The sequence below is a fragment of the Gopherus evgoodei genome, chromosome 5 (assembly GCF_007399415.2).
Source record: "Gopherus evgoodei ecotype Sinaloan lineage chromosome 5, rGopEvg1_v1.p, whole genome shotgun sequence".
In the NCBI taxonomy this organism is placed as follows: domain Eukaryota; kingdom Metazoa; phylum Chordata; order Testudines; family Testudinidae; genus Gopherus; species Gopherus evgoodei.
Genome location: NC_044326.1, coordinates 15,734,805 through 15,878,983, shown reverse-complemented (window position 1 = coordinate 15,878,983; position 144,179 = coordinate 15,734,805). Strand labels below are relative to the sequence as shown.

Sequence of the window (144,179 nt, the reverse complement as noted above, 5' to 3'; positions counted from 1 at the left end):
AGTAGATTATTAATGTTCTTCCTTCCTTTGCTACATATTTAACTATTAATTGAAAGGTGTTAAAACTCGCAGTATAATTCTGTACCTATTCCACAGAGTCATTTCATGAATCAGTCAAGTGAGTTAAATGTTTTTATTGGCAGATTTACAGTTTTATGCAAGCCATTTTGTACAAAGTTTAATAGGTATTTTTATTTTTAAAGGCATTTCTGATGAGATTAAATAGGGGAAATTAAGAGAAATTAATGACTAATACATGTTTAAAGTACTGCACCAACCCTTAATGCTTGCTTTGTTTTTCTCATGCACACATCATGGAATATGCTCTTTAGAGGAAAAATATAAAAACTGCTGATGATGGTGACCAGTGTAGATTGCCTGCATTTTCTGGAAATGACAAAGTTCTGTGTATTGGGTGAAACAAATCTAACATCATATGGTTATACTTGAGATCATATTAGAAGTCAGTAGATTTTCTCCATTTGGGCATACCAATTCTTGTTTTTGTTCAATATTATGAAACCTGATTTCCTTGGACTCTTACACTGCTGAGATTTGCTGCTCTCCTCAGAGCCATTATAATTTTCTATCAGCTGGAGCATGCTTTCATAAATTACAAAAGAAAAAACAGTATTACCATGCTATAGCTCTTTTCCCAAGTTAATCTGTTTTCTTAGTTGCTCTGCTGCTACATGGACAGTAGCACTGCGAGTCCGATTTCTATGATGGTTGGGCATAAAAGGTGCTTTCAATGTAAAAATATCCTAAATATATACTGTGTTTCTATACCCCATATACTTTTAAAAATTTTGTATGAGTTGGACTGTTTAATTAGTGGCGTTTGATTAAAGCAATGGCTATTGCTTCCTATCTTTCTCCTTTACATTGGTAGATTTTTTTTTAAAGGAATGCAGTTGCGTGTTTGTTTCTTCCCACAAGTATGTACCCTGATACTTATGAAACAATGTATATACGCACTGCATTGGTACTTTTTGTCCCATCAGGCAGAGGAATGGTGCTGAATTGCAGAAAGATACTTCTGGCCTGAGCAGAAGTGTCTCTGATGCGTACTTGCAGAGACTCTTTGAAAACCAACTAATCTGGCTTCTTGTGCAAATGCTGTTCCATATCCTCCATTTTTCAAGCTGGAATTAATAACTTCAGTGTCACAGCCAACAATATTTTATCTCTTGATCCCAATACCTTTTTCATAGCTAAATGTCTTGCAGAATTCCAAATCTGCTCAAAGTTGGGATCCAATAACTTCAGTGGTGCAGTCTCAAAAGGCAGCTCTGCTCACAGCAATCAGTGTTTTTCATATGCAGGTTATTATGCCCCAACTGTCTGCATGTCAGAAGAGTAAACAAAAATTGGCTAAAAGTGCCTAACCCAAACTGTCTGCCATTGCTCTCTGGTATTGCTCATTCCCAATCTAGAATGTCTCAGACATATGCCTGGGTGACTTTATTGAAAACTATTGGATGAAAGATTTTCATGGGTGGTTAAAAGGTTAAGAATAAGAAATTAAAAAGAAACATTACCACTATTCCTCTGATGGAGTAGAAGTAATTTCCAGATATATGTAGAAAAATTCTACCCCTGAAGAAAATCCCCAAAAGTCCGGCCTTTACATTTGGTTCCAAAAATACAAAACAATCATTTTTCTCCTCAAATTTTATTCCAAGGAAATTGTTTTGTTTTCCCATTAATCAAAGTTTTCTATTGGAATTGTGTACCATTAGTAATTAAACTGTCTAAAAGGGCACTTGACGCTTTCCCTTTCATTGTAAAAATAAGTCTTTGCCAGGATCAGGAGGGCCCTTCCAATGGGCAAGAGTAATGCCTGGATAGTTCAGCTGGTAGTGCCTCACCAGCATAGACCCCAGACCTCTGATCTGAGAGTCCAAGGGCTGGTCTACACAACGGGGGGAAATCGATCTTAGGTACGCAACTTCAGCTATGTGAATAACGTAACTGAAGTCGAATATCTAAGATCGGATTACTCATCCGTCCGCACCACGCGGGATCGATGTCCGCAGCTCCCCCTGTCGATTCCGCAACTCCGTTGGGGTTGGTGGAGTTCCAGACTTGATGTAAGCACGCTCGGGGATCGATATATCGTGTCTAGATGAGACACGATATATCGATCCCCGAGCAATCGATTTTAACCCACTGATACGGCGAGTAGTCTAGACGTAGCCCAAGATTCCTGTTCAGCGTCGTTGGTTGGGGAGGACAGCAGTCTGATTGGGCATTGGTTTAGGACTCTGGAGGTCTGGCTTCTATTCTCAATTTGACCACTGACCAGCTGTGTGGTTTTGGTCAAGTCACTTCACCTCTCCATGCCTCTTTTCCCTTCCTGTCTTATGTATTTTGATTGAACGCAGTATAACTGTCTCTCTGTGTTTGTACAGTGTCTAGCACTACAGGGTTCTGAGAGCTAGAACCTCTAGTCACTGCTAGAATACAAATAATAAATAATAGACTGTTTGGAGAATGTTTAATGTATATTATTTCTCAGCTGGGCAACTTGCCAGCAATAAATGCAGATTGCCAAATTTTCACTTGCAGACCCATGACATGAGCACCCTTATACAGTACTTTTTATACTACATGGACGCTAACTCCATGGTACACATATCCACAGCCACAAAATGAGATCTTATTTCAAGCCTACTTGCCTCAGCAATGTCAGTTTAACTGCTGGTTAAAGTCTGTGGCTCGCTGGTAAAATTAAGATTTCTTCTCTTAACAATAAAGTGATACACAAACCTTATGAAGCTGAGATAAAATCTGTTTGTCTATTTATGCATTTCTAAAACTCCCACCTTGGTAATATTGACTTATGTCTTGCAATCCTCCTTAGAAAAGAGCAATTCTGGGCTGTTATGTTTTTTACCAGTAGTAAATATAGTAGTTATTCTGTGTCTTCACTCTGACATGTTATTACCTTTTCCTGAGCACTAGTCAAAATAGTCGACAAAAAGGTAAATATGTTTGTCCCACAACCTCAATACAAAACACAGTAAGCCAGTTTTCATTCTGCTTTAATTTTGGCTTCAAAGCAGGATAACAAATATATCTAAATATATAAACAAAATTTTTACACTGTAACTTTTAAAAATTACCCTTCTGCTTATATTAAAACAGTACTGAAAGAGGTTAAAAATTAATCTACAACCATTTATGCTGAATAAACTCAGTGTTTGCGTCATAAATTTCACTTTTCAGCAGCCACTACCAGAAGAGGCTCAGAAATATCAACATTAGTGTTAAACAGTATTTTCAAATACACTTCACAGTGCATGCATACTTGGAAGCAATTCTCATCATATGAACTTATCTATCATACCAAGCCAAGTAGGTGAATGGAATAAAATAGCTTCTTTAGAGTTCTTTCTTACCAGGAGAAAAAAGGCAAAAATATGAAATAGCAGCAATAGTATTTCCCTGCTCTGTACGCTTGCCATGTGTGAAACCAACTATTAATGCCAAGCCTATTATCTCATTGCTCTGGATGCCGAAAACTGTTCGTCATCTCTTACCTCAAATAAGCCAACCTCTGCACTGAATTGTGCCAAGGACTGGATCAGACAGAAAGAAACATTGTTACAGATAGATTCTAGAGCAATGATGGAAGTAAAAAAAAAAAAAAGAACAGCCATAAAACCCTGATATTTAGAAATGTTCATGTTTCAGTTTGTTGTTGAGGACATTTAGTTCCACTGGTTCATGGAGTTGCTGACTAACAAATAAGATTAGCTTTGTGGGTTCCCTAGAACTGGAATCAGAGTAGCTAAGTGCCAGCTGCCAATCTGTTTTGTTTTGCAATAATACATAGTGAAGAGGAGTCCTTATTCTCTTTTAATTTTAGAGATTTATATTGGGTTTAAAAATCACTTACATTGGGGTTCAGCAGCACAGCCATTGCTTCTTGTGCCAAATGGGCTGTGCACATTAATCATGAAACCCTGAAGAAGCACTGGAAGATAGTCAGTATGATGATATATGAGTGCCTCTAATGTTGATGGAATTTTGTTCCTTTGAACCTTTAAGCAGGTGCCAGCCTAAATTTTCCATTAAACAAAGTCACTCTCTTATGATGATTCTTGTTCCAGAGCAATGAAAATGAAGAGCTGCAGGATACCTTGAGCACATTCTTACCCCCAAAACTTTCTGGGAAACTTCCCCACTGCAAAAGTGCATTAGGTTTTTCCCCAAGGTCAATGTTTCTTTCAGTCTAAATTACTACATTGCAATCAAAATGATTTTTTTTTCTGTACCAGCACGGAAACTTTGAAGAAGAACCTCATGGATGTTCAGCTGTACTATAGTATTCAAACCATATTTGTACCTCCATTTTCATGTCTAGGATGGACATAGAACTTATTTTTGTATCCTCAAAATGGTTACCTCAAGGAGGGCTAGTCTGTTTAACCAAAAAAAAGTTTTGTAAGCTTGTTACGGTACAGCATTTGTCCTTGATTTCATTTGTCCTTAGACTTCTTTCAGGGCCAAGTTAGGAAGAGATGGCTGAGTTGGATCAATTTGGGACTAATTATTGTTCTCTGGTAGGTTGTTTATGCAGTAGTAGAGTGAAAACTTGTTAATATACATAACATAAAAAACTTACAGGAAGGATTTTTACATAAAGAAATCATAAACCAGGGCTGGAGTACCCATGGGGGAAAAAAATCAGTGGGTGCCAGCTCCCCTCATCCTTCCCAGTGCCTTCTGTCCACCAGCAGCCCTACTGATCAACTCCTCCCCGGCCCCCTCAGGACCTTCTTCTCTGCTGTGATCATCGTGCGCAGGAGGCTCTGGGCAGGAGGAGGAGTGGGGATGGGATGTGCTGGGGGAGGGAACAGAACTGGGTGGAAAGAGGCAGGGCAGGGGTGGGGCCTGGGAGAAGGGGAGATGGGGCCTGCGGTAGAGCAGAGGGGTTGAGCACCCCCAGGGCCCAGAGGAAGCCAGCATCTGTGAGGTGAAGTACAGTTTCCTTTCACATGCAGCTACTTTATTGTCTCAAAGTAATCGGGAACCTGGTGTAACTGTGCAGATATTATAATAACTTTGAATTACGTTGTACTGCTCTTTAATAGAGGGTATCTGAAATCTTTTATAAGTCGAGCTTGCATTCTCACAATATTTGCACACTTTTTTACACATTTTTTACATTACTTTTTCTTTCTCTTAGTTTTTAGTCTTTTCAGCTTATACCCTTTCAGTTTTTTAAATTGTTAAAATTTAATCTAGAAAATTCTCATATTGATGATGTCAATCAGATTGCTGCTTGCCTTCGAAATGCTGTGTTTTACTCCTTCTAGTCGCATATTGATTACTTACAGCACAGACCGTTAAGATGAATTAAAAATCAAATAGTAGAAGTAACGCTGACGATGTATACCAGAAACAAAGTTGGTAACAAAGGTTCTTCTTTGACTAGTGTCCCTTTGGGAGCTCCACCTTTGATCAGTTTGGCCTGTGCATATGCTCCACTTATTCTCGTGCCCTGCGCTGAGGTTGTATGGGGCTGCAGGAGAGTCGCTCTCAGTTCCTTCTTAACTGCCCTTGTCCCAAGACGGAGCCTGTTATGTTCCTGTTGTCAAATATTTTTAACTTTTTTTCTCAGTGACCTTATAGTTAGTTACTTTTATAGCATTCTAGTTGTTGGAACAATTGTTCCTTTTGTTTGTTTTTTTTCTTAAAAAGCAAACAAAACTCCCAGCTTTTTATTCACTGAGATTATGAATCTATGAGATTCTAGGACTAGAAGGGACCTCGAGAGGTCATCGAGTCCAATCCCCTGCCCTCATGGCAGGACCAAATACTGTCTAGACTGTCCCTGATAGACATTTATCTAACCTACTTTTAAATATCTCCAGAGATGGAGATTCCACAACCTCCCTAGGCAATTTATTCCAGTGTTTAACCACCCTGACAGGAACTTTTTCCTAATGTCCAACCTAAATCTCCCTTGCTGCAGTTTAAGCCCATTGCTTCTTGTTCTATCATTAGAGGCTAAGGTGAACAAGTTTTCTTCCTCCTCCTGATGACACCCTTTTAGATACCTGAAAACTGCTATCATGTCCCCTCTCAGTCTTCTCTTTTCCAAACTAAACAAACCCAATTCTTTCAGCCTTCCTTCATAGGTCATGTTCTCAAGACCTTTAATCATTCTTGTTGCTCTTCTCTGGACCCTCTCCAATTTCTCCACACCTTTCTTGAAATGCTATGCCCAGAACTGGACACAATACTCCAGCTGAGGCCTAACCAGCGCAGAGTAGAGCGGAAGAATGACTTCTTGTGTCTTGTTTATGTAAGCAGAGTCAGGATAAGTTCTACCCTGACATCTGGTGGAAAGAATTTCAGAGAGTGTATTTGCATAGGCACGCCTACCCCATCCCATGCTGCCGAGCTGTGGGACTGCTTGGTGACAAATGACTCACCCTCAGTTGAGTGGTACTTGCTAGACAAGGGACATGGGTTCCATAACCCAGTGAATTGAGAGAGGCTGGGGACAGGTATCTGTGCCTGGTAGTGCAGTCTCCTTGTGGAGCTAGAAGCACCAGTTCCACCCCCTCCTCTCTCCACCGTGGAATGCCAGAGTTGATTTTTTTTATTCCCTCAAGAATCTAAATACAGGTTACTGAGCTGAACTCACTTTGGGCTAATGGTGCACTAGCACTGGGGCTCCCCCACTAAGAGCTGAGATCACTAAGAGTTGAAATCACTAAAGAGCTGAAATTACTGACCTGAGAGCACTGAGTACTGTGCTAACTAGTGGGGGAGCCTGAAGCTATATTGCGGAACAGAGCAGCTGGTGGAGTGGAGCAGTTGTGGGGACGGCTGGAGCGGATCACGGGACAGCTGATGGCAGAGGAGCGGCTGGCAGAGCGGAGTAGCTGTGGGATGGGTGGAGTGGCCCACAGAGTGAGCGGAGCCGAGCAGTTTGCAGAGAGAACTGGAGCAGCTCATGGAGCAGAGCAGCTGGTTGAGCGGAGCAGTTTCTGAGGACGGCTGGAGGAGCAGCGTGGAGCAGCTGGTAAAGCGGAGCAGTTCGTGGAGAAGGCGGAAGCAGAACCCATGGAGAGGCAGGGCAGTTGGCCCTGGACCACGTAAGGTGCCCCTTTCTACCCAGGCCGGGGGGAGGGACCTCTACAGATAAACTCTCGAACTCTGGGGTGGCATTGACCAGAGACTTTTGGGTTGTTGGACTTTGGGGTGATTGGACTTAAAACCCTAAGGGGAAAAAGGACAGTGCCAAACGTACTTGGAGGTGGGTTTTTGTTTATGGGTTGTGTTATAACCCTGTTTGTGGTGTTTCTCCAATGGGATGCCGCATTGATTCCTTCCTTTATTAAAAAGATTTGCTACACTCAGACTCCGTGCGTGCGAGAGGGGAAGTATTGCCTCCTAGAGGCGCCCAAGGGGGTGTGGTATGTAAGTGTCCCAGGTCACTGGGTGGGGGCTCGAGCCGGTTATGCATTGTGTTACTGAAACGGAACCCCTGGATACTGAACCCGGCCCTTGTTGCTGCCAACTCAGAGGGGCAGAAGGGTTACATTTACAACACACCTGTTAATGCATCCCAGAATCACATTTGCTTTTTTGCAACAGTATCACACTGTTGACGCATATTTAGCTTGTGGTCCACTATAACCCCTAGATCCCTTTCTGCCGTACTCCTTCCTAGACAGTTTCTTCCGATTTTGTATGCGTGAAACTGATTGTTCCTTCCTAAGTGGAGCACTTTGCATTTGTCTTTATTGAACTTCATCCGGTTTACCTCAGACCATTTCTCCAATTTGTCCAGATCATTTTGAATTATGACCCTGTCCTCCAAAGCAGTTGCAATCCCTCCCAGTTTGGTATCATCTGCAAACTTAATAAGCGTACTTTCTATGCCAATATCTAAGTCGTTGATGAAGATATTGAACAGAGCCGGTCCCAAAACAGACCCCTGCGGAACCCCACTTGTTATACCTTTCCAGCAGGATTGGTAACCATTAATAACTACTCTCTGAGTATGGTTATCCAGCCAGTTATGCACTCACCTTATAGTAGCCCCATTTAAATTGTATTTGCCTAGTTTATCTATAAGAATATCATGCGAGACCATATCAAATGCCTTACTAAGTCTAGGTATACCACATCCACCGCTTCTCCCTTATCCACAAGACTTGTTATCCTATCAAAGAAAGCTGTCAGATTGGTTTGACACAATTTGTTCTTTACAAATCCATGCTGGCTATTTCCTATCACCTTACAGTAACTTATAGTTAAATAATTAAGAGATCTCCCCTTCTAGGGGTTAAATTTTCATTAGTTTTGCTTGGGAATGCCAGGCTTCACAGGATTCAAGAGGTGCCTCTCCTATCAGGCTATTCTAGTAAGTGATGGACACTCCCAGTGCCTCTGCTGTGTCTGGGTGATACTCAAATCTCCCAAAAGTGAAAGCTCTGCACTTCCTGAAAAGATAGGGACTTCCCCCAGAATAGAGAAATTAAGTTTAAACTCCTAATGATGGAGCAAGCTTTACATCCAATTTTGCACCCAGGAGCAGAGGACCCTTCCATACACAGAGCTTCCTAGTTTAGTTAGTGTCCTGCCTACATCAATGTCTAAGTTACTAGAGACTATTAGAGAGGTGGGTGGTACCAAGTACTCTGTGCTATCGAACTCCTCATCTACATCTGTCTCTAAGCAGAAGGAGGTAAGGAGTAAACTCCAAGAAGCATTTCGTCACTGTCTCACAAGAAGTTTACAATGACCTTATGTCCCAAGAGGAGTTCAATGCAGACTCTGAGTGAGGAAGGGGAGTCAGTTGAAGAGGAGTCAGTAATCTAAGACTGACTGGTACTGAGATCGAACACAATTGAACACCTCCTCAGCAGATATTTCTTCTAAAATTATGAATAGGAACTCAACTCCGGAGTCCTCTACAAGATATTCTTAGCCTGGGGGTTCTCAGTGGTGGATGATATCTGTATTCCATGGCAGCCAACACAAAATGTGTCCAGTATTGCTCGATGCGGGGGCTCAACTCCAATCCATAGGAGATGCGTTCCTCATCTCATGGATGAAAAGATTTTCCTCTTTGTGTATCCACCAACACCATTACTGTTAAAGGTTCTCAATGAGATCAAACCAGAGTCGTACTGATTCCATCAACGTGGCCAAGACAGGTCTTGTACCCCTATCTGATTAGACTCTCCTCTCACCCTTTGCTGAGGCTTCTCATCAGTCCTTGTCTATTGACCCAGAATGCTGGTTAAACACTTCACTACAGCCTGCAGATTCTGAGGCTCCAAGCATGGGTCCTTGATGGTTCTTTGAAACAGAGATTTCTGGCTTCTCAGAGGTACAACATGTTTCCATTTCTGGAGGTAAGTATTTAATAAAACAATATTAACTTTGGGGTAACAGGTATCAGAGGGATAGCCGTGTTAGTCTGGAACTGTAAAAAGCAACAGAGTCCTGTGGCACCTTTAAGGCTAACAGATGTATTGGAGCATAAGCTTTCATGGGTGAACACTTTGTATGCATCATATAAAGTCAGTATTCACCCACGAAAGCTTATGCTCCAATACACCTGTTAGTCTTAAAGGTGCCATAGAACTCTCTCTTGCTTTTTGGTGTAACAGTCATCAGATTTTGCTGACTTGCTCTCCTCTTCCCAGGGTATTGTTCTGTTTCATAGAATCATAAATTGTTAGGGTTGGAAGGGACCTTGGTAGATCATCTAGTCCAACCCCCTGCTCAAAGCAGGGCCAGTCCCCAAATAGCCCCCTCAAGGATTGAACTCACAACCCTGGGTTTAGCAGGCCAATGCTCAAACCATTACCTATTGGAACTGAAAACATTGTTCTTTCTATAAATCCTATTAGGGTTCACTTAGTAACAGTAGCAGCTTTTCACATACACACAGGGGAGTGTTCACTCTTCGCTCTCCAACTACAGCAAGATTCATAAGGGCTTTATCAGAAATCAGAAATCCCACTCCATGATAGGATTTGAAACTTATACTTAATTGCCTTAGGAAACATCCTTTTGAGCCAGTAGCTTTGTGTTCTTTATTAATTTATAAATTAAGACAGCCTTCCTGGCAGCAATCACTTTTGCCTGAAGGATGGGACAGTTCGGGGCCTTAATGGTGTTATGGCACATGCAAGATTTTTACCTAAGGTGTCCTCAGAATTTCATATTAATCAAACCATTCATCTCCCAGTTTTCCCCCAAAATAGCACTGGAATATTTAAGAAACCATATTCCATACCCTAGATGACAGGAGGGCATTAGCCTTCTACCTAGATAGGACCAAACCATTTAGAAGATTTTCTAGACTGTTTGTATCCGTTGCAGACAGAAACAAAGATTTGGTAATTTCTAAACAGAGGTTATCAAAATGGATCTCTGGTTTTATAAATATCAGTTATGACAAAACTCATGTTCGGCACCCTTCAAGAGTGAAAGCACATGCCACAACAGCACTATCTACATCTATAGCCTTACTTGAGGATATTCCAATTGCAGACATCTGTGGAGCATCAGTTTGATCTTGGAATCATAGGGCTGGAAGAGACCTCAGAGTCATCTAGTCCAGTCCCCTGCACTGATGACAGGACTAAGTATTCTCTAGACCATTCCTGACAGGTGTCTAACCTGCTCTTAAAAATCTCCAATGATGGAGATTCCACAACCTCCCTGGGCAATTTATTCCAATGCTTAACCACCCTGACACTTAGTAAATTTTTCCTAATGTCCAACCTAAACCTCCCTTGTTGCAGTTTAAGCCCATTGCTTCTTGTACTATCCTCAGAGGTTAAGAAGAAGAATTTGTATCCCTCCTCCCGGTACCAACCTTTTATGTACTTAAAAACTGTTATCACGTCCCCTCTCAGCCGTCTCTTTTCCAGACTAAACAAACCCAGTTTTTTCAACCTTCCCTCATGGGTCATGTTTTCTAGCCCTTTAATCATTTCTGTTGCTCTTCTCTGGACTTTCTCCAATTTGTCCACATCTTTCCTGAAATGTGGTACCCAGAACTGGACAGAACTCCAGTTGAGGCCTAATCAGCAGAGAGTAGAGTGGAAGAATAACTACTTGTGTCTTGTTTACAACACTACTGCTTATGAAGCCCAGAATGAGGTTTGCTTTTTTGGCAACAGTGTTAGACTGACTTATAATTACCTTATGGTGCACTGTGACCCCGCCCCCGATCCCTTTCTGCAGTACTCCTCCTTCCTAGGCAGTCATTTCCCATTGTGTATGTGTGCGACTGATTGTTCCTTCCTAAGTGGAGCACTTTGCATTTATCCTTGCTGAATTTCATCCTATTTTCTCCAGACCATTTCTCCAGTTTGTCCAGATCATTTTGAATTTTAATCCTATCCTCCAAAGTACTTGCAGCCCCTCCCAGCTTGGTATCATCCACAAACTTTAAGTGTCCTCTCTATGCCATTATCTAAATCATTGATGAAGATGTTGAACAGAATTGGACCCAAAACCGATCCCTGCAGGACCCCACTCATTATGCCCTTCCAGCATGACTGTGAATCACTGATAACTACTCTCTGGGAATGGTTTCCCAACCAGTTTTGCACCCACCTTATGGTAGTTCCATCTAGGTTTCATTTCCCTAGTTTGTTTATGAGCAGGTTATGTGAGACAGTATCAAAAGCTTTACTAAAATCAAGATATACCATGTCTACCACTTCCCCCCATCCACAAGGCTTGTGACCCTGTCAAAGAAAGCTATCAGGTTGGTTTGACACGACTTGTTCTTGACAAATCCATGCTGACTGTTACTTATCACCTTATTATCTTCTAGAGGTTTGCAAATTGATTGCTTAATTATTTGCTTCATTATCTTTCTGGGTACAGAAGTTAAGCTGACAGGTCAGTAATTCCCCGGGTTTTCCTAGGATGCATTTCATCAGGCCCTGGTGACTTGAAGATATCTACTTTGTCTAAATAATTTTTAACTTGATGTTTTCCTATTTTAGCCTCTGATCCTACCTCATTTTCACTGACAGTCATCTGTTCATGCTTTTTCTAATCATTACACTTTTGTACCTGCAGCAAGATCAGATGCTTCTTTAGGCAATGCAGTTCTCTTCTTTATTGGACTCTGCTCCAAACCTTCCACTTCCTTAATGGGGGTATTGCTTCAGGATTCACTGAAGTGGGGCACTCACAGGACACTACTTGAAGGAGGAGGAGAGGTTACTCACCTTGTGCAGTAAGTGGAATTCTTTGATACGTGTCCTTATGGGTGCTTCACTACTCCCCCTCCTTCCCCTCTGCTTCAAAGTCTCCCTTGTGGGTCTTTGTGATAGAGAAAGCGATTCGCCCATGCAGCCCCATATAACCTTGATGCAAGACACGTGGATGAGTGGGGTGCATGATGCACAGACTACCAAAAATCTCTGATCAAAGGTGCAGGTGCACCTGATTGGAGCAGCACCAGTGACACGCATCTTGAAGAACTCCAGTTACTGCACAAGGTGACATGCATCCAACGAAGTGGGTATTCACCCACGAAAGCTCATGCTCCAATACGTCTGTTAGTCTATAAGGTGCCACAGGACTCTTTGCTGCTTTTACAGATCCAGACTAACATGGCTACCCCTCTGATACTTGCACAAGGTAAGTAACCCCTCCTTTCATAGATTTGGGTAGCACACAAGGATTAGATATGGAACTAGGAACTCTTCTCAAACTTCTTTTGATGTTAGGGGAAGTGTTTCATCTGATACGGTTTTGTATGCATCCTGGTTGTTGTTTGTTTTTAAATAGATTGAAGTTAGTACTTTGGTTTTTTAAAAGATTTATTCCGATTGTATTCTAATTATAACTGTATTAGAACTGTGAGGTTAATAAAATGACTTTACCCTCAAGACTAAAATTAGATCAACCACAGTTTAAATATGAAGTTTATTGTAGCTTACTTTGAAATGATAGAAACCGTAAACAACATATAGGCTAGTCAAGATTCAGGCCCTGAATTTATTAATATTTTATGGTATATCCAGGCAGTTGAACATTTCATTTGTCCACTTGCATTTTGTGTTAGTCAGTAGCAGTGACTATATTTCAATGTAACATTTATTTACTCCAGGATAAAATATATTTAAACACGATGTTCAGTGTTCATACATACAAAGTAATGCACATTGGAAAACATAATTCCAACTATACATACAAAATGATGAGGTCTAAATTAGCTGTACCACTCAAGAATGAGATCTTAGAGTCATCATGGATATTTCTCTGAAAACGTCTGCTCAATTTGCCGCAGCAGTCACAAAAGCTAATAGAATGTTAGCAACCATTAGAAAAAGGATAGATAATAAAACAGAACATATAATGCCACTATATAAATCTGTGGTACACCCACACCTTGAATACTGCATGCAGTTCTGCTTGCCCCATCTCAAAAAAAGCATATTAGAATTGGAAAAGATGCAGAGAAGGGTAGCAAAAATGATTAGGGGTATGGAAGAGCTTCCATATGAGGGGAGAGAGATTAAAAAGATTGGGACTGATCAGTTTAGAAAAGAGATGACTAAGGGTATATATGGTAGAGGTCTATAAAATCATGAATACTGCAGAGAAAGTGAATAGGGAATTTTTATCCCTTCACATCACACAAGAACTAGGGATCACATCATGAAATTAATAGGGAGCAGGTTTAAAATAATCATGAGGAAGAACAACTTCACACAGTGCACAGTCAACCTGTGGAACTCATTGCCATATGATGTTGTGAAGCCAAAAGTATAACTGGTTTCAAAAAAGAATTAGATAAGTTCATGGAGGATAGATCCATCAATGGCTAATAGCCAAGATGGTCAGGGATGAAACTCCATGCTCTGGGTTTTCCTAAACCTCCACCTGCCAGAAGCTGGGACTGGACAACTGGGGATGTATCATTTGAAATTGCCCTGTTCTGTTCATTCTTTCTGAAGCATCTGGCAGTGGCTGCTGTTAGAAAACAGGATAGTGAGCTAGATGGATGATTAGTCTGCTGCACTATAGCCATTCTTGTTTTTGTGATCTGCCATACATCATAGAATATGTCTGTTTATGCTGCAAAATTCAGCAAAAGCATTTATAGAGATTGATCATTTCTTGTTCTCACAAGTAACACAACAAAGTACTGCCATCCATGACTAAAGGATTTTAGATACTTTACTTTCAGAAAGGTGTACCGGTATTTGGTGGAAGCGTTAAACAAGCATCATCTTTACTTTGGAAACATTAAAAGGGAAATAGTGTGTGTGTGTGGGGGGTCTATTTAGAAAGAACCATATTGTATATCTTGCCAATTTTAATTCCCAGGTTTCCTCTTTGATACAGTAAGAATGAAAACACCACTTACAGCAGGGAGGGCAAACTTTTTGGCCTGAGGGTCACATCGGGGTTTTGAAACTGTATGGAGGGCCGGGTAGGGAAGGCTGTGCCTCCCCAAACAGCCTGGCTCCTGCCCCCTCCCCCTCTCCCTCCCCTTCCCCCTCCCCCTTCCTGCCTCCTGACTGCCCCCCTCAGAACCTCTGACCCGTCCAACTCCGCCCCCCACTCCTTGTCCCCTGACCGCCCCTTCCCGGAACCCCCCCACCTCTAACTGCACCCCCGGGACCCTACCCCTTATCCAACCCCCCTGTTCTGTCTGCCCCACCCCCTATCCACATCCCTGCCCCTGACAGGCCCTCAGAGACTCCCACGCCTATCCAAACACCCCCCCCCCGTTCCCCACCCCCTGTCTGCCCCCCAGGACCCTCTACCCCTTATCCAATCGCCTCGCTCCCCGCCCCTTTACCATGCCACTCAGAGCACCAGGGCTGCCAGCCATGCCCAGGGCCAATTGTGGGGCGGGGAGGAAAGCCAGTACAAATTACTGGAGCCCGGTGGTCCAGAAAGGGGCCTGGAGCCCGACTTCGTTGGCCCTGTTTAGCCGGTCTGTCCTTGCTAGGGGACCCGAAAAGTTTTTTTCACTGGGGCCCGAACCCGCTCTCGGCAGCCCTGGCCATGCCACCTGGCCGGATCCAGCCACAACACTGTGGTGCCTGGTAGGAGCTTGCAGCCCTGCCACCCAGAGTGCTCGTGGCACGGCAAACTCGGGCTGCAGGGGAGGGGCTGGGGGCTAGCCTCCCCAGCTGGGAGCTCAAGGGCTGGGCAGGATGGTCCTGTGGGCCAGATGTGGCCCATGGGCCATAGTTTGCCCACCTCTGACCTACAGCATGAAATATGGATTACTCAGATTGCCCTTTACCAATATCTTTAATAAATTGTTTAGAAATAAAAATTACTTCAGTATATTTGAATGCATTTGGTACTTAGTGAGATTAAGTATATTTTGATCATTACACTTGTGTTTTCAGTTATTGGAAAAAGTGCTTTATCTGGTGATAGCAATTAGCAATTAAAATGCAATGCTTCTGCTTTCTATGGCAATGATAAACACCTATTTAAACACTCCTTGGGGATGGGCCATTGCATTTATATTTTTTATTACCTAAACATTGTATTTATTTAAAACTAACTTTCTATCTCACTTTATCCACTCTGCAGTATTATTTCCTTTTGGAATGATAATTCCAGGATTGGTACGTCTATTCTGTGTTTCTCTATTCCACAAAGCATGCTCTGTCATAAAAGCAGATAACTTTGCTAACATAGGAACATAGGTATTGCCAAACCAGATCAGATTTATGGTCCATTTGATCCAGTATTCTGTCTCTGACCATGGGTAGCACCAGATGGTTCAAAGGAAAATCCTGCAGTAGGCAATTGTAGAATAATCTGCCCCATGAAGGTCTCACCCTAATCCCTAGAGATTGGTTGAAGCATGAGGTTTTTATCCCATCAAAACTATTTATTTTATTTTATTCATTTATTTTTGCACTCACTATTTAGATGGTAAATTCTCTGAGACTGGGATCTTTTTTTGGTCTGTCTGTCCGACTCCTAACACAGTAGGGTACTGGTCCATGGCTGCAATGAGGTGCTACCACAGTACAAATAATAATATTTAATAATGAACTGTTACATCTCTGGACACTCTTGTTATCCATATAAACATCTAGTTACTCTTTGAATCTTACTAAATTATGTGTCTCAACAACATCCTAGGACAATGGGTAATACAGTCTAGGAGTATGAATTGCCTATGATCAGTTTTGAATTTGCTGCCTTTCAGTTTGATTGAATGTCCTCTTGTTTTTGTGTTGTAAAACACAGAGAACAGAAGCTCCTGATCTACCTTCTTGATACCATTCATGATTTTACATACTTTCATCATGTCCCTCTCATACTTTTTTATGATAAACATTCTGAATCTTTTGTTTCTCTTCATATGAGAGTTTTTCCACTCCCCTAATTATTCTTTTACCTTTCTCTGATCCCCTACCAATTCTGCAATATCCTTTTTGACATAGGGTGATCAGTACAGCACATTTATTCCATGTTGGAGTGTACAGTTAATTTGTATAATATTTTCTGTATTGTTCTTTATCCTAGTCCTTATGCATCCTATCATAGTGTTTGCTTTTTTGACTGTATTTGCATATTTAACAGATGTATTCATTGAGTCGACTACAATGACACCCAGGTTCCTTTGCGGGGTTGTTACAGTTAATTTAGAACCCTTGAATGTGTAAATATATAGCTCAAATATCTAGGCAATGTTAATAATGATATTTAAATAATGTTAATATACATTAGTCCATGTGGAATATTATGGGGCAGGGTGGTCTGGAAAATGTGATAGCAGAATCTTAGGATAATGGAAGAGGTGGTCATGAAGACTCTTTCAGGAGTGTAGAGTAGCCTTCAGCCCAGCTGGGGTAATGCCATGGCAACATACTTGCTAGGAAATTGGAAGGACAGAGTGACCATATGGGACATGCTGGAGATGCGCTCTATAGGGGAACACAGCAGCTGCAGAGGTTGATGAGTTTAGTGCACCCTCCCGAAGGAAACCTGTTGAAGTGGGACTTGCAGAAGCTTAGAGGTCTGCATTGTCAGTTTTTTCCTCTATTATTCTGATAGGTTGGCTGCTTTTGACTCAGTTTGTGGGGAGGGAAGAGCTAAGGGGAAATGACATTAGAGGGAACTTTTTGCTTAGGGTACCCTTGAAGAGCCAGATCATTTGAAAGAGGGAAGGGAGAAGCGACCGAATATTTTTTTAAAACAAAAAAGGAACTAATAATGGCTAAGTAGAAGGGTAAGCTGAGGTGCAATTATGTTAAAACAAACAATAAAATAAAAAACCACACCATCAACTAATTAGATATGTCTATTATCACATGATCATTTTTGTTTGTGTGTTTCATTCTCTCTCTCTTTGTGTATCTTGGCTTTTTAAATTGTAAGCTCCTTGAGACAGGGAGGGCCAATATCCTCTTATGTGTTTGACCACACTACTAGCACAATGGGGTTTGATCATAATTGGGTCTTGAGGCTCAACTGCAATACAATAAATTGATGATGATAATATAACAATAATATCAGAAAAAGACCTCTGAGAAGGTTAAAATCTCATTTTCAACATCAGAGTACCTCAATTACTCAACAAAAGGCAAAACATTTACTTTCTGGAGATCTGCATTCCTTATATGTTTTAACCCCACGCACAAGTAAATAGTAGCTTCTTACTGAGTGAAATTGTTTGTTTTTTTTATTAGTAACACAGATTTCTTCAATTTCAACATGAAATGGGCTTCTATATGAAGAAATTTCTTGGTTCAAAATCAGACAGTTTTTACCAGATCTCCTTCAACATCTAAGGGTATATTTTCTCATTGCTCTGTGGTTGCATAGAACTCATTCCTCTGGTTTTAGTAATTCTAGACTTGAGAGAGAATTTTGCTTTAAGGGTGGGATATGATACACGTGACCCCAAACCTCATCGGGGAAGCTGCAGCTTTCATAGCCCCAACTCACAGGAAGTCCAAACCAGACCTCAGAAGTGTGTTCCATGTTGTGTGGAATGTGTTAGTCCAAAATGGCACTGGATACAAGACAGCCCTTCTCAAAGAACTCCCCTGGTTCAAGATGGTAACTGCTGGCATCACCAAGGCTTGCCAGACACAAAGTGATTAAGTCACTATGGAAGGAGCAACCTTCCTTCACTCTGGTCATCCAGACTTCAGGGTGTTACAGTGGTTATTAGACAATCTCTTGCACAGATCTTACCCACATGGAACCTTATCTCCTCACACTTTATGCTCAGCTTCCACTCATCTGTTCTTGTGGCTTATGCACCAACAGAAGATCCATCATCTGTGGAAAAGGATTCATTCTATCACCAGCTAGCAGCAAAAATCTAGTCAGTGCCACATGACATGCTGCTAGTGCTCTGAAATTTCAATGCTGTGACTGACAGTGTTCGGACAAGGTATCATAGGTCCCTTTGGTTTGGATTCCCCAAATAACAGTGACACTTGGCTTCTGACTTTGTGTGCTACCAAGGTTTGTCTATTATCGGGTCCTCCATAATCATCACACAACCTGGGTTTCAAACAGTGGACTTGTCATGAAAGAAATTGAGCACATTCTCCTCAGAAATCATTGCACAGTGAAATCTCGTTGTGTCTCTTGCAGTGCAGAAGCATCAACAAATTTAGACCATAGACTAGTTGTCACTCATCTCTCACTGCATCTTCCAACTCTTTGCAAACCAGATGTCCACAAACAGTAAAATGCCCAGTGTCTTTCCAAGGATCTTATTAAAGCTATGAAATACACACAGGCTATCAAAGATTACATATGTGCCCTCAATACCCTGTCAGACTATGTGGAGATTGGTTCAGCGGCAGTGTGTGATACAGTATTACATATACCACTGCAGGCAATCAGCTCATGCAACAAACCTTGACTTTCTGAAGAGGCCTTTGCTGTATTAGCAAAAAAGGCAGAAGTATGCATGCAGAAAATGTCCAACAACGTAAGTGGTTGAAAGACATTTTCCAGGCCTTGGCAAAATGTGACTCTGAGATTTACATATATTCCTTAGCCATCAAAGCAGAGGATGGCCTAAAGCACAACAATCTACATCTTGCCTAGAGAGCTACCACATGCCTGGTTGGCGACCATAAACAACCTTTCCCGTCATAAAACCAGACAGCTCTTCCTGCTCATTAATGGATGAGGTCCATTAATGGAAATCACATTATGAAAGGTTGCAGAACCATGCATCTGACTGTCCAGAGCTACATGACCTGGCAAACTGTACAGCTGCAGACCCAGGGACAATCGCTGAGCCTCTATCACTCGAGGATGTACGAAAAGCTATCCAAAATATACTGAGTTGACATGCTGCTAGATCTGATGGTATTGCATCTGCGCTGCTTACCGGTGCCTTGGAACCAGTGAGCATTGGCCTACATTAAATGTTTTTAAAAGTGGGGGCATTTGGCAGAGTACCAATAGAATGGAAAGATGGCATCAGAGCTAAAGGTAAAGGATCTCGCCTTGAGTGTGGCCACTACAAGCCAGTCTCATTCCTGTCGGTCCCTGATCTTGCCTGGCATCACCTGTGGGGCTATCACAGAGATTCATGGATTTGCAGAATTAAGACAGGTATGGAAACTTCACTCTACAATGCCTGGTATGATGCCATCAACCACGGTCACTCTGGCTGGCACAGCAGTCCTCAGTAGGTTATGTGCATTTGATGATGATTATGTATCTAAAGCCTTTTTCTGCTTTCTCTACTTCAGGATAACACTTCAAAGTTAAGGTTACATTTTTAAAAGGAGTGAGAGAAAGTGTGGAAACGTAGAGTTGGGTTCCTTAAGTTATATTATTTCAGTTTACCTTAAATATAACCGTATATATATTAACCCTAAATTGTTCGGGCTATATTTACATGAGATATTGCCTGTCTTTCCTGGTGATATCGGCAGCTGTAACCAGGTGAGCTAATAGACTTCTGGTATGAAAGTGGAAAGGGCTAGCTAGCAACAGGACATTGCCCTGGACTCTGGAACTTGCTCCCTTCCCTTGTCTGACAAACCCTGAAGATTAACAAATCCAGGCTATGCTTTAAAGCTCATTCTTTTCTCGAGCTTTTAGAGAAGGAGTGGAGGAGTTTAGTGTGCGCTTGTGCTATTGTTTTTATCTTATTTATGTTGATGATGGGTAGACCATTATGTATAGTGCATTAACCCTTGTCGTGTAGAGTTTTTGTCTAAATGTTTGTGTGTTTTAATTGTATAACAATGCCTAAACCTACAGGCAGGTGCTGTAAATAAAGAAAACAGATACTGGCAAATTGCAGAATAGAGAGAAAGCATTAAATAAATATAGTTACAAACATACATGCTTTAACAAGAATCCACAGTTAGACCCTCAAAACTGGTTCGAGGCTTATTTCAAAGAGAAAGTTACCTGATTAACTCCATCACATAAGCTGATTTCTTGCATCTCCTGCCTATCAGAAGTGTAACCTAGAGATGGGTTCCTTGAAGTAGGGAGATATTTTCTCTCTCTCTCTCCCAGGTGCATCTTTTTGCAATAAATGTCAAAGTACATATTAGCATTTGGTTAATCCATTTTATCCTTTGAAGTTACTTTAAATGTACATCAGGGGATCATCTTACTAACTTTGAAACAACATGTTTAATCAGGAACTTATTATATATCTTCTGTTCTGTGGAAAGTTAACATAATTATTTTTTTTTCTTCTATTGGTTTACAGTAAAATTCTGTCTTTCCAAAATTATAGCAACCTTGGTGCCCACTTCAAATGAATTCTTTTATTGTGGTTCAGGATGGATAGAACGAAGATCATACAGTCATATCTCTTAGCATCCTTTTTTTGCTTTCCTAATGATTTTAGGTAACACCTTTTTAAAAGCACTTCATTACAGTTTTAAATGGCAAAGTCACACTTTTATCCCTTTCATGTAAAAGAGACACAAGCTTAAATAACGGAGCTATTCATCCTGACAAATTATAGGTATGCTAATTGCAAATTTAAAAATATCCCGGACTTAGTGCCATTCTGGTCTTTGTTTCTTCTTCAGTTCAGAACCCTATACTGGAACCTACTTAGATTCTCCCTTCTTTTACATGACAGTACTGCAGTTTGATCCATGGGGGTTGAGATGATAAAGTGCAAACACATTTAATACAAAACAATTATTTTTTAATTCTATTATATCTAAAAGTAAGGATTAGGAATGAAAGTGCCATCACAGTTATAACTACACCATCTCTACTTTAACACTTCCAGACATTATTTGTGTGAAAACATTTGATAATCACAGAGCCACATTTTTTTCATTTGTAATAGTTTAGTTTTTATTTAATGCCAGATAAAATGCAATACATGAGTTACATTCTTGTTTAAATTGATTTAAAATTGATCTCTATTAAGATGTCAGCTATGTTAATGACTATTAGTGTAATTTAAACTGATCTTCATTTTATAAGAATATTGAATTGTTCAAACTATATCACCACACTTCAGACTTCCACTTAAGTCTTCCAATATAAGATTACCTACATAATGCTGCACACCCTTGGTTTAAAAATGATTGTTTAACATGAAAAAGATGGCTTCCATGGAGCAAATTTTAAAGTGCAATGTACTTTCTTGTTGTATCTGTACAGGTGTTGAGCAAAATATGTCATGTATGTGAATCAGTAGATAATGAAGCTTTCCAAAAAGTGATTTTTGAAAATATATCAGTGAATCATGATAGTTCCATACTTGCTAATAGAGATGCTTTAGAAAATACTGCTAATTTCTGTGCGTCTACCAGATTGTGTTATGTATGAAAGAATCACAATAGATATTGCTATGTGAATATCTGTAACAAAACGGTTAAATTGTATTGTTAAATATAGGTAACCAATTTTAAAAACAGATCTAAACAGCTGTTAAGTTGGTTTTTGGACACCAGCACGGTTCTTACTATCCATAATTTCTCTTTGGATACGCTCTAACACCCTTTCCTCAAAGCACGGCAGTAGATGTTTCTAAACTTTGCTAAAGTACATCTTGTAACAATAACCTTTTTCTTTTTCTGTATGAAATCTGGAAACAGATCACTAGACTAAAATTGCCCATGTTTTCCAACAGGTTAGATATACAGAACTTGTGAAAAAAAAATCTGAGCATCCAATTTTTTAATTAGCTACTTGATCTTTTAGTAAATGAAAGGTTATGATATATGAAGGTTAGCAATGAAAGGTGCAAGACAAAATGAGTTTTCATTGTGAGAGACATATGAGCAATCAATTTTTGGTATAATTGAATACAAAATATTTGGTATAATATTTAATCAGATACATAAATCCAGAAAACAAGTCACATTACGCATTTTGAAAAATGTGGCTTGAAAGTCATTGAATTTAAGGCATCTCTACACAGCATATCCTGATTACTGCATGCACTCCTGTATGAATGCCATGCAAATCATCAACACTAATTCTAATGTAAGCACTTCATAAAAACAATGACCTGCCTACAGACTGCCCTGTTCATCCCACCCTTGTCTTCTGCACTCACCAGCTCAAGATTGAAGTAGGCCACCCCCTCTCTCCAATGAGCATACATCAGATAAAATCCACACTCCCAATCTTTATACAATTTGCCATGTTCACACTGGTGAAGAGTTAATCTCTGTGAACATATAACATCTGTGCTGTTATGAAGATAAGTGAGATCAGTCAATAGATTTGGTAATATATGCTGGTCATAGAAGTTAAAGCTATGTGAGAACAGTTTTATCTTTTATACTACCTATTCCAACATTTCAAAAAGCTTTGAGGAAAGAGTATGAGTAGCTGGTTTGTCATGAGCTGGAGTAGGCCTAGTGGTCTTCTCTTTAACTTGCATGTAGCGGGATCCTTCTCATACTTCCACCCAAAGTTGCCTTGCTTTGGCATCAGTTTTGACTTATATGCAAATACGTAGGGATAACTTTGCAGCTAATGTAAATGGGCACATTAACATCAGCTGAGGGCCTGGTCCATCATGTAAGTAATAGCTTTCATTACAAAAATGAGATTTAGAAAGGTGCAATATATCAATAAATATGGTCAAATCAGAATAGATAGTTTTAGCATGCTGCCAGTTTAATTAATACTAAGAAATTAAAGCATATGTGATTACTCATGATATTCAGCACAAAAAATCTAGTTATGCACTAATAAACAGTAGTTTTAAGATATTTTGGGGCCGTCCAAAACCTATATTTGTGAGTCATTCCAAATTCCTTCTGAAAGACTGAATTTGTAAGTCACATCTGAATTTGGTACATTAGTCACATCCCTAGATCAATCTCCAGTAAAGAGAAGACCAAGAAAGCATCTGTACCACCTTTGTGCTAATGAGAAGGGGTTAACCTTGCATCTCTTAAGTATTAAGCATGGATAACTGTTAAAAGTAACTTGTTAATCTGAACATATTATAGGGCGGGGATGTAAACGCAGCTAATGAAGAACTTGTTTTTTTAGCCAAATAAATCTACTGAGCTTCTTTAACATCATCGAATTTAACTGGCAAAATGTGAAACAAGATGAAGAGGCCTGTCTGTGCTCAGCCCATGTGACAAAGTGGAGAGGTGCAAGGAGCTTCCACTCCTCCTTGTAAACGCATGCAAAAGGTCTTTACACTTCCTGAGCAGGACGACTGCTCTAGGCTAGTGCTGGTGCTGGCTTCCCCAGAGAAGGTGAGGAAGGGTCAGAACTATGATCCCATCCTCCCTCTATGCTGGTCTGTGAAGCTGCATGTGTGCTGCACCCAATTTTAGGTCTGCACAGCTGCCACTCTGCTCCTAAAAGCTTTGTGCCCCAGGAGCATCTTGTGAGGTGGTGTGCCTCTGCACTGCCCCCTAAAGTAGCTCAATTGTAGTGGGATAATTTACCCTGGACAATTTGTCCTCTGATTGTTGTAATTATTTGCAATTGTAAATTTTAAAATAGTCCAACAACCAAGTTAATGCACAGTACATTGATTTAAAACTTCATTTTAAGAGGCTATATTTTATTCCTTGAGCTACAACAAACATGTTAATAAAATATGGATTTATGTCACTGAAAATCTTTCAACCTTCTAATGCAACAGTGAATTAGTTCATTTTGGCACACAGACCTATGTTGTGCATTCCTATTTATTATATGCTTAATTAAAGTCCTCTTAGTCTCTTAATTTTTACAGACTGCAAAAAACTTATCTGGATTTTAATGATTTTGTTTTATTTTCTGTAGGCTGTTCCTACATCTTTTCATTCATATCTGAGAAGCTGAAGTTAGCTTGAATTAATTATTATTTTAAAAAGTAAATTTCAAAATTTCACAGCAGATTTTCCATGTTTATATGTCAGGGCCAAGCCCTGATCACACTGAAGTTAATGGCAAAACTTCCATTGAATTGAATGGGCTCGGGGTTTGATCCTTAAAGAATAAATGTTTGTTTTCCAGCCTACAAAATACAGCCCCTAAAATACAGAATACAAACTGTTTTCATCATAAATAGAATTGATTGTGAATGATCGTGGACCAGCCCATCATTTGTGCCTTGCTCCATGTCTCATGATACAGTACTAAACATACAGCACTGTTAGTGCACACAGCACTTTGCAGATCACAAAAACATAAGTTCCTTGTCCCCAGGAAGTAATCATCAAATTCCAGTATTCAGTTCATAGGAGCAAACAGTTCAACTGAGAAGTTGGGGAGGCTATTTTGGAGTTGAGTTTAACATAAGAAGGATTAATGAAAGGAATGTTTTTGTAGGAGGTTGAGAGAGGGGACATGATGTGTTAAATGTGGGGTCTTTTTAGTGCTTATGAAGTGGCAAAAAAACAAGAATAGTAGGAAAAAACAGAGGGCCTGATCCTTGACTTACGAGACCATTTTCAGTGCATAAAGTCACCTATGTGCAGGATCTGGGCCAAAGTACACAGTGAGAAGAGAATGCAGAGAATGGAAGGATCAAGATGAGGTGTGCACTATGGTATTAGTGATGTAATTGAGTAGTATGTAAAGAGAGTCATGTAACTGAGATGAAGTTATGCAGAGCACTGAAGGTGAGGAAGAGAGAGCTGAGATATTTAGTCATTTTCATCTCATGAAAATAGTGTTACATTGCCTTATATCCATTGTTCTCATGAGCACTTGCTGTTTATACAAGTATGTGTATGCATACATACAGAAAAATTAAATAAATGTTACCTGGAGTTTTGGGCTTATAATGGAAAACTCCTACCCTTTTGGATCCTCAGATATCTGTCATGCTTACATTTTAGCTCTGGGCAATAATGCAGCTGGTCAACAGGAAAATCCATTTTCTACTGATCTTACCACCTACATTCACCACTCCCTCATTTCAAAAGGATTACATTATTTGTTCCGTAATCTTTTGAGGGCTGGTCAAACATGGAGGAATTTTAGCTTCCTCTTCAGTTTTTTTTTTTTGCCATACCCTTCCTCCCACAGTATTTGTGTGCCACACAAAAGTAAGCTTTAGCTCCCAAACCTAGACCTTTAGAAATTGTTTCCCTTATGCCCAGATTTATCTACTCGTTCTTGTAATATAAAAACAGGTCATTTTACCCACATGGAACTCATCAGTGAGTCTGCTACAAGAGCCATTAGTTTTTGGATACATGAGGCTGCTCTAGATGATTTTTCCACAACACAGTAATTCCATTAAGGCAGGTTTTAGTCTTGTAAGCTTGCAAATCTATGGGACTTCACAGTAGTAAATGACATGGAATAAATGGAAGACCTGCTGGACTACTAAGAATTCACCAGACAGGGAGGAAGAAGAAGGAAACCCTATCAAAGGTACACAGTCTGTCCCCTCACCCCCAAATACCCTTAGAAGATTTCTCTCATGGGAGAGATGATGTTCTTTAGATCCAAGCTTTACTACATTTTTCAGGAAAGGAGGCATGAAGTGCTACTGACTCACCTATGCTACCTAGCGGGGATGAATGGAAATGTACTGAACTGGCTTTAGTCCTTCCTTTCAGAGAGTTCCTAGGGCATAGTGATAATCTATCTAGGTATTATGAGCTGTATCACTGTCCTATCTGAGCATCTTCCCAAGTATTCTATGAATTTACTCTCTCAACAAACACGCCTTTGAGGTCAGGAAATGTTATTCTCATTTTACAGGTGGGGAACCAAGGCACAGAGAATTTCACTGTAACCTTACCTAAGGTTACAGTGAAATACTATGGCAGAGGTAGGAGCTGAACACAGGTCTCCTGAGTTCAACAATATTACCCTTTTCTCCTAATGATGAGTAGTCTTATCTCCATCACAAGAGCTTTCACCATTAGAGCTCTCCAGCATCTCCCCTCCCCTTCCCAGTCCTATTCAACCCTGATGCAAATCCAGAGGAGGCGATCGTGAGCTGTCATTAACTTCAATGTCAGTAATTAAATGCCAGAAATAGATGGAAAATACCTAGTTCTAAACATCCAGTAAAAGCTTCACAAGCTCCCAGGTGTTTTCCAGTGCAAAAGTTAGAGCATAATTTGGATGAAGGAAAGATGGTGGAGCTAAATCCAAGCAAAATGACAATGATGTTGGCATTTGAAGAATTAACTAACAGCATATCATCACCCTCAACTGAAACTATCTGTGCCCCAAATGGCAAGATGGTATGTATCTCTAAAATCCTTCTGGATTCACCACATCTTCTACATACCCATAAGAAATGGATACCAGAACTTCCACCTGTGGCTCAGCAGAATGCAGACCAGATGATGATTATCAACTCATTGATAATTTCCAGGGTTGACTACTTTGGAATACCAAATACAAGTACTCGTATTACTTTTAACTCCATAAGTGGTACCCTGAAGAAACAAAAGTCCTTGAAGATATAAATGGAAATAAAATACCAAGATACTTGGGTTTGTTTGGACACCTGCAGAACTAGAACTCACATTGCAGTTGAAAAACTTGTACATTTCATCTATCTACGAAGGAAGGAATTTAGGAACTAGGAGTTTGCACACCAAATCTGACTAGTGGCCCATCTATGCCAGTACCCTGTCTTTGATGCTGACCAGTATCAAATATTTCAGAGGCAAGTGCAAGAAAGAGTTTAGTGGGCACTTCTGACTAACCTGCCCGTGCAGAAAGTTTATTCCTAATTCTATCTGGCAGTGTTTGGCGTGAATTCTCTCAAAAAAAAATATCCTAAATTTGTGATTTTTTTCTCATTTTTCTGCATGAAGCAGTCCTTCTACACTGGAAATAAACAACTGTATATACAGTAAACAGAATATGGAATTGTAGTTTATTCTTATTCAGAGTGTAAGAATACAATGCAGGAGAACTGTAATCTAAAGCTCTATCTTAGAATTCGCATATCACAAGTCACTTGTAATTCCTTTTGGTAGTTAGCTTGATAACTAAATCCCTTGATGCTTACATAGCCTTACATCTTCAGTTCCCGCTAGTGTAATCTATATGCTGTGTGTAATATGTAATTTTGTTCTTAAATATTGTTCAGTGCGTTTCTTTCCCCAGTCATAGTAAGAAGGAAAAAAAAAGGGAAATACAGCATGTTAATACTAGTTCATTCTAGTGTCCTACTTGATTACAGTATACTAGGCAAAGTAGCAAATGCTCAAAGCAATTGTTCCCGTTAGTGGAATTTTAAAAGAACTAAGAGAAATCTTGATCTGTGGAGACAATATAATAATGCACAGTGACATATTTTCCTGATTTTTCCACAGGGCAAATGGAAGATACTAATGTGCCTGTCCAAAACCTTTTTTTTTTAAAATAGAACTGAAAGGAAACATTGAACAAAACAATGGATTGAGATATGTAGAAATTTAGACTATCCTGCTGCACACCGAAAGGGAAAAGATTCAGAAAATTTAGTATTCAAAATCAATACAGCAGCTTAAACTGCTATTTTTAAAAAGTAGCCACATTGTGCAAACATTTCACTCATGAATCTTTGACAGGTTTTATTTTGGGGTGGGGGAGAAGCGGGGAGGGGAGAATAGGGCAGATAGCTATGGTTGTAAAATGTGCTGGTTGAATGTTGCAGATCTTACGTGAACTGATTCTAACAAAGGAATATGGAGTCTCCTCTGAATCCATTCTGTGCCCAGCAGTGTGTAGTCAGTGCCCTTAGGAGTCAGTCGTTCCACTGATGTATACACCGGGAATATTTGTCATCCATTGTAGTTATTTTGCCTCCAGCTTTGCTAGACCCAATTTTATCTTTTCCTCTAGCAGTATAAATGATATCAGATCAGAATGGTGGCTAACTTTGGATGTTTAGAGAAATAAGTATTTGAAAAATATTTATTGAGAATATGGTTTATATAAAATATATACAACTTACAGCAGTTTAACTCAATTAATATAGTAAAATTGCTTTTGGAATGTGTTTTTTATGTATGAATACTTGATATCTTTGTGGCTAGATGTTTGGGAAATAATAGACAATTACCTTTTTAAGTGTCAGATTACATGTAAAGCCCAGAGAATATATTGTGAGAAATAATTCTGACGAATCACCAAAATTACCTCTGTTCTATGAGCTTCATGTCAGCCTTCTGTTGCAGAAGTGTGTGTTGATTAGGAAAACATTCCGGGTAATTTTGGGTGAAGCAAATGATTTATTTGTATTTGTCCCATTTACATTTTTTTAAAGAGAAAGAAATTAAGGAGTTAGGTGAGGCAGAGGGTAATTGCCCAGACCTTTAGTCTGGAGACTAGGCTCAAATCAGACTTAGGTCATAAATGAGATGAGTTAGATGACCTCAACCTAGTGCCTGGTAGACATCTGTCCACCTCACAAGACCTCCATAGATTTCAGCACAATTGGAAATCTCTTTTTGGGAGAGGTTCAGGACTAGATTGAAAGTCCTTGGCTCTGGTTTTGATTTTAAGAATGCGTGCACACACACCAACAAAAAAAAAAATCCTTCTTTTTTCTTCTCAAACCACTAAAAAAAATTGAGAAGGGAGTTGTGGAGCAAACATAAAAGGTAAATTGATCAAACTACTCTATTTGTATGAATAGGTTTTTTTCTTATAGAAACCATTTGTTATCTCCATGAATTATTGCTTACTCTTCTCTTGTTATAGTTCTTTCTGATGTAGGTTGCTCTGTAATGTTAATCATGTAGGTACAGCCTCTGGGAAAGACATAAACTTTAACCTTTCTGGGTCATGGGTCTCAGAAGCCACTTTAGTTAGAGATCAGCACAGTACAAGCATATTCAAACTGTTCTCTGTTGTTTCCAGGTCTCCTACTGCATTGCAGGAAGAGCTAATATAGTCATGTTATGTTAGTTACATACATTTATTTATTATTATGATTCAGTAGATTATATTGTCTACCAAAAATGCATCCAAATTATACTTATCTATAAGGTAGCCATTATATCTGTAAGGTACCTTGTACTGTTCCCAATGTGTAACATGCATATCAAATCATTTTAATTAAAAACATTACAAATCTGTTCCCAAAGACAAACTAGTATTTCCTTTTTATGCATGCACGTCTGGTTGCCTGAACTTTGCTGTTCCTATCGTGCTGTACAAGCATTTACTATGCCCGCATTTTGGTGTACAAACTAATACAAATTAACAAAGTGATTCTCAAAAAAATAGGTATTCAGTTCTTCTGGACTGAGGAGTACATAGGGCAGGATAGCACCTCAGAATTTGGGAGAGGAAGGGAATGGTATTAGAGGTAAAAGCTAATGAGCTCTAAGATGTTTTGTAGAACAGGTTGTTAAAGTAAAATCTTTCAAATACTGACTTGCTCACTACTGTGTTAGTGGCATTCATGCCACTGATACTAATTGTTTTAATAATGTATGTTTGTGACCAGCCATGCAACATTTCAAATGGATACAGCCCTATAGTGATCAAGTAGAAAGTAATATATACCCTATTGCTTTATAGACAGCATGTATATTAAAATAAATCAGGTCTATAGTGGTGAAGTAAATGAAGAAAATGTAAGCAGGAAGATGAATAGTATGGTTCAATCATTACACCTGTATTTAGAAGTTAAGACCATTCCTTGATTTTATATTAATTTTAAAAGGTAGATTAATATTTTTAGTATTTGTTACAGCTTTTTGTTTACAGCAGGCCAGACATTTGGTATGTTTCGAATACTCGATTTCAACTCTAGTATTAAATTTCTTTTGAGAGCTCTCTACACTAAGCAGAAAACTGTTAAGAAACCCTTGTTTGGAACACTTTCATCTTGCAACACTTGTACAAAACCTTGCATCCACAAACAACAAAATAGTTGTTTCAGGCATTTTGCAAGTGTTAGTTTTGCAGCACCTGGAATTGAGTCTTTAGCCTAGGTCTTCCTGAATGGTGCACTCTCTAGTGTTTTTTTTTCCCCCCAATGTGTATAGGAAACCACAAGTGTTGCTCCAGTTCCACAAACTCTTCAAAATCCATCCCACACTGCAGTGTCTAATTTTTGAAAAATGCTCCAAAGTTTCTGTTACCATCAACAGTACTGGGCATTATGAGACAGCAGTTTCACAAGTCCAGAAGGCACTTGTACAACAGTGGTTATAATGTGCACTGCCTGTGAATGCAACAAAACAGTTCTGTCAAATATGGTGTTGCTGTGTAGATGAGCTAAACCACAGCAAGGACAGCCAGGCAGCAAATAACTTCATGAAATCAGTATCCCTGCAGCTGTTTCTTTGCTTTGTGAAGACAGGCCCTTATAGAGTTTAGACAGTAATAAAGTTAAGATAAAAAAAGTGTTCCTTACTTTTAACATACTGCAGTGATACAATTCATGCACTGACTTATTCTAATGCAAAGTGCTATAGAGTAATTGGCAATAAATACTACTAGTAAACAAATTGGTATCAGAGATCACCGATTCTCTAAGGTGCCACAAGAACTCCTTGTTCTTTTTGCTGATACAGACTAACACGGCTACTACTCTGAAACCTACTTTCATAATAAGACATTACTCGACCTAAGTAAGAATGGCAAGGTCAATCCCAGTGTTTGTAGGGCTGTGTAGGACGGCAGCCTATTTAGTTCTTTCATTACATTATTCAAAAATTCAAAGCTAACATTTTCAATATACATAGAGGACACAAAGTTACAGTACCATCTTGTAAATGATTGTATATACTGATTTTCTTTTAGTTTGTTATTGTTTCTTAGAGGCATTGCATAGCAATAAGGATTTCTCTTAGCTTCCTTTTCAGCCTTCAAGGCTGCAGTCGGGGATGAGTGGGTAAAAAGACACACAAGATTCTACTTTCATTTATTTCTGTTCTTAAAAAAGAAAGGAAAGATAGACTCCCCAAGAAAACATCTTCCCCTGGAATGTATGACTACTAGCTAAATGAATACCTGGGGGCAGAGCAAGGTGTGTTTGTGTGTGTGCGCGTGTGCGCGCATAATGTTGTATATTTATGTTATGCTGGTATATGTATATGCACATTATAGCGTGTGTGTTTGTGTGAGTAGACAATAATAGGTGTGAATGCATATCTGTGAAATATTAAACCTCTTCATCAGTTATAACTGTAGACTGGACCTTTTATCATATGCTGCTTTTTGCTATTTTTGCCTCTGTGTGGTTTTCCTATTTATTTATTTAGGCCCAGGGTAGTGGGCACTTCAGAATGTGCTTATTTATCATAAATTACGTTTGCTCTTGTGCATAATAATCTATGAATATTTTTTTAAAGAAGCAAGGAAAAAAGATATGAATTAGTAAAGCACTTCTGTGCTATCAGATTTCAGTACTCATTTCTACTGTAGCTCACTAAATAGAGTACTTGAAATAATTATGTAATTATTTCTGGATGGGGTTCATTGTCATTTTAAATAACCAAAACACACTGATGTCACAGTGTCAAATATATACAAATGCTATGTCTACTGTAAGATTTGAGTTAATAACAGTAGCTGTGGAGTCAGTTTTCTGCATTCATACAGATTTAGGTTGTGATCTAATCATTATTTCAGTTTTGGGTTGGACTTGATCAGTCAGTGCTTCGAAAGGAGAATGCCAAAGAAAACTCAGGGTGTTTCAGGAAGTGGTGCGGTGATTCAGTAGTTGGCAGCCACTTAGGGTTAGTACTGTGTTTGCTGGAAATGCTGTTGGTCATAAGGGCACTGTTTTGTTGGAGAAGCTATTTTCCTAGAGGAGATGAAAAATCAAGATTTTGGTTATATGTGGTCAGCAGGAATCCCAATACTTTTCACCAGGGTAGAGTAGTTAGCCCCAGTATCAGATAAACATATATTCCATATTGGAGAGTTACATTCTGCCTCCTCAAGGCCAACTGAAGTTTCAGTTGGTGTCATAAACAGATAGTTAAGGGTTAATAGAACAGGAGTACTTCATGTCTCTTTTGACTGTAAAGGGTTAACAAGTTCAGTGAGCCTGGCTGTCACCTGACCAGAGGACCAATCAGGGGACAGGATACTTTCAAATCTTGAGGGAGGGAAGTTTTTGTGTGCGCTGTTAGTGTTTGGTTGTTGTTCTCTCTGGGTTCTGAGAGTGACCAGACGTGCAACCAGGTTTCTCTCCAATCTCCCTGATACAGTCTCTTATATGTCCAGAATAGTGAGTACTAGGTAGATAAGGCAAGTTAGGCTTATGTTTTCTTTATTTGCAAATGTGTATTTGGCTGGAAGAAGTTCAAATTTGTATTTTGCTGAAAGGATTTTAATTTGTACTTGTATACTTAGGCTAGGAGGGTATTCCCAGTGTCTATAGCTGAAAGATCCTGTAACACATTCCATCTTAAATTTACAAAGATAATTTTTACTGTTTTTTCTTTCTTTAATTAAAAGCTTTTCTTGTTTAAGAACCGGATTGTTTTTTCATTCTGGTGAGACCCCAGGGGACTGGGTCTGGATTCACCAGGGAATTGGTGGGGAGAAAGGAGGGAAGGGGGAGAGAGAGGTTAATTTTCTCTCTGTGTTAGGATTACTTTCTCTCTCAGGAGAGTCTGGGAGGAGGAGAGAGAAGGAGGTGGGAAGGTGGATTTTCCTCTCTGTTTTAAGATTCAAGGAATTTGAATCACAGTGATCTTCCAGGGTAACCCAGGGAGGGGAAGCCTGGGAGAGGCAACGGTGAGGGAAAGGGTTTACTTTCCATGTGTTGAGATCCAGAGGGTCTGGGTCTTGGGGGTCCCCGGGCAAGGTTTTGTGGGGACCAGAGTGTACCAGGCACTGAAATTCCTGGTTGGTGGCAGCGCTACAAGTACTAAGCTGGTAATTGAGCTTAAAGGAATTCAGGCTGGTACCCCATCTTTTGGATGCTAAGGTTCAGAGTGGGGAATTATACCATGACAATTGGATATATTTCATACTCAGGGCTGGCGCCAGAGCAGCAAGCAGGTGCTTGGGGTGGCCAAAGGAAAGGAGAGGCACGTCCGGCTCTTTGGCAATTCAGCATGCTCCCTCCACCGCTTGGGGTGGCAAAAACACTGGAGCCAGCCCTGTTCATACTCTACCTATAACTTTTACCTTCTTCTGGCTCCTTGGTATATAAACTTGGTTACGCTAAACTTTAAGAGTATTAGTGGACATAAGTAGGCCTGAGTCTAAGTTAGTATAAGAAAAACTAAGCTGAACCACTTACATATTTCAAAATTTCGTCCTCCAGGTCCCCTGAGTCCTCAGCTTCTGCTGAGACTACCAACAAAATTGTAGACACACCCCAATAGAAACTTGCTTGAGGCCACTTACTCATTTCACATAGGCCCCCGAAGAGCCATTAGATAGTAACTCTTTCTACCCCATTAGGGTGACCAGATGTCCTGATTTTATAGGAACAGTCCTGATTTTGGGGTCTTTCTTATATAGGTTCCAATTACACTGATCTACAATTTTTGAGAAGTCATCTGCTTCAGAGATAAAATGTGCTATTTATTATGTATTTTGATGTGCTCAATTCAAATATCACAATTAAAACAACTGATTGGCTACTGTTTCGAAGATATTTAAGTTTTTACATTTTACGTCTATGTATATTGTGTAGATAGTAGTTTTAATCATAAATTGTAAATCTAGGTCTTTTCATGTGTTTATGGTTGCTTTACATGATAATATTTCATCTGTCCTGTTTATGTAACACTTTAAAAATCAGCAAAAGGGTTATATAAATAAAATTTATTATGAAACAAAAGGCAAAAAACTATTATGTACATAGTTTAGTCCTATTCGGTGTCTATTCGGCGCTTCTTGGCTTGTCTCTTGTATTCATTCAATGGAGCATCTCTTGACACTGTCCAGCAATAGTCTGCAAGCATTGATGTGCTCCATTTGCCCTGATAGCCTGCCAGGAGATTCCACTGCTGTAGTCTGGAGCCCAACAGCTCTGCCTTACTCTTGGATAGTTCCAAATCCCTGACAAGGTCATTCAGTTCACCTTGTGTTATGAGGTTTGGTTCAGAGGAGGAGGATGGGAGAAAATGTGGGTCCTGTGACATTGATGGTTCAGGACCAGAAGTTTCATCCTCTTCCTCGTCTGACTCAAGTGAGAATGATTCTGGTGCATCAGGAACCGGCAGTCCTTCTCCGTGTAGTATGGGCGTATAGCTGATGGAATGTTTGGATAATGCACAGTTCACTTTTTCTTCTTTGACACACCTTTCCCAACTGGAGGCACCATGCAGAAGTAACAATTGCTGGTATGATCTGTTGGCTCTCTCCAAATCATTGGCACTGCAGAAGGCATAGATTTCCTTTTCCTGTTCAACCACTATCATAACCTTAGTCCCAGATTTGGACCTTAGCGTCCAAAATATGGGGGTTAGCATGAAAACCTCCAAGCTTAGTCACCAGCTTGGACCTGGTACCTGCTGCCACCACCCAAAAAATTAGAGTGTTTTGGGGCACTCTGGTCCCACTGAAAAACCTTCCCTGGGGACCCCAAGACCCAAATCCCTTGAGTCTCACAACAAAGGGAAATAATCCCTTTTCCCTCCCCCCCTCCAGGTGCTCCTGGAGAGATACACAGACACAAGCTCTGTGAATCCAAACAGAGTGACTCCCCCTCTCCGTTCCCGGTCCTGGAACAAAAAGGACTTTCCTATTCCCCCAGAGGGAATGCAAAATCAGGCTAGCCAATTCAACACACACCGATCTCCCCTGATTTCTTCCTCCCACCAATTCCCTGGTGAGTACAGACTCAATTTCCCTGAAGTAAAGAAAAACTCCAACAGGTCTTAAAAGAAAGCTTTATATAAAAAAGAAAGAAAAAATACAAATGGTCTCTCTGTATTAAGATGATACAATACAGGGTCAATTGCTTAAAAGAATATTGAATAAACAGCCTTATTCAAAAGAATACAAATCAAAGCACTCCAGCACTTATATTCATGCAAATACCAAAGAAAAGAAACCATATAACTTACTATCTGATCTCTTTGTCCTTACACTTAGAAACAAAAGATTAGAAAACAGAACTACTTCTCCAAAGCTCAGAGAAAGCAGGCAGCCAGAAAACAAAGACCTCAGACACACAATTCCCTCCACCCAAAGTTGAAAAAATCCGGTTTCCTGATTGGTCCTCTGGTCAGGTGCTTTAGGTGAAAGAGACATTAACCCTTAGCTATCTGTTTATGACAACCACTGGCCAAGATTTGTTGCACAAGTGTTGCAGCATATGTGTGGGGCTCACCTCTTGTCCTGATCTCCAATTTTGCAGCCAAAATAAAGGTGATAGGCTTTCTTAACCATAGTGGTTATACTGCACTTTTGTGATGCAAAAGTCACTTCACCACAAACATAGCAGAAGTTATCTGCACTGTTCACACAAGTACGAGGCATCTCTGCTCACTTTGGCTAAACAGAAATGTGTCCCTTTGCAAAATCAAACACTGACAAATAAGAGAGAACGACACTGTATGATTTCTAGAGCTGATATAGGGCTATTTGTTCAGCAGAGTGATGTAAGCTTCGTTATGATTGCATCATCCGTGACTTCTAGGAAGAACATGATGCAATTCATATCATGTATGATGCAATACCAGCTTCAGATTGCATCATTCATTGTTTTGCCTAAAAAGCAAGTACTGTCCAAACCCAGTCATAGATTTATTCATAGATCCAGTCAAAGATGTATTTTAGTCATTTCTGGTTTAAATTGAGATCCTTTCCCTTTATAACTCGCTTATCCTCCGCCATTCCCAAGTCAAGGGTTGTATATACTGACCCAATAGCATATCTTGAAAACTAGAGCCAATCAACAATTTTAAGCATCATTTTTGTTCTCAGTGACCCAGAATTAGTAAAGTTGGACTACATTTATTTCAGAAGCATTTTGGCTGTAGAGCAGTGTTACCCCTCCCCCTGTCCCGATTTTTCACATTCACTCTCTGGTCACCCTAGCCACTAGCAACCTGAACTGAATTCAAAGAGGTAGAGGTTCTAGAGTTGTTATAGCTCATTACAAACTGTCTGGATTTTTAGTCTCTTCAAATGGGTTCAATTTTTCATTATGCCTTTATGTAGTTTTACTCGATATTTCTGTGTATATGGAGTACATCATAACAAAGAACATCTGTTTTACACTGTTGTCATTTTTAAAAGAAATCACTCATTGAAAACAGATCAGTGTGGGACTGAATCTGTCAACTATACTTATGCTGAGTAATCCCACTGATGTCATAGTTGAGAAGTAAACTACTGTTCAATGCTAGCATGCCAGAATCTTCCTCTATGGAAGTAAATGTATTGGCAATTCATTTTGTTAAAGTATCATTTTCTATCATTTTATATAACAGAATTTTCTAATATGAGATTTCAATCTTGGACTGGACAGCTGGATTGGCAGTCAGACCCACATGACTGTTGGCCCATCCTAGGCTTTTTTTCCTTTTTAATGGCTAAACCTGTTTTTTTAAGGGCTTCGCTGGCACCAACAGCCTCAGTCTGCTGTCTCTGCAATTCATGGAGATTTGAACAAGCTCCAGTTTTTCTGTCAGCAGAGGGATAAAAATTGGTCCTCTCACAGATACAAACCTTCCAGGGATAGCACTAGGCTACAAATACCTTTAACTCTTTAAATTCCATAGGGGGCTTCAGTTCTGGACATAGGTACAGTTGAAAATGCTATTTCTCCTCTGCCTCAAATAACGCCAAGTCCCAAAGAAGATTTGCCGGTCCAGAAGGGAGTCAGTCATATGGGGCAGGCTGCAATTGTATCTTCAGGTCTGGACCTGTTCCACTATGAACAGATGGGCAATGAATATCATCCAATCACAGTTCTCTATAGTTTTTCTTCTCCCCTTCTCAGCCATAACTTCTCTTCTTCATCAACCAGAACACAAGCTTTCTTAGGGATAGATAGTTGTATAGAGTATATAGCTCCAAACTCTTGATTGGAACTATATACTCCGTACCCTTGGCTGAGTTTACCCAGCGAATTGATTCCTGTTACTCCATGTTAATCAATAAAAGTGGATGATTTAATCCCATCCTGACCCTGTGTTTTTAACTCTTTTATGAAGAGGGAAAGATCGAGGTTGGAGACCTTTAATCTAGTAATGCACTTAACGTCACATCACAGTCTTTTCTAATTATTGGTGTAAAGGAAACATAACTCCATTTCTTCATTCATCCAGCACATCATAAGCTTTTCCATTTCTGTTTTGGCAATTCATACTTCCAGAAGAGTCCCCAGAGTATTTACTGATCTTGGCCATGCTCGTTGCATCTTTGAGAAGGGAGTGAATCCATATTTTCCATTACCTGGATGATTTGCTAATACTAAATTAAGACAACTGAATTTCATCTTAATCAAACGGAATTTTAATCTGTTTCTGAGAATTAATTGAGCCTCCTTTTCTACAGTTAGCCAAGGTCCCTCTATATTATCTGACCCCTAAATTGACTTTTCTTATTGCCAACACCTCTTTTTAAGAGTCAATGGCCTTCTTAGTAATTGATTCTACTTTCATTTTTTCACTTACAAATTAATCCCCAGAACCATTCCAGAATTGCTCCCCCAAGTGGTCTTCCCCTTTCATGTTAACAAGAAAATCTTAACTTCCTCCTGTTGGAAACTCTCCCCATGAGAGGAAGTAGTCATCTATTCTTTAAATGTCACTAGAGTTAGCACATATTATCTACATGGGACAGCTTCTGATTTCCTATGAGTGTAGTAAGAAAGGTCTTGAAAACCATTAAATTCCATTGGGTTGGGTTACAGATCAAGGAATCTCAAGAAAATAGAGTTTTGGCTTTTTGGGGTGGTGGGGGGATCTAATTTTTAAAGAGACATGGCCATATTAAAATCATAGTTTTAAATAACTGTCCTACTTGTATTGCATATAATATCTTTGAATATTGAAATTATATTTTTAACTTTCACCATTTATACTGTTACTTAATTTTTTTGCATTTCACTCAGCTTGAACAATGAAAATAGACCAATCAATTGTACTTTTATTAAGACCAGGGATGGTCTAGAAAGTATTTGGGCCTGCCATGAGGGCAGGGGACTGGACTCAATGACCTCTCGAGGTCTCTTCCAGTCCTAGAGTCTATGAATAACCTGTTTTACTTTCTGATTTTATGCATTAGGACAGTTTTTCCAGTTTTGGGATTAATACTGTTAGGGAAATGCTTGAATCACAAATAATTGCTTGAAATAATTATTTTAAATCTCATTACATAATTTCTATTAATATTATGTTTTCAAGCCTTTTGGTTAGTTTAGTTTGTTTACAAGTCTACATTTGAGCCCTGCTTTACCCAACAGCATTCTGTTTCTGGAGGAAGTGCATATGAGAAATCCCCATGATATTGTCATGAATTATTAGCCATAAAAGTTATGATATTTAATTTAAATGTTAACCGTAAATTTCATGATTTCAAAATTTTGTGACAGTCTTAAAATGACTGAAACATTAAAATTCATCTGAACAGTTCAAGTTTTATAATGAGGCAAACTGAGGCCTGTGTGAAATACCCAGCACTGATACAGGAGAATAAGGAAAGTTAGTATGTTAGTACAACATGGGGCAGGTATATCTGAAATAAATTCCATCACAAACCCTAAAAACATTGTAGAACCCCATTCTTCATATTAAAATTAATCACAGAATATGTTGGGTCACTGCAAAAATACAATACATAAAATGTCCTCCTTCAGCTACGTTCTGAGAAAGCACATTTGTATATTCTAATTTGTGAATACCCCAAGGTCATGCCCTTGTGATTAGGTCTATTCCTGCGGAATGTCTCATGCTTAATTGAAACATACAGCTCTTAACAGATATACTTCTCTTAAACAATATATTATCCCTCTACAGCATATGCACTCATTGTGCAAGAAAAGCTGACTCTTAAGAAGCAAAGAAACTGATTTTGGTGACCTGGAAAATCCAACAGCACTCAGTCTTGAAATATAGTTAAATATGTTGTTAAACAGAGCTACCATTGAATAAATGTCATAGGACTACCATATCAGAAAGCACTACTGCAAAATACTATTTCTATAATCAAAGATTTCACAGAAAATGTTAAATTTTGTGGACATTTCTCAGCTACTGGCCATGTGCTGATTATAGTCTGTGTTTGAAAGATCAGTGGTAAGATACCAGGTAAGAGGGGTGGAGCCTGGTTTGGAGTCAGCTGGTCTGCTCTTGGTTTTGCTCCTAGTGAACCTACAACCAGATCACTGAGACCAGTATAAGAGAGAAGAGAAAAGAAAACACTGGCTTCTTGTTTCAGCTGCAAAAAAACACCACTTTTTTTCCCTTTTTCTTTCTCCAGCTGACCCTCCTTCCCCACAAGTCCTCAGAAAAAAACATGATTATTAATAAAATAAAGCTCTAATAACTTAAAAGGTGGTGAGGTATCTTTGTTTCTCTTTTCAGGTATGTCCTGATGCTTATCTAGTACGTTATTCTTTATTTGATGCTGGCCATTAAAATGTGTCTACAAAATTTAGGTTCCAGTCCTCAAAGGGTTTAAATCAGCATCGCTCCATTGAAACCAGTGTAAATCAGCATAATTCCATTGGTTTCAATGGAGCGATGCTGATTTAAACCCTTTGAGGACTGGAACCTAAATTTTGTAGACACATTTTAATGGCCAGCATCAAATAAAGAATAACGTACTAGATAAGCATCAGGACATACCTGAAAAGAGAAACAAAGATACCTCACCACCTTTTACACCAACAGAGGATCTGGTCCTCAGTGTATTCCTGTGAAATATGAAATTTTCCTCCATGCAATAAAAACACACATTTTTCTGTGGGAAAAATGTAGCATTACTTACAATCCATGTCATTTGTTAGCCTGCCTACGAACAAAAAGAAAAGAGCAAGTGCATGAGTCCCTTCACAAAGTAACTTAGAGAATACCAAACTGTAGTATTAATAACCTCCTGTTATTGAATACTCCATCTGTTCCTCATGCCAACTTATCCTCACTTAGAGCACTCCCCTTGTCATAATATTTTGTACCACACTCCCCTCCCTGAAACAACAGTTCCTCTTTAGAACAGCATTTGCCCAGTTGTGCAACCCCACTGAGAAAATGGTCTTGGCTGTATCTGTTTCTCATGTTTCCCTGGTAAAAATATTATTGAATTCTAATTCTACTTCTGATGTTGATTGTGCTATTAATTATTCCTCAAGTTAGCTTTGTACCCATATTGGCAATCATAGAGACTCCAGTAACAGATAAATACACCTGTCTGGCAATGCCTGCTTGTATTGTTGCATAGTACTTACTTAATCATGCTGTAATTTTAGTGTTGCAACAATAATATATGTTCTCTTCATGTTGCAACTTATAGCTGTAAACTGATATATATTTGCTTCAATATTTTCATTATTCTGCCATTTATTAACATGCACAAACGTCAATAACAACTAACCACTGGAAATATATTTTTCAAGCCCCACATGAATATCTCAGGCCCAGATTGTGCCCTAGTGATAGACAAATGGGAGGTAGTTGGGATTGGGCTCACTGGGAGAATGCATATCATCCATTTCTGCTGAGCTCTCACTGGCCCTCAGTGCTGTAGGAGGAAAGTTCCTGGAGCTCCCCTCCTCACTGGAGAATGCCCCGAGACAGGAACCACCTGGCAGGGCCTGGGCGGAGCTAAACTACCAGGGAGTTGGGGCTGAGATTCAAGGGCCTGCTATGGAAGCCTAGGTGCTTCACTTGTGTTCCCAACAGTTTCTTGAGATCCAAAGCACTTGGAGGCTGGACCCTTGCTTTTTTCCATGGGGACAGAAGAATGCAGAGGAAATTCTGTGGAAGGAACCACACAGTTTCCAGCCCCCTGAGTGTTTAGGAGCATGATCTGGACATCAGGTTTGCTGTGTTATTATTAGCAACGTACAGTAAATTACTATGACAGCTATCTAATAGGTACTTCTAACTATTTGTGTTAGGTACTTCTAATATACCTATTACCATGGCATCTAAGTGCAATGAAACCATTCCAAAGCATTGAAGGTGGTCACAAAGGGCTGTCATCTTGTCTATCTCTTTCTCAGTGGCAGGAAATCACCCTGGAGCCTAAGGTTTAAAGATGCAGTAATGATATCATAATGATCATCCTGGAAAAGTATTAAATCACATAGGAGGAGATGGAGTAACTTTGATTAATTCAACTGACATGGAATAACACAGCAGGCAGAGATAAATACAGCAAACTCACTTCCTCTTAATTAATGACTTTTCCTCACTGAAACCCAGAGGCTGGATTGGAGCTGAAAGTTCCTGGATAACTAATGGCCTGATCCTGCTTCTATTGAAGCCAATGGAAGCTTGGCAATAGACTTCAATCGCAGCAGGATCAGACCCTCAATTGCAAGTCAAGTGTGTGTGTGTATACAGACGCACAAACACTAGAAGTAAAGTTACATTTTAATCCAATCAAATCCTGACACATTTTCCTCTTCCTTTCCATACCCTTAAAATGTAGATTGTTACCTTAAGTTTGTAAAATCTGCAACCTGTTTTTTATGTGCACACTTGTCAGAGGGGAAAAAAAATACGATATTCCAGAAACTGGTTTCTCAGGCTTGTTTACAGTGCTCTGTGTACTGCAGATACAAACCTGGTGGTTTATTTTTTGGAAAGCGATAACCTGGTCAGTTTTCATTTGTCAGAGATTTCTGTTCAAAGAAAATCTTTCCATTTCTAGCATTGGTTCTTAGCTGAAACATTAAGCATTTTGAAATGTGAGCTAAATTGATAGTGTAATTAAAGTTTGTAAAATGATTAAAATAATAGACTCTACTCTCTGACTTGTAGGCAGAAAAAAGGAATGGACTCCAGAAAAGGTGGTCGCTATTTATGAATCAGATAGATCCATGGTTACAGCTCCGTCCAAGTAAATGATTAGGCCTGCAAGTGCACGGCCATTATGCGAGTTAATTGTATTCTTCATAGATCCCTTCCACATACAGTTTAGTGTGTACTGCATTATGCAAGTCAGCTGACCCAGCCAGGCAGTAGATCTTTGCTAAATCTTTAGTTTTCCATCCTCCTCCTCAGCTTCTTTCATGAAGAAAATAATTAATTGGTAACATTTTCCTTGCGTAGGTATATTTTAATTGTGAATACTTCTGATTGCAAATTTGTGGTAAGGAAGACACAATGAATATTTTGGACAGTTTTAATTTTGAGTGTATCATTGTATCTGCAAGTTAGTGGGGTTCTTTATACTGAAACTTTCATTAACAAGGGAAGATAATTTTAAAATTAGAGAAAACTTTGCCTAATGTATACAACAGATTAATTTATGAACCATAATATTGGAGAAAATATTACATGTATGTTGTAATAGATGTAATGTGATGTATAAGGCACTGGTCAAATTCATCAGATGTGGGTTTTTTCCTCATCTGAGGACTGGAAATCTGCAAGTTCCAGCTACTAAAGTTTCTGCTAGATTATTTCATCATGGGTAATGCATTTGACTCTTCCAAAATGTGCGTTCTCCAGACTCTTTCCAGAAGCCCTGTGCCTCTGCATTGCCCCACAGCCCCCACTAACTTCTATCATCATTATTAGTAAAGTCAGGGCTGGTAGCGCCACTTGTTAAGGTCCTCTGACACTTCCCATTATAACACCCTGTTTTCAGTTGCTTACAACTTTGGGAAACTTTAACTATCTGGGCTGAAATTTTACATGCTGAGTGTCTGCCTCAGGCATTTTTGAAAGAAAAAAAATCAGTCAAAATGGTTCAGCTGTTTCTGAGAACAAGAGTAGGGAAAATATTTCTCTGTTTTGCTGATGTTAAAAAATTCCAAAAACTTTTTATGTGGAAAGCTGTGTAGCAGGAAATTTGGCAGGTGGGTTGGCCTTTGTGTCAGCACTTCATACATGATCAGTAGAGTCATCTTAGATTTTAACAGATAAATTCCCTGTGCAGCCTTAATTCACCCCATGTAGTATGCATTATAATACAGTCTTTAATTATAGGAACACATAGTACTTTTTTTTCCCACAGGACCTCTGTCTTATTCATTTCTAAGGAAGCACCTGCTTATGGATTGAATCAGTATTTTGTAGCAAAGGAGACTGTCTGTTGTTGGACCCTTGCCTCATTTGTTGTGGAAGGTGTGTAGTGAATGAAGGCAGGGGACTGCAGAAAAATGAAGGGTGGTCTCATGATCAAGGTAGTTGAATGCTGCTTTAGAGAATTGGGATTCTATCCATGCCTTTGCCACAGATTTCCTATATAATGCCACTCAAATTACTTAAACCAAATTTTTCACAGGCAGTCACTAATCGTGTGTTCTTCATTTTCTGGTTGTCTGATTTAAGACCCTGGTGTCTGATTTGCAGAAGGGCCGAGCACTCTGTGGGAAGTGTACTTTGAGCATATAAAGTGCTATATAAAGCTAAGTACCCTGAAAAATGAGGTGCTAGGTGTCTCAAACTGAGCACTAAAGTTAGTGGATACTTTTTACTTTAATCTCTGTGCTTCATTTCCCCATCTGTAAAATGGGGACAGTAACCCCTCATCTCACCAGAGCATCCTGAAAATAAATTCATAGAGCTTGAGCTGAAGAGCCAGGATCTCCAGATGACAGCTGTAACAGACTCATGTGCTGTGTGGACCAGACACAGAAGGGAGACATGCAAAGCACAGTGATTAAGTGGGCATTTTAGAATTTGGATTTGGCTGATAAGATACATTTTGTCCTAATTCTGCCCTCATACTGGTGCATTCCCATTTCAGTCAGTCAACGTCCCACAAGGTAACTGAAGGCAGAACTAGGCCCTAATTATTTATAGTGTGAGCCACTGAAAGGGGTCTATAAACTAAGATACATTTATTCTTATTTGTCATTAGGGTGGGGCCCTTAGAAAATAAGATATTTATTTTAAAATCGTCCTTCATGTATAGGGGAGGGGGAGAAATCCTCAACCAAATTGCATAATAAAATGCAAGAATATAAAAAGGCCTTATTCAGAACTTGTTCTGTGGGTCTAAAGAGAAAACACATCATATAGTTATGCTGTGAAACTTTGCAAATAGCTCAGTTGCTAAAATATAGCTAAATAACTCAGTTTTGCCATGCTATACAAGTAATTCCAGGTTCCCTCTGTGTGTGTGTGTGTGTGTTTTCCCGTCTGTTGCTAATAAGCAACTGTGAAAATGTGTTCCCCAATCGCTTTTGTTTTGAAATTGACAGAGGGACAGCAGCACTTCGCTACTTTCGCTTTCTCCCTCCCGTCCGTTTTCCTTTTGATGGCACTTCCCTGCTTGGAAACAAGAGATTAGTGTTGTCTGCCCTAAGCTCCGCCTGCTGTGCCTCTCCCACTTTCAGAGACAGCAGCGCTGGGGCTGAGTGTGTGTGTGTGTGTGTGTGTGGCTGTGGCTGTGTGTTACTTCGGGGGAAAATAGAAGTAGCCGCCATATGCTTAGGGTTTTTGTCTTTTTTTGTGGTGTGACATTGGACTGAAGTTCTCTTTGTACAGAGACTGGACAGCCATCTCCATGGGAAGCTCTCATTTACTAAACAAGGGCTTGCCTCTAGGTAACGATTTCACTGTCTATTTTGTTCAGATTTCCTCGGCGAGAGTGCTTTAAAGAGGCATCGATGTATGTGTGGACATAAAGGCTGGCTCTGCTTCTTCCCCTCCCATCCCCCTCCCTTCGCTGCCTGCTCGCTTTGTGTGCGTGAGTGATTCTTTTTTTATCTAGACTTGTTAGCGAATGTAATACGGTTATTTGTAAGGAGAGGTGCGGATGGCCAGGCATTGTCTGTCGAGCAACTTTGCCTAGTAACTGCTGGAATCGAGAGATTAAAAAAAAAAAAAATCTAAACAGCAGACTCGGTGAAGCCTAGTTAAGGGACTCGAACTTGGCTGTTGATCTGTTTCACCCTTAGGAAACAAAAGTCTGTGCTAAAGTAGCCTTAAATCTGTATCCATGATTTTAATTCCCCCCGCCCCCCATGCGCAGGGATTAAACAGTGGCTTGGCTTTTAACTGCAGTAAAATGCAGGTAAAATGCCATGTAGAAAAAGCTGTGCTAATTTTTCAATAAACAGGAAGTTAAAAGCATTTTATTACTCTTAAAAGAAAAAAAAACTGTTTAAGGCCTGAATGTTGAAATGACTTTGCTAAGTGTGAGGACAGGGTATTTATTTGTAAGGTAAGGCTTTCCTCTCAAATTTGAGTTCCTTTTAAAAAAAATAAAATAAAAATGCTAGCAGAGGCATTTATGGCTTGCTGCTGCTGTTGAGGGTAGAGACAGATCATATGCATGGGGTGATTGATGGTACAGTATTAGCCTCAAATTGCCTGCTTAAAATTTTTCTGTTAATCTGAGAACTGTTATGTGCTGTTTAAAGCAGCAACAAATATAGAATCTAACAGCGAGTGATCCCCAAAGAGAAAGCTATAGAGCCAAAATGATAACTTCATTTGCTGTGTAGATCTGATTGTCTATTGTGTTTTTTTTAATATTTTTAAAATCAGCTGGCTGCCTTTGCACTCTTGATGGTGAAGCAGACTGTATGTGGCCTGAGACATTACCAGTAGTACTTTTTAGAAAATTTCACTTGTTGTGGCTTAAATTCAATAATTGAACGTCATTGTATATTTTAACAGCTCTTGCCCTTATTAAGAAGAATGTTTTGCTTTTAGTCCTTGGTGGAACAGCCACGAGGTAATCACCCTTTTAGCCTCATTTAAATTAATGGGGCTTAATAGGACTGTAGTGAATGTGTACTTCTTTTTCAGTGAATTAAAACGAATTACAGTATTTGGGATGTATGTGTGTGATTCTAATGCATCACAGAGATTCCTTTCCCTGGATCTCAGAAAATGTAAGTATGTTTATTTAGCATTCTAATCTCTTTGCAAGCAGTCAGGCCCATGTATTTTAATACTTCAATCTCATTATTATATTCCTGCAGAAGGGGAACCAGAAAACACTAATAAACACAAGTCATATAAATCATTGCTGCTTTAGATGGAAAGATCAGCTTATTAAATGTGTCTGTTGAATATCTTAGCTTACCTAGTAAAAAATAAAAGCAGAATAAAATAAACTGAATATGGAGAAAATTACACTGGTAGAGAGAGTATTTTCACAATATACCTGCTTGTTCTGTATTTTTGGTCTAATTTAGTGGCATATTTGTGTCGTAACATAAACCACCTCATAGTATCTGTGTAAAATTAGTAACACCAACTGCTAACTTTTCTTTGTAGTAATAATGCTTTTTATTGACCTCCACCCCCTCATGGCAACAAAATTACACCAGTTTATTTTTGATGTTTTTAAATATAATCTAAATATTATACAATTTGTTACTTTGGCCATCCAGACGGAAGCTACCTCTTTGCAGATAACGTGTGTGTGTGTGTGTGTGTATATATATATATATATATAATCATAAAGTCAGGGAGCCAAAACCTTTTCTAATTTATACTGGTGTAAATCTGGAGTGACTCCAATAAAATTAATAGAATTACATTGCATTTCTATTGGTGGAACAAAAAGCATAATTTGGCCCAATGTATTGAGTCTGTTGTCTGTACCTTTTTTAATAAATTCCTGTGACTCTTTACAGTAGCTCAGGTGACCTCTGTTTTGATAAATGAATTAGCAGATAAATTAATCCTAAAATATATAGTCACACTTACTAGCGTAATTCAGTTTCTGAAGCTACTATTTTGAAAAAAACTTTGAATTTAAAAATACACAAAATCTTGTGGTATGTAGATTGGGATAACTGCAGCTTTCAAACATCCAGTGTGCATGCAAATGTGTTTCTTATAGGGAGTGTTAGAGCTGTTGGAGATGTGATGTGCCATATGTGCTGTGATACCTGAGTTATTGTTAATGTAACAAATTAAATTCAGAATGTCCTTACATATGTCTGTTTGACTGTTACCCTTTTTAAAAAAAAGAAACAAAACAACTTTGGTCTGTGAGTAATCGTCGCTATTCCCTGTTCAGAATGTGATGCTTTAATATCCTAATCTGTATTTCTTAGAGTTATAGTTTTATTTGTAATGTGAACACAACAGTCACAGTATTTAGCTCAAATCTCGTTAAAGAGATTAGAATTAGGCTGCCACCATAATGTTATCATATGGAGACTGTATCATGCATTCCAACATTCTTAAACGTGGTTTCAATCCATCTCTGTCAACTAAGAACATCTACAGCAATTAGATAATTAGCCAGGATTGTACCCTTTGGGAAAACTCCAGTGTTTTCCTAAAATGTGTGTTTTATATGACTGTTAGGGAATGAAATATTATTAGGTTGTTAATTAGATATTTTGAATGACCACTGAGCATATGATAAGACATTGACTTCAGTTGTATTTAAGAAAAGACACACAAAGATTGGTCGGTCTTTCTTTCTTCTATAAAATACCACTATTCCCTGTTCATTCAAAGTCATCTGAATATTTTGGGCTACAGTTGCTAGTTTCCATTTTGTCTTTCTTACCCACTATTAATTTGTAATAGCCTCATTTCTTTAAGGAACTCTGAGTGGATGACAATTAGAGACTTGGATTCAAGAGCAATATTAGGGGCTCTTGCTTCTCAGGCCAGCTGGGAACATTGATGAGGTGATACTCATGTCTCTGGGCTACAGCGTGTGTCAGGCTTTCAAATCCCGTAGCAACATTGCAGTTTCATCTAAAGCTGCCTAACTGCCTGGCCCCTGTAATTATTTATTTAATGAGTAAGTTGGGATGGAGTGACATTGAATAAAAGGTGGCCTAGAATGAAAGGTTAGGATAAAAATGATAGGACAGATCTCTTTCTCTTTATCTTCCTGCTATACACTCACGCACGCAGTCTATTAACTAAATTCATACTGTAGAGATGAGGGTGTCTGGAGCATACATCACTGAGGGATAGGAGGAAATTCATGGTTATTTTCATATTCCTCCTCTATCTTACCAACTCAAAAACAGAGATGGCAATTTAAGCTGATTTTTGTGTGTAGTCCCACTAGAAATGTGTAGCAGAAATTCTTTACGTATCATTATAAAACCAGCCGTTTTCAGATTGTCAAAACATAAATATAAACTGTCTCCTACTAACATAATTAGCAATTTAAAGTAAAATTAGGACACTAGAGATTGAGTTGTGGCTTTTTTTGTTTTGTTTTTTTTAAGTTCTAGAAGTAATATTTTCAGCTAAATTTTTTTTCATCCCCTTTGAGTGACTAATGTACAGGGAGTGGGTTAGGATTCCATTACCATCTGAGTTTCTCCTGGCTTAAAGTGATGTACAACATTGTGATGGCAGCATCTGATGGTAGCAAAACTAAGGAAATCTCTAACTATGAGCAGATTGGAGGCTAGAGCTTGTTCTGAGCCCCTAGATTTAACACTTTGCTTAGGGGTTTGTAAAGATTGGAGGCCACAATTTTTGGTACTGCTTTACTGCACTTAATTTGGTTAAACCACTTTTGAGCCTCCCTAATTCTGGTCCTGACCAGGGGCCTGCCCAGTGCCCAGCACAATTTAAAACAGCCCCAGGGCTCCTCTAATTTGCACTGTCTTCTGACTGCCCTCTATGAGCTATGACTCTGTCAGAGAATAGCTGGAGTTAACTGTGCTTTGGCCATACTCCCTCCTGCCGGAGCCCACCCTTTCCATCCTGGTCCAGGTGAGAATTTACATAGAGATGTTAAATTAGCCTCTGCAAATGGAGTATTCTGGAGGGGCAGATTAAGCCCTCTTTGTGCCACTGGACCAAAAAGGGGTCTGAATCAAGACCTTTCCCTAGGTGTGATGAAGTTATTGCTACAATAACCAGCATCTGCGAAAAAGGTGACTGTTCTTTTAAAGAAATACGATAACTAGTAAGGTGAAGAAATGAAAATCTATATAAATCCCTTTTTATAATAAGAAACCTACTACATTTTCCCAAGAATGTATGTAAAATGAAAAATTTAACTATTTTTGATGTGTGAAACATAAATTGGTTTGCTAAAATAGAGCAATACTTTGAGGAAAACCTCATTTGTCTCCCTTCAAGATTTTTAGTATCTTACCTGAAACGATCATGTTTCCTATATAATTCCAATTGGCAATTATCCAGTTAGCGTCTAATAGATATAATTGGGGTTTCTAATTTTGTATACAAAACTTCCCATATTTTGATGCACATTTCTGATACTTAAGGCAAATTTTTAATGCCTTGAGCAAGCACTGGCATAAAATAAAAGATACCCAATTAGGCCTCTTCAGGAGAGATGGAAATATTTACTTTGTTTCCTTGTGACCCCTCTCCTCCTAGACTTTGGAGTCTTAAATCCAGTCATCCTTAGCTAGGAAGATGGTGACTATGATGTGAGGCATGAAGGTCAGAAGTTTGTAAAAAGCAAGATTGCCAGGACTATGAGACATAGGGGGAAGCTAAAGAAAACAAATTAAATATTCAATACTTAGTCTAAATGTTTTTGGTAAAAGAATGAGATTAACATTGACTGAGAGCACTGACATTTACAATGGTTTTAAACTCGATATTTTTTCAAAGGAAGCTTTTACTTCTGTAATACATGGGATGTGGGAGTTGTTTTTTTAGTGTTTAAATATAAGTTAAGTCGTGTGGTTCTATAATTGTATTTGATTTTAGATATTTTATGGAATGGGTTGTATTCTTATAAAATAGCTGTATGCACAGGTCACTCAGTGTCCCTTGTCAGTACGCAAATCACTTTCAACTTATTATATTCCCCCCCTGGCAAAGTTACGTAAGTGTGGAATGAAGGTTGTTCATGTTTTCTGACTCTGCGCCTCTCACAGAATTCATTCTGAGAATAGTCACTTATTAGTATTTGTTCATGTCTTTTATGTGTGGGTTCTGATGTGAAAATATGAAATGCACAAAATTCCTTGCTTTACTGAGTCAGGATTTGCAGTTCCTGTTCCCAGTACAGTTTTTGTTGTTGTGGGCTTTACAGGAACAGGCTTCCTAAGAGCCCCAATAGTTATTTAAAGATTCTCGGCAAACTGTAGTATTTGTACGTGGCCATGTCGTGTGGTGATGCATGATTGTACAGCACTCTGGAAGGAGCTCGTGGAGGCATTGTGCCTAATTCAGGAGGCTGCAACATGAGCAGGATCACTGTTCGGAAAGGGAGGTGCACCTTCCATTACGCTCTGCATTAGGCCAGCTCAGGCATGGCTCCCCCTTTAGAAGAGGATAGTGTCAACGGTTATGTTAAGGCTGCATGGGCTCCCTAAGTGTAAGCACTAGTCTGCCTAGCCATATGAAGCAGGCACAAAGAAGCAAGGGTGCTTGCAATCTCTTCCCCACGTGGCATGTGTGCACAGAGGCTGTGCATAATCTTGCCCTGTAGTTGGAGGGGAAAATACAGCAAACAAGTAGTGGCCTATCTGGTAACCACTGCACACACTGTCTGGTGCAGGGCAGATAATAAGCCAGGTGGGGCCAGGCCAAGGAGAGAAGCAGCTGTGCAGGAAGTTTCCATCCCCTGCTATATGTAGCCACTTTTCCCCACTCTGCAAAATGTCCCTGTGGCCCATGAGTGAGCCAGAGTTTGAACAAATGAACCAGGGGGGAGCTCCACTAAAAAGGATATTCTCCAGCCAGATTGTGGCTCAATCTACAGGAGAATTTGCTGAAAGAGAACACTGCCTGAGGCAGCATTTCCTTGCATTGCACTTTGTGTGACTCCCGTTAGAGTCACAGGGTGCAGCTAGGGGCGGCAGCCAGTGGCAGCATTGCTATTGGTCCAAATCCAAATGTCCTTACTTAGTTTGAAATCACACTGTTCCCAGGCAAAATTCCTGTTGGCTTCCATGGGAGTTTTGCCTGAATATGAACTTTTAGAATTGGCCCGATATTTGTAATATGAGTGGTACAAAAATACCTTTGTGTCTTTACACGTTCACAGGGCAACAACCTCAAAATGAAAAAAGAAAATGTCTCCCACCTGTAACTGTAGTGTATAGCACTTCATCAGACTTACCAGATGAGTCATGTTTCATTAAATGTGTGGCCTTGTTCGGTATGTAGCGGTAATCTTTGCAGAGTCATGCAGGACAAAAGTGTTTAGTAGAGATAACTACAAGCCAGTCACCAAACTCTTAAACTGATCTTTAAATGTTTTTTTTTCTTTCTCTTTAATGTGTTGTACCAGATATGTTAAACTGTTCATTGTCACCCAGATAATGAGCATTTTCACATTTGTGGTCTACTGAACATCTTAATCTGTAAAAAGTGACAGTCCTGTGGCACCTTATAGACTAACAGAACATCTTAATGTGCGTCTTGTACTTTGCTGAATAGCATTAACGTGTTTCACGGTTTTTCTCATGTTGATTTTTCCTGTTCTTAAAATGAGCAGGATTGAAAGAAATTATTTCACTGGTTGACAACAGTTTGATGTTGCATGTGTGCATTCCTGTGCTGGTTGGAATATGCTAGCTGCATTATTCTCCCTCTTACCAAAATGCTTTCTGGATGAGACATAAAATTAAGATCTTGGCCAAAGATCCCATGGCATATTTTGTTTGGCATGTTAGTCTTGGCTAAATTCTGACTCCTGCAATTATATTCTGCCAATCTAAAATTACCCCTTAAGATAGTCTTCACTGTCTGTCCTAAACTGTTTTATAGTGAGCTCTGTTTCACTCCTATAGCTATGTTTTAACTGATGTTTGAAGCAATTTTGTGTTTTTGTTTCTAATGTGCTCTGGGATTCTTCAGAAATATCAAGTATTATTCTGTAATCTAGAGTCTTTAAAAATATTTTATATGTTTTCAAAATGTTTTTATAAAAACTGGTGGCCCAAAGCCTAGGAGCCTAATGTTTTCAGAAACTTGTATGCTAAAGGGCATATTCTCCCCTCTGTGCTCATGCATAATTAATATTACTGTAACTTTTGTTTATTGGCTCCATGAGCGGATTCTCAATGATTCTCCACCCCCCTCTGCAGCTTTGCTGTTTTGAAGTTCATCTGAGTGTTAAATTTTGGGACAGTTTTCCATTTAGAATCCTCTCCTAGTCTTCCCCTAATACTTAGGTAGCTTCTGAAGCCTCCCCTTGCTGAGCTTCATAGTCAGTAGTTTGGCTCCTAAAACACCATTGTTGCTTGTCCTGTGCTGTCTTTGAACGTGATGCAACTAGATAGCAAATTTTATTATGTGCAAAAGCAACATCTACGAAAATAACCTTTTAGCTGGGCAGAGCAGAATATATATGAGACCCCACTGTCTAGATAAAAAGAATGTGTTGCTTTTTTTTGAATGCTTGCGGGAGGAGGCTCACAATAGAGGCTATATTGTACTGTGAGTACAGGAAATCACAAATTAGCTATGACGAAGGTACTGCAGGGGAGTTTTAGTTTCCCACAGTATTAAAATTCTTTGAAACTTTCATAATAGGTTGCTGTTCGCTGTTGGTAGTGCATGTTGTTTATCCTTGTTAGTCCTCTGACCAGACTCTCTCTCACCATCTCTTTGTTCAAGGGGTGTATGTTTGAGCCCCTTATATCCAGGTGGAGTTCCTTTTAGCGCTAAATATTATCTTTTCTTCTACACCAGCCTCACACACACGCACACACCATTTTTAACCCACTCCATCACGTGATCATCTTGCAGCCATCCAAGATGTAAACCCTGGCTGCTTGCTCTGTCCATTCAGTTGACAGAGCTGCTTGACAAGCCTGGGTATTGGCCTTGGTGAGCCGGTGAAGAGCAGTCACATCTTCACCTTTCCTAGCAGACTTTGAGCCTGATCCTGTGAGATGCTGAGTGCCTTCCACTCCCAGTGATGTCACTGAGAATTGAGGGCACTTAGCACCACACAGGAACAGACGTGCTAAGTTATCCCAAGTGTAACTCCACTGATTATGAATTTGGCTCACTACCTGTGGACTGAGGAACTGGTCCCTCATTTAGGTATAGAATTTGGGATCATATAGAGACTCCTAAACCACTGGTCTGGGTTTCTTTTATACACAAATAATATAAACATTACAGTGCATTGTAAATGGACAGCTGGAAAGGATTAGTGCCTAAAATACTGTGAACATCATACAGCTTCACTTTTGGTTTAATAACGTTGTGAGTGTCATCTCTCTTGGCCTGCTTTAATCCTCTTAATCTGTCTGTTTCTGAACACACTGAGCTGGATGGCTCTGTTAGGAAAAGTGTTTTGCTTGTTGAAAGGGGGACAGTATTCTTTTGTGTTCACTAAATGGAAGGAAGGAAGAAAGAAGCACATAATACAGGTAAAAGATTTTTTGTGGGCAATGTAAAGTATGTACAGTATTAATTAAATCTGTACCACTACCTGTGCTAGTATTACTTAAATATACTGTGGTTCTTTTGGAATGAATTTTTTATCCAGAAATAGGGTTTTAAGTTATCATAATTGGCTTCTTCTCAAATGTACATTTGAAAATATTTCAAATGCAATATTAAGTCCTGATTATTTTTTTCTGTGATCAGAAAATGAGTAGCTCTAGTCAAGTGTTGTGACAGTCTCAGCCCAGGTCTAAGGCCTTGTGTACATGAAAAGGCTACACTTATTTAACTTAAGGGATGATTTCAAACTGTTGTAGTTAATCTAGTGTGAACACCTGAGTTGACTTTTATTTCTGTTTAAACCAGACTTAAATTAATTTACCTTAAATTGATTCGAATCTGTCTAAGCTAAACCAAAATCAACCACTCTTGAAACCAAAGTAAGTATACCCGCACAGGAGGTTGCACCAGTTTAAGTAAAACAAGTTTAACATATTTAATGTTTAACTGGTACATCTTTCTTGTGTAGACAAGACCTAAGATGATTACTTCTTTTTATTGACTAACTTATACGCCCCTCTCTCCACTCAGCCAAAATCAGGCCTTCAGTTTCTTGGGGTTGGGCTACCTGAGACTTCCTCCTTGTGATTTTGTTATTGTTGTCCTTCGTGACTGAAGATAAAATTGATAGTGGTATTATGTCTTGTGAACACAATTGTGTCTAAGTAGGCTGAGGCATGAGTGACAGTCCTTTCTGCATTGAGCACATGTGTAGCTTGATATCGAGGAAGGGATTACAGCCTGTGCCCACTGAATCTCCCCATGTTTACAACTTCAGCCTCTGTGCTCAAGATCCATATGGTGATTATTCTCGAGCTGAGTACAGTAACTCCTCGCTTAACGTTGTAATTATGTTCCTGAAAAATGCTACTTTAAGTGAAATGATGTTAAGTGAATCCAATTTCCCCATAAGAATGAATGTAAATGGAAGGGGGTGGTGGGGGGCGGCGTTAGGTTTTTGCCACACAGTACTGTACTATAGTTGGAAGGTGCCCCCGCCTTACCCCACACAGGTACAACCCACTGGCACTGGAGACAATTAGGCAGGGAAGGAGGCTGAAGGTACTGTAGGCTAGGAGAAGCACGTTGCACAGCAGCAGCTTCCCAAAATCTGCAAGCACCAGGGGCAGGGGGCTCAACGCTCAGCCCACCCCTTCCCTCAAGCCCCACCCTTAACCTGCCTATTGTTCTCCCCCCCCCCCCGACTTACTCCTACCCACAGGAATCAGCTGGCTTGTGACGTTTAGGGAGCAGGAAGGAGCGGGGAGGAGTGAGGACACATGCATGCAGGCTCCCCCTCCCTCTCCTGTCTCCTGCCCAGGGCAATCAGCTGGTTTGCAGCATTCAAGAGGAAGGGGAGGAAGGGGCAGCCTATGTGCCGAGTCCTCGCTCCTCCCTTCTGAACACTACAAGCCAGCTGATTGCTGCGGGTGGGGAGGAGAGTGGAGGTGCTGATCCGTGGGGTCTGCTGGCAGGCGGGAGGTGCTTTCGGGGGGATGTAGGGGAGCTGATAGGGGGCTGCCAGCTGTGGACAAAGCAGGCAGCCAAACGACTTATCGCAAAGCATTGCACAACTTTAAATGGAGCATGTTTGTAGTTGAGCAGGGGCGTTAGATCAAAACAACGTTAAGCAAGAGGACGTTAAGTGGGGAGTTACTGTAACCCCATTGACTGTTTCTCACCAGTGTGATCTGTCTGTTCTTGATGACTTCCAGTTGTTGTCATCAATGTTGCATGCTTCAGTGTTGCCCTGAAGCACTTCTTTTGGCTGCATCAGATATGGTTGCTCACTTTCAGTTCACCATACAGCAACTGCTTTGGCATGGTGTCATCCACTCTCAACACATGACCAACCCAGTCTAACTGTGAAACATGAGCATAGCTTCAATCCCTGTGAAATGTGTTGTGATATGCTGCCACAATTGATATCAGTGGTGGCGGTGCTAGATTCCCCTGGATACAGTACAAAGTTGGCAGGGTGTTCCCTGTGTGAACTCTGGGGTTCTGGAATATCTCTTGAGCACTGTCTGAAATAGCCACATTTGCTGACTTTCTGGGAATTATTTATGTTTGTGTGTTACCATATCACCTAGGAGCCCTAGTCATGGACCAGATAGCATTATGCTAGGAGCTGTACAAACACTGAACAAAAAGACAGTCCGTGCCCAAATGAGCTTACAATCTATGATGAGCCAAAAGACAGCAGATAGATACAGGCAGATGGAGGAGTACAAGGAAAATGGAGACAATATTGGTGACAGGACAACAGTTAGGTTGCTGGTGTAAAGTTTTTTGTAGGTATCATGGCCAAAGAGAGTTTTGAGGAGGAATTTGAAGGTGGATAGTGAGGTGGAGTGCTTCATGGCTCTTTCTTTTAGCCTGCCATTGATGAGAGATGTGGGGGTGGGGGGGAGGGGGGGAAGGTAGTGTTGGCAAACAAATTGCGGATGATTGTATTTAGAACTGCTGCTTAGTAGAGGGGGTGAGCTAATTGAAATTTGTATCTGATTTTTGTGCTCAGAGCCTGCATATGACTGTGTGGTTTTTTTTGTGTTTTTTTAAAGCAGCAAGGAGTCCTGTGTCACCTTGTAGACTAACAGATGTATTGGAGCATGAGCTTTCGTGGGTGAATACCCACTTTGTCGGATGCATCTGACAAAGTGGGTATTCACCCACGAAAGCTCATGCTCTAATACGTCTGTTAGTCTATAAGGTGCCACAGGACTCCTTGCTGCTTTTAGAGATCCAGACTAACACGGCTACCCCTCTTTTTTTTTTTAATCTAAATTAATATAAAATAAATACAGTTTGCAAAAAGTGAGGCTGTGGTCTGACCTAATAGTTATGCTGTAGTGTGGACGGCGCATTCTGTTCTAAACAATATATACACACACAAGGAAAACTGAAAACATGCTCTCTACCATTATAGTGCCGTCTTTTTAAATTTTGGTGGTAAGATCTTTATGTTCAAACCAGGAAGTAGAACCTCATCAGTTAAGCTGCCAAGACAAATATGCAAGGGAACCAACAAGTGAATGGTAAAGTTACCAGACTGCACTACAGCCCTGTTTGGCTAGTTCTGAGTACTCTTAAGCCTGCTGAGATGCAAAAAGTTGGACAGGAGACATGCTAATTTTACTCAACAGTTGAACTCTGCAGCGAAAGGAAGGAACATAATTTCTCGTAGTGTGCGCGTGCACATTGTATGAGCATTCAAGACTTTGAGATGACTATTAAGTAAAGAGAGCTACTGTATCAGTACCAGAAGGAAAATACACAGAAGCTATTTCTCTGGCTAAAAAGGGGAGGGGGATTTAGTTTTAGGATTTTCTCCATTCCACACAGCTCCTGCATCTGGCTTCCTCCTATGTTTTGCTTCTTGCAGAGGGGCACATGAAGGCCAATTTAGGAATCGGATCTGTAACAGGACACAATTCCCTCTCATTGATCGCATGACAGAACACAGAGAAAAACATCAGGCTTCCAACGGGAGCTTTTTTGTCACACCCTTTATCAGATCTGTGTCATGGCACAGTATCTGGTAGCTGAAATCAAGAAGAAGATTCTCTTTTTTGAAAAAAGAACAAGAGTACTTGTGGCACCTTAGAGACTAACAAATTTATTTCAGCATGAGCGAAATAAATTTGTTAGTCTCTAAGGTGCCACAAGTACTCTTGTTCTTTTTGCGGATACAGACTAACACGGCTGCTACTCTGAAACCTCTCTTTTTTTGAATGTTGTTTACTACTCAGATTGTCCAGTACATGCTGCTGTTAATGGCAGAAGCATTACTACTAAACCAGTACTGTTTTTTTCGTAGGCTATAATGGTTTTGTGAAGTAAAATAAAATCTTTTCAGTAATAGCTTGAGACCATTTAATTTATTTTAATACAGCACACTTGGTCATCTGGTTACCTCTGTGCCATAAACAAATGATTCAAGTCCCAAATAAAATCTCCAGTGTGTACCTAATGCTGAAATTGTAGTGCAAATAATTGGAGAATACCAGAAACTCAGATGATTTGTCATTTGGCTAAAATATTGCAACTGAAGTTCTTTATATCATCATCTGGAGGTTGGCCAGTAGAAAGTGAGAGCTTCCACAATACCTTTTCTATGTGATATCGTCCGTATGCTGGCCAACATTCTTTCTTTCAGTTATACAAATAGATTCTTCTATCAAAGGCTCTTTGAGAATTATTGCTGAATGTATAATTGTGCTGTTTGTCTTCCCAGTTACTGCACAGTTGACATTCCTTATTTCTTTAGTATGTGGTATTTATCTGTAAATATTATGGAACTTTTATATCTGTCAGTGGTTCAGACCCTGCCCAAAGTGATACCGAGTGAAAAAACAATATAGTCTGCTGATTGTTTGAAGTACAATGTGATATGAGTTGGTTAGTGCTGTCAGTCAGAAGCCAAGTAGATAGGTGTCTTTATGACAGCAGATTTGGTCTCGAGAAGGAGATTGCTGAGAAGCTGAACTACCTTTACACCTCACTCCCCTAGCACAAGTGGTCCTTTCAGGACACTGTGGAAACATATTGGCAAAGAAGCGTGTAGAGGCTTACCCCGTACTTAATTGCTGCCTGTGCTGTCCCTGTTCTGTACTAAATAATAGACCTGATTTTTTCCAGCACTATCTCAAGTAGTAGATTCGCTTTAAAATATTAATATGTTTAATAGGAAATCAGAAACAAAGTTGTTTTCCATTTCACATTGAACTCTTGGAATAATACTGCACAAATGGATACAATTTTAGGCCCTGATTCTGCAAAGACTTACGCTCATGCTTAGCTTTAGCTATGTGAATAGTACCATTCACTTCAGTAGCACTGCTCAGAATGTATACAATTGAGTATGTGTGGAGGTCTTTGCAAAATCAGGGCCCTAGATAGCAAATTGCTGATTTTATAGGGAGTGTAGTGTACCACCTCACATGATTAGTTTTCATAATTAAAGGGTCAGGCTGTAGGGGTGATGCCACCTCCCAAATTAAAGTGTCATTTTTCAGGTGCCTCCAGCCTCTCAGAGAAGTTTGATTAGTTGGTTATGGACTTACAGTGAATTTCAAACACATGAAGTGGTGAACCTACAGTATGCATCAGTCATCTGGGGCCTGATCCAAAGCTCACTGAGGTTAATAGAAAGACTCCATAATGACTTCAGTCATCTTAGGATCAGGTCTTTGGCACATAGACTTTTTGGCATACATGGACAAACTCTTTCCATGAAAATATTGTTAGAGCCGTTGCTGATAAGGGGAAAGCAAGGAAATGTCATTGGCTAACACAAGTCTACAGCATTCTAAATTACCAGGGGCAAAAAGTCATTTGTAAACCCCCCCCCCCATCTTGCATTAAGTATGCATTTTGGGGTAGGACTGTAATTAGTGCCTTCTATCCATTGATTGTGCATAGATGGAAGTAGTAAATGGATTTAAGAATACATTTTATATAAACTTTGAATTCTCATCTGCAATAGGGGTGTGTGTACATTTTAATGTGTATGCGCGCACACACACACACAAACTATCTTTGAGTGTGTTTATAGTAACTTGCTTTGAATTAGTGCCAGCATTTGGAATTTTTTGACACATAATATTCATGCAAAATGCAGACATAAAAATAAAATACAAATACATGCAAAATGCATTAGTGGTGAATGTCGGGAAATCCCAGCTGCCACTTCTATGACTGTAATTTTCCTCCAGTTTTCGATGTAATATCTTTTAATATGTTCTCAAGAACTAAATAGAAAGGAGAGGGGGAGAGTTATTATGCTGTTTAGCTGATAAAAGACATTAAGAGGGCAATAAGACAAATTTAATATTCTGTCTTTACTTTGTGTTCATTTATAATGCAAGTTTTATGGCTCTTTTACTTGGTGGTTTTTATTTATTTATTTCTCTGGGCTGTAAAGACCAAACATTTTGAATCATCTTGCTGTATTGCTTATAAATGTCAGTGTTACCATGAAATTTGCTTCTCTTAGATCTTTGGCATCCATTTCCATTTAACATTGTTCAAAATAACTACAGTTATTTTATATACACTGTATGGTGTTTCTAAATTAAGAGTGAACTTTTAAATTATAATTTTTTCCTTGTAACACCCCAAGTGGTGGTGCTTTTTCACCAACATGCAAACTAAGAACCTATTAATCCATCTACATAAAATAATTTTATAATTCCACATCTTAATTATAATTTTTGAACGTTCTCTCTTCCTTACCTTGGGTAACAGAGACAAGCTGTGGCTTTTAAATGCTACAGTTTTGTCATCTAATAATTTTTAGACAACTCACAGCAGGCCTACTTTTGCTACACTTAGGGCTTGGCTACACTGGAGAGTTGCAGCACGGTGGTGGGTTTACAGCGCTGCAACTTATTCACTGTCCACACTTCCAAGGCACATACAGCGCTGCATCTCCCTGGCTGCAGCGCTGGCTGTACTCCTGCTCTGCCTGGGGAATAACAATTGCAGCGCTGGTGATGCAGCGCTGCTCCACTAGTGTGGCCACCAAAAGCGCTGTAATTGGACTCCAGATATTTTCGGAGGTATCCCAGAATGCCTGTTCAGCCACTCCCTACAGCGCTGCGAATGCTGCATATGTGGCCACACTGCAGCGCTGGTAGCTGTCAGTGTGGCCACACTGCAGCGCTTTCCCTACACAGCTGTACGAAGACAGCTGTAACTCCCAGCGCTGTACAGCTGTAAGTGTAGCCATACCCTTACTCAGTAGAGTACCAGCTTACTCTGTGAGTTATACCCTATTGACTAATTGCAGAGTAAGGTACTTCTCAACATGAATAAGGGGGAAAAGTAAGGACGTATGTAAGGTAGAAAAATAAAACCTCAATGAATAACACATGCAGGGTGTGGTATTTTTGTGAGCACTGAATAACAATTTTATTCTTACATGTCTAGCAAGTAAAAACTCTCAGTAAGAATTAGTCCAGTTGATGTTAATCTTTAGTGCTTTTTCAGTTTAGCTGTTCAATATAATATTTTCCTTTGTACTAGAAAATGGCAACTTTTAAAAGTACTTTAGTGGCAAAGTTCCATTAGTCGTACGACACATGCCTTAAATTGCATTGTAGTCAAGTCCTTTTCTGTTGTTGTTGTAAAATAGTTATGAATCATGAGCATTTTGATTGGTAGTGTGTTGTTTTTATTTTATTTATATATAATATATATATAATTATAATAAAAAGTAGGTTACTTTTTGTTGACTTCTATACATTTCTGTGCTTCATTGGCATGGAAAATGTTTGCTGTGGTCCTGTTTTATAGGTGTTTTCCTTTTACTGTCTATGTAGTTACTTTTTTGTTTTTTAAATGTGAAAATGGAAGCCCTTTGTATTCTTCATTTCTCCATTGTTAATATATGCATGTTCTCCAGTGCTATATAAAATTACCTTTCTCTCTGTCCTTGAAAATTATCATATTTGTTTTAAAAGACTAAAATAGTAGAGGTTAATACTCTTCGGAGTGTTGTTACTGTATTAATTAGTGTATAGTATAAAACAATTAATATGAATAACTAACTGGAAGGATGTGTGTGTAGTTTTTTTCCCTTTAGTTTAAACCCAGAAAGCACATGGAGCTTCTTAGTTATGCAGAGATACTGCACTGAAAATTAGTATAGTATATTTACTGAAGTTAACCATCCCTACTTATTCGGTTTAAGAAAAGAACTTTGAGGCTACGTTTTCTTCTCTAGCAAAGACTTACTGGGTCCTACACAGAGACACTTCATTGAGGCTGTAGTATTTTACCATGATCATGATTGGTTGTCTGTACCAAATAGGCTTCTAGATTCTTGGCAAAATCAAAGGCTGTTCCCAAAAATATCTTATTTATGGCCATTAGCAAACTTGTGTTACAGGCTTTTTGTGATGATTACTGCAGTAATGTCTTTTCTATCTTGACTGTGGAACACTTCAGCCACTGCTTCTCAGGAAAAACAAATAGATTTCACCATCAGACAATCAGGGTACTGGAGAAAATAGGGAATAGTTCATTCCTTTTGCAGATATAGTGGTGATCGCCATTTCCCAAAATAAGTCGGACTATTTACATTACCTCCCACAGTGGATAGTACCAGTTTACTTCCTGCTACTTAACTTTAAGTTGTCCGGAATGGCATTTTTGGTGTCACTTGTGTCACTTTCTGCAGACACCAGTGATATTTGTTTATTCATATCTATAGATTAAGATTAAGCTGGACAAAAAGCCATTCACGAATTTTGTTTGAATTGGCATTGTTTTAGAGGTAGGTCATAAACTTCTAGGTACAAATTCAGCCTGGTGCAACTCTGTTGCCTTTAGTGGAGTTAAACATACTTACCATATGGTGAAATTTTGCCTCATTCTAATATATGAGAGAGTAACAGACACTGGCTGAAGAACTGCATAAGCTTCCTGGAATAAGAATTCACACTGGCCCACTCCATTTCAACTTTGAAGTGAATTATTTGAGTAATAGGTTCATAAAGGTCACTCATTGAATGATCATTTGACGTATAATATAGATATTCCACTCAGATTTACACACGTAATAACCAATCAGGTGGTCTGATTTAGGAGCATTATTGTACTGCAAAATAAAATGCACGTCCCACTTATTTCATTCTCTTCTCCCCTTTTGCTGATTAGTGTAAACTGAATTTCATGCTATTCAGCCCAGTTAGTTAACACATAATATGTCTGTCTAAAATTTTGGCAGATTGCAATAAAAGTACTGTAAGTTTGCACTATGTATGATTATTATTCTTTATGTATATCCATTTTTTTTTACTAGTTCCGTGGTATTACACTACAACCATGGGGTTCGTTTCTGCCTAGCTATTTCCCCCTCCCCTCATATCATTATACTCATCAAGGTACAGAAAAACAATAGAGAAAAAAATCCCCAATTTACATGTTTAAATGTTCTATTTAAATAACTTGAAAGGAATATGGCCTATTTAGGACCCTGTAGCATCCAAATAAAAATACTAGTTTGTTTCATACTAGATCTTTCTTCTGAGACCTTTCTGAGCCTTCCATTATCTTTGAAATTGGCTTTGCTAGAGCTAAAAGATAGAGGTCACAGAAGAAACTTGGAAGAACCTCCCCCCTGCCCCCCTTTTTTTTTTTTCTTGCTCACAGCATTTTACAAACTAGATTTTTCACTAGGCTAATGGGACTATGAAAAGAAGTTAGGTCTTGCAACTTCCTGTGCGACTGACTGCATCGCACTGCTCCCATTTCCTTTCTTCTCCCCTTTCCTCCCTGTGAGCAAGTCTCAGGTGGGCAGGCAGAAAAGAGTGAGAAGCAGTGAGACAGGCGCCACCCTTCCCCTCAAAATGCACTGGCCAGTAGAGCTAACTGGGTATGGGGGCAGATAAGATGCACCCTTTCTTGGTTGCTGTAAATTACTTCCCTCCTTCCACCCCGGAAATATCTTGCTGGTGTTTCTGCATGGATGGCACCAGGCCTGAACCTCTGTTTAGCTCTAACTCTTAGAAATTAGAGATGGAAAAGCTCTATCACATTGTCTGATTTCTTCCTATCTTAGTGCAGGATGGTAAACTCCCTGAGGTAGGAGCTATGTCTGTCTTTATATTCTTTCTGAAACAATATATAGAGTCAGTACTCAGCAAATAATACAATATGTTTTCTAGGGCTTCCTTTATATTTAAGTTTGCTGCAGTGGCGAAGCTTCCACTTTGGGGGCAAAATGTGAAGGACTGAATTTGAAGTGCTGTAGGAATCCTTGACGTCATCGTTGCATAGTGTACTTCTTGCATGGATGTCCCTGTATTCTGCATGGCTTTTGACACACATTTACAAAAGTAGATTCCGGGAATGTGTCATCAAATTCTAAATCCAGTATTCTGTGCTGTATGTTTTATTTATTTAAAAATAAGTATTCCAGTTGATTTAATGCTTGTGAAAGGGAGGGAATGATACACTATCTATACATAGTTCAGACAAGATCTGTACAAGTTTTACCCACAAAATTCTCCGAATGCACTCAAGTCTGATGAGAAATAGGCTTCATATTTATGGACTTCTTTTGAGCTGCACCTGCCAGTCATGTCAAGTCTGTTGTAGTTTTATGATGCAGATGCCTACCAAAGATTAGGATAAAATCACCAAAATAATATTACATGTTACTTACTTGAACCGAAGTACCTAGATCTGAAAGACAGGGTCTGATCCTGCATTCATTGATATCCATAAGAACGCTCCCATGGACTCAGTGACTACAGGATTGAGACTGATCGTACTAAGCCACCAACCACCTTGTTCTCCGGGTAACTCTTGACACAAAAGTTGCTCTTTTTATTCTTTAGTTTCATTTTTAATCTTTTTTTAAATTTAAGTAAGTTAAATATAGGCATGTGATAAAAGATGGTAATTATATAGCATTGTTTATAACAGAACTCTGGAGGCTGTCTGGAGAACAGATGTGTAAAAACATAACTTTAATATTGCTTTTTATATTTATCAGAAGAGAGATTATGCTATTAAGAGGGGAAATTTGTGAAGTCTACTGGCTTCTGCAGGTTTTGGATATTTCATATATTTTAGATTGTATTAGGGCCAGGGCTGTCATTTTGTCAGTTTGTAAAGTACCTAGCAGAATGGGGCCCTGTCCTGGTTGGCCTGTAGGCATAAGTGCTGCATACGTTTAACGAGGAGTTCCCCTGTTATAATTTCCATAAAAGATATCATTTTTTACTATGATGAGCTCCCAGGACTTGAAAGTGCATTTAGTGAATGGAATATTAGTGGAAGTCTTCCAGTCCAAAGTGATTGCTACTCTAGCAATGAGAAATAGCTCAGTGGAGAGAGGCCAAAAAGGATCAGTATTCACAATACATTATATCCATTATCGCAACCAAAAATGCTAATCCTAGGTAAGTGTAGTAGAGCGCGGCCGGGGCTCGACCCTCCTTGACGGGGGAGGGGAGCCACACCAGCTCGCCTCACTCCTTCTGCCTCGGGCCCGTCCCTTGCTGCGGGATTGAGCACGAGAGAATAGTACATAAGTACGCCCCAGCCCTTGGGCGGGGCGGGGCAACACACACAGTCTGTGTTCAGGCCTTTCAGCAGGGGCTGAGCAACAAGGTAACAGTATATATATAAGCCCAGGCCCTTAGGCAGGGCGGGGCAGCACACAGTCTATGCTCAGGCCTTTCAGCAGGGGCTGAGCAACAAGGTAGAGGAGACGGCCTCCTCAGGTCAGGGGAGGGGGAGTCTGCCACCCTTGGAGGGGTGCAGGGGGAACGCAGGCCCTCCCACTCCACTGCGTTCCAGCCCGGGGCCCTAGCAGCTGTTAACGCTGCTGACGGTCAGTGGGGAATCCTGACCGAAACACACTGCCATTGGGTCGGCTGCCCCCGGGCCACTTCCAACCTCCCCCTCGCTGGGTACCTGCCCTCTGCCAGCGTCGTCCGGGGCATCCCAGACCATGGGTTCCTCGGGGTGTCCGGCATCGGGAGGTCCGGTCCACTCCTCGGGGTACCGGGCATCGGGAGGTCCAGTCCACTCCTTGGGGTACCGGGCGTCGGGAGGTCCAGGCAGCTCCTCCACAGGCCGAGCGTTGGACCGCTCAGTCGGCTCCTCTGAGTGCTGGCCCCAGGGGAGGTCAGGCCAGTACCCCTCTGGGTACCGGGCAGGGGGTAGGCCGGGCCCAGCGGGAGCTCAGGCCCTAGCATCTGCTCTCTCTGGCCGCCTCCCTCTAACTGAGCCCTGGGGCCAGGCTTTTGTACTTCCTGTCCCGCCCCTTGACTTCCGGGGGGGCGGGGACAGGCAGCGGTGGCCTTGGACTTCCTGTCCCGCCCCTTGACTTCCAGGGGGCAGGGACAGGTGGCGGGGGCTCCGCCCACGGCCGTGCCATTTCTGGCCTGTTCTCCTCAGGAGCGCGGGGGAGTGGGGCCCCCTTGCTATAGTAAGATTAATTGGTGCTTCAAAGATGTAAGAAGAGTGAAGTGAAATAAGCTTCCAGAAATATTTAGCAACTGGACAATACTACCACATTATCAAGATTTTCCACTGTAAATTCTGTGTGTTCCATCTCAGTTCCTTTACTACAATCCTTGTTAAATGAGCATCTTCTCCCCTGAGTTACTCCACAGATGTAAAAATTTCTCCGAGAAGGGTGCTCCATAGGTATTTTCAAGATTCTTTAGTTTTCACCCTACAGGTTAAACGATGGGTAATAGCTCTTCACCCGTATCTAAGTTGTTTGGGACATTTAAAGAGTTTAAAGGTTAATCTATCTGGTCAAAGTCCATGGGGAAAACACTACAGGAGCCAAAACTGGCTCAGAGTTTACTCTGGGGTGAGGAGGGATATTTGTTGTCTCAAACGAAAGGTAAGTACCTAATAGGAAGCGTAAAACCATTAGACGCGGCTAATGCTAGAAAGCTGCCTTATTAACTTGCTTTAGAGCTTTTTTTCCCTTCTCTCTTGGTAAAATGCCACCATGAAAACACCTGAGCTGATTCAGTTACTTTTCAGTTGTTCTCTCAGAGTTAGTCGTAGGCTGATCTTACAAAGTGATATGGAAAATTAAATTAGTGATGAAGGTCTGCTGCTCTTCCTCCTGGACCTCACCAGCAGGGTTATCCTCACCATCTTGTTTGTTTTGGAAGATGGTGGTAATACTTTCTGATTTGGGTGAATTTTCTGATACTTATTCACTTGTATTGGCCAACCAAGCAGCCTTTTTTTTCTCTCTTCCCCTTTTCCTGAAATTTCAAGGGGAGGGAAGCTGCTACATTTGCTGTCCAAAATCTTCCTTGATGCTGGGGCTCTTTAGAATATTAAAAAAATGTATCAAATAGTCTGATTTGATTTGATTTTCATTAAATTGGTGGGGTTTTGGTCACCTTTGGAAGATAACCAAAAGATTCCAAACTGTTTTGAGTACATGCACTAGCAGTTTGGTTTTTGGAAATGCACTGGTCAATTTTTTTTTTTTGTATGTACTTAATTGTTGTTTTTCCTGCTACCCACATTTTGTTCTTGGCTTCGGAGAAGCATGTCATGTAGGCATACAGCAGAAGAGAATTACAATTTCTTACTTTGGAAAATGTGCTTTTTTTTTTTTTTTTTTTTTTTTTTTTTTTTTTTTTTTTGCAACTACTGGGAAGAAATTAGTAACATCAATCTAGCATCCTAGCTAGTTACTACCCAATCTATTCTTTATTTTGAGGGGAGGTTATTAAGGTCAGTTTTTGTTTGTCCTCTGTTTTTCATAACCTTTCCAATTCTGCAGAAGTTTTATGCTGTCACTGTGGAGGAAGAAGTTTCAATTAGAGAGGGGGAGATGACATTTATGACGCACATGTGTGCTGTGGGCAGACTTCCTAAGTGTTTGTCTGCAGATTGGTAGACAGAGAGGCTATAATAAGTTTATTTTTTAAGGTAAATGACTGGAAGATGTCAGAATGATACTGATGACTGACAGTTTAGCTTCCATTTGTTAGGGATTATAATCTTGGATTTGTTTTTCAAAATGGTTTCTGAATTAAATTAGATAGTTTTCATGTTCCAGCAGGGTTAAAATACAACCAATTTCTGGCTCAAAAACAAGAATATACAATATTATTGCTGTAATTTTAACTTATCAAGCAATTCAGAATATGAAAGAGAAAAGGCTTATTGTTCACACTGTCCAGATATGGATCTTTTATTGTAATTGATTTGAGTAGAATCAGGACCTGTCTACCTGGTGGGGTAATGCGCATTAATTGGTCTATGTAAGCCCTGCAGGTGCACTTTAATGTAATGCTGTGTGAAATAGTGCTATGTTAAAGCACACTAGGGAATTTTTAGCACGCACCTGCAGGTTCTGCACAGACCAAGGGATGTGCAACATGCTGATGGTTTTTAGAAATCACACCCCAGTAGAGCGTATTATCCTACTGTGTAGACAAGCCCTCGGTAATACATTTTATATGATTTTCCCCAACTGTTGGGTTTTTAAACACCAAGAAATGTCCTTCGCACTTCACAGAAATAAGTAAATACATGATCTGTGGCCTAAAAAGCTTACACTACAAGGCCCCTATCCTGCAGACAGAGTAATTTTACATGTGACTAGTGCCATTAGGGAAATTTCTAAGTTTTAACCATTTTTAACCATGTGAGAACATCGAGAAGCCAGTGGAACAAATTCCAAAAATAGGTAATTTTTGAATACTTCCAACTTTTAACCAATTCAGTGGAAACACTTAAAACATTCACACAAATCACATCTAGAACCCTTTAGAAAGTGGTATTGTGTGAGAGAGAAATATTTGGCTTCTTTCATCAAATCATGGGAATAAGTCCCCACTTTAATTGTACTTTCCAACACAACTTCAACTGTGGTGCTGGGACCAGCCCCTTCATAACTGAAACTCCAAACTGCATGTGAAGAAAAACTCACTGGAATATTTATCTCACATCATGGTAGGATTAATTATATTGTGATTAAATGTAACTTGGTAATTTGAACCAAGCTGTTGCCGTAAACAGCTTGTTTTATTTGGCTGTTGCACTGTTGTTGCTGGCCCAGTCTCAGTGAACTAGTCATTTTTATACATCCTGTTTGCTTACCTTCAGAATGAACATCATCTAAAAAATTCTGTGTACTGAAGATTTGGCTCAGCTAGCATGAGTCAGCCTACAGAATATATTGGATGGAAGATGTCTTTGATTCCTTTATCCTTCAGATTCTTAGATTTTTTTTTCTTTTTTTTAAGATTGGGCTATCCTCTGATTTGTAATCATCGTCAACTATTTTCCTAATATTAGCAGAGAAGAGCAAAGAGGTCACTGTCTTGGGGTGAGGGGGCGGAATTAAAGGAGCTTTAAAGATTAGAGCCCCTTGTACTGGATCAGTGTTCATGGAGTTGCTTTGGCATGCAGAAGAGCATAATGCAGTGTAATTTGAGAGAGTTTATTGTCCTCATTTACAGAAGTCTTAATACTGTATTGAGTGGAGGTTTCTAATGACAGTGAACTTTTTAAATGCCTGGGGAGTTTTCAAAGTTTTAGTTGCAAATCTTTGGGGAGAGATTTTTATTTCTCCCCAAACAAGAGTCATTTTTTCGCTGGAAGGATTGCTGCCACAAATAGCTATGTGAAGTTAGCTGAAGGGGAGATGAATCACAACAAAAGCTTTCCTGAAAACAAAATCTTAAGAAGTGACATTTTAAAGACATTGATGAGAGTTAAGTGTTCAAAATGTAAAAGAATTCAGTATTTTTCAGTGTATTCAGCTAATATAAAAAACCCTTCAATATGGTAAAACTGATTTTGGTTTCGTAAAGCCCCATATTCATTTTTTCTCAACATTTTTGATAAGAAAAACAAGGAGTGCCTCTTAACGTTCTAGGTCAAAGTACAGGTGTGCTGCTGTAGAAACTGCTTTTCGTGTTTGGGATGAGGGGTGGAGTAGCCTTTGATGTTTGGCCCCACCTTGATTACCCTGCCTGATACAGCATCCCTGTCCAATACCTAATATACACAGAGAAGCACAAAGGAGAATAATCATCATTACAAATGGGATTGTGAAATGTTGTCGTGCATCTTCAGTGGTGTCTTTAAAATATTGTGTAATTAGTTCTCATGAAAGCTGCTGGGTTGACAGCTCTATAAACTGACATCTTCTATTCACAAAATACCTGCAGCACAGGCAGTGGTAATGAAAACTTCCCTGTGTTGCCCCCATAATATGCCTTACTTATTTTCTGGAGGGAATAGCCTTTAGAGGGAGGGGAAAGTTTATTATTTTCTATTCATTTGCACAGTTGCTCAAGTTTATATGGTGTTTTACCAACAAATCAAAAGACAAAGGTCCCTGAGTATGTTGCATTCTAAATTCACTGTACATGACCACCTAGTCTTCATCAGTTGCCAGCAAAGGGTGCTAATTGTGATGTTGTAGAGCAGGGGTTCTCAACCTTTTTCTTTCTAATTCCTCCCCCCCCACCTGCTATTAAAAAAAAAAACAAACTCCCAAGGCCCACCTATGTCACAAGAACTAGTTTTCTGCATATAAAAGCCAGGCCTGGCATTAGGGGGTAGAAAGCAGTGCAATTACCTGTGACATCATACCACAGGGGGCCCCCAGGAAGCCAAGTTGCTCAGGCCTCAGTGTCAGTCCCAGGTGGAAGGGCTCAGGGCCCCGGGTTTCAGCCCCATATGGTGGGACTTTAGCTTTCTGCCCTGGACCCCAGTGAGTCTAACACTGGCCCTGCTTGGCGGACCATGCGAAGCCTGCTTGCAGGCCCCCCAGGGGTTCCTGGACCTCTGGTTGAGAACCACTGTGGTAGAGGACAGTGCTGCTTGTTTGTTTTGTGATATGGGCAGTTGCCACTAAGAGCTAGATTGAGACCTCCAGCTCTTCTCGCTTCATAGAGAAACTCGGCCATGCTGCTCCAGCCTAGGTCAGATTTGAACCGCTTTCCTAGAGGTGAAAGGCTCTGCTTCTGAGACTCGGGATACATCCAGTACTCCTTTGGTAAGGTGCCTTGATATATCTTGGCATAATATAGATTGCTGTTGGAATGACTAGGAGAGTTAATAATTTTGCTCTTAGTACAATTGTTGAAGCAGATTGTTTTTCTTGTTCATGTCAGTAGGGGTTGCCTAACTTTTGAAAAAGAAAGTTACGCCCACTTCTCTTAGTGCCACCATTTGAAAGTGCACTTCCCACCAGGTCCTCTTTGAAACATTATGTTTTAAAATAAAGGGTTTTATTTATTTTTATATACATATATATATAAAATATGCAATTTCTGAGCCTACTGCAGAGGTATTCATCTTACAGGAAAGTGGCAGTAGCTTCATACAAGGGATACAATGCTTACATTTGGTGCTTCTCAGAGATGTCGCTGGGTCATGTTGCAGTATATGGCATGGTGTTCTTGTTGAATTCTTTATTTTGGGACACTTTAACTCATCAGTAATTAGAAAATGACCATGACTCCAGAGAAAATAAAGAGCAAATTTAAAGCCCTTTGACTGCTCATTTTTTCAGTGCTATGTATATGTTTCAGCCCTGTTTCCTGCTAGTTATAAACAAGATTGTGACTTAAGCCACAACCCTTGCAGGAGTGGGTGTTGCAGAGCCACCCTGCAGCTCATGTAGCAAGTAAGAAATTTGGCAGACTTTAGCTAGAATTCCTCCTAGAACTCCCTGGGATTATACTCTGCCAGACCAGCTCCACCACCTTTCAGTAGGAAGCAATATGCATTTCCTCCTTCCTCCTGTGTCCAGCCAGCCTCTTCTGGTCAGTCTGAGACATGATCCTGCCCTCGCTGCACTCCAGGTTTTGAGATGGCTAGTAGTTGCACTGTTCTATCCATGCCTAAGGAAAGCACTGTAATGACCGCTGTATAGAGATACAAGTGAAGGGTTCCTGGCATTCTTCTGCCTCTCTCATTCTATATACAGCAGTGCATGTCCAGCTCCAGTGTGGCTCTAAAATTAAAAACTGCATGAAGGAGGCAAACAATCTGACTTCATCTTGGAATAGTGTTTGCAACTAGTGTGTATAACTAGTTTCACCACCTGACTTCCGCAAAGACCCACTTCTTCCACCAGACCCAGAATCTTAAAAAATGAAAAGACAAATAGGCTGATGTAGGAAGGTTAAATAATCGAAAGCAGTCCCTGTCTCTGGGCCTTCCAAAGCATCTTGCCTGTTAGTAGCAAATCATCAGCTGATGTAAATTATATTATCATAACTCCATTGAAGTCCGCTCCGCTATCTTTTTGGATTGTAAATTCTCCAGGGCAGGTTCTTCTGTCTTGATATTTGGGACTTGCGCAGAATTGAGCACACTCAGCAATTAACAAACAGCAAATCAGAATAATTATTAAAATGAACAGGCAACTTGTTTTTCTATCTTCCTCTAGATCCTAATAGTTTATTAATTCAAAGCATGAAGGAAGAAAGAAGGTGGGACCCATGTAATGTACATAGGAAACTTAGTTGGGACTCTGGAACAGAAAGTGCTTTCATAAGCCTCTAGCTTTTCCATCAGGGTGATTGGAAAGTTTTGGGGGTTTAAGGAAGTACAAGCTCCAGTTGTAGAATAGATATGTTGCTAGTTCTAGGGGAAGTTCCATTGCCTGCGTTATGCAGAAGCTCAGACTAGGTGATCACAATGGTCCCTTCTGGCCTTGCAGTCTGTGAATCTATAGTTAGTGAGACAATGGCCACAAATGTAGAAAGCTTCACTTTCACACATTGAATACCTTATTCTTGCAAAAACCTCGTTATTGTTATTTTGAGAGGTTGGATATTTGCAAATGTCAAACATATCTAATGTCCTTCTCTTCCCTCCTTTTCTTTTCACATCAATGATAATACCTAACACAGTCTTTGCTGTTAGTTGGTATTGAAACCTGCATGTCCGTGAAAAGATCTGTCCTTGAAATATGAGGCCTGCTTTTAAGTTCCTGTCATCTCAAAATGGCAGCTCCAAAATGTTGGCACTTAGCATACACTATAGTTAGCTGATTTACTGTGCTTTTATTAGTATTTTTGATACAGCCTCTTTCATGTAATTGTTTCTGAGCATGTTGGGTTATTTCACCATGATATACAGTTAAAACATTCTCTACGGTCACACATTGTGTTATTGCCAGTCTTTAATTTGACATTACAAAGGTGTGATTCATATTGTTTCAAGGTTTGTTTTGAAAAGCTCTAGTTAACATTGGGCATATCATCATAGCATACATAGCACAGAGACATTAACGTGTGTGATTTTTGTGACAGATGTGAAAGTGGTGCCAGCCAGATTTCATGTGGCTGTTTGAAGTAAATGTTTAATGAATAGCCTGTTTTGTCAGGCCATTATTTTGTTCCTATTTACATAAGCATTATTTCTGCTTATGGGTTGCAAAATATGTTGAAGAGTTGAGGGAATTTAATTTTTTGTTATACGCTGTGACAAGTTTGCCTGAACTTTTTGTGTCCATAGTGACACAGCCACTGTTGTCTGGTAACTGTGTGGAAATATTGTCTATTTAATAAGGACCACTGAGTCGTCTTGTGTTATATAGTGTCCTGTCATTAGATCCTTTGCATCTTCCTGATATAACACTGCCTGACTGAGTGCTGGTGGGACTTCCTCACACAGGGCAAAATCCTGTTGTGGTGTATGTGAATCCCAGTCCCATGGAAATCACTGGGCCAAATATTGCAATGATATTCATTTTGACGACATTGGCTATATATTGGGTGTAAGTGATAAAGTAACGTAACTTGCACCAGTGTGGAAAGTGAATGTAACATACATGCCAATGAGAAGAAATGTGGTGTGTATTGGGCAAAAGAATTAACGAGAGGATGTAGGACAAGTATGTGTGACTGCTTTGCACATCATCAGGTGAGCACTGATCCAGAAACCACGCCTTTTGGGTCTGTTATGTTTTTTACAAAATTACTTGGTTTTTACTCAAATTCGGTCAACAGGAAGCAAAGTGCATTCATACCCATAGATCACTGTTACTCCTGATCTAGGCACTGCTTCATCAAAGCACTTCAGCATGTGTTTTACATTAAGCATGTGTGTAGCACCATTGACTTCAGGAGGACTTAAGCACTTGCTTCACTTTTACCATGTGAGTAAGTACTTTGCTGCATCTGCATTTCTAGGGGTGGACCCAAACCCCATTGAAGTGAATGGAATTATTTCCGTCAATTTCAATAAGATTTGTATCTGGCCACTATGTCCCTATATGCTAGTTACAACTATGAACTTTCAGTTAAATGAAATGAAGAGTTCATCTGCCAGCTAGTAGAAACTTGTGGGGCTTACTACTGCCTCCTCTTAGGTATTTCTATTTGCTACTTCCTTGATAAACCTCCTTTCTAGCCCCTTAGGGTGAAATCCTCTCCCCTCTGAAATCAATGAGAATTTTGCCATTAACTTCAGCTGGGCCAGGATTTCGTAGTATGTAAATTACATGCACTTTACATATCCCTGAATATCAACATTGTGCATTGTAGTCTACTTTTCCTTTTTCTCTCTTACAGCCAGTTCTTTGATCAGTTTACAGGCAGTATGTAGTTTTGTAAATACATTGCCATTTACCTCTTCTCTGAATTTGGTTTATCAGAATTCAACAGGATCATGTAAGAGCATATCCTACAAATACATAGTGATGTGATCCCAGAATAAATTTAAAAATTTCTAATTTTCCTACAAGTTAGTCTTGCGAGACCACAAATGAGATTTGTAAAATTTGGGATTTTTCTACTAATTTTAAGACAAATGGCTTATTAGCTAACCTAATTTATGACAACTCTGTAGTCATATTACAAAATGTTTTTGTTTGTTTTAGATTAATTAAGGAAAGGAATGAAGTTACCAAGGGTTTTGTTATGATAATGCCAAAAAGTCGTCTTGATGTTTCACAGAAAAATAAGAGACACATTCCCTACCCTTAAGAATTTACATTTTAGATGGAAAAAAGTGAGATGAAACAAAAAGGAATAGGGAACTAGGTGCACAGTTACAGATACAAGCTCATGAGTTACTTGGCAGCTCAGCATGTCTTGATAGTGTGGTGTTCTTTAACTATTAATGTATTGGGGGTGGGGAAGGGGGGAGGTCAATAGTTTGTGTTTTTATTGTTTAAAATTAAAATAACTTTGACATTTTAAAAGAGAAGTGTAATAGGGAACGTTCTTCTGAAAAGATTTTATCAAGGGAGTTTTCATAATAAAATAGTGGTTTTACATACTTGTTCATCATATCCCCCTGGAAGCTTGAGAATGAAAACTCTCTTTCCCAGTGCTCTCCCCACCCCCCTTTTCACCTGCATTCTGGTTTATTATTATAGGGTTACTCATGAGTGTTGTGCTTTTGGCATTGATATATTTTTCAGAAAAAAGAGAATTGAAGCATTTGTTTTGAAAAAAGAAAAACACATTTAAAGAATTACATGGACTTTGCAAACAGATATAAGAAAATGAAAGGTAGGTCAAATTTCGGGCCTACAAACTTGATAGTGTCCCTTTCATTTTAACGTCGATGCTTTGACAAAAATTAATGATTCTTGTAGTTACATTAAGCAATGGCAGACAAATGTAAAAATAATATTGTTAATCTAAATAGCTGTTTTTCTTCTATTTCTTCTATCTATGTTGTTTTTAAATGCCAATGAATGGCTGCAAATGATAACCTAATTAGACATCTCCCTTTAAATGTGTGATCTGACTACTTCACTTATAGGGTTTTATATATATATATATATATATATATATTTATATAATATATATATAAGTTGCTGAGAAAGTGCTTAAAATAAAGGATCAGTGACTAAAATACAGATGGTCTGTCCAGGACCCAGAGAATTTTTCATTTTAGCATCAACATTTACGTCTACCTTTCATTTGATGTCACGAAAAAGCCCTAGCTGAAAATTGGTATACAAGGTCTTCGTTCAGGAATGATGGTGTGTGTGTGCGTGTTGGGATTTTTGTTTAACAAATTTTGGGTGGCTTATCCATTTGTTAAATTACCAGAGAATAAGAAAAATAATTGCTGTGGATTTCTCTTAAGGGCTGGATAGCTGATTTGTAGGGCACAACTACCAGGGGAATGAGGGGAATTGGGCATGAGATGCCTTCCCCTCCAAACTTAGTGCCAGAGCGGGTGATCAGGTCATTAATCCCCAAGTCTGTGTGAAGACCCAAGCAATCACTCACATTGTTTGTGTATTAGGTTGACCCTGGGTCAGATTCTATAATTGAAAACTGGCTTCACACTAGATTTGAATGTGTTTTTTTTAAATAATCATCCTAATATTCAGTTCTAAAAGACACTGTTATGTGTCCATATGTAATCGTTACTCTTCACATGTTTAGCGACTGTGCATGGGTATCCGTATTGTACTCTAGTGTTATTTCTCTTTCATTTCAGTAAAACATGAACAATTGTTGACATAATTGCCTTGTAGTGGTGCTGAAACTTTGGCCTCAATGATCTGATGTATTGACAAGACAGACTTGTGTCAGTGATTTGCGGGATTGTGGCCTGTTGAATTTAGAGCTGTTAGCAGAAGAATGTTTTCTTAAATACATTAGAGAACATTAAGGGCCTGACTTATACCCACCAAAACCAACAAATTCAGAGTTATGTCTTCTCACTCCATCTTTAATGCACACCGCTGTGTCTGGCTTCTCCAGCCCCGTATGGTACAGGAGATCACAAACTGTTCTCAGAACGCTACAACACCTAGGCAAAAAGTTTATCACATAACTGCTCTGAACATTCTGGGTTTGTCCATTTACAGTCCACCTGCTATGTTGCTGAATGTTTCATATATGTCTTAACATTCCATTGATTTCAGTGGAATGTTAATGGATGATGGCAGCATACAGCAGGGGTGATAGAAAACTAGCAGTGAAAGGGGGAAGAGTAAGGATGCAGTGAGAAGCTTCAACTTTGAATTTCCTCGCTTTTGTGAGTATGAGTCAGACCCTTAATGTTGTTTTAATGTATTTTTTGTGTTTGATTTTTAGTAAAAATTTGAACACGATCCAGGCTACAGAGGTTGCAGTGGATAAGAAGTTTAAAAGCTTTGGTTCAAGATTACAGGAGACTGCAAGAAAAGTTAAAGACATGGAAATGAGGATCAAGTGACAGGATGCTATTTCCCCTGAGAATACTGAAGATTGTAAAGCATTGAGAAATCGAATTCATGACCCTGGAAATCAAGCTCAGATTAAGAAATGTCAGGTTGGTAGGGGTTCCTGAAAGTTTGGAGTTAGGATAAACTGAGAATTTTTTTTTGTTTTTGATCATACATTGTGAAGCTGCTGTGATCTGGGGATAGATGGTTTGAAAGTTCTTCTACCTGTATTATGATATATATCATATACCTGGAAAAGCCAGCCAAGCAAAATTGGCTCTTAAATCTGAGTTTAATATTTTTGGTTGAAGAATCCCATTTTATCCACATTCTTTTTGTGGCATTAAGTTGCATGTTTTATTTTAATACAAGCACGGAAAATATTGCTCTTTACTACACATTTTCATTATCCTTCCACTCTGAGGGCTTGCTGCAGAGATCAGACACATGGCACACCATGTCACATCTAGATAAGAAATAGACAGAATGAACCCAAATGGTGGCAGAAATGGTTTCTTGTTCAGAAGACTGATTCATAGTGAAACCATGTTTTTCAAATGTAAACTTTAAATTGTTACTGCCACTGAGATGAAATTACTGTAAATTCACTTAAGTGTTGAGTTATTGTCTGTAGTTCAGTGATATGGTATTTATACTGAGAAGTTGTGCAACAGGAAATCTAGCCTGAAGTTTAGGGAGGATTTTGGCAAACAGGATTAGCTGTGTGTTCATGGTCAAGGTCACAAGTTAGACTTAAATTCTGAGGGCATTACTGGCTACACCCAGTCTGAAGTTCCGTAGAGTAGAAGTGTACTTCAAGTTATTTTTGTTACCTTTCCTTTTATATCTTGGGCCTGAATCTGGTGTATCACTTATGCCAATGTTAAACAGGCGTAACTCAGTTACAATCCATGGAGTTACACTGACATAAATGAAAACAGCACCAGGCCCCACGTGTATTTTTTTTTAATGATCCCCTTTTGGAGGAATCCTTATTTTAAAAAGTGGTTTTCTATTGCATTAGCAGTTCAGTATTTTGTTAACTCTAAGATAGGCTTTTTCTGGAAAGTGATTGTAAAAATGGCAGTTTCTTACTCAACCGTTCTGCTCTCTGTGTTTATTCAGAGTTGTATCTGCTGTCCTACTGACAAAAAATAATTTTTATTACTTTCATATTAGTGTTACAAAACTGTTAGAGGGACAAGGTGGATGGGATGATATCTTTTATTGGACCGGCTTCTGTTGGTGAGAGAAACATGCTTTTGAGGGCTCCTCTGAGTTATATATATTGGCTTGTTCATCATCAGTAATTTTGGTCCAAAGTTCCAGTTGCAAGTATCTTCATTACTGGTGATGAGGCATGAGCCAAAAAGAATCCAATTTGTGTCTCAGACCTAGGTTAGGTTTGCTGGACTGGTGATTAGAAAAAACATTTTTTACTTGTTACATGAGCAGTTGATAAGAGAGGCAATAAAACTGGAATCCCACAGTTATTATTTGTGTAGTTCCTTTTCAAAGTGTAGTTGTACTTTATTGCACTTTGGGTTACATATCAGGATACCAGCAGTGATTCTGTAAGTTACTTTACTTTGAAAGCATGGCAAAGTTACAGGTGAATTTACAGCGGGGGCTTTCAGTGAAGTGCCCAAAAAGGATCAGTAGTTGTCAGGATAGTGGAAGTAAATTTGTAGTGGTAAGTTATATATTCATGTGGTGTTCGTGTTCTGTTAAGCACTAGCATGTGATGCATTTTTAAGAAAATACTACCAATATCAAGGATAGCACATGATCCTTTGTGGATGGTGCAAATGAGTGTTAAGCTGTCCTAGATACATGATTCAAGAAGAGCCAAAAAGAAAAGATCTACATTTTGTTTCAATCATACTTAACTTTTGAAGCTGATCCAAGTACATGTATATTAAGATGAGCACTGAAATTCTTGGTGGCGTTTGCCAGAAATATCACTAAATAGAACCCTGCTGTTTTACCAAGGAGGAGACCCACTGTGATCGATAATGAAAATTGTTATTCTTGGTCCTTTCTTGAGAGAGAAGGGTTTTCATGAGCATCTCATCCACAGAGCGCTCTTGCTGGTGGATGCCTTGCCATCTCTCCTATTCTGTGAATAACACAGTGCTACTCCATTTTCTTTTCCCATACCATTGCTAAGCACCACTATCAGACCAACTTTGTTGCACCTCCTTTCATCTGTCAAGATGTTGGCTGGCCACATAATCTTATAACTCCATTGGTATGACCAGTCTGTTGGGAAGGCAATGGGACCAAACAGCTTGAGAGATCCTGCTGCGGTTTGCTTTTGAAAAGAGGACAAAAATATCTAGTAATATTTAAATTGAAGCCAAGAGTTGTTTCTAGATGCCTCTCAAGGAATTTTGTGCCATCTAAAAAGCATGAATATAGGAATAATTGGGAAAAGTATTAAGTGGATTTAAATTTTGCTGACTTTAATACTACTTTTTCTTCAAAGGTAAAACTCTTTTGAGCAAGTAAATGGCTTAAATATGAAATCGTACTGTAGGACTGGACTGTATTTTTACAATCTACCGAGTAAGTGGCAACAAGTAGCCGCATTGCCCCAGGAACAGACCAGAGAATGATTTTTGAGTCACCGTTTGTTTAATGGTTTCCCTATTCCCATTTGGCACTTCAGTGCTAGTGGGGAAGTAATCCACTATTGGTATGGGCCAGTGGTAGATACCCCTCCACAGCAACTCGGTTCTTTTGGCCAGCACCTTTCCACAGGATAGCCAGGGCTCCTCCTGTTCTCCACCCACCTGCACAGGAGACAGAGTAGCAGTCCCACAGAGACTGCTCAACCCTCCCACACTCTGCCCCATGAAGCAAGTAACCTGTGCAGATGTGGAGGGGCAGGGACCCTCATCCCTCCTTGCTCTCTTACACTAGTTTAAGACTAATTGTTTAGCAAAAGCATATAAAATTCATACGGCAACTATAGAAATTATAATGGATACATGAGGAATTTCAAGACTGCTTCTCTTGCAGTAGTTCAAACTGTATGTACTGTGGGGGAAAAGATTACAGTATTCCCTACCTCTTGTATTCATTTCCCCTTGTCTATTGGAGAGAGTCATTTTCCTATAACTGTAATGGTTTAGTATTATTGAAGGTTACAGGAATCTTTCCTCAATTAGGTTTGCATAGTTATAATTTCTATGCCATTAAAAAGATTTTCAAAGTATTTTCATGATGTTTCTTAAATATTTTTTTGTTTCTAGCATCTTGGAATCTTGAAAATGAAGCCTGCATCATAACTCATTCTTTCCCTCATCCATCAATATGTATATTACTTTATCATCATACTGTTGTTCATAAGTGTTGCTATTGGTTTTGTTTTAGGAAAAAAACAAGTACTGTTGCGTTTATTTTGACAAATCTCACAGAAGAATTCATAAATTTCAAAAAGAACCCTTTAGATCAGCATTATGAATTTTTACACTGGATCTTCAGAAAATCACACAGGATTGAATTAATCATTTCTCAGTGTGATTTCAGTCTCAGCAAATCATCTGTAAACATGAACTGAATGCATATTGCGTTATTCTATAAGTTTCACTGTCACAGGCCTGCAGAGTATTTTTATCGTGCTATTTCAAGATTGCAGAGTTGTGAAATCCTGTCAGTGACACCTAACCCAAGATTTGTACAGATACTACTCAGTAATGCAGTGAGGTCCTGTCTGTAGCAGATGACTGCACTCTTTCCTTGTTATTTTCAGTCTTATGCAGTTCAGGGCTTAGGATCTTGAGGCTGCTCTAGTACTTTTACTCGATGGCCTCAGAATGTAGCCACGCAAACCTATCAAGTGGCTGCTTCCCGGCATTTTCTTGTTTGTTTGCTTCTGAGAATAAGTCGGTTCCTGATTTACTGGCTTTTATCTCTTGAAATCTTTATTTGCCACGATACAAATGTAGAGATTAACTTTCATTTGTTTTTGAAAATTGCATTTTCTTGATTTATAAATAATCCCGTTTCTCTGTTTTATTGTAGGCATTCGACCTCCGATCATGAATGGGCCCATGCACCCACGCCCTTTGGTAGCTTTGCTGGATGGCAGGGATTGTACAGTAGAAATGCCTATTCTGAAGGATGTAGCCACGGTGGCATTTTGTGATGCTCAGTCTACACAAGAAATTCATGAAAAGGTAAAACATTTCAATCACACTCCTGGCTGGCAAGTATAATATCAGTGTTTTTACAGTTACAGGAGAACATGTAAGTTACAGTATTTTGGTTAACAGTTGAAAAGATACCCAAATTGAATTAGGCAAACTTCATATAGAGGGGAAACAGAGAGAAAAATACATTTATTCATACACAGTGAAATATAGCCCTGGACACTGTGCCTTAGATGGGACATTGGCCTTGTGTTCATCCACTACGTGTAGTAGAATTTCATTCATAGAGAGAATTACAGTAGCTGAGAAACAGTACGTATATTGTAAGTACTAGTATTATAGCATATAAATGGAGAAAGCAATAAAGATTCCCCTCTCAGCCATAGGTCCCTCAAGCTTTGGGTGGGTGCCTCATGCACTGAGAACTTACACTGCAGTAAATAATTGCTGAAACAAATTATAGCAAAAGGTTCATTAGTATTGGGGTTGGATAAATAAGCTGCTATTCCAGTTCAGGCATTCCTATCAGCCACTTAACTGGCCTCCCCCCAAAGTTCAAGAACCTGTGAGACAGCCTGGGAAGGGGAGAGGAGGCCTTCCAGGTTTGTTAAGAGATCGTTATCTAGGGCCATCACCTGGCTTGTATGCCTGTATTCCTTCTTGGGGGACTGATGTCATGGTAAGCCTGCTCCCCACCCAAGTTCCCTGGCATTTTCTAGGGGAGGAGAACACCTCACTCACCTATTTCAGGAGCGATAGGATGGGGATAAACTCTGCTACTCTTGCTGCTCGCTAACAGACCAGGGCCTCAGATGTCCATTATTGCCAACGTGGGAACTAAGGAAAACTTGTCTTCCAGTTACCAAAAATCGGTGCCATATACAATGAGCATGATAGCAGAGGAGAACTAGATGGGGAAACAGGGATTCACCTCACAAGGATGTCTTCCCTTCTTGCCTCCTGAAGGTCAGAAGGAGGTATAATGGCAGGCCAGTGCAGCCTCACATGCTAACTTGATGGACAGGCCAGGTAGGCGCCTGCTTCATGATGCAGATGGAGCGATATGTGGCTGAATATGTTCCAAATGTTAGGGATTCAGTCTGTGTATTGAATTGAGCTAATGTTCTTGCTCCTCTGCAAATATATATTGGTCTTGTCCCTGTCTAATAATTGTAAAATTTAGGCATGTGACAGTTAATGGCCCTTTTTTTCAAATGTTAGACAGAAACTGAAACGGTAACTGAACATTTAACTGTATTTACTCTACATTCTTACAAAATATAGCACTGATAAACCTTTAAAGGGTGAGAATTTTTATATGTCAGAAAGACCTAATCCTTCCTCAGGTGGCTGTATATTAAAGATAGCTCTTGAAAGTACAAACAATAATCGTTTCCTTTCAGTTATTAAGTGAATGACTCCTATTTTATGCAGTGCCTTTCTGGTATAATCAAATCAACCAACTGTTGTGCTCATTATTTCCTTAGCAATTAGATTTCTTTCCAAAAATTTTTTTTGTTGCTTTAAACTCTTAAAAATTAGAATTTATAAAGGAAAGCTTGATGATATCCTTAAACATAGTGGTACTAGCTATTTTGCTATGTTTTACTATACAAAGAGAAGTCGAAAGAATTTTTATGTCTTATCAACAGTGCAGACTTGTATCCCTCGTTCTTATCATGTTTAAGGGAAATGTTCTTTTCTTTTTTTTCTTATGGAAATGTTCAACAGAGGAATGGCTGCATAGTCCTCAAGTGCATAAATAATTCCTCTGTGGATATCTCTGTTGTGGATTCTTGGACTTCCTGTCTTGCCTTTAAAAGCCATTGTATGATAATCCTCTGTCAGAACCATTATCAAGAATTATCTTAAATATTGTTTTCCTGCACTATCAATGTTGTCTTAGTTTCTCTGACTCAGTTCCCATTGACTGATTTGATTTTTATTTATTTATTTAGAGATATAAAGTAATATGGAGAGAAGAAAGAAATAAATTCCTCACTCTTAAAAAGTAGATCCCATTTCACTTTTCTGAATATCCTTTCTTCAAATTGCAGTTGATTTCCCACAGAGTAGAAGCCACTTTAAAAGAAATTATGCTTCTAGAAGAGCTATCTTTTAATAAAAGATTATAAATTAAGGGTCCAAGCTGGTGAATTTTTAGTTCTGACACTGACCATTAAAGTCCATGGGAGTTTTTCTATTTTTTTTATGGTCATTTGATTAGGCCCTTAGTGTTCTCCCCCTCTCCCTCCCTCCCCTTATGCAGAATCAATTATGTTTTGAAAGAAGTGTCTCCTCTTGGTAATTTAAGGGACAAAATCAACTTAAATATGTCCCAAAATTTAGGTTTTGTAATAAGCTTTGGTTTTGCAACAGCAATCACATTTTACAAAAACGTACAGCAAAAAAACGATGTCGTGATTCTTTTTAATACCCATTGAAACAAATAAATATTTCCAGGTAGTGTTTTCAGTTCAGGCATTTCAACACTGTGCAAATACATGAGAACCTAAAAGTGTAATTGACTGGACACTACTAGAAACAAATGTGAGATTTACCATTCTGTCTTCTGCAATTCTCTCAGATCATCCAAAGAAGAATAAAACATCATAAATATTTAAAATGTATTTTTTTTTAATTTTTATTCAATTTTTAAGGATCTAAGAGATTAATTGTAACATATATAAGGCCATTTATTATTCTTTAATTTAAAAATGTATATATTTTAACCTGACGAAGTTTGGGGGTTTTCTATTTTTATGTACATCCATATTTAAAACAGACTGCAATGCATGTTGCTTTAAATTTATTTTAAATTGTCCTTAAAAAGTTGTTCTAAGCGCCTCATTTTTGTGTCCTACCTCAAGCCATCTTCATAGGAAGTTAATATGAGTAATAGCTGGATCCAGCTGATAAGGAGCTAGGAAGAGATGTGATGGGCAAATAACATAAAGATTCTTTTTTTTGTTGTTGTTTTTTTTTCCTAGATAACAGCAGTCCACCCTTCAGGTGGACATGGTTGTTTAGGTTGACACCTGCAGCCCTCATACCTTCAAGTGATTTCTTAACTAAAATCCAGTCAATAGAATCATTGACCTATAATACCCTTAATTTCTCCAAATTGGAAGTCCCTGCACAACGAAAACACCTCACAGAAGAAATTAATATAATTTGTATAAACTGTTAGACTGATGACCTTTCAGAGAAATATCAAATGTATTTGTTCGAATCCGTGGTCCAGATGGAATGAGCATTCAGAAATTAAAAATCGTAGCTGAAAGGGGCACTTGTTTCAAATTATAGCTTGAAAAGGGCACTTCTTCGGTGACTGAAATCTGATGAAGACTGTTGACCTTTGGTGACCTCTGATGGAAAGGTCACAGTTCACATTTTGGGTTTTCTGATACTCAGGATCACAGAAAGAATGTATATAATGAATCCCAATGTGAAGCTCCATAGGAACACTGAAATTAATTGTATCACTTATTAAGAGCCCAATACTGCATGATGTTGAGCATCCTTTATTTCCATTGTCTTCAGTAGGACAAGAGGGAGCTCAGCACCTCTCAGGGTCATGCTCTAAAAGTATCCATATCATTACTATTATTATTTACATAGCACCATATTTGTGCATGATGCTTTACAAGCAAAGAATATTTATCTCACAAAATGTTTAAAAACTAAATTCATACACAGCACAATATTAGGATGGAGTTAATGTTGCATATGAAGTTTTATCTTAAATGTAACATAATATTTCAGTATTTCCATTTTAAAAAAAAGTTTTAAAATAAAGAAAATTACAAGGTGATTTGCTGAACAGTTCAATAATTGTTTCACGCTTTAAATTCAGATTTCTGGCCATACTAACAGTGGCACAGAGTGACAGTTAAATTATTGTGTTTTTCAAAATATTTATTTTTTCACATCTACTGTACCTTGATGCTAAACAAGTATTTACATCAGACCATTTCAGGGTATGGAGGAAAGGAAGGAAGAAGGAGAGATGATAGAAACCCAGGGAAAAGGGAGTAATTTACTGATCTCAAAAAAGCATTTTTCTCAATAAAAACAGAATTTGTTTAATATATTACTCGTTTTTTTTGAAAGATATAAGGGTCTGCTATGAAAGCAGGGTGAAGATCATAGGTGTAAGTGTTGGTGGGAGATTTTAGATGGGCAGAAGCAACAGGATTGGAGGACAGTCTGTATGTTGGGAAAGCAGGATGTTAATAATAAACAATGGGCAAACATTACCTGTCTTTACCCATTCTCCTGTTGTTCCCCATATTCTAATATAGGAAAAACCTCTCAGACCAGAAGAAAGTTTCAGATCTAGTAATTTTCAACTGTAATGAAAATAATTCTTCTATAGTTCTTCTCTTGGACAGGTCACTTTACATAATCTAAGTAGTCCCCACAACACCGGTATGAGGTTGTGGGTATTATCATTCCCATTTTACAGATAACTTTTTGTACTTTAGTTTTGTTAAGTGCATTGTTCAAGATGACAAGTGTATGAGCTGGTATTAGAACTCTGTGTTCCTGATACTTCAAAACTCTCATGTTCAAAACACTGGACCACAACACCCCATAGTTGCTACTTTGGAGGACACAGGGCTGCCAGTGAGGGAGGAGGGGAATGGGATGGGGACAAAGGGGACAATTGCTAAGGGACCCAAGCGTTTTAAAAGGGCTCAGGACTCCCGGCAGCTGCTATCGTCTTGTCTTGCTACCTGTATAGGCTACTAAATATTGGATTTTTTGACTCACTGGACTGCTACGCTGAAAATCAAACAACCAAATCACTTCTGGTTTTCCTTATAATGTATGCACATAATTCACAGCAAAGTTAATAAGAGTTCCATGCTCCCTTGGAAAGGAGACTTTTATTATATCACATAGCATACAATTCAAGCATCAAAATCTTGCTGAATTCAATTAGAAAGCAACTGTTTCATCTCACTGCTCCAGTCCAAAGCACAAAATAAAGTCACTTACCAAATGTTACATTTCCATATTTTGGTTTAATTTAAAACCTCCTGAGGTTTAAAAGGTTAACATTCAGTTGAAGTCCATTTTTACAGGACTCAGAAATACGTAATGATTGTTTTCAATGTAGAAATTAAAAAAAAAAAGTTTTTTTATGAGTTGAGCTAAAATTATCCTAAAGGAGAGCTTTCATAGTGGAGCAAACATTTAAACAATATACAATAAAAAAGTAGAAGTTGCTAGTATTATTCTACTATGTCACAGAATCATAGAAGATTAGGGTAGGCGGAGACCTCAGGAGGTCATCTCATCCAACCCTCTGCTCAAAGCAGGACCAACCCCAACTAAATCATCCCAGACAGGTCTTTGTCAAGCCAGGCCTTAAAAACCTCTAAGGGTGGAGATTCCACCACCTCCCTAGGAAACCCATTCCAGGGCTTCACCACCCTCCTAGTGAAATAGTTTTTCATAATATCCAATCTAGACCTCTCCGACTGCAACTTGAGACTGTTGCTCCTAGTTCTGTCATCTGCCACCACTGAGAACAGCCGAGCGCCATCCTCTTTGGAACCCACCTTCAGATAATCAAAGGCTGCTATCAAATCCCCCCTCACTCTTCTCTTCTGCAGACTAAATAAGCCCAATTCCCTCTGCCTCTCCTCATAAGTCATGTCCCCCACCACCCTGATCATTTTTGTTGCACTCCGCTGGACGCGCTCCAATTTGTCCACATCCCTTCTGCAATACTCCAGATGTGGCCTCACCAGTGCCGGATAGAGGGGAATAATCACTTCCTTCGATCTGCTGGCAAGGCTCCTATTAATGCAGTCCAATATGCCATTAGCCTTCTTGGCAACAGGGGCACCATGTTGACTCATATGCAGCTTCTCATCCACTGTAATCCCCAGATCCTTTTCTGCAGACCTGCTGCTTAGCCAGTCGGTCCCCCGCCTGTAGCAGTGCATGGGATTCTTCTGTCCTAAGTGCAGGACTCTGCACTTGTCCTTGTTCAACCTCATCAGATGTCTTTTGGCCCAATCCTCCAATTTGTCTAGGTCACTCTGAACCCTATCCCTACCCTCCATGGTATCTTACCCCTGCCCTCTTAGTGCGATCCACGAACTTGCAGAAGGTGCAATCTACCCCATCATCCAGATCATTAATGAAGATATTGAACAAAACCAGCCCCAGGACTGACTCCTGGGGCATTCCGCTGGATACAGGCTGCCAACTAGACGTTGAGCCGTTGATCACTACCTGTTGAGTCCGACAATCTAGCCAGCTTTCTATCCACCTTATAGTCCATTCATTCAATTCATACTTCTTTAACTTGCTGGCAAGAATACTGTGGGAAACCGTATCAAAAGCTTTGCTAAAGTCAAGATATATCACATCCACCGCTTGCCCCATATGCACAGAGCCAGTTATCTCATCATAGAAGGCAGTCTGGTTGGTCAGGAATGACTTGCCCTTGATGAATCCATGTTGACTGTTCCTGATCACCTCCCTCTCCTACAAGTGCTTTTGAGATGGATTCCTTGAGGACCTGATACATGATTTTTCTTTGATTTGCTCTTTATCTTATATTTGTGTATTAATAAAAGCATTTTACTCCACCGTCAGCTTTTTCGCTTTGATTCTACATTGAAGCCATAATCTTGCATTTATAACATCATTATTGTTTACTTTTATATCACAGATACTGTAGTATAATATTACTGTAGGATTAACCATTAGAAGTATATGAGCTGAGTGGTAGCTGGCCCTTCTTCAAACCATAAACACTTTAGAAATTAGCAAACAAAGAAAGCATAATAATTTTTTAAAATGAGAAGGAAGAGTGGATTTATTTTCAAACCTGACATGTTTAAAAGTTGTGTTAGTCCCTCAAGGGGAAATGAGCCCTTTGGCACCTTTAAGGGTGAGAAAATACTTCAACGGGGTGGAAACAACCCTCCAACCCACAGGGAGGGCTTGGTTGGAGTCAGTCTCCATATCTGTACCAAAGTGGAACCTCTGATTTTGCTGTATTGGGGATCTTCCATAACCTCCATCTATATTGCTGGGTGAATATTCACCTTGGATCTGATCCAGAGCCCACTGAAGTTCATGGGAGCCATTAAATTAACTTCATTGAGCTTTGGATGAGGCCTTTTAATGAAAGATTTTTAACAGTTTAGTAAGTCTAGTCAGATTAGGTGTTACATGGTGCTTCTCAATAGCACGTGACCCCTAAATTCCAGCCGCAGTCACATTTGCATGTGCTAACATTGCAGATCTTGTGAAACACTGTGCACCAGGGCAGGCTGCCAGTGTAAAAAGTCAAAACTCTTAAAGTGCTGCCATGCCCAAGAAGCAATTTATCAATCTTGCAGACAGTTTAGAGTCTGTAATATAGTTGGTCATCAACAGGCATCTCACTGCTCCTTTCAATACCATACTAGCGATGGATCACTTGTGCTTCAAAAATGTTTGTGATTATTGTGGTGATTTTTTTTCCTGCATCTGTTTATTTTTTTATTTTATTTAAGACCATGCTTACTGTGTTGATATGTGGTCAGTGACATTCATGGCATAATGAATCTTCCAGTGAAGATGGTTTCAATCCAGCTTGCATTTCTAATAGACTGAATTTAAATGTTAAATGATTCTAGATTTATTAATAGAAAACACAAGTGAATCCATGCATAGAAACTATGTAGCCTGAAAAGAACTTTCCTTAAAAACTGAGGGCTTTTTTTATTTTAAACACTAGAGAAAGTGTACTAAGGGAGAAGTGTTCTAAGAGACTGTGATCTAAGATTAACTACAGTGATAAAGCAGTTGCATGGACTGTCAATTATTTCTGGGATTGAAGCAGTGGTTTAATTTCAGCGCCGGCCCACAACATTTTGGCACCTGAGGTGGGGAGCTCAAATGACGCCCCCATGCCCCTTTGCTTGGGCCAGAACTTTGAAAGGTCTCAATTCTGCCTTCTTCCTGTTCTACTCCTCTCATGGTACTGCTCTGCTACCTACCGCAATAAACAAGAACTAACAACTTTAAATGCCTTGCTCAAAAATTTTAAGTAACACTTAACTTTCAAACGCCTGAACAGCAAATGTAACTTTTCTTGCCGCATAGTAAACACTGGCATTTCTATCTGTTTGAATAATCAAAGTGGTGCTTTCTGTGCCGCCTTGGTTGCAAAGATTTGAACTGCTTCCTGCTGAAGGTCCACAGTCTGGACCAGCTCACACTCTATTGAGATGGTTGCAAGGCCAGCCAGCTTCTCCTGTATCATTGTGGAGTGTAGATGTGTTTTTGTTAACTTGAGCTTGCACAAGCTGCATTCTCCACTGGCAACTGTTAGAGGAAGTGTTAGAAGTATGCGTAGAGCAACAAAAACATTTTGAAAGAGGGTGGTCATCTTATTTGTTCACATATATTCCAGAACAGCCTTTGGAGCTGATCCTGCTGAAATCTGCCTTGAAAGGACTTTCAGTTCATCACCTAAATCACTTGCATCAATATTATGCATGTCATCTTGTGTCAACACTGTCTCTAGTGCCCTGCATTGCTGGTGTAGATCTTCTTCAGGTATAGCGAGGAGTTATGGAATATCATACAACATCCCAAATATACTGCTGTGTTCCTTGAACTGCATGAAATGTTCTTCAACTGACTATTGCACAATCTAGCACCTGGTTAAAGGATTCAACTTTGAATTGTTGTTTGGAGTCTCATTGGATTATCCTGTGCCTCGTCATCAAAATGTTGTCGTCTTCGATGACTCTTGTATTCTTGAATGAGTGGGAAAATAGCTTCCTCTGCCAACTTCTGTGCACTCTTCAGAACGTTTTGAAATCTCTCATCTGACCGGTAGGACTGTAGGTATGACTTTGCTTTGTCCAGTTGTTCCATTGCACCAGATATATCAAGATCAACACTTTGGAGTCTCTTGCTATCAACATTTATTTTAAACAATATGTCATGCCACAACATTAAGCCACACAGAAATTTGAAGTTATGTATGTTTCTGGTGATTCCATTTCCCTTTGCCACTGTTCTCCCACGAACAGTTCCTGTCATAGCATTATCCTCCATAATGGCAACTATGGCATCATCTGTCTTTTCAATTTGGTGTTTGATAGGCTTTATCGCCTCCACTCGACTTTCCTGTCGTGTCACACTCAGTGGTTTCAGTGTCAGAGAGGATGTTCCCAGATTTTGCTTCCAAATTTGCCATCGATGAGTTGATGCGGAGAAAAATACATAGATGCTTTGAATTACATTTAAAAATTCAGTAGCCTCGCTAGAAGCTGATGCTGCATCATTGCTCACCAAGGTCAATGAATGGGAACTGCATGGGACAAAAAAAGCTCAAAGGTTTAACTCTCAGATCTGTGTCTGCACTCCTCTGTTTTTTCCTCTCACGTTGGCGCCATTATCGTAGCCCTGACCTCTCATGTCAGCTATTGCAATTCCCGTATCTTCCAGCTTTTTAAGAAGCACATTGATGATACTACAGGAGCTGGTATGACAAATGTCAATAAATTCTATAAATGCTCTCTGACAGTCACTATTGCAGGGACATTTTCACTAGGTTCTGTTGTTGTTACAAAACGCACCAATAAAGTCGTTTGTTCCATATGGCTGATGTCAGGTGTGCAGTCCAGAATAACAGAGTAATATCTTTCTGACTTCAGATCTGCCACAGTCTTCTGTTTGCCGTTTGTTGTCAGTAACTGTATGATCTCATTTTGAATTGTTTTTCCAGGGTAGTGGTGTGTGTTCATTTCTTGGGTGGTGACTCCTTAGATGCTCCTGGAGTACAGCATCAAACTCCGCCATGAGCTCCACAATTTTAAGAGAGTTTCCATTGTTTGGCACATACAGCTGATCTGAAGTTCCACGCAGTGCCACGTTTTGGATAGCAAGCATTCTCACAATGGCAATGAGCCTTTTCAGAACATTTTGCTAGTAAAGAGACTCTGATGCAATCTTCTCTTGATGCTGATCATCTATGGTAACCTTTAACCTTAGTCTCCTCTCAAGCTCTTTCCACCTATGGAATGCTCTCTGGTGATTTGCTGCCTTCTCATGGCATGCCAGATTTCTAGCCAGACTTTTCCAGTCCTTTGTTCCAGTAGAGCCCAATGTGGCTAGAACATTAGACTGGAAGAGTTTGCAACAAAAATAGTATGCAACATTCTGGGTTTTTGAGCGCATAAGCCATGGCCTCTCCACTTTGTCACCACTGAGGATTTCACGCCAGTAATGTGTTGGATGGAAACATCTATTTTCATTGTCTTCGGGAAACATGGAGTTTTTCACTTGCTATGGCCCATGCAGTACTTAAGGAACTAAACTCAGCGGCAGCAGCTGTTTCTTGCTGTTCCTCCGCACTCTTCTTTAATCTACGCTTTTCTTCAGGAATGTGCATGGTTACATCCATTTGAGATGGAGATATGGATGCTGCAGTAGCTGCCAGGTCACCTGCACTCTGACTAGGTGGAAGATCAGGCATCTCCTCACCATTCACATCCTCACTGGGGCTGGAAGGCTCATCGTCAACATTTGAGTCTATGTATCTCAGGAGAGCTCCTTCCTGCTTAGATAGAAAGCAAAGGAAGCTTTTCTTTCTTTTTCTGAATGCTGCCCCAGAGAGGCATTTTCTTCTTTCACTCATGGCTGCTGTTCTGTGCCAGCTGTAGTGGCTCTCGACACTCAGTTGAAGGAGACAAATAAGCAGGCTGGTAGCAGGGCCTGAGTGAGGGAAGATAATCAGTGTCTTAAAGGCCTAACTGACTCCTACTACTTCAGTTGACTGCCTATTCTCCTCCAGTGGGTTCAGGGAAGCAGCGGGAAACAGGACGCTCCCTGAGAAGCTGGTGTTAATCAGTCCAGGCTCCTGGCGGTGCCAGAGAGGTACATAAGAGGCTCCTTCTCTCTCCCTGCAACTCCTGCTGTTTTCTGTTACTCCCTCTCATCTTTTTGCCTGCCTACCTGTTATGTCTCTTGTGCCCTCCTTCCTCCAGCACAGCACTCCCCCATCTCTGTGCATCTAGAGTAGAGAGAATACATATGCACCAGCAGCAGACGCAATTTTCTACACTCTGGGTCCTAGTGGTGCCCTCCCCCCCCCGCCACACACGCGCACACAGTCTGGCACCTGAGGCGACTGCCTCCGTTCGCCTCATGGTAAGACCAGCCCTGTTTAATTTAGGCAAATTGTTTTGGTGGGTTTTTTTGTTTGGTTTTGTTTTTTTTAAAAAGCTACCATAAAAATAGAAATTTTAAGTCTTTACTATATTGTAAACATGACAGCATAAAGGCAGGCTTTTTTTAATGTTCTGTATAACATAACGTGTTGTGCGGGGGTGTATATGTGTACATGTAGTCTGAATTAAATGTAACAATTTTTAGGGCCTAAGGTAGTGCTAATCAACAGAAGTCAGTGAGCATTAGTTTAGGTCATTACAGCATAAAGTTATACCATTGGGCAAGTGGATTATTGGCAGTAAAACACACTGCAGAGATAAAATCAACATTCAGATGTTAGTTTTTTATTGGGAAACTGAAACCATAAAAAGGCAACACAAACTAACAGGTTTTTTGGTAATCTGTCAGGCCCTGCTTCCATGGGTAATGCTGCTTGATAGTTTTTGTCATGTTACGTTTATTCAGAGCTATTGCGCCATTGTCCAGATACGCTGGAAGAAGGATAGGAGATGCTGGTTGTGGTTTAATTAGGCCGCAACTTTATTCTTAAGGATCTGGGAGTACCCGGCAGATAAAAGGGTACAGTGCAGGTGATTCCATCATCATTTCAGTAAACACCCCGGGGACTTCTGTCAGCCATCCCCCTTTCCCATCAACCTGAAGCTCTATCTCTCTTCCCCCCACCCTCCACCGATTAAGGGGGAATATAAAGGGTGAGGTTGGCTCCCTGCCATACCAGTCATAGGAGCCCCGAAAACCACAACCCCATTTCTGTTCCTTTACCAATTCGTTTGATCTCATCCCTGTATCCCATCCCTATGGAGTACCTGCACTGGACATCTGTCCATGTTTACATAATGAGTTGTGACATCATAGCCTATTCCTGTTTCATGTTCACCCAGCTAAGTACCCCTGCCCCCAAATCTGCTGTGTGGAAGGCAAACACCCCCCCCCCACACACACACACACTTCCACTTGCCCAAACTGATGGTGAGGGGAAAATTCTTTCCCAGACCCCTCGCCCCCCTGAAAAAGGAAGGACTAGTGCATTGCCCTCTGTGGATCCTGACCAGACCTGGTATTTCACCGCTTTCAAGCGTGGGAGGGTGAGTGCTGCTCTTCCTGGTCCAGGTACAAGAGGGCTTTTCTTGCAGCTGCGTGGACCTATATAGTCCCTCCCACACACACACCCTGCTTTTTCTGGTCACCTTGGGGGAGGGACTAAGTAGATCGGTGCAGCTGCAGCATCCCCACACTGAGCCGGTCTGCAGCTGTAGCAAAAAGTCACTCCCTGACTCTCTAGCCCTTAAAGGGGCACATACCTTTCTGGCCAGCAAACCAGAAAACGGCTTCTTGCCACTTAATGTGTGGTGAGGTCACTCTGCTGGCCATTACAGTTGCCTTACATGTTTTGTTATAGTCCTGCTGTTTATTACAGATTGCTGATCATAAATTTTGAATTAAATGCAATCTACAAATAACAAATACCCAAATCAAATAACTGTAGAATAAATATATTGATGCCACAAATATCCAGGGCAAGATCTGGAGCACTCTGCACATTAAAAATGTAAATCTTCCTCTTTTTTTTTTTCTTCTTTGTGAAACCCCTGGTGTCCACTGAAAGCAATACTGTCAATATCAATCAATCTTGGAATGCTACGTTAGCATGGTTACTGGCTGTAGGACCAAGTGAAATGCATTACTCTCTAGTGATGCTTTAACAGTATTTTTAATATTAGTTTATATCCCAAAAAGTAGAAAATAATCATTTTGAAAAAAATTGAAAAATTGCTATTAAAAAAAAGGTATTTGTTTTATCCCTATAATATGGCTCAAATGAAGTCCTGGGTTGTCTGAGACCTAGCTAATTGTATTCTCACTCTGTGTGCTGGGTCTGATCCAAAACCCTTTGAAGCCAATGGGAATCTTTCTGCTGACTACAGTAGGGTTTGAATCAGGCCTCTGAGCAGAATCCAGCGATATATGAGCACCAGAAAAAGAAAAATAAGGGTTAAGGTTTACTTTACGTCCTGAATGCTGCTCCCAGCCTGGTTATTTGAGGTTTAGCACGTTATGCTAAGGCTGTGAGATTTTTGTGTAAACGAGGGGCATTAAGGGTTATGTCCTCCCAAAAAAATTACAAAGAAAAGCTCTTATGGTGGTGAACAGCTGATGTTACCCAGAATGACTGTGATAGTTCAGTGCTAAAGTAGAATTACAAATAATTAGGAAAACGAAGAGGAATTGTAGCCCTAAGTAGTCAATGTGACAGAGTAGGGAGTGGGACGAATTGAGCTGGGAATGTTGTGTGGGTGTTTTATTGAGACTGTCTGCATTGGTGATGGGATACCAGGGTGAGGATACCTGAGCATGTAACCTGAGCCCAGGCGGGGATTGGGGCCAAGTGACACCTTTTGCTTGGGAAACTGGACAAAGGCTGGGGGAGGAGCTAGAGGCAGAGGTTGGAGGAGACTGCTGGAGGGGTTTTTGTTTTGAGCTGGCTGGGGAAACGGACGGAACCCCAAAGCTGAGGGATAAGCTCCCTACCCCTCTGGGGACTTGATTGTGGGGTCCTAGTTGTACCTACAAGCTCTGTTTGGGACTGTGTTCCTGTCATCTAATAAATCTTCCATTTTACTGGCTGGCTGAGAGTCACGGTGAATTGCAGGAATTGGGGGTGCCAGGTTCTGACTCCCCCACACTTTTTGTGACAGTCAGCACTCAAGTCAGTATTTGAAAAGTTCTTTTTAAAACATAAATGTCCACCATATCTGTGGCACAGTTTCTGTTAAGGCTTGTGAGGACTTAATACATTTTGATACTGGTGCAGTCATTGTGGGAAGAGGAGGAGGAGCTGAAAGACCTGGCTGCCCAGTTCTGATTGCAAACCGTATGAGCCAGTCCAAAGAGTAATGTCACAATGACTTTGAAGCAGGCAGTTTCCTACAGCTTCTAATGGAGGTAAATCGGTGTGTCAGCCACGAAAGGGAAATAAATAAATAAATACTGGCCTATAACAGAGGGCAGGTAACAAAGGTCCTATACCTGACCTTATATAACAAACCCTTTCTGTCTGAAAAATCACAGTGGCAGGATAAAATATCCGATGGAAGCAGATGGACATAAACTTAATTGATACCATTTGGGCCATTTCATTTTTTATATCCACTTTCATTTCTGGAACCATGCTATTTTTACACATTTCTAGTTTAGGGAATTAAAAAAAGCCCATGTTAGACAGCAAGAGAGAAAATACTCTGGCTGCCACATTTGAGCTTATGTGAAATTCCAGCTTTCTATTTTATAGCTATCTATCTTACTGAAATTGACACTAGCTGATGTTTTTGTAATAAAATTACATCAGTTTGTCTTTGACTATTAGGGCTGCATGTTACGGTACCTAGAATAAGCTTCATTTTCTTTAGCTGAACATTGCAGCATACAGAAACCCCTTTACAGGAAGTGCTGTAAAAATGCAGAACATGCTTTATACTATAATAAGCTGTGCTATACTAATCTATTTCTAATGCACCCATCACCGTAATCCCAATGATACTTTACAGATATATGTTGGCATGCATGCTCTATTTAAGTTAGTCAGCTCTATACAGCATGGCTGATTTTTCTAAAAGTTGTGGGGTTTTTTGTTAAAGCCTTCTCTGTTTATTTTGTATTATAATTTCATCTTTTACATATTTTATATATAAAAGTAGAAAAAACATGTCTTTTTGTTTTTAGTGCAATTTGCAACCTTTTAGCCTTCTTTCTATGAATTTAAGTAACTTCAGTAGTGGGTGAACTCCTTCACTAAATGTATTTTCTACATGTATTCTCAAAGCATAAGACCCTTCCTTAGTAACTAGTTTTTTGCATTAGTAACAGTACGGTTTGTAATGCACTTCAGATGAGCTTTATTCAGGTGAAATTCAACAACCAGGAATCGTTTTAATAGCTAGCATTAGCACAGGAGTTCTTTGTCTAAATTCAGAGTTCTCTAGTTTGCTTTTTGAGAGCTCAATATTTTCCTCCTTAATCATCATTTTTAATGGTTTATTTTAATCTTATGGCATACTAAGTGCAAAGAGTGCTAACATCATCAAGAAAGTAACTTAGTGTGAAATAATATACAATTACCGGAGATCACCATCTGCCAAGTTGCCCATAGCTCTAGGAGAGTCCTGAACTTTAAAAGTAAAATACAAAAAGATTAGTCACTTGTACACCTGTTCGTTACATTGATGCTACCACCGCATGGCTGGTAAATAAATACACACATGCACAGAGCTCACTGGTTTAAACAAAAGGCCGTTTGTTCCATAAAGAATGTCTCTCACTGTTTCCCAGCGCCCCCGCCAATCTTCCCCAGTGCCATACGGTAACCTGAACAGGCCCAGATATAATTCAGTGGTGTCCAACCTATGTCCTCTGAGGCTTCAAATTCTGTGCTTGTATTGGTCTGCGATTCTGAAAGTACTTGGATGTACTAGGACTTCTAATAAGCATATCCTTTTTGCAGAATTTTATAGTGAAAAAAGACATGGCTGCCAAGATGCTTGAAAATATTTATAGAAAAGTTTTTAAAAATAAAACTGATTTTTTGTAATTATTAGAGTCCTTCAGACCTGCTAAATTTTAATACATGATGAAACCCAAATGCAATGAAAAGGAAAAAAAAATCAGATTACATAAAGCAAGGTTTATTCTTTTTTTTTATTTTTATTTTTTTTAAATTCTAGGTACTAAATGAAGCAGTGGGTGCACTGATGTATCACACTATCACTTTAACACGAGAAGACCTGGAGAAATTCAAAGCACTTCGAATAATTGTCCGAATTGGCAGTGGTTTTGATAACATTGACATCAAATCTGCTGGGGATTTAGGTATGATTATTAAAGACACTGTTTTATTTGAACATGTTATAGTTGCTTCCAGAAATGTGATAGCATCTAAGTCTTTGCATCAACATTTGCTGTATAATTTGTGCTAACATAATATATAAGCTGTATAATTTTCTCATCAAAGTGTTCAAAAATCATTGTAATGATATTAGCATTAGTTAATTAACTGATAATGGATTTGTGACAGGATGGCAGTCTGTCTATTCAAGGCACGTTTCAAGACTAAGAGCAGACTTTTTTTAAAAACAGTAAACAGGAAATTTTCTGTCTGTTTATTTAAATTGCTACAGACTGTAATCCAGTCACAATGTATAATTCTGTCAGTATTACGGCATACTAAAAATAAAATGAAACATTATCTATGGTCTAGTACCTGTGTTTGGACTGTAAGATCTAGTTCAGAATCTTTGCCTAGTAGACAAATCAGGCATATCAGTTTTATCAAAGAATCAATTGTAATTACATGAAAAATAAACTAAAACCGCTGGAGAATTTTGGGGAGAGGATCTTCACTCTCCCATTATTCAAAAGCTGCAATCTGATTTGAACTGTTATTTGATTCACAGCAGTCAAAAACAAAGCTGTATTCTCAATTTACAAGTTATTTCTTCAGTTTTTCTGAATAAACTGGGAACAAATTACCTGAAGATTTTCTTCCTGTCTCTTTTGAGTAGGTCCTGCAAATGTTTGCTACCCAGTGTAGTACTTATTGCAGTGTCAGTCTCGCTCAAGTAGTAAGTGGTTGTAGTACTGGGTTGTTTGATAGTAAATAAGGGTGAACCACCCAACACCAGTTTCCTTGGCTTCTAGGCATAGTTACAGTAGATTTTTTTCTAGTGTGACAAATGCTTCAGGAGCAGGTTAGATCTGAAGATGTTTAGGGGGCTGTTCTCCCTTTGGTGCCAGCCTTGAACTCCAGTTGACATTAACAAGGTTAGACATATGCATTGTGATGAACACAGACATGTTCGTTTGTAAACTTGCATCATAGAGATGAACCTGAAGCAAAATACTAGGTCCAAACCCTAACTCTGGGTTCACAATTAAGACCCCAGTCCTGCAAAAGTTTCTACTTGTGCAGAATCCTACTGAAGCAAATGGGACTCCAGGCCAGAATATGATCTGTACGTGCAGGCAGGCATCCTTGCTGGATTACAAGTTCACAACTCAAACCTATCTCTGTAACTGTCCAAACTTGAACATCGCAGACTTTGAGAGTGTTCTGATTCAGATCTAAATGCTAAATTTCAGCATTTCTAAGTGCTCAGGTCTGAGGTTCTGATTAGACTCATTTAAGCTATAAAATTAGGATCTAGGGTATTGATCCATGCCTATCTTTAATGAATAAAATTGTCCCCTCCCAATGAAATGACTGTCGGTTTTGCGTTTTAGTCAGTAAAAACTGGATGAAAGTTGAAAGTCTGATTTTTAAGCTCCATCTGGCTACAGCTGGTGACTGGGATTCAACTACTGACTTACCATTGCTTGCAAAATCACTTAACCTACCTGTCACTCAGTTCCCCCTCTGCAGAACTGGTATAAATAATACATACCTCATAGAGGTGATGTGAGAGTTAATTACTGTTTGTAAACCATTTTCATCTACTGCTGAAATGTGCTGTGGAAGTACGTCTTGTGGTAGTAGCAACAATATTCAGAAGCATCTATTGTAAATGCCAGGTATTTTATCAGACGCCTACTTAGTGGAGAGCACATGAGAATTTTTTTCACTTTAGAAGAAAATGTTTTTGTAGATATGATTATAGGAGCATTCTTTTCATGCTGTCATTTTTGGCTGATGTGTATTTAAAAAAAAAAGGTAGAACCAAGAGTTTCCCATGGAAAAACTTGAAAAATCTCACTTTTTCCACGAGCTTGTGAGGTGCTGCTTATTGTGCTGAGAAAAACTTGAGTGGAGATGATGTAATCAGGGAGGTAGGAACGAGCTTATAGAAGGCAAATAGGGCTGGGGCTTTGGCTGAAGCCAGTGAGTTTTGGGCTTTCTAAGGGTGGGTGGGTGGGTGGGTGTGTGTGTGGACCAGACCACTGAGATCGGGGCTGGGGGGGAAGTGTGTAGAAGAAATCACTGTTTTCTCAGTATGTGGGAAGGCGATACCCTTTTTCTCTATGGTAAGTCTTGTGCTTGTCCACTTTCTCCTTGTTCTTGTTCTCCTCCTGCTGCTACTCCTTATTTTGGCTGCCTATATGTAGTAAACTAGAGGTGGGAGAAGGGAAAAAAAACTCTGAACTTAGATGAAAGGTTACGTGACCCTTCTCCCTACAGCCTTCTAGGGACAACTGTACGATGAGCAAGGAAAGCTCCAACAAGCTGAAAGGTGAGTGGTAGTTCCTTGTTTCTTTCTTCAGACATGTAATGAAACATTTCTAACCCTGTAGAAAGCAGTGTTTGGTAGATGCTGGGCATTAAAATATGTATTTATGAATTTTAATATTGTCCCATGCAATTTGTATTTTTGTTCCATGAAAAGGGCACTTTTTTCTTATATAACCAAATAAAGCCATTTAATATGATAGGTTTAATGTAATTTTACCCTCCAGTTAAACAAGGGTACTTATTTTGCCTCTTTCTTTTACAATGTTGGGATTCATACTCCAGCTTGTGCTAGCAGGATGCCAAGAATGATATGCCAGCAAAGGAAGCTATTTTATCTTAGTAAATCTAAGAGCAGTGACTCAGCAGATGATTCCACACAGTACTGAAAGGAAAAATAGTTATACTGTTTTTTAATTGATCTCAAAAGTCAATAAAAGTGCAAGCCAGCAGAATAAAGAAATTTGGATTCACACTGTAGATAAATAGGGTTTGAGATGATGATTTATCAAATTAGTGACCTTGTTCCTATTATTGAAGAGAATACTGTTCTGCCTCTCTTGCTTCACAAGATGTGAAGTTCATAATATTAAAGCTAGGTTGTCATTATTCCCTCAAGCCAAAGTGGATGGTCAGCTGCTGCCTTTGTTAGCTGAAGCAGCTTATTTAATTTTTGTTTATGGACAAATATCTACAGGGAAAAATACCCTAGCAGTTGCTGAAGAAAAAAGTACTTATTCATCGCCATTGAAATGTGCAACAGGAATCATCAGCTGTCTGAACACAAATTTTGTCAGGAGTCTCAGCTGGTAAATAGAAAGGGAGCAAACAGTTAGGGTGACCAGATGTCCTGATTTTTATAGGGACAGTCCCGATATTTGGTGCTTTTTCTTATATAGGCTCCTAATACCCCCCCACCCTGTGTCCGATTTTTCACACTTGCTATCTGGTCACCCTACACACAGTACGTGGAAGTAGCTGAGAAGAGGCAACATTTAAGCAGGACAAAAGGTATTAAAGTAATCAACAACATTCGCTAGGGTTATTTCAGAAAAAAAGTTATTTTCTTAACTATGAAGCATATATTTAGTACTGCAAGAGTTTTCCGGACAATAATTTCCTTGCAAGGTGGCAAATGTGTCCATAGTGTTAAAGCCAACTCACTTGGGGTCTATTCCATTTTTGGGAGTAACTGCCATTGGCTACAAAGGATTTTGGATTCAATCTCTGGTGCCGAATCCGACTTCTGTTGAAGTCAGCAGGAGTCTCTCTCTTGCTCTCTTTCACCTTCTTGCCTCCATGCCTTGCTCACTACAGACCAGCTATTGCCAGGTGCTTAGCACCATAAACTCTTATTATCTTCAAACGCCTTGTAGGAGCAGACTCAGCACCTCTATATGAAGATTTAGGTAGGGTGTGTCTTTACTGGTTAGCTTAGGGACTGAGGGTCAGGGCTCCTGTTTCTGTTCACAGCAGTTCCACTGACTAGTTGAGCAATCTTGAGTAAGCCGTTCCTTTCTGTCTCTCACTTTACCCATGTATGAAGTGGATATAATCAGACCTGCCCCAGAAGGGCCTGGTGAGCTTTCACTAATATTTCTAAAACAGTTTGTGATCTTTATTAGCTTATATAAACAAAGCTTTCTTGTATAACAGGGCTTGACAAAGCCCTGGCTGGGATGATTTAGTTGTTAGTTGGGGTTGGTCCTGCTTTGAGCAGGGGTTGGACTAGATGACCTCCTGAGGTCTCTTCCAACCCGAACCTTCTATGAGTCTAACTAATGCAGTTTAACTTTAAGAACCAGCACAAACTTCACTTCTTTTGTTGCCAGTGCAAGGCATATGTCTTGATCTTGCTTTGGCTAATATAAACACATAGCACAATTTCCATGTTATATAGCTAATAAAATATCTCCAGCAAAAATATATTGAAAAGCCATAAATAAACATACTGTCCTGGACCTCCATGTAGTTACACACAAATTAGTCCCATTGAGCTTAATGAGACTACTCATGGGTGTAACTATTTGTAAGATCAAGCCTTAGTATGAATTTCTCAGTATGAAAAGAAAGTAAGAACGGCTATATGGGTCAGACCAATGGCCCACCTAGCCCAATATCCTGTCTTCTGACAGTGGCCAATGCCAGGTGCCCCAGAGGGAATGAACAGAGCAGGTAATCATCATCCCTTGTCACCCATTCCCAGCTTCTGGCAATGAGAGGCTAGGGACACAGAGAGCATGGGGTTGCATCCGTGACCAGCTTGGCTAATAGGTGTTAATGCACCTATCCTCCATGAATGTATCTAATTCTTTTTTGAACTCGGTTATAGTTTTGGCCTTCAACATCCACTAGCAACGAGTTCACAGGTTGATTGTGCATTGTGTGAATAAGTACTTCCTTCTGTTTGTTTTAGACCTGCTGCTTACTAATTTCATGGAGTGACCCGTTGCTTTTGTTATGTGAGGGAATAAATAACACAGTTCCCAACTGTATAGACCTCTATCATAGCTCATCTTCATTGTCTCTTGTCCAAGTTGAAAAGTCACAGTCTTTTTAATCTCTCCTCATAGAACTGCATGAAGTATTCCAGGTTTGGGCATACCATGGATTGTATAGTGGTATTGTGATATTTTCTGTCTTATCTATCCTTTTCCTAATGGCTCCTAATATTCTATTAGCTTTTTTTGACTGCCGCTGCCTATTGAGCGCACATTTTCAGAAAACTATCCACAATGACTCAAAAATCTCTTTTTTTTTTTGAGTGGTAACAGCTAAGTTAGACCCTATCATTTTCTATGTATATTTGGGATTATGTTCTCCAATATGCATTATTTTGCATTTATCAACATTGAATTTCTTCTGCCATTTTGTTGCCAGTCAACCACTTTTGTGAGATCCATTTGTAACATTTTGCAGTCTGCTTTGGACTTAACTTGTTTGAATAGTTTTGTATTGTCTGCAGATTTTGTTACCTCACTGTTTACCCCTTCTTCCAGATCATTGATGAATATGTTGAATGTCACTGGTGCCGGTATGGATCCCTGGGGGACATCACTATTTACCTCTCTTGCCATTCTGAAAACTGGCCATGTATTCCAACGCTTTGTTTCCTACCTTTTTTTTTTTAATCAGTTACTGATCTATGAGAAGATCTTCCCTCTTATCCCATGACAGCTTTATTTCCTTAAGAGCCTTTGATGAGGGACCTTGTCAAAAGCTTTCTGAAAGTCCAGGTACACTCTATAAACTGGATCACACCTGTCCACATGTTTGTTGACACCCTCAAAGAATTTTTATAAATTGGTGAGATGTGATTTCCCTTTACAAAAGCCATGTTGATTCTTCCCCAGCAAATCATGTTCATGTATGTGTCTGATCATTCTGTTCTTTACAATAGAGTGAACCAGTTTGCAAGGTACTGAAGTTAGACTTACCAGCCTGTACTTGCCAGGATAGCTTCTGGAGCCTTTTTTAAAAATTGTTGTCACATTAGATATTCTCCTCATCTGGTACAGAAGCTGATTTACACACCACAGTTGGTTAATAGCTCTGCAGTTTCATATATTTAAGTTCCCTCAAAACTCTTGGGTGAATATTGTCTGGTCCTGGTGACTTATTACTGATTAATTTATCAATTTGTTACAAAACCTCCTGCAATGACACTTCAGTCTGGGACAGTTCCTCAGATTTGTCACCTAAAATTAATGGCTCAGATGTGGAAATCTTCCTCACATCCTCTGCCATGAAGATTAAATCAAAGAATTCATTTAGCTTCTCCACAATGGCCATATTTACCTTGAGTGCTCCTTTAGCACCTTGATCGCCAGTGGCCCCATTGATTGGTTGGCAGGATTCTTGCTTCTGATGTACTTAAAAAATTTGCTATTAGTTTTTGAGTCTTTGGCTAGTTGCTCTTCAAATTGCTTTTTGCCCTGCTTAATTATACTTTTACACTTGACTTGCCAGAGTTTGTGCTCCCTTCTATTTTCCTCAGTAGGATTTCACTTCCAATTTTAAAGGATGTCTTTTTGTCTCTAACCACTTTGTTTACTCTTTATTCATGGTGGCAGGTTTTTTAGTCCCCTTGCTATTTTTTTAATTTGGGATATACATTTAGTTGAGCTTTTAATATGGTGTTTTTACAAAGTTTCCCTGCTGCTTGCAGGCATTTCACTTTTTTGCGACTGTACCTTTTAAGTCCCATTTAACTAGCTGCGTCAAAAAAAAATTAATTCATTTAACAAATAGGTTTGATAATGGAAATAGATTACATAACTGCTCTTGTGTGCTGTCATGCATTAATCAAATACTGCACTATTTGCACAGAGATGTTTTTGTGAAAACTTTTGAAATTTCATAAATATGTTTCTGTTAATAGTGGTTTTGGGGACTGAACTACCAGACAATACCCCTTTTGCAACTTTCCTTTTGGAATTTTTTTAGTGAATCTCTTCATTACTCCTGTAAAGTTTAGAACATATTAAATAGTGATGAATTCCAAAACCAGCTATTTGCATACTTTCATTATGTGTTTTAACAAGTCCTGCCACTATCATTCAAGCAATGAACTCTGATGTTCATACAAACAGCGTGTGAAAATATCTATTGTAAATGTTTGTAAATCTACACTATCCTTGACTCTAGAATAATTTATTCCATAATCTCTAGTGTGACTTTTGAGTGAGGGGAAAAAGTGTGTGTGTGACATATTCAATAAATGTATAACCTTTTTCTTTCAGGAATTGCAGTATGTAATGTGCCAGCTGCATCAGTAGAAGAGACAGCAGATTCTACAATGTGCCACATTCTGAACCTTTACAGGCGAACCACCTGGCTTCATCAGGCCTTGCGAGAAGGCACAAGAGTACAGAGTGTTGAGCAGATTCGGGAAGTCGCTTCTGGAGCTGCGAGGATTAGAGGGGAGACCTTGGGCATTATTGGATTAGGTATGTTGACTCTGAGTAGACAGTTGATTCAGTTTTTGTTTTTACCCATTGTGATAGAATTGTGGAAATTGAAGATGGAAAAGATGAGTCATATAAGCCATCCTCTGCAGTGCAGGATTGCTCCTTGCAGAATATTCGCATTGTCCAAACTTGTATGCTGAATAAGTAATACCCGTGCTAAATAAAAATAATTAAATGTCCCTAACTCATGGGGCTTCCTTTATTTACCTTCGAAGACTACTTCAAAATTTAATAGTTTTTCTCCTGATGGTTTTAATCTTTCTCTTCTTAATTTCATCTCATTACTTCTAATCATACTCCATTGTATCATGGTCAATAGTACTTCTCCATCCTTGGTGTTTATAACTTTCAAATATTTATAGGTGGTTACTTTGTTCCGCCTCCTAAATCATCACTTAATATTTCCACCTAGTCAGTCCATCCAACAACTTATCTAATTTTGTTGTTCTACCCTGAATTTCTCTACATCTTTCTGAGAATCAACACACAGGTGCTGCAGAATCATATAAAGAGGGAGTATCACTTCCCTGTTCCATCATGAGGCCTCTGCCTAATTATCCCAATATCAGATTAGCCTTATTTGGTGCCGTGTTATGTTGCATAATTCTATTTAATTTGCTGTCCAATACTCCATTTGGGCTTATTTTGGCGTAACTACTTTTCCCATATTTCTCCCTCCTACAGTTATCTTTTAACATACCAGAAAAGGTCCTGCAAGATTCATAAAATATTTTCATTAGTTAATTGGATAATGGAGTACAGAACATGCTTATAAAAAGTGCAGCTGACACAAAAATGGGAGGGGTTTCAAGCTCTTTGTACGATAGGATTAGAATTCAAAGTGACCTTGACAAATTTGAAAATTGGTCTGAAATCAGCAAGATGAAATTCATTGAAAACAAGTGCAAAGTACTAGACTGAGGAAGGAAATATTAAATATGCAACTACAAAATGGGGAATAACTGGCTAGATGTAATACTGATGAAAAGGATCTGGGGGTTATAATAGATCACGAATTTGAGTCAACAATGTGATGCAGTTGCGACAAAGGCTAATACCATTCAGAGTATTAACAGAAGCATCATATGTAAGACATAGGGGGAATTATCTTGCTCTGCTTGGCACTGGTGAGGTTTCAGCTGCAGTACTATGTCCAGTTCTGGGCACCACACTTCAGGAAGGATGTGGACAAATTGGGGAGAGGAGAGCAACAAAAATGATAAAAGGTTTAGAAAATTTGACTTGAGAGGAAAAGTTAAAAAAAAACAAACTGGGTGTATTCAGTCTTGAGAAAAGAAGATTGAGGGGGGACATAAGTCTTCAAATATGTTGCAGGCTTTTATAAAGAAAACGCTGATCAATTGTTTTACATGTCCACTGAAGGTAGGACAGGAAGTAAATGGCTTAATCTACAGTAAAGAAGATTTAAGTTAGATATTAGGAAAATCTCACTATAAGGATAGTTATGTTCTTGAATAAGATTCCAACGGAGGTTGTGGAATCCTCATAATTGAGGTTAAAAAAAAAACCAGACAGGTTGGACAAACACCTGCAAGGGATCGTCTAAGTTTATTTGGTCCTGCCTCAATGGAGATGTCTGGATTTGATGACCTGTTAAGGTTCCTTCCAGCCCTACATTTCTGTGTTTCTATGAGAGTTATCTGTCATGAGTTTTAGATTAAAATATATTTGCAATCTTCTTCATCAGCATATTGGCCTTAGGGTACCTTGTGTTCTGCAGAACATGCCACTTTTCATAGCTGTCAGTTCCAGTCCTAGTTGATTTTGTCTCAGTTTTGGTTTTGTTTCAGTTTATTACTGAAATGTGTTGACATCCCAACTGCTGACTCATGAAAGGCTGTTATAGAAAATGCTCCACACGTAAAATAAATTAGTCCCAACTTCTACTTCCATGCCACCTTGATGCCATTGCTAAATCCTATTGAATTTTCTCTCTACATCTCCAAAATGTCTTCTCCGCTTTTGTCCATATTCATCCCTGGCATCAACCGCTGCTATATATTTCCACTATCATTAGGGTGATCAGCTAGCAACTTTGAAAAATCGGGACGGGGGGTGAGGGATGATAGGCGCTTAAATGACAAAGCCCTGAATATCAGGACTATCCCTATAAAATTGGAACTTCTGGTCACCCTAACTATCATCATCTTAGCTCAACCTTCAATCCTTTCAGAGTTGTCCTGTATGGATAATACAACATGTCTGCCACAATAACCATGTCCAGGGTCTCTTAACATCCTTTCACTAACTACTTCTTGCCTTCTTCACAAGAAGTGCCCTTCCTTATTCTCACTTCCAAAGAGGTCTAAGACTAGCTCCTGCCTGCCTTTTGGCTCTCCACATAGTCAGTCCTTCCAAACCCCAAACCAATCACTTCTACACCCTCTGGTCTGGCCAAGGTGCATCACTCACTGGCCTTTTCGTTTCCTTCACCCACTCTTTTCTCTGTGCCTTCTTTCATACAAACTCCCTACTTCTGACACCCTCACTCCCTCTTGATCTGCTAAGCCTCCTGCTGCTCATCTTCATATCCCTCTTCTAAACTCACTTCTTCCACAAGGCCTATTAACCAGTCTCCACCCTCCCTTAGCTTGTGGCAATAATGAGAGAAGTAAAACAAGCAAAAAGTTTGCTGAACAGCACTGTTTGCTCAATCACATGCTTCTCTTGCATCCCATTTCTCATTTGCTTGTTTGTTCAGACTGTAATTTTCTCAGGCCTGGGTTTGTTTCTCTGTATCTTTAGAAATTGTGTAGCATCCTACATAAATAATACCACATTATTTGAAGCTTTCTGTGTTACCTTATTTCTTTGTTACTTTACCTAGAGACCAACTGGCAATCATTGCAGATTGCAGAGTATTCGTATATATTGTCGTATAATATACACTGTATTTGTGTGTGTGTGTGTGTGCGTGTGTGAGCATGTGATATCCCACTTAATAAGTGAGGTGCTACATTCTACATCAGCTTCAGTCTCTGAATGGTTTTAAGATGTAGCTCCGTATAGAATGTTAAAATAGTCTAATCTTGAGGTGACAAAGGCATGGGTAACAGTAGCCAGGCTTGTATCTGAAAGAACAGGTCACAACCTCCTGACCAGCTGCAGATGGTAAAAGCATTTAGATATTCTTGAAGATGAGCATAGAAGTACTTGGATTAATAGAAAGCCAATCTGGTTACTGCTACAGTTATCATTTAACAGCAACCAGGAGGCTGAAATCACCCCTTAGTTGCAAACCCGGATGTACACTTGAACTATATAGGTCCTGAATCTTGAAAATATTTTAATTATACTAGAAAGTTTGCAATATTTCAGATTTTCAAAGAAGGCTGGAAGGGACCTCAAGATGTCATCAAATCCAGCTCCTTGGGCTGTGGCAGGAACAAGAAAACCTAGATCATTGCTGACTGGTGCTTGTCCAACCTGTTCTGAAAAGCCTCCAATGATTGTGATTTCATAACCTCCCTTGGAAACCTATTCCAGAGCTGAATTGCCCATATAGTTAGAAAGTTTTTCTTAATATCTAACCTAAATCTCCCTTGTTGCATATTAAGCATTATAAACAGATCCTCAAAAGCAAACAACTAGTATACACAGTCTTTTTTATTTCAATATGTTTTGAAGACTTTGTCTTAAGTGGAAGTCCCCAGGGAAAAGCAAACAGTACCAGTGATATTAACTGCTCAATATTCTAAATGTATCCATCACCAGGCACTCCAGAATTACTGTGTTCAGGTTTAAATGGTCAAGAAGAGACCTCCTTTTGTGGCTTCTTGTGTTTATTCAAAAAGAAACTGAAGAACACTGAGAAATCCCTTAAAACATAGTTGGAAAGACATGGGATTTTCCTATCTTATTCTGTTGCATTTTGACTAGACACAGATGTTACAAAACAAAACTTTCTGTTGATATTTTTAAGGCTGAGCATTGGCTTTCCTGGTGAGCCTAGTGATTATGATGCTTCTGAAATATCCTTATGTCTCAAATTCTCCACAAGCCCGATAGCGGAGTATAAAGTACAGTACAGCACAAATAGTTGTATTTCTTCAAAACATTCCTATTCCCAAACTCTCTTCACACAGCACATGCCAGTCCCGTGACCTTGATTTATATTTCTTATCGGTGTGTTATAATAAGTGAGATAAGGACCTCCCAGTACACATGCAGGTTGGGATCCTTTCCTCAAACCAATTTAAAACAGGACTTAAGGAACGTTATAAGAGAGTAAGAAAGGGTAAATGAGGAAGAACTAAGGCAATATGGTAGATTGTATTATTTAGATTATGAGTTTATTTTGGCTAGGGACTGTCTTTTCATTATAGATGAGTGTACACTGCCTACCACAGTGGGGCTTCTAGACATTATGCAGTACAGATACTAAACAAGATTATCACTGCAGCTACTCAACAGGAGTAGTGCATGTTATGATGGAGCTCCTTTGTTTATGGTTTAGCTATATCGATAATGAACAAATAAAAGACCTATGGCAGGTTTCTTGTAGGCATTGCAGAATAAGTCCATCATCAAGAAGGATGTAAAAGTGGAAAGTACCATCTCAGAAAGTGCATGTGGGGCCGGGACAGGAGCGGGGGCAGGGCAGGTGAGCTGAAAGAATTTTAAAGGCTGCATAAACTGAAAACAACTTGGGAGGGTAGACTCATCTGCTAATTGCAATCACAAGAATGTGAATGTTTTCAGTATTGAACTGGCTTTGAAATAATCATGTTGCCACAACTTGATGTGTAGTGTCATGAATTCAGGCAGAGAGGGAACTTTTTAAAGAAATAATTTCTTTAAACTCAGATTGCAAACGTTCACTTAACAACTTTTTATTAGAACTAACTGTGCAGACCTGGGCAAAAATGAGTACTTTGCCGAGATAAGGTGGGTGAGGGAATATCTTTTATTGGACCATCTTCTGTTGGTGAGAGAGAGACAAGCTTTCGAGCTATACGGAGCTCTTCTTCGGGTATTACCTTACCCACCTTGTGTCTCTCAGATCCTAGGACTGGCATGGCAACAATTGCACTGCAGGGAATAGTCCGGAACATCAGTGATTTGTCATCAGCTCGTCCAGCAAATGGTGCCACCTGTTAAGCAGATCCAGGTTCCCATAGATCCCATACGTTCCAGCTTTTGGCATTACAGCTTGCCATTTTGTTTATCTTTATGGAGCAGTCTTGTTGCTTTGTTTTGGTCAGAGATGGCATAAACCAATCCTTAAATATAAAGCTATGTAATGAGCATTTCTAATGAGACATGGTATGTTTCTTTTCTATGTTCTGTAAAATCCCATGTAAGTTTACAGCACCACATACATGTTTTGTAACAAGAATTATACAAATATGCCACTTACTTCCAGAAACATTCTCTTTTGTTTGTATGTCTGTGTCATTCCAGGACGTGTTGGGCAAGCAGTAGCACTACGTGCAAAGGCCTTTGGCTTTAGTGTTCTTTTTTATGACCCATACCTCTCAGATGGCATTGAACGTGCTCTTGGACTGCAGCGGGTGAGCACTTTACAGGACCTGCTATTTCACAGTGACTGTGTAACCCTGCACTGCAACTTGAATGAACACAATCATCATCTTATTAATGACTTCACCATTAAACAGGTAACTATCCAAATGTAGGTTGGGTATAGTTTTATAATTACTAACTTTCTGTAAACTGTAGAGTTTCTCCATGTAAACTTGCAAATTCAGATCTATATTAATTTTCTCTTCCATCTGCTATTTCACTGTTTGTTAAGCAGGTTTATATTTGGTTAAGAAATAGATGATATCTTATACAGTGTTATTTTTCATTCATTTTACTTGCTAATTTCTCTTTTGTGGAAATAGTGTGTTATGCTTGCTTGATTCACTGACATTTATTTAAAAGCACTTCTGTGGTATCTTCAGGTACATACATCCTCTTTATATGAGTAACAAAAGTTGCACTTCACTTTTATACTTCATACAGTTTGAGTGTCTGTATCCCTTACTTAAGGATCGTGACTAACTGGTGACCCCTTGTGTTAATTCCTAATAGTTGCAGAATGTTTCCCTAATAATTGCTCACACCACAGTTATTTGGGGAAAATATATAAAATGGATTTGGTCTTGGGATGAAGCATTCTAAAATTACTAAATACTTAAACCATATCCAAATGTAGAACTGTTCTCTTTGAAAATTCAGAAGGTAAATGTTTTGGGTTTTGCATTCAATATTTATTTGCTGTCTCACATCTTGTTATATATAATGTATATTAAAAGATGTAGCTTTTTTAAATGTATCTGTGGCAATTATATAAGTAAAAATGATAATTTGAACTAAGAAATCCTGTATGTTCGTTGTGCATTGTTAGTGCTCTTTATACATTTATTATACGAATTTATTTGATAACACGGAGAAGTTCTATGAAAAATATCTCTACTGAGTTTAAATGATTGGTTGGCTTCTGATAAATACCAAATACCTGCTATTCCCGTGGACTTCATTGGGATTTCAGTATGAGTTGAGGATGCTTGACATCTCATAGGATCATGCCCTAACATTAATGAGATGTAGTAATAGATACTTTAATTGGACAATTGACTCTATGTAGAAAAATCCAAGTAGATCATCTCAGTTTAAAACTCGCAAAAGCTAGGAAATTCAGTATGAAGGGAGCAAAGAAAGCTGTCCTCTGTCACGTCTTCATTCTGGACTTTTGTTCTGTTCAGTATAGATTCTTATACTACACTCATACCTTATGATTACTCTTTCATTATATTATCATATAATGCTGAACAGAAAGGTCCTAGTATGTTAAGAAGCTCTGTGCGGGCACCCACATGGAGCTCCACTGAAATCTAGAAGACAGTTGACTTAATTTTTATATATATAAAAATTATCAAATTAGCCATCATTTTTATACCTATGTATGCCATATGTCTTCAATGATCAAATATGCCACATTATGCAGTGTTATGTGTTAATGTAGTGAAAAGGTCTCATTTATATATGCACAAAGGGGAAGGTTGCAACCTGAACTGCGTGTCAATGGATCTTTTAAATTGAATATCCTTGAAATCTCTTTGAAAAATTTAGGAAGGAGCCTCTCTTTCCTTGTTAGGCTGACTTATCTGCTAAATTATTTGGTGTATTACCAAGCCAGGACATTTGGCCTTCCATCTCCTCAAGAAAGATCAAGTAAACTGAGTCCAGGGCAGTGAGTGCTCACTTTTTTTTTTCCTGAAGCAGAAATCATCTTTACCTGTTCATCACATTACAAATTTGTAAAGGAGACATTTTATTTATTACAATATCTCTTGTTATAATAATTGCAGTTACACAGGATTAATTTAGAATAGCTGAAAAGAGGCATTCCTAATCTGCAACTACCATTGCAGTTGACTGTGACTCACGTATCTCACTCCCTCTAGAATATAATTATACATCCACATTCTGTTTGGTTTTGATTTATCTTACTACTAGCTTTACAGCTGCATAAATAGCACTGGAGATGAAAAATCAAGGAAGATTTTTGTGGATGGAAAAGGGATTTGAGCGGTATCCACTATGATTAAAATTTCCAAGCTCTTTAGAGGATATATAAATGTTCTACATGATACTTAAGGCCAAATGCATCCTGTCACTTATGTGAGTGCTGAAGTGGGCCAAGCACACACATGCTTCCCTGGAATCTGTAGATGTCCCCCTGCAGGGCTACAGGTCTGCAGGTGAGAGGGGTCAGACCATGGTTAGAGTCAGTGGGTTGGCCACTATAGTACGTGAATTCTGTTATAATCTGATCAGATACTGTAAATCTTCGTTCTTTTGTTTCCAACCATCCTACCAAACGACTTCGAGGAAATTCCGTTCCGTGCTCTTTTTCTTGTAAATACTCCTACTGTGCGTCAGTTTGGCATTTCAAGCCCAAGTGTTAGTTGCGAAAGAGCAACTGATGATCCTGTAAAAGTCCTTGGCCCGTTTAAAATAACGTTTTAAAGTTCATTCACTATTCAAAAATTGTGTTTTGTTGTTGTTTTGTGATGATGGGATCAGCTAAAGATGAGGACTTGGGCACCTATCCTTATTTATGACCCCTATCCTGCAAACACTTCTACTGTGCTCATTTTGATGCATGGGAATGTTTTATTCCTGGGAGGAATTCTGCGACATTGACTTCTGATGGGGAAACAAAGGGAAACTTGGAGAATGGTGATGCACCACTCTCGGTCAGTGCAAACATGTCAGTTCGGGCACCTGGACTAGCTGGTAGAGACACCTGAATTGCTGCTGGCATGGCGGGGTTGGGCAGTCGTGTCTCTCCCTCTTGCTTGCTATTGCGACATGATCGGTGTGGAAGGGCAGGGCTTTGGTGCGTTTCTGAGGAGGTAGTTGTGGGGCAGGCTCTGTCCCCCTCAGGCAGAGCAGAATGTAGCAGCCTGCCTGCTTACTGAATTGTTCCCACTGTTCCTAGTGAATTCTCCCCAGGAGTATAAAACAATGTAAAAGTTGTAAGGCTCCTTTACATTGCCAGAGTGGTGTAAAGGACAGCATGGCCTCATAAATGCTTATGGTGCTTTAGTCATTAGAGCTGGTCTAAATTTTTGGACTGAAAAAATTTCCGATCAAAATGTGCTGCATGAACTGTTTGCTGCTGACATTTCTGGAGATGGTCAGTAGCCAATATAAATTGTTAGTTCGATTCCTCAGCCCTCATTTGCTCTTCAGTTGCCTGTAATGTAACACTGAGCATATGGCTGCATATATTTTTTTTTACTAATAACTAGAAATAAAGGGTCATAGCTAGCTACATTACTATTAGAGGGGGTTTGGAGATTTCCTCCAATATTTCCCACTCCCATTCTCCATCCATTGTATTGTAGTTTAAATAAATTACCAAAATAATTGAAACCAGCATGATTATATTGCATATTTTGACATATAAAACATGCAGAATTTTACAGAATTTAAAATATTGTGCGCAGAATTGCCCCAGAAGTAATGTTTGCAGGGTTGGGGCCTACGTATGGGACACATATTATGGATCCTTAAGTTCTGATGTTGGTTGACGTGAGACCCTGAAATCTTTATTCCCACCTTCATTCTAGGCTATCATCTTTTTAATTTAAATCTCCATTTGGTGTTCATGTTGCGATTACATTATGGCATGAAGTCTTGTAGCTGAGACTTGAGTGTGGAGGACTATAATGCTAATCTGAGCAATGCAGTTTACAGCCTCTTGCCAAAGCTCACAGCATTCCCAGACAATACCATTCCAATGCCTTTTAATCGAATAAAACAAGAATTTCCTGGATCTTGATTTGAAAAGTCTCATGGGGAGGGGGAAGTGAGTTTAAGTATCAGCAGTAAATAAAGTATAAATCGTCTACATCTTGTTAACTAAAGCAAAAAGTCTTGGAAGATACAAAATCATTGAGTTTTCTAAAAGATCCATTTAGCCTTTCATTTGCATAAAAGTTTAAAAACTACAAAATGTGATTTTGTTTAGTAGTGTGCAATAGCTTCCGTCTCATGCAATTTCACAGTGAAATAAATACAAAAAAAATCGGTCAGGTTCACCTGCATGTTTACTTCTTCTGGTCGTGTACTGCACAGTATGTAAAGCATTGGTTCTGTTACAAGACACCCTACTTATAAGAAACAAAACGTTATAAGTGCTGTGAAATATATTATTTTACATTTGAAGCATCAAATTTTGTGGTACTTTCCAATGGAAAGGGAAGACAACTGGTGATAGGTTAATCCAGTTGAACAGCCTTTGTTGTAATGGATGCTTCCTTTGAGTAAATAATGCCACAACGATTTTATTTCATTTATTTTTATTTCATCATCCTTGTTTTTAACTTTCCCTAGATGAGACAAGGGGCTTTCCTGGTCAACACAGCTCGAGGTGGGTTAGTAGACGAAAAAGCACTTGCACAGGCCCTGAAGGAAGGAAGGATACGAGGGGCAGCCTTAGATGTACATGAGTCAGAACCATTCAGGTGCTTTTCCTTTTTTTTCTTTTCTTTTGTTTTTTTTATATTTTGTTCACTTTCTTATTTTTAAGTATTAGTGCATGATGCATCCAACAGCAATGAAGCAAAGAAGCGTTCCTTCCACTTAGTAGTTGAATCCTCCTTAGTGAAGCAATATGCATCTTTGTGCAGCTCTGGATTAATGCAAATGCAGATGGAGCTTTTGTACACAGTCAAGAGGGAGCAGAAAAAAAAGTTAAATACAAGATTTAAAAAAAATGTAATGGGGGTAATTCAGTAGTAAAATGCACTGCCCTGCACCAAGAACCCAAGTTCACATACTGGGCATGGCTTTGTGCCTCACGGCCTGGAAAAGAACACACTCCTCTCCTGTCATTGATAGGAGGAAGGCCTGGCCAGCTCTCCCTACTAGAGGATAGTTAATGGTGGTACTCTTCAGTAAGGTGGGGGGAGTTGAGAGTGTTTTGGAAAAACTATCCTTTTATGAAGGTATATGGGTGTGACATTGACACCTCATTGCATAGATTCCGTGTCCCATCCAGATTCTCTCTACTGGGTACATGAGAATTATAAGCAGGCAAGTTTGTGGAATTGAGAAAGATGACCAGAGTCCGGATATTTTTGCTGCCATTAGCAGAGTTGGTGACACTATATTTAGTTTACTGAATACCACCAGGAAATCCACAGTTGTAGCCACAAATGTACCAGTGTCTCCAGTTAGTAGCTTTGGTGGTATGATTTAAACACAGAAAATACCATTACAGTCTTTCCATGAGTCCTGAGCCTGACCTCTGAGTTTGAGAGTGGTTTGCAATGGGTTAAACCTAGGAACTGACAATTGTGCAGTTGCTGGGTGCAGGCAGGAAGAAGCCTGCATTTCTTATTAGATGGTTTAAACTTCTACAGTCCTCATAACTCTTTGAAGAGGAACAGATTCAGGACTTGAGGATAGGTTATAGAAACATCTGGTTCGTGATTTTCCTCTCATCAGATGTCTTGAGACATCATCTGAGATAACCACTTTTAAAAATAGCGATAAAGGGTCCTTCCCTGTAGAGTTTTTGCATCTGTAGTATACAGAATGCCACACCAAAAAAAAAAAAAGTCTTACTCTGGCCCTGCATTTGTTTACTTCTAAGTGTAACCATTACAACAGAGCAATACCATGAGCAAAACCACAGTCTAATATCCATGGGGCAAAATTCTGCTTTCAGATATCCCTATTCCTGCCATCAGATCTGCACAAGCAAATTCTTGCACCCACAAGAAGCCCCATTGACTAGAGTGGGAAGTCCCTGTAGGTCAAGGGTCCATCAACATAGATTTAAGTGCAAGATCAGTGCCATAGTTTCCTTGGGCTTCAGTGTGTGTGTCTGAGGACAGCATTTAGTCCATAGAGACTAACCGTTGTGCAAATATTGTATTGGAGAAAGTTTTGGCAGGTATTTTAAACTAGAGATGAAGTCTGTCACTTTAAGAATTGCTGCTAACTGTGAGAGCAGACTTCTGTCTAAAAATATTTACTCTCCTCTTGTTGTAAGTAACGCTTCAAGATTATTATAACAAAGAAATTGGATGGGGAAAGTGTCACTGTTTTCTCCGTTTTCGTTTGTACATTTGACAGCACTTTTTGTACAGTCGGTTTCATTGCTTCCCCTGGATAGTCAGTCGGTCAGTTAGTCCATCTCTAGTATTGTTAGGTGGGTTTTTCACACTGCAACAGGAGAGAGAAACTAATTTAAAAACAGGGCAATGTGAAATAGGAAGAATTGTCAGGGAGATGCAGGCAAATGTATTACCTGGAACTAATTTTAACTCCTTTTTAAAAATTGACTATATTTCAAGCTAACAGTGTCTCTTTAAAGAAACAAAGCTTTGTTAGGGGTGTAAAAATGATGATAAATTTTGTCCTAATGGACTCAAACTGAGTCTCTTCTTGAACAGATGTTGGGGTTGGGCTCACCGTATCATTTTCTCTATCTGACTGTGAGTGGCACTGGACAGAATCTAGTGCTGCTTTCCCTTTTATGTCACCCCCTGAGTCCAAGAAGAATAATTGTTACTTATTTAGACAGCTAGAAATATATCAAATTAACTGTAAAATTAAAAACAAATCTACCCAAAAAATATTGGTATAGTTCATCCTGTAGTTGTAGCTGTTAATTCTAAAAATATGCAAAAATCCTCTCATTCCCTATCTTCCCCCCCCCCAACGTATTTTTGTGTCATTTGATCTTGTTTTAAAATTTCATTTAGCTTTAGTCAGGGTCCATTGAAGGATGCACCAAACCTGATCTGTACCCCACATGCAGCCTGGTACAGTGAACAAGCTTCTATTGAGATGCGGGAGGAAGCAGCACGAGAGATCCGTAGGGCTATCACAGGTACTAACTTTTCATACTTGTTCTTTCGCTGAACGTTTTCTTGATTAAACAAATATATCGATTCTTCTCATTGTTGGAGTTTTCAAAATTGAGGTGGGCCAAACCGGTGTTTCTTTACCTCTTCAAGCAGGGGGGAGTTACCCACCAACTCTGTACCCACCACTACTAATTGTTTTGGTACATTGCAGTGATAAACAGATGTAATGGGACAGGAAATAATTATTTTCAGGGCAGTCCATTTAAAAAAAAAAGTTGCAATTAATTTTTGTAATCGAATTAACTTGTTTTGAGTTAATAGTTTGGGTTAAATGCCATTAATTGACAGCCGTAATTATTTTTCCAAATGATTTAGAGCGTACCCCTGTGACCAAAATCGCTCTTTTTCTTGCTGGAGGTGTCTACTGACCTTTTCTATGGTTTTTGCTTCAGGTCTGAAGCCACCCTTTTGTAGGCTTTCTTAGCTATCCTCTGACACTTACCATCATTAGTGCTGTTTCTTTTGTTCTAGTCTCTCTTGGCTTCTCTCTACCTTCCACTATTCATCCAAGTCTGTATTTAAATGCATCTTGGATTCCAGCATCTGAACGGGTAATTTTCAAGGATAAAAAAAATCACTTCAGCTCTGAGTTCTTAATAACTCCAGTATCACAGCAAACCATGTAAATGTTAACTGTTTATATAGGAAAAATCTGTCGCGCCTTCAATACGAAATACTAGTAAAATGAGAAGTTTGGGCAACTTGGTTTCAATTTGAATCCCATAGAGTCCAAAATAAAAGGTGGCATTTTGTGTGCTGGAAAAGGTTTCACTAATCACTACTGTCAGTTCTTTAGAATTTGGTAATTTTTTTGTCTCTGTGCAGTTCAGATTGAGTGCTCTGCATTAAGACCCACCTATTTCACTTGCACTGTGGTTGAGTGCCAACACATTTCTGTGCAATTCAGGAAACTCTGCTGGCAAGGATTCTAGTGCCATAAATTAATGGAGGTTGGGTTTTTGCATAAGAGTTATATTCTTGATCTCTGGGATACGATGTGCAAACCACCTTACATTTCCAGGGTGGCCAATCAGTGAGACAGCATTGGTGATGGGAGTCGTTCTTAGGTCTAGGGTATGGGATATGAATCCGTTAGCTATACAGAAGAATAGATGGTCATATATTAAAAGTTTGCAATAGCCCACACACACATGTGCACGGGAAAAGCTCTGGAACAGGATGGTTGTGATATCAAAGTTAGAAAGCATTGATTTATATTGAAGCTCTTGTCACTTCAACCTTTTGCACATGGTTTGTAGTAAGATTAAAATGAAACCAACATTAGGGTGTTCAGAAGACACTGGATTTCAGCAGAACAAGTGTAGAAAAGATACAGAAAGTGTGGGGTGAAATTGAGTAGATGAAAGCCATGGGAGGAACAGAGAGAGAGAGAATAATTGGAAAAAGACCACATAATGACTGTGTGTCTCAGTAATATGCATGCCATCTGAAAATAAACAAATTCAGATTTTTAAAAAATAAAGAACAATACCCCTATCGTTGTGCTGTAGAAAAAAAGTACAAAAGAATTAGCACAGGTAAGGGAAAAAAAAACCTAAAGCCCACAGAACATGAATGTAGATCAGCTCTGAAAAAAGGGAGTGTGACACAGAATAGTCAAAGGCACAAGTTGAAAGAAGATTGCAAAATACATTTAAAATAAACAAAAGTGCAAAATAAATGTTAGCAAAGGGGAGTGGTGGGATGTCTAATTGGCAGCCAGGCTAATATATTGGTTGAAAAGATCAATATCTGAAATTAAATGAATCCTTTGTCTCAGAATTCCCCAAAAGGAGGATGCATGCAGGATAGGTGCCAAAAAAAGACACAGGATCCAGTCCAGGTCCCATTTAAAGTCAATGGAAATACAATCATTTACTTCAATGGGAGCAGGATTGGTATCATCTATTTTACAGTAGGGAGCCAAGATCATCCCAAAACTGACGTTCAAGAATCTGATACAGCACTCATTGAAGTGATTTGGGAGGAGTCTTTCCATTTTCTTCAGCTAATGTTGCATCTGGCCCTAAAAAGCTGAAGAGTTGTAAGTTGAAGGCTGCATGAAGTCTAAGCAAATATACTGAAGGAAGTGGTTAGAGAGAGAGCAATCATCAGAGGTACTTAAATTTTCCTTTAGAAATGTAGGAAATACTTGGCGACTGAGAGATGAAAATGTGCTATGGATATTTAAGGAGGAATTTGAGTAAGAAAGAGAGTAAATAAGAGGCCGGGGTGAAATTCTGGTTCCATTCAAGTCCATGGCCAAACTCCCATTGACTGCAATGGAAGTATGATTTCCTCCCAAATTTTCAGAAGTGTGTGTTTGCCATTACTGGGACAGATGCAAGAAGAAAAGGTCAGAGACTGAGAGAAGACTGCAGAGTTGGAGCCGAAGGACAGTCAGAGTATGGATACAGGTTTTTGCAATTTGGGAAGGATGGACTTTAGAGATAACACACATAAAAGAGTGACAGGATTTAGCAAGAGGCTGAACGTGGGAGAGAGTAATCAGAAGCGACCCAGAGATTTATAATATATGTTAGTATTTATACCATATAGTATACTTAAACTTTATTATTTAGTATACATGATATATCCATGTTTTATTTCATGTTGTATTTCCTACCCATTCTCTAGGTCGTATTCCAGACAGCCTGAAAAACTGTGTTAACAAAGATCATTTGACTGCAGCTACACCCTGGGCCAGCATGGATCCAGGAGTTGTTCATCCAGAGCTTAATGGTGCTGCATACAGGTAAGGCTACTTAAATAGAAAAAGAAATGTCTCTTCATCTCAGAGACAACTATTCCATCTTAAAGAAAAGAGAGAGCCACCATTTAATAAAAGGATTTTGTGGGATTAGGCCAGTGTGTTTGTGTATAAATTTTTACTACTGTATAATTGCTACATACATGAGTATGATTGACTGAAATCAGTGATGTAATGAGTCAATATGCTTCTATTTGTTACCTCTTCAGAAGGCACCAATGCCAGTGTTTGGACCAGGGCAGATGGTATGTGAAAGGGAAATAATCCTGACTGGCTGCAGTCAATTCAGTGGAAGCTAATGTTCATTTTGCCGAAGGTGGTAATATGGCAGTAAGCCACAGCAGGGTTACATTAATAAGCTATTGGTACCCCTCTTCGTTGCTTTTAACCCCTTAAGATGTGTATAAAAAGCCCACCAATGCACTTTCTGGAGTAGCTCTTTGCTGTTATAATCGTATATGGAGAGAGTGTTGTCTTAATTGTACATTTCATTTATTTTTTAAATGTTCTTTACAAAGCATTTTTGGGACTAGTCAGTATACCCTCCCGCTATAAAATAGGCAGAAGTTTATAAATATTATTTCACTACTATTTTGAATATTTCTATTGTTTGCTTATTTTATCTCTTTTTTGTAAATTCCTGGGACTGTTTTGACTGCTTTTTTTCCATTTCTTTATCTGCTGATGCCTTAACAGTGGCTGTTCATGGCTCCAAACCAATTTCAAGCCATTTACTTTTATAAAAAGCAGATGCCCAGTCTTGAAACTCCTAGTTTAGATTTTACACTATGAATTAGGTTGAAAGTGTTTACAAGGTCACGAAAGTGCTGCTGTAAAGCAGTGTCTTGAGGGAGTGGGCAGTTCAAAATGGTCATAATTCTTCTTCAGTCCTTCACGTTTTTTTCCTTATCTTCCCCAGTTTCCTTTCCTCCCACATGCTCCAAGGGCTGTTTATTTTCTTTGCCCTCCCTATCAGCAATTCCTCTCCCTCATAATGAGTGAAGGGATGGTGTGTCTGTGTGTGTCAGTGATGAAGCCCTAGCTGTGCACCAGGGGAAGCACAGTTGTAACATCATGAGAAAGATCCAAGTGACCAATCAGAATGTAGCTTTGGGCTGACAGGGTCATGTCCTGAAAGATAGATAGGTATTTGAAAGCCATTGGGACTTAGGTGCCTAAATACCTTCAGGATCCAGATCTCAGGGTCCAATGCCATCATCTATATATTGGCAAGTATTCTGTACTTCAAGGATATTAACTTTGTCTTGATCAAAATCTTGATCTATAGATACAGATCAGAACAATTTGTAATTTATTTATTTTTGTTAAATGTGCCTATCCATGCTCTAAGTACAAGAACAAAACATAAAAGAATAAAGCTATTTGTACTTGCCTCAACAGAAAATTAATCATAAGTGTAACTGTATGCAGGGAATAATTCTGTTTAGAGGATAGTTAAGCACATGCATAAGACTTTACAGGATCAGATCTTTAATATGTATCTAATTGGAGTAATATAAGCATAAAACATAGTTTGTTTCAGTATAACCAAAACCAACTGTATGAAGAATATTTTTAGGAACAGGAAAATTGAGAGTTCATGCATTCATTTTTTTTTCAAGCGTGTAGTAAAAATTTAAAATGTTTCAGAACTTCATTTGCCAGTTTCAAAGGAAAATTTGTAATATTTCCATAAATACAAACAGCTTTTGCATTTAGTTAAGATTTGCTAAACTCAGTAGAGAGGCAATACTACTGAGTGATTGAGAAGAAATTACTGTACAATTTTCTTAATTTGGAAGAAGGTTTCTGAAATAACTTGATCAATTGTATCTGTATAAACCAATGTCGGATATTCTTTAAGAAGTGCCAATAGGAACAATTTCCATATTGGTTATGGTGATACAAAAACATATGGATCTGAAGCTCAGGCTTTATGAAAGAATTAATCTCAATAACAGTACTTGCTAATGTTAAATTCCATTCTTCTTTTAACTCAAAATTGGTTTGAAACGAGTATTTCTGTCTTATCTTCTGTTTCCAGTATGAGACTTTCATTCAGCCAGTTAAGTTGTGTGGTCTTTCACTAGGAGCATGATTTTTCATATGTGCTAAAAACCATATGGATAAGAATGTGGATGATCATTTATATGTATAAAATGCAAATATGCCTTTTTGGTGGACTAAAACTAACAAGAACATTTAATCCTGGAAATATCATTATTTGAATAGTGATAAGGGGTAGAACTCCTAAGTGAATCAAATTTGTTGTTATTACAAGCAAAGAAGAACATACAGCAATTACCAGCTGAAGATAATCCAGATCAAATGCCTTTTGAAAGTCATAATATCCTGCAGAAAAGAAATCTCTCATTTATTGTATGCTAAACATGGATAGTTGGTCTGTTAAGAAGGTCAGGCAAAGAGGACTGTAGTTACTCTTCCAGAAGCAAAGATTAATGATGTTCCCCGAGAAGTTTGATAAATTATGCAAGAGAAATGGGAAGGAACCAACCTATATGTAATAGTCTGAGTTCTCAGGTAAAGTAGAGGCGTACACTGCGGTGTATTATTGTTGTGTATTCATTATTGGACTACTTATTAAATAATACATCTCTGCTTACTATGACACGAAGTGCAAGATACAGCTAGATACATTGACATGACCCACAATAGAGACAGATCATGCAGTTTACAGATGTTGAAATGTCTTGTGCCTTCAAACAGATACAGACAAGAATAGCATAACCATAATTTAGATATTGTTGTGACCTATACTGGAATAAATTATACAACGAATAGCATGTTAAAGAGTATTAAAGAGTGATTCACACACTCTGCCTGGAAGAGAGAATCTTTACTTAAATTATAAACACTTTTGGGGATGGAGACATTCTCTTGTCACGTGTTTTTACAGCACCTAGCACAATAGGCCTGGGGCCTCTAGGTGCTACTACAATGTAAATAATAATAAAGTGGATTAAACTGGAAATGGATAAACAGTTGATTAATCCCAGGTCAGAAGGTTAGAGATTTTGTTATAAAGTGCTATGTGACGGGGAGTAGATTGACAAAAGTGAGATCAGCTACATCTTGGTTCTGCTGGGGCAATTAGATTAGATTGACACATTAGTTTTTTTGGATTATTGATGCCAGAGGTGAAGGGTTGGGAGAGAAGGACAGTAAAACTCTGGATAGAATGCATATGCTGATTAACAGTGTAAGAGAGATTGAAACAATGAAGCAGAGGGCTGCAAATGCCAGATGCATATATAAAATGACTGCTGAATTTACATGGCATGTGTTTAAAGGTAAGATTGATTAAAAGGTTGGAATAACACTGTTATGTTGAATCAAGGAAAATAAAGTATAAAGTAACGAGACAGAATTTATCAAAAGATCATGGCAAAATGAATTGAGGGTACAGAAGCAGTGTTAGTGAGGCAAAGTGTGGCATCAGAAAAGAGACATGTTATCAGTATTTGTGTTGCTATAACACACAGTTTAGATTCAGGACAAAAGAGTAATTGTATGACTCTTGGATGTTAGTTTTATAGGAAACATTTTTCTGGTAAGAGGGGTTGAAGGTCAGAATTTGGATCACAGGACAGTTTATTGCTAGTATTAATTGGGATTACTGTGCAAACACTAAAAGTGATGTGATATTCTGCAGGCAATGCATGATTCTCTCCACAGAGTTTGAAACAGACCCAGTTCATAACAAAACTGTGGTTAGTAGAGACTCTTGACCTAGAACCTGTATGGTTTAAATGGTAGAGGCTGTCTGGAAGGAAATTTTCTATGAAGGGAACACAACTTTGGAATTTGCTTGCTGATTTGTCAGAGACCAGATTTGTTGACGAGGTGGGCACATTGACAGTGCAGCTTATTTCCATGAATATTTGAGGAATGGGCAGATTGTGAGGGGTTGATGTTGGAAGCTGGAGAATCTTTGTTGCAAGGGCTGCTATGCTGGTGGTATCTTTTAATTTGAGAATTATTGTCCTCTCGTGATATGTATTTTACTTTTTGTACAAAACACAATTGAATAAACCCTTTTCAAAATTAAATATGAATAAATAAAACAGTGCCCAATTGTAAGGTATTCATAGGCATTGAAGCAAGTTTGATTAGTAAGATTCAGATTGAAGTACTGAAAGTAGGAACTAGTCTCATTTACAGTTGCCAGTTAGTTCTAGAATAAACTCTCTGGTGAGGCAGAGAAGCACTCTGTAAATTAACACTTGCAGAGTTCCATGGAAGGTACCCTGTTGGGTGTGGATGGGGGATGAGGAATTAAATGTATTGGCCTACAGATGGTATGATCCTCAACATTAGGAACAACATTATCCTCCATGGAAGCTTCCACCAGAGTGACCAGGCGAACAGATAACTTCCTGATCTGCCATGTCCTCCCTAAAAGCCATTCAGAGCTCTAGTTGTATGGTGTTTGTGATAGGAATCTTCTATGGGATTCAGGTGATGAAGTAGAAAAGCTGCTTCCATTCCGCTTCCCCTCTGAGCTTAGCAAATCCCCATTTCTAATCTGGTTAAAGTAAAGCGTTGATTACCTTAATTAACAACACCTGCATGTGATGCAGTCATCTTGAGCTTTACATACACAAAACAAAAATCGTTGCCATTTTCCTTGAAGATGGCACAATTCCTGAGCCAGGTGGGCTTTGCCATCAGCCATCTCTGAGTTTTAATTGTTCTCATTTTCCTCTTTTAGCAGGTATCCCCCAGGTGTTGTAAGCATGGCTCCAGCTGGCATACCTACGGCAGTAGAAGGAATAGTTCCCAACCCCATGTCTTTATCACACGGCCTTCCTGCTGTGGCCCATCCACCACATGCTCCTTCCCCCGGCCAAACAGTCAAACCAGAAGCTGATAGAGACCACCCAAGTGACCAATTGTAGCCTAAGAAAACAGCATTCCCAACATTGGAGATTTCAACTTCAGAGAGTGTGTGGAAAAAATCTGGATTTTGAATAAAGGCAAAACTATGAACTTACAGGAGGAGACAATAATTGTTTTAGAAACTGGTCCAATATACAGTATAAAAGGAAAAGATGGGAGATGAAAAGAAGATTCGGAAACGTTTTTTCCTCCATATAAATTGTAGTTTGTCCCTGTCCAGTGGACTGATTCACTGTTTCTGTGTCCTATGGGTTCTTTGTTAAGCAAGAGAAGTTAGTAGTTAATTATATCATGAATGTACTTGTCTGTGTACAGTTTTTAGAACATTAAAAAGGGTTTGTTTTGCTTAGCTGTCAACAAGGAAAAAACACATAAGGGAGGCATTCAACAAACCAATTTTGAGATTAAAATCCTTTCTTTTATATGTTAAAACATGCCCCAAAATGAAGCAGTTGGCAAACTTCTCAGGACAATGAATTTTTCCCATTTTTCTTTCTACACCACACAGTGCATTGTTTTTTCTACCTGCTTGTCTTGTTTTTTAGAATGATTTAGTAAACAAAAGAAAAAACAGTTTCTCCTTATTTTGGCACGAATTCCCTTATTTCAAAATGAAGACAACATTGCAAAGAGATTTTGAGGAAAAAAAAGGTTTTGTATAAACAAGCATTGTGCTTTTTGTCACCAGTTAAAGTATATATTATTGGTGGTTTGCGAAAAAAGCACTAGACTACTGAAAAGTAGCAGCATTTCATTGCCTACATTGATTCCTTCCTGGTAATGTGGTAGGCTAGCAATATTTTTGGTTAAAATCATGTTTGTGACTGTAACCATTTGTATGAATTATTTTAAAGAAATAAAAATCCCAGACAAATATCATGTGTAAAAATTTTTATTTCTAGTAACTTTATTCAACTTTTATTAGGTTTCTTAGATGTAATTTTTAAAAGGATGCTGTCAAGTGTTTCATTTCTAGCTTTACTTTGCTCTCCATTGTTTGTAATACTCTCTTGGAAGCTTGAAAAATAAAAATTCTTTCCATACCATTTTCCCCCTTTCCATTTCATAAATGTTGATCTTTATCCTGTGTTTCTAATGAAGTTTTAAATTGATAGTTTTTGATTTAGTTCCTCGTTTTGTGCACCAGCATCATCAGCTACAGTATGGTAATAATATTTATTATGCTGTTGAGACAGCAGAGGGGGCACAAGAGTAACAAAATAATAAACTTCTTTTGTGGAAGTTCTACATAAATACTGTGTGTTGTTTGGTTTATTTTACTCTATGATCATGGAAAGGTGTGGCATGACAAAATGACATTGAAAACCCTGACGATACCTCCTTCAAAACTGCTGAACCAGCTAGTCTCCTGGCCAAGAACTTGCAGAAAATCCACGCAGGGCCTTATGATGTGAGTAGAATTTTGGTTTTAGAATCCAGTAGTTTATGTTAAGAAATAATCTTTGTAAATCTCCAAGTGTTACTTTGACATATATGAAAGTAATGTAAATATATAACTTTGGGGGACACTAAATCACAGACAGGCCCAGTCAGGGTGATGGCCTTGGGATATGAAGACTTGCCCCTATCTTGCACCTCCATTGGCCATGCATTCAGATGCAGCTTAGACCAGTAAAGTTATTTTTTCCCAGTGAATCAGTAAGTAGACCAACAAAAGGGAAATGAAGGCAGCAATATATAGAGCAGGGGAAAATGTTTGTGTAGAACACACATCTAATCCCCAGCAGGGAGAAATTAAGTTCCAGACTTGCACATATTTATGTGCTTGACAGCAAGCATGTATGTTGTCCATTGGCTTTGATGGGAATACTCAATGATTTAGTTAATGTATAGAGAGAACATGTATACAGTTTGCAGACAATACCAAGCTGGGAGGGGTTGCAAGTGCTTTAGAAAATAGGTTTAAAATCCAAATGGTCTGTAAATTGGATGAAGTTCAATAAGGACAAATGCAAAGCACTCCACTTAGGAAAGAGCAATCAGTTGCACACATACAAAATGGGAAATGACTGCCTAGGAAGAAATACTGCAGAAGAGTCATAGTTGATCACATGCTAAATATGAGTCAACAGTGTAACACTGTTGCAAAAAAAAAAAGCAAACATAATTCTGTAATGTACTAGCAGGAGTGTTGTAAGCAGGACATGAGAAGTAATTCTTCTCATAGACTCATAGACTCATAGACTCTAGGACTGGAAGGGACCTCGAGAGGTCATCGAGTCCAGTCCCCTGCCCTCATGGCAGGACCAAATACTGTCTAGACCATCCCTGATAGACATTTATCTAACCTACTCTTAAATATCTCCAGAGATGGAGATTCCACAACCTCCCTAGGCAGTTTATTCCAGTGTTTAACTACCCTGACAGTTAGGAACTTTTTCCTAATGTCCAACCTAAATCTCCCTTGCTGCAGTTTAAGCCCATTGTTTCTTGTTCTATCATTAGAGGCTAAGGTGAACAAGTTTTCTCCCTCCTCGTGATGACACCCTTTTAGATACCTGAAAACTGCTATCAGGTCCCCTCTCAGTCTTCTCTTTTCCAAACTAAACAAACCCAATTCCTTCAGCCTTCCTTCATAGGTCATGTTCTCAAGACCTTTAATCATTCTTGTTGCTCTTCTCTGGACCCTCTCCAATTTCTCCACATCTTTCTTGAAATGCGGTGCCCAGAACTGGACACAATACTCCAGTTGAGGCCTAACCAGCGCAGAGTAAAGCGGAAGAATGACTTCTCGTGTCTTGTTTACAACACACCTGTTTATGCATCCCAGAATCACGTTTGCTTTTTTTGCAACAGTATCACACTGTTGACTCATATTAAGCTTGTGGTCCACTATGACCCCTAGATCTCTTTCTGCCATACTTCTTCCTAGACAGTCTCTTCCCATTCTGTATGTGTGAAACTGATTGTTCCTTCCTAAGTGGAGCACTTTGCATTTATCTTTATTGAACTTCATCCTGTTTACCTCAGACCATTTCTCCAACTTGTCTAGATCATTTTGAATTTTGACCCTGTCCTCCAAAGCAGTTGCAATCCCTCCCAGTTTGGTATCATCCGCAAACTTAATAAGCGTACTTTCTATGCCAACATCTAAATCGTTGATGAAGATATTGAACAGAACCGGCCCCAAAACAGACCCCTGCGGAACCCCACTTGTTATACCTTTCCAGCAGGATTGGGAGCCATTAACAACTACTCTCTGAGTACGGTTATCCAGCCAGTTATGCACCCACCTTATAGTAGCCCCATCTAAGTTGTACTTTCCTAGCTTATCTATAAGAATATCATGCGAGACCGTATCAAATGCCTTACTAAAGTCTAGGTATATCACATCCACCGCTTCTCCCTTATCCACAAGGCTCGTTATCCTATCAAAGAACGCTATCAGATTGGTTTGACACGATTTGTTCTTTACAAATCCATGCTGGCTATTCCCTATTACCTTACCACCTTCCAAGTGTTTGCAGATGATGCCTTTGATTACCTGCTCCATTATCTTCCCTGGCACAGAAGTTAAACTAACAGGTCTGTAATTTCCTGGGTTGTTTTTATTTCCCTTTTTATAGATGGGCACTATATTTGCCCCCTTCCAGTCTTCTGGAATCTCCCCTGTCTCCCATGATTTCCCAAAGATAATAGCTAGAGGCTCAGATACCTCTTCTATTAACTCCTTGAGTATTCTAGGATGCATTTCATCAGGCCCTGGTGACTTGCAGGCATCTAACTTTTCTAAGTGATTTTTTACTTGCTCTTTCGTTATTTTCTCTTCTAAACCTACCCTCTTCTCGTAAGCATTCACTATACTAGACATTCCTTCAGACTTCTCAGTGAAGACCGAAACAAAGAAGTCATTAAGTATCTCTGCCATTTCCAAGTCTCCCGTTACTGTTACCCCCTCCTCATTGAGCAGTGGGCCTACCCTTTGCTTTACTCAGCACTGAGTAGGCCTCAACTTGAGTTTTGTGAAGGTCCAGGGAAGATCAACAAACATGATTAAAGGTCTAGAAAACATGACCTATGAGGGAAGCTTGAGAAAATTGGGTTTGTTTAGTCTGGAGAAGAGAAGACTGAGCAGACGTGATAATGGTTTTCAAGTACATAAAAGATAGTTACAAGGAGAAGGGAAAGAATTATTGTTTTTAACGTCTGAGGTTAGGACAAGAAACAAGGGCTTACTGCAGCAAGGGTCGTTTGGTTGGACATTAGGAAAAATGTCCTAACTGTCAGGATGGTTAAGCACTGGAATAAATTGCATGGGGAGGTTGTGGAATCTCCATCATTGGAGGTTTTTAAGAGCAGGTTAGACAAACACCTGTCAGGATGGTCTATATAATACTTAGTCCTGCCATGAGTTCAGGAGACTGGACTAGATGACCTTTCAAGGTCCCTTCCAGTTCTATGATTCTATGTTTAAAACTGAGCTTGTGTGGAAGGTGTTTTCAGGATCAGAGCCTAAGCAACTCCACTGATGCATGCAGTGTGTAAGACTTTCCTTTTCCATCTTAAATGCTCAGTTATTTTATACTAATGTGTGTGACTTAAGCTTGTTGAATTGTAAATTATCTGTGAGCTAGAGGCCCTCAAGTCTCCTGAGTTTTAGTTTTTATAAAACTTTGAATTACTTATTTCCTCTTCTTTATAGAATACAAAATACAAATTTATTTTACAAACATCAGTAGCTACTGAGCTAACAGACTAAACACCCTGAGGTATAAAAACAAGGGCTGGCTATAACAACCAACTTCAGGACTTAATTTCCTCAACAACGTTCTGGAGGAAGTGTTCTTCTGTTACTTTCTGATCCAACACTCCCACCTTGAATGATTCAAGAGTGCTTTTCATACCACTGGGACTCCCCAACTCTGAGTGCTTAACAGCTTATTACTTACCTCTGTCAACAATCTTTTTCTTCTCATGTTTAATAATAGATATTTCAATACTCACTCTCTCTTTCTTGAGTAAAAAGATGGCACTGCCAGTCATCTATTCAGCCAACTCCTACCTCTTGCTAACCATAGATTCAGTCAGATTTTAAGTCAGAAGGGGGCTAATTATTAAATAATGAAGCCTGACCTCCTGTGTAACAGGCCATTGAATTTCACCCAATTACTCCTGCAGTGAGCCCAATAACTTGTATTTGACTAAAGCATATCTCCCAGAAAGGCATCCTGTCTTGATTTGATGTCATCAAGAGATGAAGAATCTACCACTTCCTGTCATAGTTTATTCCAGTGGTTACTTACCCTGCCTATTAAATCTGTGCCCTCCATCCAATTTTTAAAATTTGTTCAGCTTTCAGCTATTGGTTTTTATTTGGCCTTTCTCTGCTAATTTGAAAAGTTTTCTAGCACATGGTATTTTTCATATAATGGGACTATCAGATCATCTTGTCTGACCTGCATATTGTGGGGGGAGGGATAGCTCAGTGGTTTGAGCATTAGCCTGCTAAACCCAGGGTTGGGAGTTCAGTCCTTGAGGGGGTCACTTAAGGATCTGGGACAAAAATCAGTAATTGGTCCTGCTAGTGAAGGCAGGGGGCTAGACTCAATTACCTTTCAAGGTCCCTTCCAGTTCTAGGCAATTGGTATATCTCCTATTATTATTATAAGCCATTGCATTTCACCCAGTTACCACTGTCTTGAGCCCAATAACTTGTCTGTGACTAAAGCCTGCCTCTCAGAAAGGCCATCAGTCTTTTTGAATATTTTCTCACCGTGACTGTACTTACACACCATAATCAAGTCACTTCTCCATCTTCTTTTTCTTTTTGTTTCTTCCCCCAGCGTACTGTGTCAAGTGTTCTTTCTGCTTTATAGTGTCTTGTTTGTGGCCTTCTCATCTGGAATCTAGCTTTAACTGTGGTTATTCACCTGCAAACAAAATCATACAATTTATTTCTCCTGATTCATTAGCTGATATCTATATCTCCCATCTACATGCCTATATTGACTGTTATTTCCTCAGCTAACCAGAACTTCCTGCAAAGTCATGCAAGGTTCAAAAACTTGGTAAAAAGTCCTCTTTATCTTATGACTTGCTCCATTATCACTTTGGCCCTGATTCTGTTAAGCACTTCAGCATGTGTTTCAGTCCCATTGATTTGGAGTTAAGCACGTGCTTAAGTATCAGAAGTAGTGACTTTATCCTTGACCTCTGCCTTTTTCTTACTCGCATTTCCCTTGATTATTCATCTGCCTATCACTACCCATGCACTGTTAAAAGAATTCATCCTTACCTTGACCCTACTGTATTTCTTTTTAATCACTTTGTGCCTCAGCTATTGCAATATTCTCTCTCATACTATTCTGAAATAATTTCTCTCTGATTTTCTGGAGACCTGGAATGCTACAATCAGAATACTCGCTGTCATTGAAAAGCATTCCTATGTGTCCATCTCTAAATACAGTTCAGTATTGATCTGATTTTCAACTCTCCCTGAGCTGTCTGCATACTAATACATACTAATACTGATCATATATCCAGCCTCTTGTGAGTTTGGAATCCTGCATATCATTGTGGAACTTTCTCCCCCAAATCCTCTTTGTAGAACTTTGTCTCTTTAATCTCTGAAACTTTCTTTGCCTTTATGTTTCTGCTGACACACACTCTGTAAAGCGTTTTGTGACACCGCACATCAAGGACACTATACAAAGTAAAATATGGTCTAGATAATGCAAGGCAATCCACTGAAACACTTCCAGGACAATATAGATTATTCTTTGAGCAGGCCAAGCCCTTGAAAATTTATGGTACCTACAAAATGTTTAACTGCTTATCTGTCCTAGTCTTTCAAATTCAATCTAAAAAGGACAAAAAATGGTTGGAAAATACTAACTTGACAATCTCAGCTCGAGAAACCAAGACAGGAAAACTGCAAACATTGTGTATTTTTAAATGTCTACAGTAGCATAGATTTAAAGGTAACCTAAAAAAATAGAGAGCCAGCATTCAAGGTTTGGGGAGTTGCCTTTTTTTCTACAGAACAATCATTTTGGTCACTGAATCCCATCCAGGCTCTAGGAAGCACAGGCTGAGGGAGTACAGCAATATAAAGAGAAAAAAGACATTGATTCACACAGTTTGGCTTTTTGGCTAATTCCTCCCCCGTAAATCCAATATATAGAGGCACAGCTTTGTAGCAAGTAACGAATGTGGTAGATAGGGGTCCAGCCCCACAGAAAAATAAGGAAATTCTATAAGAGACCTGTTGTGTCCACTTTGGATTGCTGCATGCATTTCACACTCTGAATTTTTACAGCCTACCTGAAATAAAATGTGTTCATAATGCCAATAGTCATTCTCTTTTAAATGAAGACTTCACTTGTGTTAAGGAGCTATATTTAACTAACATTAGAGACTGAAGAACTATCTCCATATATTATGTCCAGCTCTGGTGGCAGCGGTGCAAGATTTCCTACACTGTTATGATCCCAGCAATGTTTCATTCCTGACCTGGAGGGATCCGATCAATGGTCAGCAAAAGTACCAGTTGTTAACAACTATTTATCATGTATTTGTGATGTGAACAACTGTAAATTAAGGTCTAGACTGACACCAATATCTTTCTTCACATAGTTCACTGAATAGCCATTTGAGGGTAACTTTCAGCTATTACTGATCTTAGGAGCCTAAGTTCCCATTTCAATGGGACATTCAACGAAACCAGTGGAAGTTAGGCACCTATGCTATATAGGTGCTTTTGAAAATCCTGCTTGGCACCTGTCTGCATTTTCTAGATGCCTTTAAAATTTTGGCACTAAGGGCCTAAGACTCTGGAAATCAATGGGACAAAGGCTGCTAAATGACTGGCAGTTAGGTGCCTAAATCACCTAGCACATTTGAAAATACCCTATATGTATTACCAAAAATTCCAAATGCTAGAGAACAGCCACCTAGGATAAATAATTACTCTCGTGATCGGGTGATTTTTTTCTTCACCTGGGTGGCCTGAGAGGGCAGGACTAAAAGAAACAGGTAATAACTCAACAGACACCTGGGCCTTATAACTAGAGTGTTTAGGCTGATGAAGAAGCTAAAAGGAGCAGATTGGTAGGCTGGCTCCTGTGAAGGGCTGAAGTACCAGAGGCTGTTGGAAACTAGAGCCTCAGGCAGACTGGTTGGTCAGGAGAGTGCTTGGTACTAGAGATGGAGAAAAGTAGTGTGGAAAGGGTTGAGCCCAGAAGATAGGTTTATTCTTTAGGAGTTTGGACTATACCTGGACATTTTGTTACTCTAGCAGGGGTTTGGACTGGCTGCTTCTTGGCTGGATGTGTTGAGATTTAAAGTGACAGCATTTTAGAGCCTTGCCATTGAGGAACCCTGCGTTCCTAATGCAACATCTCTGAACCACTTGTTGATGGGAAACTAATTTGTGCCCATCTCTTAGTAGACAGGTGTCCACATCACCACAATTGAGCACCCATCTCTCAATGTTGAGGTCAGTGGTAGGAAAGAAAGCTTGTGTTTCTGCTGCACTTGTTCTAGGGGCAGGGGTGTCAGTCAGTGGTGTTGTAAAATGTAACAAATCAGAGAAAGCTATGCTTAGCTTCTTGCTCTGGGTGCAGCAGGCTATGCCTGCTACTGTTCATTGAAACCAGACCCTGAATCAGTTTCCTGAACCACAGCTGAATGCAGCCCCAAAACTTTGGCTTCACCATGAGGCACGATCTAAACTCTCTTTCAGGCAGCCCTTTGCTAGTTAGAATAGGTACAAATTCAGAATGTTGAATCCTTGCTTTCTACAATTTCCACCTTTTTGAGATTAGTGACTGTTTTAACCTGTGGCTGTATTCAGGCTCTGATCTGCTAACACTGGTAAGGATGCAAATGCTTCTATAGGAACTTCTGTGCTGTGTTTAAGTGCTGGGTATGTTAAATTTTATAGTTAGTTTTTAACTGTAATTTTTCTCTAATTGCTGTTCATTGACTGTATTGCTGTTTCATGTTTGACTTATCTCCAAGATCTTACAGATTTAGCAGGTTACCTGAGTTTGTGTCCAGAAGTGGAATGATGGAGGTACAAACAAAATTAATTTCTCAATAGTAACCACTAGGTGGCAAAACAGACACTTTGTGTAAAACTATAACTAGTTACAATCATTTAGGTGTGATGAGTCTATAACTCTGTTTATGCTACCCCATAAATAGTAGTTTTACAAGATGCCATGGCATATCTAGATACTGTCTACAAAGTATATGCAGTTAGAATATCTCTGAATATTTTCATTTCTAATTACATATCAGTCATCAGATATGTGGGCGTTAAAATCTTGCTAAGATAATTTCAGCGTGGGAATTCAGCTTCTTTGTATAAAGGGATAGATTGAAGTTAGAGAGAAAAGATTTATTAGGGGAGCCTTGTGAGATTGTCATTAAAACTTACTAGCCCATTCACAAAGTTTACTTGCTTCTTCTTTCAATAATGATATTTTATTGTTTATTTGTATTAGAGTAGTGTTTACGGGCCCCCAACCCAAGATTGTGATAGGTGCTGTACAAACAAATACGGAGAGACAGGCCCTGCTCTGAACATATTACAGTTTAAGACAACAAGAGAGGTAAATGATCTGAGAGAAACTGGCACAGAGAGGTGAAATAACCTGCCCAGTGTCAGGCAGCAGGTCAGTTCAGAGCCTAAACAGAATCTCGGTGCCCTGTCTGCAAAACCCAATTAAAAACCAAATGAAATGCGAGAGATCCCTTGTCCTGAGCAAGTGGATGGGTAGAGTTTCTAAGTCTGCATGCAGTTTACCCAGCCCATTCACCTGACTGTAAGATTGTTCACTACTGGATATTTTCTAGTGCTCTGGCCAATTTGAAATTTGTCAGGTTAAAGGCACCTACCATGTCACTCGAAAGACCATGCCACAATCTAACTGAACTCTGGCTATTTTTTAAATCATTTGTTACCCCCGTTCTTTTCCCATCTTTTCTTTTTTTTTCCTCCCTCCTTGCTAACTTCTCTCTCTCCATTTTATACTGAGCGTATCACTGTGATGCCTGAGTGCTTAAAAAATTGTCCCAGTTCTACATGTACAGATCACTGTTTCCTTCTCTTCCGTTCACCTGAGTCCCTTTCTTTATAAACGATTGTGGCATGAAGCCAAAGAGGTACGTGTCACATTCCATTCTGAACCTGCTGTGAACCATGGCCAGTCTGATCTCTCAGTGGTTGGTTCTACAATCCTGGGCCAGTTGCGAAGAAAGCCTTCTCACAATTCTATAGTTCAAAAGGACTGTAACAGATAGGGAGGTCAAGAGTGTTTGGAAAGTCAGGCCCTCAGGTAGCTTGGGCCAATCACTGTTTTTCTAAGTCCAGTGTACTGCAATATTGACTATACCCTACTGGCCACAAATGCATGGATCACCATGGCCAAATCCATACCCAAAAGGTTGAGGTGCAGCCTTCTACAGAGCTGCAGAAAGAAAAGGGTATTTGAATGAATGACACTGTTTGAGGAACCACTGCTATGGAAATGGCATGACCCATAAAAGAGTTACTGGTAGCTATCCGCACTGATTCAAAACTGCTTAAAACACTACTTTGCTGCAGGGGTGAATATTTATCAGGGCAGCCAGACAATACATCATGTAAGAAACATGCTGTCTCCTCAGAGTTAAATAATAATAACCCCATGTCCATAATAGCAGGCGGAGAAACATTTCTCTTTTCTAAAAGCTTCAAGGGGACCTCAACTGAAATTTCTAATTTTCCTCCTCTCCTCTCAGCGGCAGCAGCAGACCTGTTGATTGGCTCTCCCTTAGCTGAACTACCTTTGCTTCAGTGAGTATGGCCTAGCCTAGCCTCTCTCCTCATTCTCACCTATCCACTCATGCTGCTCATGGCCTTCCTCTGCTCTCCTGTGAACTAGATGAGGCTTTGCTGACCTCAGGCATCATAAGGATAACAACAGAGAAAGATCCGGGCTGCACTGCATGTGATATCCTGCTAAAGGCCCCAAGTCAGGTGGCTCACATCCAACTGCTGCACTTTTCTCAGAGACACATCTCTCTCTGTCTTTCATCAAGCTCTGAGACATGAAACTCTGACCCTCTGGACAGTATCCAGTGTGGCTTTCAATAGCACGTTCAGTACTTCTTCCACTGCTGGGGTTTCTCTCGGGAAGGGAGTGGTTCTTCTTCGAGTGCTTGTTCACGTCCATTCCAATCAAGTGTGCGCACACTGTGTGCACGGTCGTTGGAAAGCTTTTCCCCTAGCAGCTCCCGTCAGGTCGGCTGTGGAGTCCCCTGGAGTGGCGCCTTCATGGCACTCAATATATGACCCTGATGACCTGATCCCCCCGTCAGTTCCTTCTTACCGTCCGTGATGGCCATTGGAACAGTGCTCACTTGCTCAGCAAGTGCTCCCCTAGCTTTCTTCTGTTAGTCATTAGTTTCTCGTTCGTGTTATAGTTAGTTTAGATAGTAGGTCGGGGTCTCTTCCCAATCCCTAACCTCCCTTTGGCTCCGGGACATGCCACGAGCCCAAGGCTTTAAATGCTGCAGTGTTTGCAATAAACCTGTGCCCATCGGCGACATCCACAACTCTTCTTTAAACTGTCTAGGGGGAAATGCACCAAATGGAAAGGTGCAAATCTGCAGGGCTTTTCGGCCAAGAACCAAAAAGAAGCATGATTTTCGACTAAAACAACTTTTAATGGAGTCCGCTTTCTGCCCACAGCCAGCTACGGACTGCCAGGACCTGGCACCAGGCGCATGTGTACGGAGTGCTCCAGCATCCATACGCGACATGGTGCCAATGAAGGACTCTACCACAAGAGATCCTTGGCACCAGCACTCCCTGGCACCGCACCCACGTATAGCAGCCTGGCACCGCTCGACTTCCCTGGTGTCACACAAGAAACACAAAAAGGCTGAAAGACAGCGCTCGCTGGCCCCGATATCTGCGGGACCATCAGGGGTGCATGGATGCACCCCAGAAAAGACCCGGTGCCAAGTCAGCACAAGTTGGTGCTGTTGAGTTTGGTGCCCGACAGGGGACCGTCGAGTCCAGTAGGGCTGTGCCAGGTGGAGGTGTTAGATTCACTTGCTAGTGTGCCCAGCAACACTGACCTCCACTCCAGGTGGCTATACCACTCATCCTAGAGTACCTTCTGCATCTCAAACAGCAGGGCCTAGCTGCAGCATCCATCAAGGTGCATCTTGCTGCTATCTCAGCCTTCCACCCAGGAGTGTCTGCACGCTCCGTGTTCGCTAACTCCATGTTAGGACGTTTCCTCAAGGACTTGGAACACCTATATATACATGGGACCTTAACCTGGTCCTCTCCTGGCTCATGGGGCCTCTTTTGAACTGCTAGTGACTTGCTCCCTGCTCTATTTGTCGTGGAAGGTGTCCTTCCTGGTAGCCATCACATCAGCCAGGTGGGTGTCTGAATTAAAGTCTCTGACCTCCAGCCCCCCTCTACATAGTCTTTCACAAAAACAAGGTGCAGCTCAGGCCTCATCCAGCCTTCCTTTCCAAAGTAGTGTCACAATTCCACACTGATCCAGACATTTTTCTACCCGTCTTCTATCCTAAGCCTCACACCAGTACCCAAGAGCAGAGGCTGCATTCACTGGATGTCCAGAGAGTGCTTGCATTCTACATCAAGTGCACGAAACCGTTCAGGAAGTCGAACCAACTATTCGTGGCAGGACTCCCAGTCTCATCTCAGAGAATATCTTCATGGATCACAGTCTGCATCCGTACATATTACGAGTTAGCCAATGTCCCAGACCCAACTCTTATGGCACATTCCATAAGGGCACAAGCCTCGTCAGCTGCCTTCCTGGTCCAAGTCATGATACAAGAGATCTGCAGGGCAGTAACTTGGTCCTTGGTGCATACGTTTACCTCTCTCACTATGCTATCACTCAATACGCCGGAGATGATGCGGCATTCGGCAGGGCAGTGCTCCAATCAGTGATTTCTTAACTCCTACCCCACCTCCTGGGTAGAGCTTGAGAGTCACCTGATTGGAATAAACGTGAACAAGCATTCAGAGATGAAAAAACGGTTACTCGTCTTCTCGTAAGTGTTCCTCAAGATGTGTTCATGTCCATTCCAATACCCACCCTCCTTCCCCTCTGTCGGAGTAGCTTGCAAGAAGGAACTGAAGAGGGGTTGGGTTGGCAGGGTCATACATTGAGCGCTATGAAGGCACCACTCAAAGAGGATTGACAGCCGACCCAATGAGAGCTGCTCAGGGAAAACTTTCAGACAACCACGCACGCAGTGCATGCACACCCGACTGGAGTGGATGTGAACAACACATCTTGAACAACAGTTACGAGATGGTAAGTAACCATTTTTTTCAGCTCCGTGTGAAGAGTTGAAAGCAGTGATCATGTGTTAAGATCTAGGGGTATTTCCCACGTGATTAATTTTCTGTGATTGAAGGATAAGCTAGCATTGGTGGAGCTTAGATTTCATCTCTCTCTCTCTCTCATCTTAAATATTTATGAGGCACAATCACTGGGGCATTAAAGCATATATTATAATCATGATGGTATCTCCAGCAGTAAATAAGGCCTAGAACTATACATTGAACAATAAGGATAAAACAAAATAGGGACTAGTTGCTCCTTAATTGAGCACCATCCATCTTGTTCACTGAATGAGGCCCAGGCCCTGTAGAAAAAATAATTACAGCACACTATACTAAAGATACTATCCTAAAACTGAACAAGGGGACTGATTTAAGGTAGCACAGGCAACCTTTGGCACTTACTAACTTTTGAGTGCTTAGACTTTCCAACCTTAATAATGTTCTTTTAACATATTTGTGCATGTATAATTTCATTTTAAGTTCACTCTGTACTACTTACTATATGTTAATTGACGGTAATTGTTTGGTGTAGCATGAACAACCTGAGACTTTGAGTGTGATTTACAGAACCGCTTGTGGCTATGAAGAGCACTTATTTAAATAGTGAATTGAATATGCTGAGAATGAACCTGCCACCGGTATGGCCTTACTAGAGTGTGGTAGCTCAAGAAGAAGAGGGGAGTTTCCATGGCAGGTGGAAGGATGATTGAAGATCTGGGAAACAGCAATGAAAGTAGGTGTTCCGGATTGCTGCTAAAAATGCTACGTCTATCTTGGTTTAAGAGTAACAGGACACATGTACATAGTAGAGATAAGAAAACAAACAAATCAACTGATCTACCCTCTATGACATCAGTTTGTCTCCAATAGTGAAACTGTTCTGCCACAAGGCTTCAAAATCAGCTCGACCTTGGGGCAACTATAGAAATGCAAGTTACCATTGAGGCAGCAATGGATTGTCCAAGGATTAAAAAGCATCTTAAGAAGGCTAGTTCAGAAATGACAATAGAACATCTTATTTGTCTTTCTTTCAAAGATCAGCAGGCTATGGGAATTGTGACAGACCCAGGCCAGTGGGGTACAGGAGTCTGATACAGGGCAAATATACTGGTCACTGGATGAGTAGTTTTCTGTTCCCTGAGTGACCAGAGCAGGGGCTGCACTAGAGTAATCAGGAACCTGCTAGACCAGTTCAGGCAGACAGGCTGATTAGGACACCTGCAGCCAATCAAGGCAGGCTAATCAGGGCACCTGGGTTTAAAAAGGAGCTCACTCCAGTCAGGGAGGGGAGAGCCAAAGGAGAGGAAGTGTGTGTGAGGTGCTGGGAGCAAGAGGCACAAGGAGCTGAGAGTGAGAGGCTGTGCTGCTGGAGGACTAAGGAGTACAAGCGTTATCAGACACCAGGAGGAAGGTCCTGTGGTGAGGATAAAGAAGGTGTTTGGAGGAGGCTATGGGGAAGTAGCCCAGGGAGTTGTAGCTGTCATGCAGCTGTTACAGGTGACACTATAGACAGCTGCAATCCACAGGGCCCTGGGCTGGAACCTGGAGTAGAGGGTGGGCCCGGGTTCCCCCCAAACCTCCTAACTCCTGATCAGACACAGGAGTTGACCCAAACTGTGGGGAAGATCACTGAGATGAACAAATCTGCCAATAAGTGCAGGACCCACCAAGGTAGAGGAGGAACTTTGTCACAGAATGTAAATAGTACTGTACCATTCTGAACTAGTGGTCACACTTTATATGAAGGTACAGTATAAAGGTGTAAACTTTATACATTCATAAAAGATGAATCAATTGTAAGTTGTTACAGAGAACCAATAGGTTGTTTATAACCATCTCTAACACTTCTGATGTGCTTGTAGTACAGCTGGCTATTACTCATGCCTTTAACATGCTTATAACAGCTATTATTTGTCTATTAGCTCTATACATTGATAGTCCATCGCTGACGATGACAGTATTGTTGCAGTTGTCATATATGGTTACACATCTGACTCTGCAGTCTGAATCCTGATGCAGAGAATCAGCCGCACTGAGGGCATGGGAAATCTGTATCTATGATGTTTGATGATGCAGCTCTGTGGCACCTTTCATGTGCAGCCTGGAGATAATTTCATTGATCCCGCTAAAACTTGTCATATGCTGATCTTGTCAGAGACCACCAGTGAGTCCTGTTCTGAGCCATTTGCTCAAGTTCTTTCTGATTGATCCCAGCCCTCTGGAGACTGCTCTTCAGATTATCTTTGAAGCACTTATATAGATGATCCTTTTTATTTTTGGCCTGACTCGGCTCCCCATACAAGATCTGTTTTGGGAGACAGTGGTCCTCCATTCTGATGACATACCTGGTCCACCTAAGTTGTGCTCTCAATAACATTTCCTCAATGCTGGTTGTGTTTGCTCTTTCAAGGACCTTAATACTGGTCACTCTGTCCTGCCAGCAAATACTCATCATTGAGCAAAGAAAGCACATGTGAAATTGCTCAAGCTGTTTAATGTGATATATATAAAGAGTCCACGTCTCGGATCCATACAGGAGAGATGTTAGAACCACTGCACTGTAGATCTTCAATTTGGTGGCAGGATGGATGTTGTGTTGGTTAAGAAGTTTTGTTCCAAGTCGTCCAAGGGCCTGGCTGGCTTTACTAATTCTGGAGATTTCCTTATCGAGGGAACCGTCACTTGAAATGGTACTGCCCAAATACTTGAACTGATCCATATTTTTCAACTGTGTGCCTTGAATGAAGATGGCTAGCACTGGGGCATTGGAATAAGTTGCTGGCTGGAACAAGACCTCTGTCTTCCCAAGACTATTAGTGAGGCCAAAGAACTGAGATGCTTCAGAAAATCGATGAATGATGACCTGAAGGTTGTCTTGTCTATGAGCCATCAAGGCGCAGTCGTCTGCAAAAAGTGCCTTGATGAGAAGCCTCTCCAGTGTTTTGGTCTTAGCATTGCGTCTTCAAAGATCAAAGAAGGAGCCATTTAGTTGGTAGCGGATGTATATCCCCTGATCCAAGTCCCTTGTTGAATGGCTGAGAACACAAGCAAAGAACAAGTTGAACAGCACTGGAGCAAGTACGCAGCCTTGCTTCACTTCATTCGAGATTTCAAATGCCTCAGAAAAGTCACCAATGGTGAGTACTTGTACTGTCATATGGTCATGGAACAGACAGATGATTTGTGTGAACCTTCTTGGGCAGCTCATTTTATGTAGAATAGCCCATAGACCCTCTCTGTTGATGGTATCAAAAGCTTTGGTCAAATCAAATCGATGAAAACTGCATACAGATCCATGTTCTGCCCTAAACATTTTTCCTGGACTGCTTTATGACAAAGATCATGTCCATAGTGCTATGACCTGGTCTGAAACCGCACTGTGCTTTTCCTCAGATATGTTTGCAATGAGTCTGTTCAGTAGAATGCAAGCAGGTATTTTTGCCTGCTATACAGAGGAGAACAATGCCTCTGTAGTTTCCGCAGTCAGCTTTACTGCCTTTGTTTTTGAACAGTGATAGAATAATAGCATCTTTGAAGTCTTGTGGCATTTCTTCTTCCTCCTAAATGCCACTCAGGATGTCATGAAACACCTCAATAGCTTTTGGGCCTGCTCCTATATACAATTCTGCTGGGATACCATGCTTTTCCAGAGTTGTTTGATGGCTTTTATAACTTCCTCAACTGATGGAGAGAGATTAAGATCCTCTTTCATGGGTTTCTCAGGTAAATGGTCAAGAATACATCAATCAACTGTGGATGGTCTATTGAGTAGACTACTGAAGTGTTCAGTCCATCTCTGTACATTCCCTCCTTGTCTTTGGTGAGGATTATGCCATCTGCTGACTTCAAGGGGTCTGTGCGCGATTTAGATGATCCGTAGACTGCTTTGATAGATTCAAAAACATCTTTGCATTGTTTGTATCTGCATAATGCTGGGCTTCTGCAGCTTTCCTCTCCCACCACTCATCCTGCATTCACCTTAGTTCAGACTGGGCTTTACTCTGTAGATATTTAACCCTATCTTTCTTTGAGATGAAAGTGAGTTCATTCTGCCATACAGCAAATGCTTTCTGCTTGTCACTTAGGAGTCCTCATTATTCTCATTGAACCAATCCTGGTGTACGCTTTTATTTGCCCCCAGCACTGATTTAGCTGTGTCAATAATCACATTTAAACTGATTGATTCCATTTTTCTGATCGGTTTGCCAGTGATTGGTGGGCAGAAAAAAGCCTGTTTTTCTCTGTCTTTCTTGCATCACCTCCATCAATAAGGGTGTGGATATTCCACACTCCTAGGGTGAGTCTTTTATTCTTTATTTTTCGACCGCTGAAGGATGATCTGTCAGCCGCGGTAGTCTGCCCAGATATTATGGGGCAGGCAATGTTTAGGGCACTTTTTCTAGCCCCTTCTCTTAAAAGGGGTGAGCAGTGCTATCCTAAAAACGGCTGCTCAGTTGCCTAGGATGCTGCCGAACTTCTCCGCTGTCCCGGGACGGAGCTGAACGGGCACTAGTCCCAAGGCCGCCTACATGCAGGATTGTGGCTACTACTGCCAGTGGTCATCTCCATCTGTTGCTTTGCCACAGCCCCATCACCTCAGGACTTGAATTAATGATATGATGATAACCCTATAGACACTATTTATCAACGTCCTTTTTATAACGTATATTATTAGCAATAGTATAGCAATGAGTTCACAAATAAGGCCCTAATGTTCTCAAGAGATTATCCAGGTGAAAACATTAAGAAATAGGCCAACTTAGTTTTTTTTTATTAATACAAGGAGGCTGCATTAATTGGAAGTATTAATCTGATAACATTTGTGAAAGCAATTTTAAGAAAAAGTGCCACTTATGGAAGCAGCGTGCTTAAGGATTTTGTAATTATAATTATTTGGACTGTTAAGTCAGCCGCATTAAAATATTTGTTTTTGCTTTATTTCCCTTGAGGAAACTTGCATGGCAGAAGCTTAGTCATGTTAATAAATGGGCCTGAATGCTTTATAATATAGTGATGCATCGTGATGATAAATAGATCTGGGTAAATAGTATAGATCAAACACACAATGAAATTATTTGTATTATACACTTTGCTGAGGAAGGAAAAATGACAGTGGATATCAGTAAAGATGACTATAAATGGTTTTATTAAACTAGGCAAAAAATTATATGCCTACAAAGAAGAAAACGTGATATTTGACACAACTAAACAGACCAATAAAATACACATTGTAACTTTTCAAATGAATATTTTAGTGGGTGTTCCATGCCCATAAACCCATAGATGATTCTTTCTCCTTACAAATATGCCAAATATTGAAATAAAACAGAAAACAAATCAGTATCATGCAGGATTCTCCAAAGGAGGAATGTAGTAGGCGAGGTATGTAAATCTGATATAACATAGTAAAAGTAACATAAACCTGTTGCATTTGACAGACATATTAGAACTGAGCATTGGTAGCAGCTGAAAACTTTGTCTAAAATTTACTTTCCTAGAACTTTTCCTGGCAGGAAGTTAGTTTGCACTTGGCAAGGCCATATTAGTTTCACACTGTAGCCTTTTTACTGGCATCAGATGCTGTTCCAAATACCACAAGAAAATGTATTTTAAAGATAAAGAATTTTGAAAGAAAAAAATATAGTTGTATACAATATACTGTAGTTACCTGAGAGTTTAACAAGACAGCTATGCGCACATGCACACACATACATGCAACTCAAAATTCAGAAGAGTAGTAGCGTGAGATGTTTACAGGTGACTGATTTCTTTCAACCTTGAATTACCACTAGGCCTGCTTAAATTAATTTGCTTTGCAGCGGTGTCCACAGCAGAGTCAGTGCAATAGGGATTTCAGTTCCCTGTCCAATAGCTACCAGAGCAAAGCAAATCTCTTAGGAACTAGAGGATTTAAAGTCAGACATATAACCGAAGAAGGCGCTGGTTCTGATAGTTTATAAATACAGATCTGAGGAACACTGATTTGTAATGCAAAATGAAACTATGCTGCATAGACTCCTATCCTACAAACGTCGTCAGCCATTAGGAGCTGAATTAGCTGGATGAATTCCTTTGCAGTATCAGGACATTAGTATGATCCAGCTGGTGGACTAAATCCTGCTTCTTCTGAAGTCAATAGCAACACTCCTAGGCCTTGTCTATCCAAGGAAACTTTAATGTAAAATTCCTTCTGGTGTTCAGCTGCACCACTGGGAACATCAGTGAAGACAAGACTGCAAGGTCTGTACCGCCATATCATGACGTGGAACACGGCATGCATATTTGCCAAAGATTAGCCATTACGATGTGTTCCGGTCTCATGGCAGTAGGTCATTTTTTAGGACTACTAGAGCCACTATGTATTGTTCACCAGATAATCCCAGCAACTAAAGAGTTTGCCTGGCTTACAGGAAGGCAGTTTCTTTTTAAGGAAGTCTGTTATTCAATGGAATTAACCCCTCTACACACTTAAGTAGCTGGACTTTTGGTCCAGTGCACATGAGTGCACTGGAAATTCACACATAGGAAGACAAGGCTGCTGCCCCAACGAATGTATTAGGTGTCCTATTTGTGGAGTCACCCAGTTTTTCCTTGTCTGCATGGTTGGCAGCAGAGTGCAGTTGATTGTTAGAATGAACCCCAGTACAGCAGCCCATGGGGTTTGATTTAATTGTATGGTGTTGTCGATGGTCCCATGATAGTGTTTATATTGAAATATTTGTCAGTCAAGA

At 39.6% G+C, this 144,179-nt stretch overlaps 1 protein-coding gene and 1 long non-coding RNA gene across 8 annotated transcripts; one reads left to right on the top strand and one right to left on the bottom strand.

Annotated features, from left to right (window-relative positions):
* Positions 1 to 44,772: 44,772 nt before the first annotated feature.
* Positions 44,773 to 125,145, top strand: CTBP1 (C-terminal binding protein 1). 7 transcript variants are annotated; one of them, XM_030564817.1, is made up of 11 exons: positions 46,271 to 46,288; positions 74,680 to 74,770; positions 76,319 to 76,535; positions 80,458 to 80,612; positions 96,524 to 96,668; positions 103,761 to 103,967; positions 109,413 to 109,627; positions 113,862 to 113,992; positions 116,243 to 116,370; positions 119,045 to 119,162; positions 123,910 to 125,145. In XM_030564817.1, exons 3-11 carry the CDS (start codon positions 76,529 to 76,531, stop codon positions 124,094 to 124,096), a joined length of 1,293 nt encoding a protein of 430 aa, XP_030420677.1. In that variant the 5' UTR covers positions 46,271 to 46,288; positions 74,680 to 74,770; positions 76,319 to 76,528; the 3' UTR covers positions 124,097 to 125,145. The 7 variants fall into 7 exon arrangements, with proteins under 7 accessions (XP_030420672.1, XP_030420671.1, XP_030420670.1 ...); XM_030564812.1 differs by lacking the exons at positions 74,680 to 74,770; positions 76,319 to 76,535 and adding an exon at positions 44,773 to 44,992 and having other exon boundaries at positions 46,203 to 46,288; positions 116,249 to 116,370; XM_030564811.1 differs by lacking the exons at positions 74,680 to 74,770; positions 76,319 to 76,535 and adding an exon at positions 44,774 to 44,992 and having other exon boundaries at positions 46,203 to 46,288; positions 123,913 to 125,145.
* Positions 119,169 to 143,833, bottom strand: LOC115652577. Its single transcript, XR_004000684.1, has 4 exons — positions 143,819 to 143,833; positions 138,274 to 138,280; positions 134,077 to 134,080; positions 119,169 to 123,504 (listed from the first exon to the last, which is right to left on the bottom strand). It is a non-coding gene; the product is annotated as an uncharacterized LOC115652577 (long non-coding RNA).
* Positions 143,834 to 144,179: the final 346 nt, after the last annotated feature.

What these genes read in the sequence shown, in the direction of transcription:
- CTBP1 (XM_030564810.1), top strand. Translation starts at nt 46,231, where the DNA reads ATGTATGTGTGTGATTCTAATGCATCACAGAGATTCCTTTCCCTGGAT. An exon ending in CACAAGAAATTCATGAAAAG is followed by an intron (nt 80,613 to 96,523) that starts GTAAAACATTTC and finishes TTTAAATTCTAG; the next exon opens with GTACTAAATGAAGCAGTGGG. An exon ending in CAAATCTGCTGGGGATTTAG is followed by an intron (nt 96,669 to 103,760) that starts GTATGATTATTA and finishes TTTTTCTTTCAG; the next exon opens with GAATTGCAGTATGTAATGTG.